At 45.4% G+C, this 102961-nt stretch overlaps 3 protein-coding genes across 3 annotated transcripts in view; 1 reads left to right on the forward strand and 2 right to left on the reverse strand.

Moving 5' to 3' along the window:
- TMEM86A (transmembrane protein 86A) overlaps positions 1-5124 on the forward strand; it is a 66813-nt gene extending 61689 nt beyond the window's left edge. Inside the window, exon 3 of the mRNA XM_015412896.1 lies at positions 4570-5124. Within this exon, the coding sequence (XP_015268382.1) occupies positions 4570-5003 (434 nt within the window). The 3' untranslated portion in view covers positions 5004-5124. The remainder of the gene's footprint in view (positions 1-4569) is intronic.
- Positions 5125-20415: 15291 nt separating this feature from the next.
- Positions 20416-83949, reverse strand: IGSF22 (immunoglobulin superfamily member 22). Its single transcript, XM_015412894.1, has 22 exons — positions 83844-83949; positions 79650-79781; positions 78870-79006; positions 75207-75306; positions 74241-74280; positions 72628-72805; positions 71447-71560; positions 70533-70695; positions 69470-69742; positions 67974-68258; positions 66369-66493; positions 63333-63474; positions 53588-53884; positions 52487-52789; positions 50754-50927; positions 49792-49920; positions 46636-46932; positions 36741-36829; positions 34687-34879; positions 31728-32027; positions 24928-25254; positions 20416-20650 (listed from the first exon to the last, which is right to left on the reverse strand). Exons 1-22 carry the CDS (start codon positions 83947-83949, stop codon positions 20583-20585), a joined length of 3972 nt encoding a protein of 1323 aa, XP_015268380.1. The 3' UTR covers positions 20416-20582.
- A 12745-nt stretch (positions 83950-96694) lies between these two features.
- Positions 96695-102961, reverse strand: part of PTPN5 (protein tyrosine phosphatase, non-receptor type 5) — a 72904-nt gene continuing 66637 nt past the window's right edge. The window contains exon 12 of the mRNA XM_015412895.1: positions 96695-96791. Within this exon, the coding sequence (XP_015268381.1) occupies positions 96695-96791 (97 nt within the window). The remainder of the gene's footprint in view (positions 96792-102961) is intronic.

The following is a 102961-nucleotide window of genomic DNA, read 5'->3' on the forward strand; positions in this document are numbered from 1 at the left end:
AAACTGCTCTTTTTCAAGAACAGCTCTTATCAGAACTATAGCTTGCCCAAGGTCATCCAGCAGGTGCAAGTGGAGGAGTGGGGAATCAAACCTGGTTCTCCCAGATTAGAGTCCGCGCACTCAACCACTACACCAAACTGGCTTTATACACCTATATCTGTTTTAAGGGTCATGCTAATGCATACCATGAGTAAAAGCTTATACTAGCCGAAGAGTACACTTAACATGCCAGTAAAAGCATTTTCGGTCGACTAGCCCTTAATTTGAAACCGGGCAAAGTCTGTGTTTGTGCTTCCGGTTTAGTACCTTCCAGAGTTTTTCAGCTGTCCTTACCATATGTTAATTATATCTGACAATGAAAATAGAGAACTGAGGAGCAGTTACAATTCTCTCATTCATCTCAATATTGTCCTTTCGGAATTCTGAAGTGAAAATGTTTTCCACGCTATTTAATTTGAAATGTGTATTGTAAAGAACAGACATGCAAACTCCTCCTTTTCCTTTGGGTTGGTACCCAGAATGTTGGTAAACCCCGTGGCCATTCCAAATCTCTGCTAGGAGATGCCACATCTTCCCTTGCTGCTTGGGGGGTGCCAGAACAAACTGGGAAACTCCCTTTGCCACCAAAGACTCTCTGAGAGTGTCTTCTCTTTGATGGAGTTGCATATCTAGCACTCTGTATCTGCAGTGCTGTTTAGAGGTTCCGCCTAGTTGCCATGCCTGACTGTTTCACTCCAACAAGCTAACATGGGGGTGATCTAGCTCAACGTTGCAGTTTCAAGCTGTCATGCTCGATGGATGGTAAGCTTACCCACCTCCTCTCCTTCTTGCCACACATTAAACAGCAAGGCCAAATAGACATGGTGTTTTTCCAGAGATCAGTTGCCACACGTTAAACAGCAAGGCCGAATAGGCATGGTGTGTTTCCAGAGATCAGGTTTAGAGCATCAAACTATAAGTAAGTTTAATAAAAGAATAAAAAGAATATGCATGTTGTATTCAAGCATTCAGGCTGAGCAAGGGAACAAAGAAAATGTGAAAACACACAATCTCATTTCCCCGCACTTCGAAGTTGTCCTAAATGATTTTTGATTAGACAGGCTAGCTTCACTTGAAGTTGCAGCAGTTTAAAGTTCAGCATTACCATAGTTCTCTGAGTTGGGTCTTCTCCCCATTGTCCCTGGCCATGTGGATGGAATCCCTCAGTAAGGCTTAGTTATTCATAGCTTGTTCTCCCCAGTCAAAAGCACGATGCAAGAGTAAGAGAGCTTCTTCTCTGTGTCCAGAGCATTTAGAGGTCGAATATGCATTTGCATTTTAAGATCAGTTTTGTGCTGCTGTGATGCCGTCTTTCTCTATGCTTGTCTGAAAGTTGTTTGGGGAAGATTCATTTAAAGCGGTGCTGAGGCGCAATGACAATGGAGCCGCCACAAGAGGGCGATAAACATATGCAGATGGGCAAAATTATACTAGCACAGTTGAAGTGCGAAACCGAAAGCACATGTAGACAGTTTTTTGAAGACGGAGTCAGAAGGCTGGGACACTGGTGGGAATGACAAATGCAGATTCAACCATAATCTCCCCTGGAGGCTCCCCTGGGAGCTTGAGTGCTCTGTGACTAGAGCCCAATCAGTCCTTCCCCCAATCCCCTCCATTCGACCAGCTATGAGTTTGCACCTGGGTTCCTGTGCACCCACAGAGTATAGTCACAATAACTGGAATTCCAGGGTGGAGGGCATTTCTTCACAGGTATCATGAATTCATTCAGTTTTAACAGAGAATGTCAACGATGCCTTTGGCAATCCAGTGCTTTCCTCGTCCCTCGGTCTTTTCACAGACCTGATCAGAGTCTACTATTACCTTATTTCAGTGTCTGAATTCTGCTTGCAGCTGATGGCAGACAAGGGATGACTGACAATGAATATGTGCTAGTGGAGGAGCAGCCAGACATAACAAAATCCTAGGCATTGTAGCTTGGCATCGATCCAGCCTAGGCTTCCCAAGTCCCCCCGGGGGGGTGGGGAAATCCCTGCCTTAGAGGCCCGTTCCCCGCCGCCGCCGGATCGGGCCCTGGGGGGAAACTCCTCCCCGACGTGTGCGTCACCTGGAAGTGACGCGACCAGGGGTGATTTGGGGGGGGACGCGGGGGGACGCCATCCCCCCCGGGTGAGGTGCGGGAGGGCGGGGCCTGGAGCTCCCTGCTGGTGCGGTTTTCCCTCATATGGCTGTGGCCCCGCCCCCAGCGTGCCTGGCGTCGTCACGTCACTTCCAGGTGATGTGCATGCGGCGCACGCGCACACACCAGATGCCAGACGGGAGCCTCCCGCTCCCGGCAAAGATCGACTTGGCAACCCTAATCCAGCCTTCCTCCAACAAGCCTTTCTCCAGTCTATGGAGCCTTTAAACTTTGTTCAGTTGCGTGATAGGTTAGGGATACAATCTATTCCATTCTTTTTAATTCCTCACTCCAACCCAGGATTACTGATTCAGAGTTAAAATGCAACCGCTGTCTGAAAATTCAGTTTACTATTCATGCATGACCTCCTAAGAAACTTGTTTCTTATTTATTTATTTATTATTTGCATTTATATCCCGCCCACCCCGCAAGCGGGCTCAGGGCGGGTGACATCATTATAATAAATACAATTTCCATTTAAAACATGATCAAACAATGGGTACAGCTTGAAAGAGCGTCCGTTGGCTATAAGGTTCTAGCCCAATGGTTCAGTGAGTTAAAGGCCAGTAGTCCGTGGTCAGTAAATGGATAACATAAGAACATAAGAGACGCCAATGTTGGATCAGGCCAAAGGCCCATCCAGTCCAACACTCTGTGTCACACAGTGGCCAAAAATACCAGGTGCCATCAGGAGGTCCACCAGTGGGGCCAGGACATTAGAAGCCCTCCCACTGTTGACCCCCCCCAAGCACCAAGAAGACAGAGCATCCCTTGCCCCAGAGCCCCTATCTATACCTTGCGGCTAATAGCCACTGATGGACCTCTGCTCCATATGCCTACCTAATTCCCTTTTGAAGCCGTCCATGCTTGTAGCCGCCACCACCTCCTGTGGCAGTGAATTCCACGTGTGAATGACTCTTTGGGTGAAGAAGGATTTCCTTTTATCTGTTCTAACCCGACCGCTCAGCAATTTCATGGAGTGCCCACGAGTTCTTGTATTGTGAGAGAGGGAGAAAAGTACCTCTTTCTCTACCTGCTCTTTCCCATGCATAATCTTGTAAACCTCAATCATGTCACCCCTCAGTCGTCTTTTCTCCAAGCTAAAGAGCCCTAAGCGTTTTAACCTTTCCTCATAGGGAAAGTGTTCCAACCCTTTTATCATTCGAGTTGCCCTTTTGGATGGGTGACAGCAACCTCAGGGAGGCCGTATATGGGTGCCTGTTGCCTCAGCCATAGGCCTGGTGGAAGAGCTCCGTCTTGCAGGCCCTGTGGAATTGAAGAAGATACCCTGGTCTCAATAGGGAGCCTGTTCCACCAGGCTGGGGCCAGGACAGAGAAACCCTGGTTGAGGCAAGATGGACGTCTTTTGAGCCAGGGACTACCAGGAGATGTTGATCCATAGAGCATAATGCTCTTCGGGCGTATACAGGAAGAGGCGGACCCTCAGATACGTCGGTCCCAGGCCATGTAAGGCTTTGAAGGCCAAAACCTTGAAGCGAATCCGGTACTCAACTGGCAAGCAATGCAATTGGCGGGGCACATGCCTAACCTGAGCCCGCACAGGCGTCGACATCAGCAGGCGCGCCGCCGCATTCTGCACCAGTTGTAATTTCTGGATCCGCGTCAAGGGTAAGCCTGCGTAGAAGAGCGAGTTGCAGTAACCAAGTCTGGAAGTGAACATTGCATGGGTCACCGTCGCTAGGTCTCGGGGGGGGGGGTGAGGGGTTAGGTCTTGTGGTTTTACTCTAGTAAACTTAGAGTCACAACATTATCATAAAGGCAGTGATAAGAAATATACTGGCCCAGAAGCATTGCAGTACAGTTAAGATACCTTCACACCTGCCTGTGCCTCATCTTTCGACTGAATTCAGCGAACCATGGTGGGACAGCCATCGCTGGTAATGAATATTGCTGCTCGCATAGAGCTTTTAGTATAAGAGCATTTTCAAGTCTTGCTGTTAGTATTTCTAGCCTTAAAAAGGGAAAGGTCTCCCTTGCTCGAAAGCCAGTCGAATCCGACTCTAGGGTTGCGGTGCTCAACTCCGTTTCCAAGCCGAAGAGCCAGCACTGTCCGAAGACGTTTCCGTGGTCATGTGGCCGGCATGACTAAACGCCGAGGCGCACGGAACGCTGTTACCTTCCCACCGAAGTGGTCCCTATTTATCTACTTGCAATGTCTTGCTTTCGAACTGCTAGGTTGGCAGGAGCTGGAACCAGAGACGGGAGCTCACTCCGTCATGCGGCACACTCGGGTCTTGAACTGCTGAACTACCGACCTTCCACAGCCTGCAGTTCAGCGTCTTAACCCCTTGAGCCACCGCAGCTCCATTTCTAGCCTTACTGTTTGATAATTAGGCACTTTGACCGTGTTTTTCTGATTCCTTTCCCCTCAGGTTTGTTGATGTTCGCCATCACGCACATCCTGTACTCCTCGGCCTTTGGGATGAAGCCTTTGGACCCGAAAGCTGGCCTGGCCATGACCCTGGTGTCCAGCTTTGGCTACACCTTCCTCTATTCCTACCTCTCGGGCCCATTTACCTATCTGGTAGCTGTCTATATTGCCTTGATAGGCTTCATGGGCTGGCGGGCCATGGCTGGTGTGCAGCTGTGCAATGACCTTTGGACCTGGACCAAGCTCTCCGCTTGCATCGGCTCTGTGCTTTTCATGGTCTCCGATCTGACCATCGCGGTCAACAAGTTTTGCTTCCCTGTGCCCTACTCACGGGTCATCATCATGGCCACTTACTACGCCGCTCAGATGCTGATTGCACTTTCTGCTGTGGAGAGCAGGGATGAAGAAGACTTTAAAAAGAGGAAGGGGATGTGATGCCCGCCGACTTTCAGACTCCACTGGGATACTGTAGCGGCAATTCATCGGGGGGGAGGTTCTCATCTCTCCGGGTGAAACGGATCATTGCATTACCTTTTAGCGTCTAGCTGGTTCTACTCCACCCCCAGTTGGCTGGATTGTGGATGCCACACTGGAAGTTTAGATGACGAAACCTACTAGCTGACATTTTCTGTCATGGCAGCTTTGGGAGGCCTCTGTAATACTTCGCCGTATTTGTATAATACTGAAGCTGGTGCTGAGCTTCCCAAAAGGATGAAGATGGCTTATTTCAGGACAAAGGATAGCAACAGCAACAGGTGTAGGCAGTACTTTGGGGTTTAACAGCCTTGCCTTCGACGCTGGATGTTCCAGGTCATGTGAAAATGAACCTTAGTGCTGTCTGACCAAGCTCCCATTGTGCGTGCATTATAGTGCAACTGTGAAATAATTGTGTATCTACACAAGGAACACCCCCACCCCCCCTGCTTGAATCATGTCAGGATGCTGGAGCACTTGTGGGAATTGTGTGGGTAGTCAGACTTGTGCAATCCCTGTGTCAAGCCGGTCTGAATTCCAGATGAGTACAACCATTTATTTATAGGTTGTTAAAAGCCTTTATTCTTTTGTTCTGAATGTGAATGCTGTGGAGCATCTGTAGTTCTGCAGACATAACAGCAACAACAAAAATGCAACGATCTTCTCAGGCTTGGGAGAAAAGACAAGGGAAGTGAACGGGTTTTATTCTTTGTTTAAAGCAGACGATGTACAACATTTCCAGCAGGCAGGTGATAGCGTGCATAATCCCAGACTAGAGCAATAGACGAGGGAATGCAAGAATGTTTTCCATGCTGATGTTCTCCAAATCCAATCACCAGCCACCTTGCTGGCTGAATTTATCCCCATGGAAACCACCTGCTTGTCAAACCTGCTGTTATCTCTGCCTGTTAAGAACTTGGATGAATGAACCCATTGAAGTCATCTTCTCCTTATCTACAAAATCCAAAACAAAGTTGATGTATTGTAAAAGAAAGTATTGGCAGTAATGCACGTTAAGCGACAGGTGCTGTGGCCACTGTGAACCAGCTTGTGTTTTGGACCTGTAACTATTATTAACAAGTTATTATTTCTGCTATGGGCTTGATGGACTATCAGGGAACAATATTTATTTCAAAAGAGGCGAATGAGCTTCCATGTATATCCGCTTGTGTCCCGATCTCTGTGTATACATGCACATAAATATTGTGTTACTTCCCCACCACGGAGCTGTAGAGAACTGTGCGTGCCTTCATACCCACAGCTGCAATGCAGGGATCACACCTACATTCTATAGCCTATCACCAAAGTGCTGAGAGACAAATCAATACACGACTGTCCCAAGCTACTTACTCGTTTTCCTTGGACAGCACTGAACCACTATAAAGGAGACTGGGAAGGAAATGCAACTTGGAAAATGTGCATGTCTGCGGCTTCCCAGTGTTTTTCATGCTGGGATGAAAAATGGGTTGGATAACCTGCAGTGCAGCAGTCAGTGTGAAGACACACGGGTGCATGACCCACTGGCTGTCCACAGGACTTAGCTGGATACACCAGAGTGAATAATTGCAATATATTTCCCTGGGTTCCCTTATCTTGTAAACAGAGATCATTTAAATGTTTTCCTTTCCGTTCTAAACAATTAGATTGTACAATGTCCCTATAGAAACCCTCTTATTATATTTCTTTGGGATTTTGCACTTGTTTTAGTTCTTACCTATGAATACCAGTTTGAGAGCCAGTTTGGTGTAGTGGTTAAGCGCGTGGACTCTAATCTGGGAGAGAACCGGGTTTGATTCCCCACTCCTCCACTTGCACCTGCTGATGTGACCTTGGGTCAGTCACAAGCTCTGGCACAGCTGTCCTTGGAAAAGAGCAGTTTGTGTCAGAGTTCTCTCAGCCCCGCCCACCTCACAGGGTGTCTGTTGTGGGGAGGGGAAGGGGAAGGAGTTTGTGAGCCGCTCTGAGACACCTTTGGGTAGTGAAGGGCGGGGTATACATCCAATCTCCTCCTCCTCTTAAAAATCGAAAAAGAGTTGCTTTAGTTTTTGAAAGCCACTTTTTAGGCAGTGCCACATCTATCCATATGGTCTATGTACTCCCAGACGTTCGCATTCTCCCTGTTTTAATTGCTACAGTCAGTGTGGTGTAGTGGTTATAGTGTCAGAGTGGGATCTGGGAAACCCAGGTTTGAACCCATACTCTGCCATGCAAGCTGGTTGGATGACCTTGGGCCAGTCCCTCAGCCAAACCTACCTCACGGGCTTCTTGTGAGAATAAAATGGAGGAGTGGAGAACCATGTAAGCAACTTTGGGTCTCTGTTGAGGAGAAACGAGGTTTATAAATGAGGTAAATAAATGAATTGTCATTCCTACGCCCTGTTATTTAAATATGGCTTAGGACACATTTAAGCCTATTAAATCTAGCTGTGGGATGGTCTCACAATTTCCTCAGTCCAGGCTGGCCAGGGGCTTCAGCCTGTAACAATCCCCACAGCTGACAGCTGTCTGACATTCTTCAATGAGTGGACAAAAGCACTTACCTTTTCCCAGGATGTGTTCCAAAATTATTTGTTACTTGTTCACATGAGAAGCTGCTTATTGGACATTCCTGGTAGTTGGTTCTATGAAAATATGCAGACAACCAACTGAGAAAACCCTACATTATCTATATTATGAACCTATACTGAAGATGCTGAGAAATACTAATTAGGGTTCCTTTTTTTATATACACTACATCCTATAGGGAAGGGGCATGGGAAAACACTAGACCTAAAACAAAAGCTAAATAAGGATCAAATTACGTTTAAAGGATACATTCTAAGTACAACGTTCCCACAATGGGACAAAAAGCTCAGATCCGAGTTTATTACGTTCTAATGAGCTAGCTTAAAGTAAAGGTAAAGGTTCCCTTGCTCGAAAGCCAGTCGAATCCGACTCTAGGGTTGCGGTGCTCATCTCCGTTTCAAAGCCGAAGAGCCAGCGCTGTCCGAAGACGTTTCCGTGGTCATGTGGCCAGCATGACTAAACACCAAGGCGCATGGAACGCTGTTACCTTCCCACCGAAGTGGTACCTGTTTATCTACTTGCAATTTCTTGCTTTCGAACTGCTAGGTTGGCAGGAGCTGGAACTAGAGACAGGAGCTCACTCCGTCTTGCGGCACCCGGGTCTTGAACTGCTGAACTACTGACCTTCCACAGCCTGCAGTTCAGCATCTTAACCACTTGAGCCACCGCAGCTTCCAATGAGCTAGCTTAGGTCTTTAATAATAGACATTCGGTGGACTGCAAATAATTATATTTCAGTTCACTTATCAGGTTTCTTCTTCTTGTATTTCAGCTTAACTTTAAGTTGCTTCGGGGTTACCACTCCTTTTTCTGAGTCAGAGATCTCAGATGATGTGACCGAACTGCTTGAAGTGTCCTGTGATTCATATTCGCTTTCTTCTTCTTCTTGGATATTGTCCTGTTTCTTTTCCCCTTTTTTTCCGGGTTTTGTTGCTGTTCCAGAAAATTTTTAGCTTTCTGGACAGAGTCAATTTTAATTTTCTTATCTTTGTATTTGAATATGAGTCCTTCCGGGAATGTCCATCTATAAGGAATTGAGTTGGAGTGGAGGAAAGAAGTTAAGCCTCTATATTGTCTTCTTCGCTTTCTCACCTCAAATGGAATATCTTTTAAAACCTTCACTTCTTCTTCCTTAACTTTCAAAGTTTTTCCAGCAGTCCCTTTTAAAACAGCATCTCTATTAGATCTCTTAGAAAATTTAACAAATAGTTCACCTGGTAGGTTATTTTTCTTGAAGAAATCTGAATATGTCTGGTATGTCAAGTCCATATCGTTCTGTAGTTCTTCTTGTTTGAGGTCAGTCATTGGTGCCAAAACTTCACTTAAAAGTTGTTTTAATTTTTCTCCTTTCTGTTCAGAAATACCTTGAAAGCGCAACACATACAATGATCTATCCAGTTGAAGCTGCAATAGATGACCTTTATCTAGAATTCTCTTTTTTTTTGCTTCTTCCAATTTCTGTTGGGTATCTTTTATTTTTGTCTCAATTTGCTTAATAGCTTTTTCAGAGTTGTCTGTTCTTTTCTCCATACGTGTTAGTTGTTTTTGGACTTCATCCAGTTTGGTGTTGATATTAGCCATCTGTTCCAGCAGAGGGCGAAGTGCCATTGCCAACATATTAGGGAAGTCTCCAGCTGCTTCCGGTGCCTGTGAGGGAGCGGGAGCCTTTGGTTGGACATTTCCTGTAGGAGGTTTCTTTTCAGTCACTATTTTTCATCCCCTCCCAGTCATTGTTTACACAAGAAGAAAGTTTTTTAAGTGAACCTTCTCTGATTGGAGTACGCTTGGGATTGTTTTCTACCTTTTGGTCTCCTGAAAAGGTTCTCACGGTAACTAATGCTTTTTTCTTTTCGGTTTAGAGTCTAGGAATTGCTTACTTTCGTGGGAGGGGGATTCCCCAACTCCTCCCCAACCCACCTCTTGTTTGTAAATTGAAGCCGTTCACCTTAGTCACTTAAACAGGGGAGTCGACTAACTCACTGTTTGTCGCTTTAGAATTGTTGAGGGAACGTTTTCACACTTAATCACTTGCCCTCTTAGTCCAGCAGCATATTCTAGTCGCCATATCGGCTTCCCAATGGCAGGACCTCTCGGGGTAAAAGGGAGCCCCAATTCCTCAGCTGTTGCCTCGGAAGAGACTCCCTTCAGCACCCCAGGCCATCAGTCCCCTACAAGGACTCTGGGGGGGGGGGCTGGATCTGTCCGGGACCCCTCCTGGCCGCCGGGTCTCGGCGCATCTCCATCAGAGCTCGAAGAGACGAGTCCAAGCCGAGAATCTCCAAAACCAGAAGTCCACTAATTAGGGTTCCTTAGGGCCCATCCCAGACTTTGGATCCAGAGGGGCCTTTCTGTTGGTGCAGCTACAGCTCCTCCAACAGAACAGCTTGTCTGGCTGCGGAGGAGAAAGAGACTTTTGCTGCAATCTCCCAGTTTGCTCCTCACATACTCCACACACTGACCCTCAGGAGCATCATTTCAGGTGGCAGTAAGACAGGAAAACATCAGTGTTGTCTTCCTTTAGCATGACTCTGCTTGCACTGCTTTGGATCCAAGCTACTCTTCCCAAGGGGATAACTGAGAGTAATTTAAATTTGTAGCGCAAATCTGCCCAGAGTAATTCACGCTGTTCCAAAAGCACGGAGGTAGAAAAAGATTACAATCCCACACGGCACGAGAAAACCAGTTTTAGATCAGCAATGGCGACATGCTCTGTGGTCCTTTTTGTTAGTTTGTATCTGAAGGCGCTAATTGGAGCTAACCTGAGATATTCTTCTTCCTCCAAGGAGCTTGGGGTTCTGTCACCATCCATTTTAGCCTAGGGTTGTGCCTGGCAACCAGTGGTAGCTTTGGGGGGAGGGACATGGATGGCACCGGCAAGGGTGTGGGCTGTGACGTCCATTCTAGGAATGGCCAGAAACTCTGTGGAAAAACTAAGTCCTGTTTCCTCTGGAAGTGATGTCATACCACACGCAACACTGCTATGTTTTCTCTCTCTCTCTCATTGTTGCTCATAGCAGCATCAGGCAATGATGACTGCTGGTGGGAGGAGACCTGGTAACCCTATTTTAGCCTCACAGCAATGTTGTCGAGAGACTGGTAGTGACTGGCCCAAAGTCACTCAGTGAGCTTCTTACAAGATTGAGAATCTGAACCCAGGTGTCCTCAGCTGTACTCTTAACACTGAACTCATGACCTGTCCAGCTGCCCAGAAAAGTGAAACAGGACAGGCAATTCTCCTCCCTCCCTCTTCCTGTCAGTAAAAATGTGGTTGAAGGAAGCCTGGTCTTTTACACTAAGCTCAGATTAGGCGCAGTTCTGTGGTAGAACCCAAACTATGGTATGGTATGGTATGGTATGCTGTGCTCACCCATGCTATAGTAAAAAATGAAGTGAGTCAGCCAGTGGTGGTGGAAGAATTTGCCTGAATGTTCTGTGCTAAACCAGGTCAGGGCTGTTCAGTTTTATTGGTCTGGAGGTAACATTGCTAATTTCCCCTCAACTGGTAGGCTGCAGGAAAAAAAAGAATTATTTACATATATGTGAAACCAGAACTCTACTACTTGTAATAGTCAGATTGATTTTCACTCACATGATTAAAAATATTATTTGAGTAACCATATTCCTTTCTGAATTGCTATGTGACCTTTGTCATAGTTACTATCTGAGAAAAGAACATTTTCATTGACTCTGTTTTGCAATAATTATGAGAATTTTCACTGAATCTTTTTCGCAACAATTAGGTGAATATCTGATTATTGTCGATGCACAGAGAAAGTAGGAGACGCATTTCTGATACAAATGAATATTCTGGTCAAATATAGGTTTTGCTTTCCCATAACCAACAAAAGCAAGAACCGTGTATGAAAAGAGAAGAAGAAGAAGAGATTGGATTTATACCCCGCCCTTCACTACCCAAAGGTGTCTCAGAGCGGCTTACAAACTCCTTTCCCTTCCCCTCCCCACAAGAGACACCCTGTGAGGTAAAAGAAGAAGAAAAAGAGATTGGATTTATACCCCGCCCTTCACTACCCAAAGGAGTCTCAGAGCGGCTTACAAACTCCTTTCCCTTCCCCTCCCCACAACAGACACCCTGTGAGGTAAAAGAAGAAGAAGAGATTGGATTTATACCCCGCCCTTCACTACCTAAAGGTGTCACAGAGCAGCTTACAAACTCCTTTCCCTTCCCCTCCCCACAACAGACACCCTGTGAGGTAGGTGGGGCTGAGAGAGCTCTTGACAGAAACGGCTCTTTTTCAAGAACAGCTCTTATCAGAACTATGGCTTGCCCAAGGCCATCCAGCCAAGTGCAAGTGGAGGAGTGGGGAATCAAACCCAGTTCTCCCAGATTAGAGTCCGCGCACTTAACCACTACACCAAAAGACCCTTTCTGAGTCATGTGCGTTCTTTAGATGCTGGCATGGGAGATACACCTGAGCCTTTCCCCCCTCCTTCTGGAGCCCACTATTTCACTCTTCAAACCAGCACCATGTGTTTCAGATTGTTAGTCTGGAATATAAACAGTATAACCAAATATGGAGAGGTCCAGAATGTTTAAATAATGGGATATAAATTTAGAAAAGAGTTCCTGTTCTGTCACTGCTGGAGTAACAAATGATTGTTCCGTCTCAATTAACGCCTTCTAAATCGGCCGCTTGATCTAGAATTGGAGACTAAAGAATGTTGAGCATGAGGCTGAAGAATTCCTTCTTTGGAAAGTTCCTCAACCCAAATTCCACACTCTTACCGTAATGTTAAGTACATTGTTTTCTCTGCAGTCATAGGTGTGTAGAGGCATTTTCTCCCTGCAAAGAGTTGCAAGAAACCTAACAGATGTCCCTTAGTTTGAGGATACAAATTCCACACAACAGAAAGTATTACTTCTTTTTTTTCCATTTAAAGCCTCTCTAACAGTCCAGAGGATTGGACAACCACATCCTCCACTTCACAGTTTGATCTGGCAATTCTAGTCCTAGGAACCTTTAAAAACAAAACAAAAGAAGCAAGCGTCGCTATATAAAAAAATGTTTTCAAATAACTGACTTCAAATAGCCCATTGGATTTATATGTTGCTTTCCAAGGATTTAGAGGAAACGATTGTGTTTTTATTTTGCGTTCATGAAGGGGAAAGGATTTAAAGAAAAGAATACCGCTGCTTGCAATGGTGGTCAAAAACTGAGAAAAACAGCTGTATGGAGACAAAAGTCATCACACAAGAGGAAAACATGGAAAATTTGTTCTAACATACATAGTAAATGTAATGTCAGAGACAACTGTGTACAGAAAAGTTAAAATGTGTTATCACCATGATGAGCTTTTTTAAAGACAATCTGCTATAAGTATAAACATTTATTTTAAAAATAAGGGTTGGATCCCTATCTGCATGTGTAAGGGAGGCAGTTTTTGCCAATTTCTTCCTCTTATGGCAGACTTCCAATCCTCACTGTTATTTCTGTCCCTGTCCCCCTCTGGGAGTAACATTTCAGGGGGCATTTGGGCTGCAGCAGGGGTCATTTCCTAGAAAAAGAGATGCAGGAGCTCATTGGCATAACTCATTTGCATATACCACACCCCCTTGACAAAGGGCAGGCATGTTTAAAAAGAGTTAAGGCATATGCAGATGAGTTTCAATCCCCCCCTTCCCTGAGTCTCTTCGCAAAAGCGGCAGGCTGGTTGGAGACAGGAAGGGCATGGAGGCAGAAATGCCTGGGTTCCCTGCCCGATCTTCTCCAGGTACCCCAGGCATTTTAATCCCCCCTCCCTGAGTCTCTCCACAGGTGGGGGCGGGGCTTGGGCTCCTTACTGACGGAGCACCACTTCAGGGCGCTCCGGCAGGAAATGACCCCTGGGCTGCAGGAAGAGAGAGCAGGTGACAACGTCCCACTCCACAGTCAAAAATCTTTCCACCCACAGACTTGTAATGGGACCCCAAATCTGCTGTTTAAAATGTTTACTGTGTTGATTTTTAATTACGAAACGAATGCATACATTCGAGGGAAAATTAAAATTGGTGCCTTTTTGTTTGTTTGTTTGGCACAGCTCCAGTTTCATGACAGACAGAAATTCAAGAGGGGACGTTTTCACTTTTCACTGTCAGGGAAAGCAGGTGAACTTCTATATGCTATACTGGTATGAATGGGACCCAGCAAGGGGAAAGGAGGAGGAGCAAACCTTGAAAAATGGGGAAACGCTAGCAGTGGGATAGTCCAAGGGGGCCTGAATGGAAGGCCTGGTTTAAAATAGCCTAGGCACGTATAATCTCTGGCTTTATTTCATTCATGAGCGGCATAGTGTCTGGCTTGAGGGAAACTGCAGCGGGCATTTTGTTTATTGGCTGCCCTCACCATGGACTCTCTGCCCTTCCTCCTACCTGCACTTTAGGGGAAGGTAATTAGCATTTTCTGGAGCTTTTGCTTTGTATTAAGAACCCTAAGCAATCTGAGTATGGAGACTGCTAAAAAGTCTTATTTCCATTTTCCTGAGAGGACGGTACTCATGCTTATTTCTTCTGCTCTCACCGGAGCTCACTGAAGCAATTTACTCGTAGATGGTGAGCTCAGATTGGCAGCCTGTGACTGTACAATATCTTTTAAAACACCACTTTCTTTTCCATGGGCATAAATCTTCCTCCTTGATGATTACACATTTGTCATTGTCATCTGGCTTGCACCATGAAGGCTTACTGTTTGGGCACCACTGTCAGAACAATCCTAAACACAGTTAAACCCAACTTCTAAGTTCAATTGCCAGTTTTTAAAAAAACACACACACACACTGAAAAGGCCAAGGATGGTGGCAGTGATGGTGGTGGCAGCTACTGCCAGGGGACTGGGGCACAGACGCTGCAAGGAAACCTGCCATATGGAAGCCTGTTGCTGTATGGACAGTCAGGTGCGCCAGCAATGGAAGAATTCTACATTTTTTTATTAAAGAAATTTTATTGATTTTAATAATACAACAATATAAACAGTTTGACATGACATTAGGGCTGAAGATAGACTTAATAAACATATCATTACAGGTAGAGTTTGTATATGTCCAATAAGGTTTAGTAATGCATATAAATTCAAGCATGATTTAATATTGTACACTAAGAGCATTAAGTTATAGGCAAAATAGGGAAAGCTAAATTGGGTATATTATTCACAATAAAGCATCAATTTGTATTTAGCTTCCGTTATGTTTTCCCAATCAAATTTGTTTAACTCTATATTGTCTAGAATGGGATACCAAATACTTAGCGGGTTGCAGAATTCACATTCGTTTTGATGTACTGTATTATAAATTGAAAATCTTTCAAGCATAAAAATGCCCCAGGTCTTGTGGATCCATTGGTTTATCGTGGGAGGAACTCTACATGCCCCATCCCCATGTGGAAAACACCCATGACTTGGGTGTAACTCTGTTTAGGATTTGTTTAGAAGTTGCCTTGGACCATGAGGAAAGGTAAAATATAAATGTGTTAATAAATGAAGAGCAGGGCTATTTTTGGGCAGGAACACACAGGAACGGAGTTCCGGCTGGCTCCTGAGTTGGCCACGCCCAGCAGGAACTCATTAGAATAATAGGCCACACCCAACAGCAGAGACTCATTAGGACTGGCTACATTAGGGGTGTGTGGCCTAACATGCAAAGGAGTCCCTGCTACAAAAAAAGCCCTGGGTCTTGACAACAAACAAGGTAAACAGAATAAGAAGCAAAAGGTGGGTGTGGCTGAATGACCACACTTCTGGTAACATGGGGGTGTGGCCTAATATGCTAATGAGCTGTGCTGTCAGGGGTGTGGCCTAATATGCCAATGAGTTCCTGCTGTTGGGTGTGGCCTATTATGCTAATGAGTTCCTGCTGGGCTTTTTCTACAAAAAGAGCCGTGATGAAGAGTAGATAGGATTTCTCTGTAAGTAACTGAACAAGATTGTGGTTTGGATGGGTAGCCATGTTGGTCTGAAGCAACAGAACAAAATTCGAGTCCAGCGGCACCTTTAAAACCAACAAAGCTTTATTCAAGGTATAAGCTTTCGTGTGCATGGCCACTTCTTCAAATACAGTGTTTGTTTCTTCAGACTGTGGTTTGTTTGTACTTTGGAGAAGAACCAGTAACAAGAGGGCATTATCCCACTGTATTTTCATCACGAGGCAATGTAATTTCACTGGACGCTGGTACTAGTGGATAAACTGAATCCTGCCTTTAAAGTATGTGCAGCCTCAATGAACATGCCTGTTCTTGTTTTCGATAAAAGTGTGTTATTGATGTTCAAATATTGTTTTATTCTTGGGAGGAAAATATTAAATAAAATATTTGTTTTGCACATTACTTGATGACTTACTACCGTCAGCTACGCTGCCATGGGGGTTGGGGAGCTCGGTCTGTGTCTGGTTAATTGCTACTGCATTCCTTTCTGTGCTTTTTCTGCTTTGTGCCGAAATGCTTATCTATACAGATGTGCCAGAGGGAGTTGTATGGTCTAGGTTTTTCCTAGGTGCCGTGGGAGAGGGTTGGTTCTCAGCTTTAGCTACCTAACGGTCTCCAAGCTTTATCCCGCGCGCGGGAGGGTGCCTAATTGGCCGGTGCTCTGGGGGTGTGTGTGCATACGAATACCCTATATCCTATTATGCCCAAGGGGCCGCCGCCATTCTTAACAGTGCTTATGTTACTGCATCTATAGCTCTGCAATAAAAGTATTACTGTTCCATAATGCGTGTACTTCGTTGTTGGCTGTGGGTTCTGACAACTACCCTCCTTTGGTGCAGATGAGCTTTCCTCAGTTCTAGCGAAGTTATTCTATATAGATTGCTGAAATAAGTTCATTAAATATACTTTATTAGCCTCAGACTATAGCATCGAGAGCCTAATGTGCAGTGAAGTTGCTCTGAATGGCACATCTCTTTCTCTGGTTGCAGAACATTGAGGAGGGAAACTCAGTTTTTGCTAGCTGAACTTGAATCCCCTCCGCCACCATTATTAATTATAGTTCATCTTGGATTTAGATTCAAGGGGGGAAAGTTTAGAAATCAGGGCTCTTTTTGTAGAAAAAGCCCAGCAGGAACTCATTAGCATAATAGGCCACACCCAACAGCAGAAACGCATTAGCCTATTAGGCCACACCCTGACAGCACAGCTCATTACCAAATTAGGCCACACCCCCATGTTACCAGAAGTGTGGTTATCCAGCCACACCCACCTTTTGCTTGTTATTCTGTTTACCTTGTTTGTTGCCAAAACCCAGGGCTTTTTTGTAGCATGTTTGGCTGACCTTTGCATGTTTACCTTCCCCACCGAAGCGGTACCTATTTATCTACTTGCAATTTCTTGCTTTCGAACTGCTAGGTTGGCAGGAGCTGGGGCCAGAGACGGGAGCTCACTCCGTCACGCAGCACTCGGGTCTCGAACTGCTGAACTACCGACCTTCCAGCCTGCAGTTCAGCGTCTCAACCACTTGAGCCACCACAGCTCCTAGGGGAGAAAGGCAGAGTATAGATGAAGTAAATGAAATAACAAATCCAGATCCCTGTGTGCATAGATCCCAATTCACAGTACAGTTTACACAAACTGGAAAGATATGAGAATTACTGGCTCCTACCCCTGCCCTGCTGCCCAGTCTTCATTCCGACTTTATGAAAGGCATCAAGTAAATAAGATGTGCCGTTGCTCTGATTGTCCAGCTCATAGGTCTCCATCCATGACAGCCTTCTCCCTAGTCCTGTGCTTAATGGGTTTTCTATGTATGTACATACAAAATGGTAAATAAAGATCAAAAGCCAAGAGAGATCTACGCAGCATCAAAGAAAAGCCTGCAATGGGCCATTCCGGCCAGACGGTGGCAGTGGTGCGCTGCGACTGAGAAAAATGCTGATGACATCAAGCGACGCCGACTAAAGAATGCTGCCGGAACACGTCTGATGCTTACAGCTGACCAAACTCCCTGTCCACTGCGAAGTGTGTGTGATTAAAAATGATATATGTTGTCCTCCCTTACCCCCATCGTTGTTAGTCCCGTGTCAACACATGAGTAACTGTAATCGCTCAGAGCCGGCAGCTCTGCAAAGATTGAGCGATCAATAAATTGAAAGATTATTATTATTATTAAATAGGGTACAGGAGATACAAATTCAGCCCTGGACCTCTCATTGGACAAGGACTAAACATTTCAAAAGCAATGCACTGGTTGGTATTACTTTCATCCCCAGTGAGATTTCAGGTAAGTGGTTAAGATTGCAGCCGTATGATTTTAAAAGCCATGAACATAATTCTCAAAGAATGTACTTAGAAATCAAAGAGCCAGAACCTGGTAAAGTTAATGAAGCCAAGAACTCAGTCTACAAACCAGATATGGAGAGGAGAGGAGAGGAGAGGAGAGGAGGTTGAACATAAGAACATAAGAGACGCCAATGTTGGATCAAGCCAAAGGCCCATCCAGTCCAACACTCTGTCACACAGTGGCCAGAAATACCAGGTGCCATCAGGAGGTCCACCAGTGGGGCCAGAACATTAGACGCCCTCCCACTGTTGCCCCCCCAAGTACCAAGAAGACAGAGCATCACTTGCCCCAGAGCCCCTATTTATACCTTGTGGCTAATAGCCACTGATGGACCTCTGCTCCATATGCTTATCTAATTCCCTTTTGAAGCCGTCCATGCTTGTAGCCGCCACCACTTCCTGTGGCAGTGAATTCCAAGTGTTAATCACTCTTTGGGTGAAGAAGCCCTTTTCTGCACTTTTTCCAAAGCTATAATATCCTTTTTAAGGTGTGGTGACCAGAACTGTACACAGTATTCCAAATGAGGTCACACCATTGATTTATATAGGGGCATTATGATATTGGCTGATATGTTTTCAATACCCTTCCTAATAATCCCCAGCATAGCATTGGCCTTTTTTATTGCAGTCACACACTGTCTCGACATTTTCAGTGAGTTATTTGCTACGACTCCAAGATCTCTCTCTTGGTCAGTCTCTGCCAGTTCAGACCCCATCAGTGTGTATTTATATTTAGGATTTTTGGCTCCAATGTGCATCAGCTTGAACTTGGCCACATTAAACCCTATTTGCCATGTTGACACCCACTTGCCCATCCTTGACAGATCCCTTTGGAGTGCCTCACAACCCTCACTGGTTTTCACCACCCTGATTGGATTTATACCCTGCCCTTCACTACCCAAGGGAGTCTTAGAGCGGATTACAAACTCCTTTCCCTTCCCCTCCCCGCAACAGACACCCTGTGAGGCAGGTGGGGCTGAGAGAGCTCTGACAGAAACTGCTCTTTTTCAAGGACAGCCCTGACAGAACTACGGCTTGCCCAAGGTCATCCAGCCAGGTGCAAGTGGAGGCGTGGGGGATCAAACCCGGTTCTCCCGGATTAGAGTCCGCCCACTTAACCACTACACCAAAGTGGCTCTCAAGTCTCCAGTTTTTCCAGCCTACCTTTTTGTGAGTCGGGTGGCTCAGGCGTCTGCAACATCTTTCTCATCGGAAGCTTCATGCAGGACTACACTAGCGTTGAAAGGTATAGGTCTGGCAGTTGAGGCTCCATCATTCTTTCATGGGCTGAGTTCAAAGTTGGGCAAAAAGGCTACAGAGAAAGAACAGCCCATCACAAGGGGTATTTCCCCTGCATCAGAGGAAAACGCTGCCATTGGAGGAACAGAATAATAAGATTCAGCCCTTGGTATGGGGTGGCTAAAGGAAGTATGTGGAAAAAGCCATTAGGGACACTGGCAGACAGGGAACTACAGCCCAAAAGAGATCTCTGGACTGATTTAAATTGCTTGATTTTTTGTTTTAAATTAATCATAGCAGAACTAGGAATAGATTTACTTGGCTGTATACATTTGAAAGAAGCCAGTATCTCATTAAAATAGATGGATGGATTATCAGAGAAACTGCAAGGGGCAAATAAGAGTTTAGTTTATCAAAGGCTGATATTTCCTACGACCAGGGGTCATTTCCTGCAGGAGCGCACAGGAGCGGAGCTCCAGCAGTAAAGAGCCCAGGGGGCAGGCACATGCAACAAGCCCCACCCCCTGCTCCCAGCAGCCCTCAGTCAGAGCAAGAAGCAGCCAGGTAAGCTGCAGAGCCCCCCCCCTGGCCCCCGGCCCAACAGTCCAGTGGCACCTTTAAGACCAAGTTTTATTCAGGTACAAGCTCTCCCTCCTCTGTGAGGGCAGATCTGCACATTTCCCCCCCCCCCCAATAGCTAGCAAACCAAAACAGTCCAGTAGTGCCTGAGCGGTGGGTGTTGCCTTCTGACACACTCCCGGTAATGTCAGGGGGTGTGGCATATGCAAATAAGTTATGCTAATGAGTTATGCTAATGAGCTCCTGCACCTCTTTTTCTACGAAATGACCCCTGCAAATAAGAGTTTAGTTTATCAAAGGCTGATATTTCCTACGACCGTTTCCAAAAGGGGAAAAAAAGTAATACAAGATCTTGCATCTACTGCAACCATTCCTTGAAATCTATCGCCTGATGTGCTTTTGGAATGCTATTCATCAGTTCCTCATTTGGATGCTGCTGGCATCTCTAGCCTCTAGCAACAGGATTGTACTGAAAGTATAGTTTGCTCTTGAGCAGAGACCTATTTTTGTTCTTTTTTTCCATATATTCTAGTCTCGGCACATTGTGCTGTATAATAAAATAGTACCCCAAGGTTTTAACCAAATGGACTATAAATTACGGGGTGTCAGTGGAAGAGAAAAGATAGCACAAAAATTAAAAAAGGACAACACAAAGTCAGATACAGCACTTCTTTATTTCCAAGGTTCTGCTAGGACTGACAAAATTCTTAGTCATCTCAAAGCTTTGGAGGCAAACGACGTATCAGCTATCCCTAAGAAAGACACAAGGTATTATGCACCGTCATCTCATGTAATGTAATGGTTACAAATGGCACAACAATTATAGTGCCGAAGCAACATTAAAAGCATCTGGATTCTTCTGTGTGCTTAGCTGAATTAAAACTTGCTCCTGTAGGTGCTGTTCACATGATGTGCTTTGACTTCTGGAGGCTGTCGGTCACTGAATCGAGAAGGCTTTTATCATCTTTATCTACAGGGAAAAGATCATACAACATTAAGATGTGATACCACTGTTTGTCATCGAGCTCTTGGAAAATTCTACCTAGGGCTGTTAGGACTAGATCCCAGGGCAAGGCAGGGCTATTTTGGGGCAGGAACGCACAGGAACCGAGTTCCGGCTGGCTTCAGAGTTGGCCACGCCCGCTACAGCCAGAACCTCTGAGTGCCTGGCTACAGAGGGAAGGCCTGGAGAGCGACCCCCCCCCCGGCGACTCCGAGGTGGGTAGGCCAGGGGGGGGCTGGAAGGATCGGGGAGGCATTTGAATGCCTCCCCATACCTTCCCCAGCCTGTCCAAGGGCCGGCTTGCCCAGGCTCCCCGCAGCTGGGGGGGGGGGCGCCCAGGCAAGCCAAGGGAAGGCATGGGGTGTGTGCCCCAATATGCTAATGAGCTGTGCTGTCAGGGCTGTGGCCTATTATGCTAATGAGTTCCTGCTGGGATATTTCTACAAGAAAAGCCCTGGGGCAAGGTAGCTGTGTTAAGATGCGCAAAGAAGCCTACATTCTACCAGCCGTGGGGTTTCCTTTTCCAGTAATGAGAGACTGGTGGGCCTGCCTTGTGGACAATGTCCTGACATACATTTGGGATCTGAGTGGCTGAGATGTATCATTAAATATATGTGAGGTCACAAGATAAACTGAAAACCAAGTTAAACTTTCAAAACAGGCAGGGGTTTTAGTCATTCACATTTCTAAATCGAGCGTACTGTTGAACAACACAGAAGCACCCACAATCACAGCAGGTGCTTGAAACGACTGCAGTGATTTCGGGATATCTTGGTTGTCTGGAGCTGTTATTATACGATGACTCACCACGAGGTCATCCTTTAATCTCTTCAAACCAGCAGGCATGAATGGGATGAATAGTTCTGGCACAGCAAGATGATCACCATACAAAAAGGTGCCAGGCAATGGCTGGGAAGCATGTGACACAGGCAGCCACCTTGCCGAAACAAAGCAGACCTGGTCCATGCCTGGCAGCCGTCTTTCTGGGAGCTCCATGTATGCCACCCTGACCTCCACAATGGAGGAAAGGTGGGATATAAATTGAACAGAAAAAGCCCAGTAGGAACTCATTAGCATAATAGGCCACACCCAACAGCAGACGCTCATTAGCATATTAGGCCACACCCTTGACAGCACAGCACATTAGCCTATTAGGCCACACCCTCATGTTACTAGAAGTGTGGTCATCCAGCCACACCCACCTTTTGCTTCTTATTCTGTTTACCTTGTTTGTTGTCAAAACCCAGAGGGTTTTTTTTGTAGCAGGAACTCCTTTGCATGTTAGGCCACACACCCCTAATGTAGCCAATTCTAATGAGTTTCTGCTGTTGGGTGTGGCCTATTATGCTAATGAGTTCCTGCTGGGTGTGGCCAACTCAGGAGCCAGCCGGAACTCCGTTCCTGTGCGTTCCTGCCCCAAAATAGCCCTGGTTATTAGGATACCTCTTTCCTCCGAAAATGCAATAGGCTGGAGCAGGGGTCATTTCATAGAAAAAGAGGTGCAGGAGCTCATTTGCATAACTCATTTGCATCTGCCACACACCCTGACAAAGGACAGGCATGTTTAGAATGCCTTTCTTTCCCTTCCCCATCTGGGGAAAGGGAAAGAAAGGCATTTAAATCCCCCCCAGGTGGCAGGGGGGGCTCTGCAGAACTTCCCTGGCCCGTCCTCCTGGGTGGGCGGGCCAAGACAGGCGGTGGGAGGGGCCGCCCCTGGGCTCCTTACTGCTGGAGCGCCGTTCTGGCATGTTCCGGCAGGAAATGATCCCTGGGCTGGAGAGAAGCAATTGAGAGTCAGTGTGGTGTAGTGGATAAATTGCTGGACAAGGACCTGGGCAATTCAGGTTCAAGTCCCCACTCACCATTTAACCCACTTTGTGACCTTGGGCCAGTCACTGACTTTCAGCCTAAACTACCTCACAGGGTTGTTATTGGGGGTAAAATAGAGGAGTGAATAGGATAATGTAGAGGTCATTTCGGGGGGGATTGCAGGGGATCGCAGTTCCCCCGGGTGAGGTACGGGGGCAGGGCACATGACAAAGCCCCGCCCCCTGCTTCCGGCCGCCCCGCATCCGGCCCTCATTCAGCCAGGAGGAGGCAGGAGAAGAGGGAGGGTAAGTTGCTTCCTCCCTGCCTCTCCCCACCCCTGCCTGCCTGCCTGGAGCCAGGGAGGGCCTTCGCGGGGCTTCCTTGCACTCCCGCCAGCCTTGCAGGTCCACCGCCGGGCCCCTCATGGGGCTCGGCAGTGGAGCTGCAAGGCTGGCGGCGGCGGACGGGACTGTTGGGGGCAGGGGGTGTGGCCTTATGACACACTTCCGGTGATGTCAGGGGGTGTGGCATATGCTAATGAGTTATGCTAATGAGTTCCCCTAGTTCTTTTTCTACGAAACGATCCCTGGGATAATGTATGCTGCCTCGAGCTCGTTGGAGGAAGGGCAGACTAAAATAAAATATACTAAGTGAATCAATACATTTCCTTCGGTACAATCTGTGCTCTCCTGTTCCCTGGAGTTTGAAAGCTGGCGCCTAAGAGTCCTTTCTGCTTTCCCATTTTGCAGTGAGCACAGAACCGAAGCTGCAAGCTGGTTTTGGCTTCTGTCGGACCGCTGCGCTGAAGCACTGGCTGCGAGTTACGAAAATAAAGCTGAACGGTCCAGCCAAAGATAGACTCTTATTATTGCGGCAGTATCAGTTTCTGAGATGTGCCCGGAAACACCATTCTCAGCTTTCACTTTGAAAGGACAAACACACACCTTGAAGCCTGATGATAACTGGTGGATGGGGGAGGACAGGGCCAAAGAACACGAGGGTAAAAGAGAGAGAAGGAGAAAGCCGCAAGCAGCCTGCTCGCCTCCTTTCTGGGATGCCCATGCTGTGCCGCTTCTGTCAAACCACACCTTAATCTTTATACCCAACCAAAACAAAAAACTAGCAGTGCAATTCCATGCCGTTAACGCCCTTCTAAGCCCACTGAAGACAATAGATTTAGGAGGGTGTGACTCCGCTGATGTGGTTGCACCAGAATGTACATGTGCTGGGGAGCAGTAGCCACTCACGGCTTCCCAGCATTGCCTTGCACAATGAAATGCATATTTGCAGGCTGCCATCATATACGATAAATCATGCACAGTTTGTATGCTATTGCTTGCATGGAAGTTCACGCGCCATGTGAAGGAAATATGTGACACATGCAGTGTCTCCAAGAATAATAGGGTGGATGGCTTCTTTCTGGTTGATAAGCATGGGCTAAAATGTAAAACTTTTTACGAAGTTTCTTAATTCTGCTTCTTAATGGCAATTTATTTTTTTCTTGTTTTTATTTGCATCCTTATATATTCCCCTGAGGAAGCATATGTTAAACGAGTAGGGGCGGTATAACGGAACAAAGTAATCTATCTTTCCACTGCACCCTTGCTATTTCGTTTCTGTTTTCTTCCTCTGACTTTAGTGTGGCCCTCATCTCCTGTCAGTTGGTTGAGGAAACAAATCATACGACAACTGAAAATGAATTTCTCAGTGTAACTGGAACCATCTTGTCACAGTAGGAGGCAATGAAAGCTACTCTCTTATTTTTCCTTGGGCTGATATGAGAAAATGCCCGCTTGGGTCAAATTAGTTCTTTGAATCTAGTACAGATGAACAGCTTGCTTGGCTTAGCATGTTCTTTCATGCTCAGTGTGATTACCAGGGGTCATTTCCTGCGGGAGCACACAGGAGCGGAGCTCCGGCAGTAAGGAGCCCAGGGGGCGGGCACATGCAACAAGTCTGCCCCCTGCTCCCAGCAGCCCTCAGTTGGGCCACAAGGAGCAAGAAGCAGCCAGGTAAGTTGAAGAGCCCCCCCCCCCGGCCCGCCTTCAGGTACAAGCTCTCCCTCCTCTGTGAGGGCAGATCTGTGCGCCCCCCCCCCATAGCTAGCAATCCAAAACAGTCCAGTGGAACCTTTAAGACCAAGTTTTATTCAGGTACAAGCTCTCCCTCCTCTGCAAGGACAGATCTGCACGTTCCACCCCCCCCCCCAAACAGCTAGCAATCGAAAACAGTCCAGTGGAGCCTGAGTGGTGGGTGTTGCCTTCTGACACACTTCCGGTGATGTCAGGGGGTGTGGCATATGCAAAAAAGGTTAAGCTAATGTGTTATGCTAATGAGCCCCTGCACCTCTTTTTCTACGAAATGACCCCCTGGTGGTTACACAAATTGTCTGGTATCAATATCTATAACCCTTGCCATGGAAGAATTCAACTTACCGTATACTGTCAATGTGCAATTGCATTTTTCCTGCCCGAGTTCATTCTCAATGAGGACAGAGTAGTCTCCACTGTCCTTGGCCGTGCACGCAGGGATCATGAGGGTGCAGACACCACTTGTAGAGTTGTACCAGAATTTAGAATTGGCTGTGATGTTGACATTGCCCTTGTACAACGTAACCACAGGACGAGGATTTCCCAAGAAAGCACAGCTCATGGTACAGTCATGGCCCCGGCGTACTGCATGGTTTTTCAGTGGGGTGATGAAATGAGGGGCATGGCGCCAGTCCCGCTCATGGTATTCCTTTATCCTGGCATGGAACAGTTCTGTGGAGGACACAATGGATCAACACGGGCTCTAGAACCGCTCAACTACGTGTTTGGTTTTGTGTCCCTCAATTCTACGCTGACGTAAACAATTGATCTTTTCATAACTGAGGTTTGCTTTAGGAAGTAGAATCACAGGCCTAGTTCAAAACAGTGTTACAATAGTTCCAGAACAAACATATATTTAAATTTTACAAGGAGGCAAGCTGTCCAGAGATGCTTTACCCTGTCTTTTCTGTGGTAACTTACTCTACTTTTGAAAACCAAGAATGCAAAGCTCTGAGTTAAATGAACTCCCCCCCAGATGCTCTGATAGATTTAAATTGTGCTGGGCTAAGTGAAGGTTTGCAAGTGCGTGCGCACACACACACATCATTTTCATTTATGTGACTATGTAGGAGAATATGTTCTAGAGCTTCTGTTCTTCACTCTTGAAGTTCAGATAAGATATAAAAGGAAAGCACAATACAGTTTCCCTGGGCATTTACTGACTGAGTTTTCAACTCAAATACAGTCATTTTAGCTCACGTTTGACTGAATACAGTTAGCCTCATAGTAAACATCCAGAGAAAACCAGTTTGGTTCAGGGGGAAGTTCCATCTCACAGGTGCACAAGCAACCAAATCTCTCTGAGTCTCCATTCTGGACTGGAAAATGGGGGGGTAGTTTTAGTTCTTATGGCTGTGGTAAGTGGGAAAACACAAATTATAAAGTACTTTGTGAACTGGAAAAGCTCTATAAAGAGAAATTTATAGTTCTTTACTCAGGTATGTCCTGGGTTAATTGGTGGAAAGTATTATGAAAGAGCCAGGAGCTGCAGTGGCTCAAGTGGTTAAGACACTGAACTGCAGGCTGTGGAAGGTCAGTAGTTTGAGTCCCGGGTGCCGCATGACGGAGTGAGCTCCCATCTCTAGTTCCAGCTCCTGCCAACCTAGCAGTTCGAAAGCAAGAAATTGCAAGTAGATAAATAGGTACCACTTCAGTGGGAAGGTAACAGCGTTCCGTGCGCCTTGGTGTTTAGTCATGCCGGCCATGTGACCATGGAAACGTCTTCGGACAGCGCTGGCTCTTCGGCTTTGAAACGGAGATGAGCACCGCAACCCTAGAGTCGGATTCGACTGGCTTTCGAGCAAGGGAACCTTTACCTTTACTTTTATTATGGAAGACGACATTATTAATCATACAGAAGAACAATCTTAGTTGAGGAAGGATCAGTATGACTTTTGCGAAGGTAAATTTGGTCTCACAATCTTTTGGTATCCTTCGAGAAAGTCATGTCGACAGAAGTAATCTAGCAAATAATACATGCTTTTGAACGTGATTCAGTAAAGGCCAACGAACAAACTTAGCAGTCATGGGATAAGAGAATAGGTGTATTTTTATCCATTTTTATCAGTTACTATTAATTTTTAATATTTCTCATAATGAAGTAAAGCAAGCATAGGCTTTCACAATGATGTCTTTTGGGACTGGTGCTATTTTAAATATAATCTGGGTTTACAGATGAGAAGTGAAGTAGCCGAGTTTCCAATAATTCACTTAGGTGAAAACAGAAGCAGACGGCAGAGCTTCAAAAATCCCTCTCAGGGCTATTTTTGGGCAGGAACGCACAGGAACGGAGTTCCGGCTGGCTCCCAAGTTGGCCATGCCCAGCAGGCACTCATTAGCATAATAGGCCACACCCAACAGCAGAAACTCATTAGGATTGGCTACATTAGGGGTGTGTGGCCTAACATGCAAAGGAGTTCTTGCTGCAAAAAAGCCCTGGGTTTTGATAACAAACAAGGTAAACAGAATAAGAAGCAAAAGGTGGGTGTGGCTGGATGACCACACTTCTGGCAACACGGGGATGTGGCCTAATATACTAATGAGCTGTGCTGTCATGGGTGTGGCCTAATATGCTAATGAGTTCCTGCTGCTGGGTATGGCCTATTATGCTAATGAGTTCCTGCTGGGCTTTTTCTACAAAAAGAGCCCTGACCCTCTTATTCATCAAACTGGGTGAACAGAATGGCAAATGAGTTCAGTGTTAAAATGCGCATTGGGGCAAAAAAACCCTAACTTTGATAAAGTCTGAACTGGAGGTGACTGCCTGGAAAATGGGTAGCATGGGAAAGGCTGCGATTCAGGTAGGGAGCTTCACAAAATGACCAGCTCAGTGTGTGCTGGTTAAAAGGATACAAATCCGTGTTAGGGACCATTAGGGAAGGACTGGACCAAAAAACTCCAAAAACCTGCCAATTTTGTAACATCTTTATAGAAACTTGTTAAGTATTTGGAACACAGTGCACAGTTCTGGTTGTTCCATCTCAAAAAATATATTGTGTCTGGAAAACTGCAACCAAAGTAATCAGTGGTTTGAAGAAAGTGTCATAACACCAGAACTTTAAATCACCCAATAAAATTGCTAGCCAGTGGATTCGGAACAGAAAAAGGGAAGTGCTTCTTTACACAATGCACAAGTGGTTTACTGAATTCACTGTCATCAGATGTGGTGCTGGCCTCTGGTTCCAAATTAAAGGAAGACTGACACCTAGAAGCCATAACAGCTAACTGGGGAGGGGCCATGGCTCCTTGGGAGAGCATCCGCTTGGCATGCAGAAGGTCCCTCTGCCTGAGACCCTGCCAGTCTGAGCAGATGGTATTGCCTTTGATAGATCAAGGGCCTGATTCATGGGTTCATGTGAACCTCCAGATTCAGAAGCGGCATATCTTTAAGCGACAATTGCTTGGGGGGGGCAAATAGCGGGAGTAGACCTTTGCTCCCATGATCTGCTTGTAGATTTCTTAAAAACATCTGGCTGGCAACTAACTGGAAACAGGACCATTAGTCTTGGAGCCACCAGAGTTCTAATGTAAATGTTAAGCAGCAGTAGTAGATCCAAGATGTGTCTGGACCTTTCATTTCAGTACCTCCTGTCTTCTGAGGAACTTAATATCAAATTAGAAAAAGGCCGATGAGATTTGAAAACATTTTGAAAAGACATGAAATTTGGAGACAAATGGTTTGTTGTATGTTTCTGGCCCCTGCCACATGGCAGGGGAAAAGCCTCTAAAGGCGCGGCTTTTAAAAGCCGCGCCAACGTTGAGACGCCGCAGCAGGATCCCACGGATCCCCTGGCCGCGGCGCCTTTTCTCCCCAGCACGATCAAACGCCGGGGAGAAAACACGGCCCTGACCGGGAGCCGGCCGAACTGCGCATGTCGGAGCATGCGCAGTTCGGCTACAGGCCGGGGTAGTACCGGCGCAAGGACGCGCCAGCGATCAAACGCCCGGCTTGCCGTGCAGCTTCCCCTTGAACCACCAAGGTAGGTGGCTGCAAGTTGAGGCGGGGAAGGGCCAGTTCGGGGACGGAAGCACGACGCTTCCCAGATGTTGTGGTGTGATCGCGCCAGTTTGATCCGCCCCCGAACTGTCCCGCTCCCGGCCCAAATCGCCTAGTGTGAACGGGACCTCAGAGAGTTAAATATGATCTGACAGTGAGCAGTGCATACTGCTCGTGGCAGGTATATCCATCCCATGGTAATGGAAAAATAGGTGTTATAGAGTTTTTGTATTGATTTAATGGGGCAAACAAAACGGGAGTGTACAAAAGCTATTCTTGGGATAGACCTCCCGTTCTCAATAGGCTGTGCATTTTGAATTATGTTACTAAATAGGGGAGTGCAAAAAGATCAGTTTTTTCCTCCGGATTCAGGTCCACTGGACCTGAAAAATGTCAGTATTCCTGAATATTCCCGAATGCCAATATCGGTTTTGTATTGGGATTCTGGTAAATATTTGGGAAACCTGAATTTATTTGGCTCCATTATACCCTAAGGGGACTGTCCCCACAGGGTATAATGGAGAAGGGATTTAAACTTTAAACGCTTGCTGAGTTCGTTCACTGAGTCATGTCGCCACTGCAGTGTGACTCTGTGAGTGAACTCGACAAGCATTCAAAGTTTAAATCCCTTCTGAGTTCACTTACAGAGTTGTGTATGCTTGCTGAGATTAAACTTCAAATGCTTGCTGAGTTCACTTGAACTCAGAAGGCATTTAAAGAGACTGCAGAGTCTCTTTAAATGCCTTCTAGCCAAGCCCGGATAAAAGTCAAATAATATTGGCTTTTATTCAGGTGCGGCTATTTCAGGTATTTTTCAGGTATTTATTCAGCTTGGTATATACCAAGCGTATACCTCCTTTACTGAGAACTGGCTTATCATTCGGGTTTGGCCCAAAGTAACATTATCCCATGATAAAATGAGCTGTGATGTTTCTTCAACTGACCTTAAATATTAGTAAATTATACTGTCCAAGTACTCATCAGGGCTTGGAGCAAGTGATCACCCCTTTCCCAGTTGAAGGAAGGGGGCAGATGGTTATCTGTGTATGAAAAGATACCAGTTTGGAGGCTGGAAGAACAGGCAGAGAAGCCTACAGAGACTGCTGTGAGCTGGCTGAAGCACTTTGAGGTACATGATACGCCTGGGCATCTGGTGTGAGTTAAGAGATCTGCTGGTCTGTAAGAGTGCATGCACATTTATAAATAAAGCAAATACTGCAAAAATGTCACACGTCTCCAGCAATGTTCCCTCTAAGCTGTGGAGTCCTGTGAGCACAAATTCTACTTTCTGAGCTACTGGCATTGAAGTTGTGAGCAGGTGATTTGGCTACTGCATAAATCAGTCTGCTCTGGAGCCGTCCCTTCCTGAGCGAGGACAAAAACGGGTGAGCCAGAGGCTAAAAAAACTGTGAGCTGGCTCACACTAACTCAGCTCAGAGGGAACACTGGTCTCCACAGTATGCCCTATTTCAAACAGAACCAAGTGAGAAGCATATAACAATATGTTTCTCTCACAATTCTAATGCAGGGCTTGTAGGGCATATCGTAGAGGAAAACTGGTGGGAGAACGGAAGTGACTCTTCTGCTAATTTCTCCCCAGCACATGCCATCATAGGTTGCTTTAAATTCATATTTTTTTTTCTCTCCAGCCACTCTCAAAAGCCAGAAGAAAGTGCAATGGGAAGAAGAGTCACCTCAGAGTCACTTTGTGAGGAGAAATCAGCAGGCATCCGGTGTAAGAGCCTCTCCTATGCCACATTCCTATTACCTTGGCAAATGCAAGTTATGGACCCCTTCCCTGACCATGAAATACTGTCTTTGGTTCTCAACCCCTTCCTTCTAGCCACCAGCAGCGAGACCAGGGGGAGAACAGATAACAGCCAAGAGCCCTTCCATCATGCCAGTTGAGCCTAGCTACCATCAGTGATGCTACACGGAGTGGAGTTGGCAGCCGGGCAACCTTCCTCCAATCCAGAGTTCACTGAGAAGAGCTCCTTTCCCTGAGCACCTTTTAAAGGTGTTTTGTTTTGATATTTTAATGCTGCAAAACACTGTTGTAGTTTTCTGGCTGAAAAACAGGGTAAAAATACAGCCAGTCAATAGAAGAAGAAGACGAAGACAAAGAAGAAGAGGAGGAGGAGGGGATTGGATTTATACCCCGCCCTTCACTACCTAAAGGAGTCTCAGAGCGGCTTACAAACTCCTTTTCCCTTCCCCTCCGCACAACAGACACCCTGTGAGATAGAAGAAGAAGAAGAAGAAGAAGAAGAAATTGGATTTATCCCCCGCCCTTCACTACCCAAAGGAGTCTCAGAGCGGCTTGCAAACTCCTTTCCCTTCCCCTCCCTACAACGGACACCCTGTGAGGCAAAAGAAGAAGAAGAGATTGGATTTATACCCCGCCCTCCACTACCCAAAGGTGTCTCAGAGAGGCTTACAAACTCCTTTCCCTTCCCCTCCCCACAACAGACACCCTGTGAGGTAGGTGGGGCTGAGAGAGCTCTGACAGAAACTACTCTTTTTCAAGAACAGCTGTTATCAGAGCTATGGCTTGCCCAAGGTCATCCAGCCAGGTGCGAGTGGAGGCGTGGGGAATCAAACCCGGTTCTCCCAGATTAGAGTCCGCGCACTTAACCACTACACCAAACTGTGTAAAAAGGCTGTGATGATTTCCAGGTAGAGAGAGCCTATGGCAGACCTGCAGGTAAAAAGTAAAGGTTCCCTTGCTCGAAAGCCAGTCGAGTCCGACTCTAGGGTTGCGGTGCTCATCTCCGTTTCAGAGCCGAAGAGCCAGCACTGTCCGAAGACGTTTCCATGGTCATGTGGCCGGCATGACTAAACACCAAGGCGCACGGAACGCTGTTACCTTCCCACCGAAGTGGTATCTATTTATATACTTGCAATTTCTTGCTTTCGAACTGCTAGGTTGGCAGGAGCTGGAACTAGAGACGGGAGCTCACTCCGTCATGAGGCACACTCGGGTCTCGAACTGCTGAACTACCGACCTTCCACAGCCTGCAGTTCAGCGTCTTAACCACTTGAGCCACCACAGACCTGCAAGTTGCACATAAATCCGTGAAATCCAGGCTACTGTCTCAGCAAAACCATTCTTGGCCACAAAGGAAAATATATGAAAATACATGCTTACCTTTGTCTTTATTGATATGCCAGGAATCCCTTGAATCTAGAGGATCGCTATCACCAATATCATTGCGGGCAATGACCCGAAAGAAATATTTCCTGCCAGGAAGCAGACCCGTGACTGTGTACTTGTTACTGTAAACTTTCTCTGCTGCTGTGAACCACGTCGCAGTGCTGGTGTCACGTTTCAGGATGACATAATGGGCGCTCCCGTCCTCTTTGATATCTGGAGAGTGATCCCAGGTCAGAGATACAGTATTCGGCACCTCCTCGTAAAGGTTCAGATTAGTAGGAGGCCTCGGGAAATCTAAGGCAGAAATACTGAATATGAGCCAATGTTTATCTCTGTGGCCATCCATCCTTCATTTTGCAACATCTCTCACTAGGGGGATGAACTAGTCCATGTTCTTTTCGGGATATTTTTGGGGCAGATCATACTGAGTGATCATACTATGTGATATTCCAAATTCCTATTGAGAAACCATCAACAGATGGGATGGAACCATGGCTTAGTGGCAGAGCACCTGCTGTGCATGCAGAAGATCCCAAGCTCCATCTCTGGCAACTCCAGTTAAAACATCTCAGGCAGGGATAATTTCCTGCGGGAGCACGCAGGAGCGGAGCTCCAGCAGTAAGGAGCCCAGGGGGCTGGCATATGCAACAAGCTCCGCCCCCTGCTCCCAGCAGCCCTCAGTTGGGCCACGAGGAGCAAGAAGCAGCCAGGGATGTTGCAGAGCCCCCCCCCCAGCCTGCCTTCAGGTACAAGCTCTCCCTCCTCTGCGAGGGCAGATCTGCACGTTCCCCACCACCACCACCAATAGCTAGCAATCCAAAACAGTCCAGTGGAGCCTGAGTGGTGGGTGTTGCCTTCTGACACACTTCCGGTGATTTCAGTGGGTGCTGTTGTTGTTCAGTCGCACAGTCGAGTCCGACTCTTCGCGACCCCATGGACTAGATCCCGCCAGGGTGAGGCATATGCAAATAAATTATGCTAATAAGTTATGCTAATAAGCTCCTGCACCTCTTTTTCTATGAAATGACCCCTGATCTCAGGTAGTCAATGTTGGGAAAGAACCATCTCTGCCTGTACACTGGAGAGCTGCGGCCAAAGCAGACAGTACTGAGCTAAGATTCCCCAGTGGTCTGATTTGGTATAAGGCAGCTGCAGCTCCATACATTCAGAATGATGGAGTTTTCGTTTCCACCAGTTATCAGATGCCAGTATTCATGTTTCATTGATACCTATGCACACTGTTAATTAACTGAAATGCTATCCTCACAGTACCACAAAACCCACAACAGCACACAGTAGCAGCTAGTAATAAACAAAAGAGTTATTAAATCAACCACCCTCTTTACCTATAAAGCACTGCATAATATTCTTTTATTAGGCTAGAATCATGTAACACGACAATTTGGAAAAGATTACAGTTCCTAGATATTAAATGGAATAGAATGCTGTGATGGACAGTACATGGTTAATGCTGTAAGCCGGCCTGAGAACCTTGAGTGACGGGATTAAAATGGAATTCTTCAGCTGAGAGGGTCAATTAGGAGTTATGGAGCTGAGAGTTAACAGTGAGAGAGCAAAACAGACTGTGAGAGGATCAAGAAAAATCCTGAGTTAGGGAAGTGGGACAAGTAGCCCATCCCTATCAAGACTGAGGGAAATAGCTCGTAGAAGTCAGGGGTGATCCCTAGCCAGTGTATATGGAAGGAAAATGGAACTTGTGTGAATGTTCCTGCTTTCACCAACTTTAGTGTCTGTGAGACCTTGTTTATGTAAGCAGAGACTGCCAAGAAATCTCTCCTCAATTTTTAAAACCAATCTGAATAGCAGAAACAGCTACTTGTTTGTGACAATCTGATGTTTATTTTTATACAAAGTTACCTCATTCCTGTTTTCTTGTTCACTTCATAAGTAGCAAACCTGATTCCTACCTGACCAAGTGAAATAAAACAGTTTTTTGGGTTTTATTTACCATCAGCTTCTCATGTGCCATTATAAAAGAAGGATTTTAGTCTCTCCCCTCAGTTCCCTAGGCTGGGTCAGCATCTACCAATACACATTCAAATAACTGGGTAGGACAGCCAGAGAAAAACAGAGGAAAAGATGCTGCTCAGCTAAGAATAAGATAAAGATAAATCCTGCGAGGGAGAGTGAAAATGTCATAAATACATTTTTATAATTTCAAAGTATCTTTTCCAAGGTTATTAGCCAAGTTACTTCTAGGAGACATAGGCTGCATCCAAATTATGGTTTGTTGGGTGCTAAATTTGGATTCCATACAGTGATTTGTACTGGGCTTGTTTAGTATGGTTTGTATCAACTGGTTTGTCATGAGATCTAAATGTAGAAGTCCCACTTTGCTCAGAAGCACTTCACTTAGCCTCCTGCATACAGAGAAGGAAGCAAGGACTAACAGAAACATGGCCACAATCCATGGTGCCTTCTTGGGAGATTCTTTCCATCCTTCCTGCCTACTGACACACCAAGGTCTGAAGATTTCCACCCCTTCAGAGGGGAATTTAAAAGGCAAAACATGATGAGAAAAATGCAGTAAAACATCTACTTTGTTTCAGTTTAGAAATCTAGGAGTCATACAGTTCCTAAATAGAAAGGGGGTGAAAAAATAGCACACAATTTCCAGAACTGATACCACACACACCTTCTCGCCCTCACCCAACTTCCTGACTTTATGCTTTCATGCATATGACTCCTAAGAGGAGGCTCTTATCCTACAGAATAAAAAATGGTCCTATCCCATGCAGATATTCCCCTAATCCAAGAGCTCTCTTCTGCTCCCATTTTGGTGTTCCAATGTCAATTCAGAAGTTCAAACATTCCCCAGATAATCTGTTCATGTAGACAGTGCATCCCATGCTGTATGGGTAGGTATAAAGGGAACACAGTCTCAGTTTCACAATTCTGTCTAATGCCAAGCTTGCAAGGCATTCTCCTGTACCTGCCACTCGCACATGGATGTCGTAGGAGGCTTCCCCATAGTCATTGCTGAGCACGATGCGGTAGAGTCCAGTATCAAAGCGTTTGGTGCTATGGATCAGGAACTGGGAGTGATTCTTGCTTTTGGTGATGCTCTCCCTTCCCCTTGTGGGGATCCCATCCTTTTGCCACACCGCAGTTGGTGGAGGGGAGCCCTGCCAGAAACAAAACTTGTCAAAAGCAGAAAATGTGACTTATCCCACCTTTTCTTTCCCTGATTCTCTCCCTTTACCTGCTCTGTGTATCATACTTAGAACTGTGCTTGCTACAGCTAGCAGGAGAAGGGTTGGACCAGGGGTCATTTCCTGCAGGAGCGCACAGGAGCGGAGTTCCAGCAGTAAAGAGCCCAGGGGGTGGGCACATGCAACAAACCCCACCCCCTGCTCCCAGCAGCCCTCAGTCAGAGCAAGAAGCAACCAGGTAAATTGCAGAGCTCCCCCGGCCCAAAACAGTCCAGTGGCACCTTTAAGACCAAGTTTTATTCAGGTACAAGCTCTCCCTCCTCTGCGAGGACACATCTGCACGCCCCACCCATAGCTAGCAATCCAAAACAGTCCAGTGGAGCCTGAGCGGTGGGTGTTGCCTTCTGACACACTTCCAGTGACATCAGGGGGTGTGGCATATGCAAATAAGTTATGCTAATGAGCTCCTGCACCTCTTTTTCTATGAAATGACCCCTGGGTTGGACAAAAGGAATGGAAGGGAGGAGCCATGGTTGCTGGGTTTCCTACTCAAACTGCTGTTTGAAAGGGACAGAGCGAATTGTGACCTAGCAACTGTAAAACTGTAAGGAAGAGGGTGACTTTTGAGAACGTGGCAGGAAAAAAAAATAACCATTTGCCCAGATTTCCCTTTGAATTTCATCCTTCTGTGATCATCAGGAACAGCAGAACCACATTCAGTGGATCCCAGATAGCTCTGATGACCACCCCCAAAAAATGCCCAAAGTAGCTTGGAGAATCTTAATGAATCCAGAGCAAACATGCTACTACTAAAGGCAGTGCTTGATCCCACTGATAAAGCTCCATGGCATGGATCCGAGGAGAGAAGGGATTACAGGGCTCATAAAGCCCCGATTAGTCTGGCATCCCAATCAGCATTACTTTGCATTATTGTGATTACTTTAAAAGAAAATCCTACACATGCAAACGGGCGCCAGGGCTCTTTTTGTAGCAGCAACTCCTTTGCATATTAGGCGACACACCCCTAATATAACCAATCCTCCAAGAGCTTACAGAGGCTCTTCTTACAGGGGCTACTGTAAGCTCTTGGAAACTGGCTCTACACCACTATACCAAAATGAGTGAAAAGGAGGTCACAAATGAAAGGGAAGGTTAAAAAAATCTTTTTGGTGTAGTGGTTAGGTGTGCGGACTTTAATCTGGGAGAACCGGGTTTGATTCCCCACTCCTCCCCTTGCACCTGCTGATGTGACCTTGGGTCAGTCACAAGTTCTGGCACAGCTGTTCTTGAAAAAAGAGCAGCTTCTGTCAGAGCTCTCTCAGCCCCACCCACCTCACAGGGTGTCTGTTGTGGGGAGGGGAAGGGAAAGGAGTTTGTAAGCTGCTCTGAGACTCCTAGTGAAGGGTGGGCTATAAATCCAATCTCTTCTTCCAGGGGTCATTTCGTAGAAAAAGAGCTAGGGGAACTCATTAGCATATGCCACACCCCCTGACATCAGGGGCCCGGCGGGAGTGCGAGGAAGCCCCACCAAGGCCCTCCCTGGCCCCAGGCAGGCAGGGGTGGGGAGAGGCGGGGAGGAAGCAACTTACTTTCCCTCTTCTCCTGCCTCCTCCTGGCTGAATGAGGGCTGGAAGCGGGGTGGCCAGAAGCAGGGGGCGGGGCTTCATCGTGTGCCCCGCCCCCGCACTTCACCCGGGGGAACTGCGATCCCCCGCGATCCCCCCCGAAATGACCTCTGTCTTCTTCTCCTCTTCTTCTTAATTGCAAATCAAACTTATAAAGCATTATTTACACGATGAGGGAGCCGGCCACAAAGAATTAAAGGACAACTTACAGTAAAAGAAGCATGAATGCAGAGGGCAGTCCCCGCACGAACTACCATGTGACTCTTCAGCCGGGCAGTCAGATCAAACTTTGGAGGAGCTAAAAGACAAACCAGCACAACAGCCGAGAGTGAAAGAAAAAAACAATTAAAACCATCTGCTAGAAGGTAATCAAACATTGGCCTTAACTGTTGTATCCCTTCATCTCCAAAGGATAAGCAGTTAAACACCAGAAACTACAGCATGGAAGCAGCAATAGATAAAAAGTACATTACTGCACTATCAGGTCTTGAAATACTGTTAGTTTAGGCTAGCAGTAATCCATTATCCCTACTATGACAAATAGCTCCAATCACTATGAAAACCATGTGGCTACTTATCCTCCCCCCGAGGCTTGCCATTGGTAGGTGGGGGCCAGTTTGTCCCCCGCTGAAGGAGGGATGCCATCAGTGTTCCCTCTAAGCCACCGACTACTGCCCGCAAGAACAGGACAACAACCGAAGATCCGCCGGAACAAGGGTGCCTGGTAGGGCTGTCACTACCCCTGTATATCTGTGGCCCTAGGTTAGATTCGGTAATGTGATTAGCACTCTGTAAGCCGCCAAGAGACCCTTAGGGGTTAGGGCGGGATAACAAATCGAATAAATAAATAAAGAAATCAGCTGTGTTAGTGTGAGCCAGCTCACAGTTTTTTAGCCTCCGGCTCACACATTTTTGTCTTAGCTCAGGAAGGAGGGCTCCAGAGCAGACTAATTGATGCAGCAGCCAAATCGCTCGCTCACACCTTTAATGCCAGTAGCTCACAAAGTAAAATTTTTGCTCACAAGACTCCACAGCTTAGAGGGAACATTGGATGCCATCTATCGTGAAGCTGGGCAGGGGCAGGCCAGCCCACCACCCAATCAGACTATTTTTTATTTTATTTATTTATTCGGCTTTTATCCCGCCCTTCCGCCGAAGCGGCTCAGGGCGGCTCACAGCATTAATAAAACCAATATACATAAAACAATCAATCCATAAAACAACTTAACATAAATACAATAAATATGAATAAAAGCGGCTCGGTATATCAACTAAACATCGACCCCATTGTTATCTACCTATGCAGAGTACATGCCTTAGCAGGTCAGCAAGGCTTGGCTGGCATACCGTCGCTCTCACTGATATGCCTGGCGGAAAAGCTCCGTCTTCACGGCCCTGTGAAATTGCTGGAGATCTCGCAGGGCCTGGATCTCACAAGGGAGCTCGTTCCAATATGCTGGTGCAGCTAGAGAAAATGCACTAGACCTGGTTGTTGTCAACCTGGCCTCTTTAGGGCCAGGAAAGGTCAGGCAACGTTGCGTCCCAGATCTCAGTGCTCTCTGAGGAACATACGGGGAAAGGCGGTCCCTCAGGTAGACAGGTCCCTGACCATGTTCTACATGCTGCACTCAGAGATGGAAGAGCCCTGAGCGGCCAGCCTGTGTGCAGTGGCCTGGGCCTTCCACATGGCATCCCAGTGGACCTCTGAGGCCTAGTGGCTTCTAGGTAGCGGTTGCAGTCGGATGGCTGCAGCAGGCATGGCCTTGCACATGGTGGCCGGTGGCCCCAGCAGCCTAGCGACCCACGTGGCTTATCAAGATTTGTTCAGTCGCACAATCGAGTCCGACTCTTCGCGACCCCATGGATAAGATCCCGCCAGGCCTTCCTGTCTTCCGCCATCCTCTGAGGTTTGCTCAGTTTCATGTTCGTTGCATCTATGACACTGTCTAACCATCTCCTCCTTTGCCGTCCCCGTCTTCTTTGACCTTCAATCTTTCCCAGCATCAGGGTCTTCTCCAGTGAGTGCTCCCTTCTCATTGGGTGGCCAAAGTATTTGAGCTTCAGTTTCATTATCTGGCCTTCCAGGGAACAGTCAGGGTTGATTTCTTTTAGGATTGACTGATTTGATCTTCTTGCAGTCCAAGGGACTCTCAAGAGTCTTCTCCAGCACCATAGTTCAAAAGAATCTATTCTTTGGTGCTCGGCCTTCCTTATAGTCCAACTCTCGCAGCCATACATGACTACTGGGAATACCATTGCTCTGACCATGCGGACTTTTGTTGGCAGGGTGACGTCTCTACTTTTTATCATGCTGTTTAGGGGAGGAAATGCCACTGTCTAAATCTTTTCCTTGCGGAGAGAAAAGCAGCTTGGGAAAGGTAATTTTCTAGCATGCAAATAAAGAAAGGACTGAAAACCCTCCTGTACCATCTGCCTGGAGATCCTTAGTAGCGATTGTATAGTGGAAACCCCCCCCCCAATATACCCAGAAAGCAAATACCATTCTTCCAGTCTAGAGTTTCCCCTCCACACAGCTACAATGAACAACAACAACAATAATAACAACAACAATAACAACTACAAGAACAACAACAACAAGAACAACAACAACAACAATAATGAGGAGACACCTCATATACCCCCCTATAAAATGTTTTGTCCTTATGTTATGTCTAGTTTGGCCGGAGGTAAACAACAGCTACTTCTGCTACTTCTGGCCCTAGCAAGAAGACTGCAACAAAATGGCCCAAATAGCTCTAGCTTTGGGGGGAATTTACTTTGTTTACAGTTTTAATTTCCCAGTCCAGTCCCTTATCTTGAAGGTGGGTGGGCAACTACAATGAACTGGACAAATATTGCAAGAGGATGCAGAAGATCTTGTATCTGCTCAGCCGTGGAGCCCACATCACGGCCTTGGGAAGTGAGCCAATGTTCCCTCTAAGCCGTGGAGTCTTGTGAGCAACAATCCTACTTTGTGAGCTGCTGGCATTAAAGTTGTGAGCGAGCGATTTGGCTGCTGTATGAATTAGTTTGCTCTGGAGCCATCCTTCCTGAGCTGAGACAAAAATGTGTGAGTCGGGGGCTAAAAAACTGCGAGCTAGCTCACGCTAACTCAGCTTAGAGGGAACACTGGAAGTGACCCTTACTTAGTCTAGCCAGTCTCTCAGAGTTTACATTGAATTGATTAAAGAAAAAGAAAACATTACCCTGAATTTAGAATACACAATAGTAGAATTATATAAAGTTACTTGCATCATCAAAATATCTACAGCATTAGTAAGAATAAGAAACTGGTGGTTGCCGCGATACGGAATAGACTGGTTGGTGTGAAAACAGACAGCCATGGGAAAAGAACTAAAAACTGCCAGTGTCTTCTGTACATAGTTAATGTAGGCAAGGAGGGAAATTAACCCCAAAATACAAATCAGTGACACACTATCAATCAAACTCTAAAATGTTTTGTCCTTATCTTATTCCTAAATCACACTTCTTTTCTTTGCCCATTCTGTATCAGAAGCAGCTTCACATACATGGTGGAATCTCAAGACAGAGAGAAGGAGAAGTGGATTACAATCCAAAGCTAAGTAAAGACAGGTTGCTTACCTGTAACTGGTGATCTTCGAGTGGTCATCTGTGCATTCACACCCTTGGGATACACTGCGCCTGCGCTGAACCTTCTCGGTACCGATAGCTAGCAAAAAGGGATTTTCGCGCCTCTCCCAGGTCACGCACCGACCCCACTGCGCATGACCAAGGAGGGGCACGCAGATCCCGCCAGTTCCTTCTGACCGCCGCCCAACAGCCTTCAAAGAAACAAGATGAAGGGCCGAGAGCAGAGGGGAAGGAGGGCGGGTGGTGTGAATGCACAGATGACCACTCGAAGATCACCAGTTACAGGTAAGCAACCTGTCTATCTTCTTCGTGGTCTCTGTGCATCACACCCTTGGGAGAATAGCAAGCAATAACTCTTACCTGGAGGAGGGGCCGAGGCCCTACACCTGCGCCGTCTGCAAAATAGACCGACCCAACGCCACACGACGAGTAGACCGGACATCAAGGGCATAATGCTTCACGAAGGTGAGCGGAGTAGCCCAAGTCGCAGCGTTGCAGATGTCCCCCAATGGCATACCTCTCATGAAAGCTGTAGAAGCCGCTACCGCCCTGGTAGAGTGGGCGCGAAGCTGACCTGGAAGAGGTTTCTTAGCCAAAGCGTAACACAGTTTGATCACTTCCACGATCCATCTAGACAGAGTCTGGGAAGAGATCTTCTTGCCCCGTGCGGGCATACTGTGAGCCACAAACAAAGCTGGAGACTGGCGAAAAGACTTAGTTCTGCCCAAATAAAATAGCAACGCTCTCTTAACATCCAGAGAGTGCAATTTCCGTTCCTCTTCATTAACGGGAGACGGAAAGAACGATGGCAGAACTATATCTGAGCGTAAATGAAATTCCGAAACAACTTTCGGTAAAAAGGAGATGTCCAAAGACAATGAAACCCCATGTGGGGAAAAACTTAAGTATGGTGGATCACACCTCAGAGCAGACAATTCGCTGACCCGACGAGCAGAGGTAATGGCCACCAAAAACGCAGTCTTGAGTGACAGCAATTTTAGAGAGCAAGTGGCCAATGGCTCGAAAGGTTTCCCCATCAAAAAACGCAAAACTAAAGCCAAATCCCAGGCCGGAGTCGGAAGACGACGAGGAGGGTACAGGCGAATAAGACCTTTACAAAACTGTTTCGTCTGAGGATGCGAGAAAACTGAAAACCCATCAATAGATGGATGAAAAGCTGACACCGCAGCTAAATACACCTTAACTGAAGAAAAACTGAGCCCCAAATCCATTCTGGACAAAATGAACGCAAAAACAGACCTCAAATCCACTGGTGGAGGGGATAAATTAGAGGAACTCAGGTACTGCAGGAATAAATCCCACTTCCTAGCATAGGAAGTTCTAGTAGACAATTTACGACAGTTCAACAAGACATCATTGATACGGGCATCCATCACTGAAACCGTATTTCCCACAGAGTCAACTTGAGACTCAGAGGATCGTAGTGAAGGACCTGGCCCTCCTGGGCCTGTAGGAGATCCAATTCCCTTGGTAGGTGGACAAAGGATCCCTTTGCCAATCGCAACAGTGTCGGAAACCAGGCCTGACGAGGCCACCATGGAATGCTGCCTTGGTGCCATTTAAAAGAGAACATACTTAAGCCAATCTCACAGAGAAAGTCCAAGAGATTCGTTTGCTCTAGTTGAAAACTGGGTTCTGTACACCGTTCAGAATTGGGCTACTGCCAGACCACTTCCGGTGGAGGAGGGTGAGGGAGAACACACAAAAAACGATGCTCATAATTCCTAGAATCACTATTCCTGAAATCAGGGCACTGGTGACTGAATTCATTTGGAAAGCAAATCCATTTGGACTAGCTGCAAAAGAATAAGAATTAAACAGGAAGATGTTATACTACTATTTTACAAGCCCCAAGAACCATCTAGCCATATTTATTTTAATGCCCATTTATTTACATAAAAGCCCCCTTCTGTTTCACTGTAAAGGGTATAGGAGGAGTTTAATTATTTCCAAATGAAATCAGTGGGATTAAAAGATTTAAAACTTTGGCTGGGACAGTGTTCCCTAGTTGTATTCCTATAATAAACTTTCTCTTTCAACACTATCCATACTCCCAAACCATTCTTTATGTCACAGCTTCATAAGGAAACTAGGCAGAACCCACTTACAATAATATAACCAGGATCATATCCTTTTTTTTCAATGTTAAAATCTATTCTGAAGGGTAGAATCAGCTAAGCACTTAAAGCTAGCTATAGGAGTGGCTAGGGAGTCTATGACAGCTCCTATGAACTGCACGCGAGTTGCAGGTTGCAGCATGGATTTCTGTAAATTCACCAGAATTCCAAGGGAGGATAGGACCGACAATGTGATGGTGATGTGCTGAAGGAGACATTCTCTTGAATCTGCCACCATCAACCAGTCGTCTATATACGGAAAGATCTGAATGCCCTGAAGGCGAAGATGAGCGACGACAACCACCATTACCTTCGTAAAAACCCTGGGGGCGGTAGAGAGCCCGAATGGAAGGGCTTTGAATTGGTAATGGTCCTCCCCGACTGCGAATCTGAGGAACTTTCTGTGACGAGGATGGATGGAGACGTGAAAATAAGCGTCTTTGAGATCTAAAGTGACCATCCAAGTCCCTGGAGACAGGAGTGGTAAAATGCTTTGCAACGTGGTCATGCGAAACTTTCTGTAAATGATGAACCGATTGAGAAAACGGAGGTCCATGATTGGACGAAGTCCTCCGTCCTTCTTGGGGACTGTGAAATATTTGGAATAAATCCCGCGGCAACAATCCGCCATCGGGACTTTCTCTATAGCGTTTTTTTGTGTCAGCGATTGTACCTCCTGTAGCAGGGCAGGAGACGCCGGGGTTCTGATGAAACGGGAGATTCTGGGAGTCAGAGAAAACTCTATGAGATAGCCATCTCTTATTATAGAGTGCACCCATTTGTCCGTAGAAATGGCGAGCCATGCGTGCAGGAAGGGTGCAAGGCGAGTCTGAGCAGTAAGGTTGAAGTCAAAGTCCCTGTTTGGGATTCTTAGGGAATTTCGACTTATAGGCACCGGACGATTGTCCCTTATTTTTCGGGGGAAAAGACCGTGACTGAGAGGAGGGAGGTCTTTGCCATTGATCCGTAGGTGATTTGTTGTACGGTTGCCTGGTCGACCAAGGTTGCCTAGGCCACTGCTTGGATTTCGAGTATTTGGTCGTGGGGGAGATCCCCAAACTCTTGGACGTCTTGATACTCTTATCCATTTCCTGCAGAACCGTGTCAGTGGTGGAGCTAAACAATCCAGAACCTTCAAAGGGAAGGTCTTCCACCGAGGATCTGGTGTCATATGGCAATGATGAAGAGCGGAGCCAGGCATGTCTGCGTAACGCTACAGAGGTTGCTAGAGTCTTACTAGCGGATTCCAGGGAATGCTTGGCAGCACTAATTTGGTGTCTAGCCAAGACCATCCCTTCATTCTGAATCCTTTTAATCTGAGGTTGGCACTCTTTGGGCACGTGCGGGAGGAAATCATTCAAACGCTTCCATAAATTGAATTGATAACGGCCCATGCAGGCGGCATAGTTCGCCGTTTTAATGCCCATTGCACCGACAGTGTAGAATTTTCTACCAACCGAATCCAACTTTTTCCCTTCTTTTTCTGAGGGAGTAGAGTGACTCGCTTTTCCTTTTGTGGATGAGGAGACGACCAAAGAATTGGGCTTTGGGTGTGTGTATAAAAACTCAGCCCCTGATTCCTGGACCTTGTACATGTGATCCAGACGCTTATTAGAGACATTAATGGAGGCTGGACGAGTCCAAAAGTCCTTGGTAGTTTGCAAGAGAACTTTTGTCATTGGTAGAGCCACGGAGGGCGAAGTGTTAGAGTGCATAATGTCAAAAACGTTATCATCCACAAAACTGGCAACGAGAGTAGGAGTCATAGATAGATCTAATGCCATGCGTTGAATAAAATCTCCATAAGACTTAACATCCTCTGATGGAGAAATAGGTAAATCCGCTTCCACATCTTGCGAGGTGGGCTGTGCATCTACATCCTCGATATGTTCAGAAAAGCCATCTGAATCGGAGGATACATTGGATGGTTCTGGAGATGATTCGAGTAATTCAGGTTGAGACGGTGCCGGTGTGTTAATCGGGGGCACAACCGGGTCTGGTGGATGCGTCGGTATCGACTGCTTCGATACCGATGGTCGATCTTGAAAGCGCGAAATGCGGGATGACACCGACTGACGATCCCATTCAGGTGGGGGTGGTATCGGGAGTGCCCAAGGGTATGGGTATCGATTCCCGTACAAATAATGCCATTGCCTCTCATCCCAAGTCAGGGGAGGAGAAGTTGGTCGGTGCCGATCCTCGACTCCACGTTCTGGGGAGGCATGAGAGGATTGACGGCTCGACATATCAGATTGCGACTGATTTGTCTGTTGAGTAAGGTCGATGTCGAGATCCGAACCGATCGGGTGAGGTTCTTGCGTGGGATCTCGACCCTGACTAGCCGAAACCTTATGGACTTTGGGTTTGTCCGTTTTAGGTTTCTTCGACTGCTGTGAGTCTTTGCCCTGCTTCCGGATCTTGGAAGGTACGGCAACGGATGACCCCTGCTTCCGGATCTTGGAAGGTACGGGGTGGTCCTTTATCGGCGTCGATCGTTTCGGTGCCGAAGCATCGATTGCGACCGTCGACGTCGATGATCCCGGAACGGGAGGACAAGTGTCCGCAGCCAAGGTGGACATCGAGGCGTGCCCGGACGTGTCTAACGGCGAAGAGGACTGTGGAGATAATGCCTTCTCCATCAGGGCCAAGTGTAGACGAGCTGCCCTGTTTTTTCTCGTCTGGTTCGAAAACTTTCGGCAATGTCTGCACTTAGAGACACAGTGCGACTCCCCTAAGCAAACGAGGCAAAGCGCGTGCCCGTCGGTGGGGGATATTTTAAGGCCGCAAGTCCTACACCGTTTGAAACAACCCCACCGCGGGGCCATAGGCCAGCGGGAGGGGAACGTAAATAAAGAACAAACACCGAAAGAAAAATGCTAACTACAAAAATAAAGAAAGAGAAACTAACTAAACGCAAGTTTAGCAAAAAAAGTTTGGTACTTAGCAGACCGAGGCAGAAGGCGTCCTACCAGCGCGGCGGTCAGAAGAGAACTGGCGGGATCTGCGTGCCCCTCCTTGGTCATGCGCAGTGGGGTCGGCGCGTGACCTGGGAGAGGCGCGAAAATCCCTTTTTGCTAGCTATCGGTACCGAGAAGGTTCAGCGCAGGCGCAGTGTATCCCAAGGGTGTGATGCACAGAGACCACGAAGAAGATGTGAAAGTTCCTTTGCATTTGCACTTCTCCCCTCCAGTGTTCCCTCTAAGCTGAGTTAGTGTGAGCTAGCTCACCATTTCTTAGCCTCTGGCTCACACATTTTTTGTCTTGGCTCAGGAAGGAGGGCTATAGAGGAAACTATCTATGCAGGAGCCAAATTGCTCACTCACAGCTTTAATGCCAGGAGCTCACCAAGTAGAATTTTTGTTCACAAGACTCCACAGCTTAGAGGGAACATTGCTCCCCTCCTGTTTCTGAAACAGGATTAGGCAGCATTCCACCAGACAAATGACCACTAAACCTCCAGTCCTGTACACATTTGCAAGATGAGATATGGAGGCAATGCCTGTAGTTGAATCTGTTTTAGGTGCATATCAATATGCTTCCACCTTGCAGAATTTGCTTTCTGATAGGCACCCACCCTTTATTCATCCATGCTGCCTCAGGCATCAGCCCAGCAGGCAGGCAGGATACAAGCACAAGGTGGCTATAGAGAGCTTCATTCAGCACTGGTCTGTCTTGCTAGCATTTCTCCGATCCTGCCCAAAAGGGAGAATGTATCTCTGTAGGGCAGACATAGCTACAGTGCAACTGAAGGTAATGTGTGTCAGCTCGCTGCCATAAAGGCTGGTGTGGAGGGGGAAAGGATTCCTTGGAATGTAACCTTCACTTTCTTGCTGTCTGGGCGATGCTCCCTTATCTGCATGGCTTATGCGTATGACCTTGGTTCCTAGCTGTAACCAATGTTCCCTCTAAGCTGTGGAGTCTTGTGAGCAAAAATTCTACTTTCTGAGCTACTGGCATTAAAGTGGTGAGCAGGTGATTTGGCTACTGCATAAATTAGTTTGCTCTGGAGCCATCCTTCCTGAGCTACGACAAAAATGTGTGAGCCGGAGGCTAAAAGACTGTGAGCTACCTCACACTAACTCAGCTTAGAGGGAACACTGGCTGTAACATCATCCTCTGGGAACGAGGGGCCGTTAGATTCTGGCGGGCCCCGCTTCTTACCTTGACTGGCTCTCTGCCGCCCTGTGCCCGCCTCTGAACCCTGTATAACTGTCTACCCCACGCTTTTTACTTTAGTCTTAACACAGATCCTGAAGTAGTGACGTTCTGCCAATACTGATCAAAAAACTTTCCTTCTAAAGAAGCAAGCCGTTGATTCTGATTGTTGCAGGAGTACTGAACCATTCATTATTACCTGGAGGGGGCATAGCCAGAACTCCTTCCTTTAACTCAATTGGTTCTCCTACACCAGCTTCATTCACTGCTCGAATCCGGAAGAAATACTTCTGCCTCTCCTGCAGGCTCCCAACGGTGTAGCTGGTGCCAGAAATCGGGATCTTGGTGCACTTGGACCATTCCTTGGTATCTTCAGCTCTCATCTCCAGTATGTATCCTGAAGGTAGGTCGCCTTCATCTGGCTGTTGCCATGCCAATGAAATGCTTGAGTTGGAAGAATCAGCTACATGCAAGCCCTTCACCAGTCCAGGAGGCTCTGAAAACCCGGCAAAATATCAGTCATGAACACACTGTCATCCACTAACACAAACCCATTTGCGCTGTATCAGCATAACAGTCAGGCCTACACTTTTTGGTATGCTATAAATCGGGGGTGGCCAAACTTGCTTAACGTGACAGCCACATAGAATAAATGTTTGGGAGCCGCAAAACATGAGCAAATATTACACACCCATTTTTACTGGAAAATATGGAAATTTGCTTTTTTATTAACATTAAGTGAGACTGCCAAAAATAAAATCAAAAAGTAAAAACAGATATTGATAATATTTATTTGTCCAATTATATCTATTTGTTTAAGAGAGAGAGGTGGAAAGAAAGCAACTTTAAATGTGTTCTCCAAACCCACCCCCTTCCACGCACCCGTGTCAGCCAGCTTGGCTTGGAGAAGGGATTTAAAGAGACAAAGGCAGGGCTATTTTTGGGCAGGAACGCATAGGAACGGAGTTCCGGCTGGCTTCCAAGTTGGCCACACCCAGCAGGAATGCATTAGCATAATAGGCCACACCCAACAGCAGAAACTCATTAGGATTGGCTACATTAGGGGTGTGTGGCCTAACATGCAAAGGAGTTCCTGTTACAAAAAAGCCCTGGGTTTGGACAACAAAGAAAGTAAACAGAATAAGAAGCAAAAGGTGGGTGTGACTGGACAAGCACACTTCTGGTAACATGGGTGTGTGGCCTAATATGCCAATGAGCTATGCTGTCAGGGGTGTGGCCTAATAAGCTAATGAGTTTCTGCTGTGGGGTGTGGCCTAATATGCGAATGAGTTTCTGCTGGGCTTTTTCTACAAAAAAAGCCCTGGACAAAGGCCTTCTCCAAGCTGGCTGGTGGGGGAGGGTGGCTTTGAGAACGCATTTAAAGTTAAAGTTGCTTTCTTTCTCTGCTCCCCTCCCCCACCTCAAGCCTACCCAGGGAGGGGAACATTGGCTGGGGAAGGGAAGACCGATCGATCGGGAAGGCATGCCTCCCCTTCGCTTCTCCAGCCGCATTGCCGGGAGCTGCACAATATGTGTGTAAGAGCCACACGTGGGTCCCGGGCCGCAGTTTGCCCCCCCCGGCTATAAATGCTTCTATTTGGGAGGGGCACGCATAAAATAGTGGGACGATTTGAAAAGACATCAGACTTGCATATCTCTTTTCATCATCCTAACCTTAAACAACACTTTATGAAATTTTAATCCCCCCCTCCAATTATTGCTTCACTTCTAAATTTTGGTTTGACTCCCCTTTATTTTTGGTGATCTTGCAAGCCACTTTGGGCATTTGGAAGAGTACAACTGAAAATCAAATAAAAAGAGACCACCAGGGATACCCAATTTTTCTTAGACCACCAGGGATACCCAATTTTTCTTAGACCACCAGGGATATCCAATTTTTCTTAGACCACCAGGGATATCCAATTTTCCTTAGAACACCAGGGATATCCAATTTTTCTTAGACCACCAGGGATATCCAATTTTTCTTAGACCACCAGGGATATCCAATTTTTCTTAGACCACCAGGGATACCCAATTTTTCTTAGACCACCAGGGATATCCAATTTTCCTTAGACCACCAGGGATACCCAATTTTTCTTAGAACACCAGGGATATCCAATTTTTCTTAGACCACCAGGGATATCCAATTTTTCTTAGACCACCAGGGATATCCAATTTTTCTTAGACCACCAGGAATACCCAATTTTTCTTAGACCACCAGGGATACCCAATTTTTGCATTCTTGGGGCTGCTATATGCCTTTGACTGCAGAGCAAGGACCAGAAGTGATCTCTTTTAGTGTTCCAAGTTCCATTTCCAACCTAACGTCTGTGTATGGTGCACTTGTGCTCAGGCAAGCTTGAGCACATAGAACCCCAAAAAGAGACATATTAAGCACTGAATATACTTCTTGCAACTTGTGTGTTTCTTTTCCTTATTAGTGAAACTGTGGCCAAACATTTTACCTTAGTCTATCAGAGCCAGGCAAAGCTATTTTGGGATGAATCTGGCTAAGGAGCCAACAGTCGACTTGAAGAAGAAGAAGAAGAAGAAGAAGAAGAAGAAGAAGAAGAAGAAGAGGAGGAGGAGGAGGAGGAGGAGGAGGAGGAGGAGTTTGGATTTATACCCCGCCCTTCACTAACCAGAGGTGTCTCAGAGCGGTTTACAAACTCCTTTCCCTTCCCTCCCCACAACAGACACCCTGTGAGGTAGGTGGGGCTGAGAGAGCTCTGACAGAAACTGCGCTTTTTTCAAGAACAGCTCTTGTCAGAGCTACGGCTTGCCCAAGGTCATCCCGCCAGGTGCAAGTGGAGGAGTGGGTAATCAAACCCGGCTCTCCCAGATTGGAGTCCACGCACTCAACCACTACACCAAACTGGCTTACTGTGAAAACACTTTGATTTGCCCTTTTATAGTCACAGATGAGATGATGGGAGACCGTGAAAACTGCCTAGGCTAGGGGGTCCCAACCATGTTGAACTATTGCTCATTTGAGGAATTCTGAGAGCAGCTATTGGCTCCACAGCAAAATGGCTGCTATGGGGGACTGCGGCATCACCCCGTTTTGAGACATGCCGCAACGCAAGCAAACGGGTGCTTCCCAGAGACATAGAGGGAATGCCTCATGGGCTACTCCGAATCACCTCCTACTCCAGTGAAGTAGAGAAAAGTCAGGATTGGCTCTTAGCTTTAAGGCAGAGATGCTCTGGGGAAGAAGCAAGTGGGCCTCTGGAAACACATCGCCAGGTGCCATGGCTCCTACGGGCAGCATGTTGGGGAGCCACTGGACTGGGCAGGTGTTAAGGCCGAAAAACATTCTGTGATCAAATACAACAGATTAGGGTTAGAGACATACTGATGGGATCTCTTGCCACAACTGAGCTCGAAGCACTGCTGGGGTGTCCAGGCCCTGCGCGATTCACAGCGATCACCCGGAATTCATATTCTGTATCTTCCAACAAGCCATCCACTTTGTGCTTTGTACCTAAAAATGGCATAGAGGTTATAAAAGTATAGTGTTTTAATCAGGGCTACTTTTGGGCAGGAACGCACAGGAACGGAGTTCCGGCTGGCTCCCGAGTTAGCCACGCCCAGCAGGAACTCATTAGCATAATAGGCCACACCCAACAGCAGGAACTCATTAGGATTGGCTGCATTAGGAGTGTGTGGCCTAACATGCAAAGGAGTTCCTGCTCAAAAAAAAGCCCTGGGTTTTGACAACAAAGTAAACAGAATAAGAAGCAAAAGGTGGGTGTGGCTGGATGAGCACACTTCTGGTAACATGGGGGTGTGGCCTAATAGGCTAATGAGTTTCTGCTGTTGGGTGTGGCCTATTACGCTAATGAGTTCCTGCTAGGCTTTTTCTACAAAAAAAGCCCTGGTTTTAATAATTAGCAGGAAAAGATTTTTCTGGCAGAGAATACTATTCAAGTGGTCATAGGTCGGTATGTAAGTGCCGGTCAAATCACAGCTGATTTATGGCGACCCCAGCAAGGGGTTTTCAAGGCAAGGGAGAAACAGAGGTGGTCTGCCAGCGCCTTCCTCTGCAGAGCCTTCCTTGGTGGTTCCTCATCCAAGCATCAATCACGCTTCGTTTCCAAGATCTGACAAATTCAAGCTATTTCACACCGCCATCCCTCCCTCAAGAGATTATACTCTTTACAATTGACTCTGTCCCGACAAAGTGTCCTCTCATAACAGTGGTGCATCGTAGCTCTTTGCTTCCCCCTTGTGGCCACAAAACCGCTTCACACAGAGAAGTCTGCCATCCTTGGAAATTTTTGTGCACTCTCACTTCAATAAAAACAAACGGCCGACCTTGAACTAGTTCTTTGGAGACTGGAACCCACAAATTGCTTCCTTTCTTCCTCCTCTCCACGATGTACCCCATCACTGGGGAGCCTCCGTCTTGTGCTGGAGGACTCCACGTGATAGTGACAGCTTCTTTGGTGACATCAGAAACTTGAGGCTGAGAGGCCTGCCCCGGAGGATCTGAAAAGTGTTTGGGCACGAATGAATGAAGTGATACGATAGTGGCATCCTTTAGCAAATCAACTGATTTCTAGACACGGGACAGCGTTCGGCCTTGGCCCGTCTCAATGTTCTTCCATCCGTTCTGCAGAAGGGAGATACTGTGGTGTGCTGCTTTGTGAGTATTTATGCGCTTGAGCTACTGGGGACATCGAAACGGCTGGACGCGTACCGCTACACTGCCCGTTCTGATCTTAGATATGTATCATTGCACCTATCCTCCAAAAAATTTCCAGGAAGATCAGAGGACTGGTATACCTCCTTTTTTCTTCCAGACCCTGAATCTGAAACTCCACAAAGAGCACAGGATGCTGACTACAGGAGGAACTAATCGTCTCCCTCACGTGCAACGGCCGACACCCCCCCCAATCTCTCCCCCTAGCTCTACCGAACTCTGGCCAGGACAACCCATATTTTATTAGATAGGGCTTGCAGCACACGACTGTCTCAGAGCCTCCTGCTGTGCGGACTTAAGAGTGAGTTGTGTGGCACTTCAGGGGTGGGGAAAAGACAGAATGGGCACATAGCATTATTGGACAAGCACTTAGCACCTTGGGCAGCAGCTGCAGTGGATCGATCATTTGTCATCACAGAGCAGTTCTACACAGGACAGGAAGGTATAGTTTGGATGGCACCGACATCTGCCTCAAGGGGGCTTCAGAGCAAATCCCCTCCCCGTGGAGATAAGAACATAAGAGGAGCTCTACTGGATCAGACCAATGATCCATCTAGTCTTCTTACAGGGGCTACTGTAAGCTCTTGGAGGATTGGCTACATTAGGGGTGTGTCGCCTAATATGCAGAGGAGTTCCTGCTACAAAAAGAGAGATCTATCTATCTATCTATCTATCTATCTATCTATCTATCTATCCATCCATCCATCCATCCATCTATCCATCTATCCATCTTATCCATCTATCAAATCTATCTATCTATCCAGGGCTCATCTATCTATCTATCTATCTATCTATCTATCTATCTATCTATCTATCTATCTATCTATCTATCTATCTATCTATCTATCTATCTATCCAGGGCTCTTCTATCTATCTATCTATCTATCTATCTATCTATCTATCTATCTATCTATCTATCTAATCTATCTAATCTATCTAATCTATCTATCAAATCTATCTATCTATCCAGGGCTCTTTATGTAGCAGGAACTCTTTTGCATATTAGGCGAAACACCCCTAATGTAGCCAATCCTCCAAGAGCTTACAGAGCTCTTCTTACAGGGGCTACTGTCAGCTCTTGGAGGATTGGCTACATTAGGCGTCTGTCGCCTAATATGCAAAGGAGTCCCTGCTACAAAAATTGCCCTGATTGTGAGTTTTTCCAGCTCACAACATCTGGGGGCGTTATTAGCAGGAGTTTTAAGGAAATTCGCCCCATATGTTAACTCGCCTGAAGATAACGTCAGGCTAAAAAAAAGATCCCGACTTACGTAGAAAGCATAATAATTTGGTTAATAAAAACAGAACCGCATGGCAGCCCTTCCTAACATGCTCAAGTGCTTACCGATAGGATCACCAGCAAAGATTTCTTCTGTCTCCAGTGGATCACTCACACCCTCAGAATTAACAGCCAGGATCCGGAACTGATAGGCCTTCCCTTCTTCTACCTTGTCTGTGGCAAATGTGGTGTGCTTGCTATCAATCTCTCCGATTTTGATCCAAGATTTCTTCCCCGATATTCTCCTCTCAATGATAAAGTGAGTCACTTGCTTGCCTCCGTTGTCTTTGGGTGCTTTCCATTTCATTTTGACACACTTTCCTGATTTCTCCAAGAACTCCACTTTTCCTTGCGGTGGCTTTGGTGTGTCTGAAGCACAGACAGATAAATGGGAATAGTAGAAACAACTGTAACCGAGAGAGGCAGTGTGGAGTAGAGGTGGAAATAGGTCTGGCAAGTACCCCACTGGCAAGTACCCCACATCAAGCTCAGTCACTCTGTCAATCACTGGGCCCATGACAATTTCTTAGTATAATGCAGCTTGCAAGAATATTACAAAAGAGGGGCGAATCATATAGGCCACCCTAAACTATTCAGAAAAAGGGTGGGATAAAATATAATCGACAGATGTCACAATCAGGTTTTTAGGACCTCAAGCGCTAATGGTGATCAAAGATGCATGCTAACTTCTCATTTGAGTCACAGTTTTGTCCACGCAGAACAAAGAGATACATTTGACCGACAGTCTGTAAGATTCTCAAGTACAGAAAAATGCAGCATTTTGTTAGGGGCCATTTTTAAGTTATTGATCATTACATGCATTCAGACGTAAAGACAAACCATGTCTCTCCCCTCACCCCATGTGTTGCCCAAAATGTCCACACGTACAACCAAGTATGGACTGTCCTCTTGCTCACAAACAGGGGTCATTTCCTGCAGGAGCGCACAGGAGCGGAGCTCCGGCAGTAAAGAGCCCAGGGGGCGGGCACATGCAACAAGCCCCACCCCCTGCTCCCAGCAGCCCTCAGTCAGAGCAAGAAGCAGCCAGGTAAGTTGCAGATCCCCCCCACCAGTCCAAAACAGTCCAGTGGCACCTCTAAGAACAAGTTTTATTCAGGTACATGCTCTCCCTCCTCTGCGAGGACAGATCTGCACGCCACGACCTACCAACAACGTTGAGATGCAGCTGAGCAAAGGCTGTACCACAATCGCTTTTCAGTTTCAGCATGATGCTCCCACTGTCTTCCCTCAGACAATCCTTGATAGTGAGCAGTGCATGGTCATTGGTTCTTTCCATCACTACCTTCTCTTCTTCTGTCACCTCAATACCATCCTTGAACCAGGTGACTTTGGGCAATGGCTTGGCCTTGAAAGGTACCTTGATGTAGGCTGTCTGCTTGGCTTTCACAGTCACCGGATGTGCCGCAAAAGCTTCCAGGACAGATTGATCAATAACAGGGGGATCTAAAGAGAAAAGTTAGAAATATGTCTGAAAACTGCAGTCCCAAATACATAGTGGAATTGTTCGTTGACTTGGATGTGTTAAGTCGCTCACTTAACAAAGTAGTCGGAGAGTGATTCGGCGAAGATTCGGCTTTATTCAGCAACTCACACACAACTCCAACACGGATCAACATCTGATAGCCAGAACAGCTTTTACATTGCAGCTGTCCTGCTTTTAAACTCTCCCGGCAAACGTAGCCACGCCTACTGTACAATTACCAACCAATAAGGTTGTATGCATAAGGACTAATCACGGACGTTCCCGCTCGGGGAGCTTGCTGATAGTGATTGGTTAGGTGCTTCCTGGGCTAGCAATGTGATTGGATGTATTTGGATCCTAGCCGAGGACGAAGCTTAACATGACATTTCAATTAGATGTTTTCATCACACCTTATGCATTCTATGGCAGCTTATTGAATACATTATAGATGCTTGATTGTGTTATCATCACCTATGACAGCTTAAGTCCCTTTAATCATCACCAGTAGAATCCCATTCTTAAGATGGCTTTGGCAGAAATTTAGAGTATATACAAAAATATGGTTCAGGCAATTTTAGCTGAGTTGGGAATTCAATGTTCCCTCTAAGCCGTGGAGTCTTGTGAGCCAAAATTCCACTTTGTGAGTGACTGGCATTCAAAGTTGTGAGCGAGCGACTTGGCTACTGCATAAATTAGGTTACTCTGGAGCCCTCCTTCATGAGCTAAGACAAAAATGTGTGAGCTGGAGGCTAAAAAACTGTGAGCTAGCTCACAACTAACTCAGCTTAGAGGGAACACTGGTTGGGATGTTTCATGCATTAACACTGCCACCGGAAATTTTGTTTTTGAATATCTGGCCTGAAAATTTGAATTCAAGGGTACATAGACGCACAATAGAAGTCCTTCTAGATGCAGCCAAAACAGCAATAGCATTGTACTGGAAGGAGAAAGAGGCACCCTCAGTAGAAATATGGTATAAGAAACTTTGGACTCATTACTTAATGGATGCAGTCTCCAACAAACTAAATTGCATGTCACAAAACCCAATAAAGTCTAATTTCATAGAGAAATGGTACCCAGTGCTAGATTATCTGTCACAAAAACAATTTATCTCATCTGATTGGTCTCAATATCACAAATGGATATAAGATTAATGCAATGTCCAGTTCCGCAAATTCTCATACTTACTTACTTATATCATCTCCACTAGCTCTAATATTTCCTTTTCTTTCTTCTCTTTCTTAACGCTCCAATAGTTCGGGATGCTTCCTAATGTTCCTATCAAGTTTACGCTAAGTCTGTTATCTTTCTACTGAAATCATATTCGGAGGTGTGTTGAGTAATGTATTGTAATTCTTTGAACATGTTATAACGTTGTACATACGCAGGAACTATTTACAGGATGTGAATGTAATTGGAAAATTAATTGTTCACTGTTTGAAGTGTTAGAATTGTTAAAAATTGAAAAAATAAATTAAAAAAAAACAAAACACTGCCATTTGAATAAAGCTTCATCCCAGGATAGCGTTATTCACATATTCCAAGAATGACGGAACTGGAAGATACCTTGGGGATAATCTACTCCAACCCCTTCTTCATTGCAGGAATATACAACTACAGCATCCCTGACACATGGCCGTACAGCCTCTACTTGAAGACCTTAAAGAGCCTACCATCTCCCAGGACAATCCATTCCAACAGGGTTGTTAGGAAGTTTCTCCTAACCATTTAGCCACAGTTAGTGTCTTCTCATTTCCATCCATTGGCTCTAGTCCTGCTCTTTGAAGCAAGAGAAAGAAAGTCAGACTGCAGCACTGACTCTCCCTAACCATGAATACTTATCCTGGGCTCTGTGTATACCATGAGGAAATTCACATTACCCTTTTTAAGCCGGTTTGAAGCTGTTTTTGATCCGTCGTGGAGTAAACCGGAATAGGGCTGCCATTTCACACATGGCTTTCCCCTACCGGTAAACAGCTGGATCTGAAGCGGATTGCCATTTCAGACTGCACTGCTTTTTCCCGCTTTTTCCTGCTGTTTTTCGCCCGCGCGGGCTATCTCCGGCTTTTAAAAAAAATGTTCGCTTTAGAGTGCTATAGCGCTATAACACAACACTCCAGGCATTCCAATGGGGTTGCTATAGTGCTGTTTTGCTGGTCTGTAATAGCGCTATAGCGCTCTAAAGCAAACGTTTTTTAAAAGCTGGATATTACCCATGCGGGCGAAAAACGGCGGGAAAAAGCGTTTTGAATACGGGAGAAGAAACTGAAGACTACTTGGAAGTGGTTTACAGGTAAAATGGTTCAGCCCCATTTCCTGAACGGGACAGAAGCGTTTGTGTGTGAAAGCACAAATATATTCTGGTAGGGAACTGGTTCTAAAACGGTTCTGTCTGAAATGTCAGACCAGAAACCGTTTGGAAATCGTTCCTGAACCGGAATATATCGTCTGTCTGAAATTCCTCTATGTCTATACTGTGTTCTAACAGTACAAGTGCAGAAACTGGTACTTGGCATAGCCTTCCATATTTCAGTGAGAATGAAACGAAACAAAACACAAGACTATAGTCCTTGATGCTGAACAGGTAGGTTTGAAGATTAGTCAACCATGTCTGGTAAAATCTCAGCAGCCAGAGGAATGTCTGGGCAGGATTTTCAGTGGTCACAGAATGATGTTTCATCGCTTCACAGAGCACCAGGCCTTCCTCCGTGTGCACAGAAGCCGATTCTATCATGAAGCACAGACGCAAAAGGTGCTTGATTTACGCAGGCTGAAAATGTCAGTGCTTATTTGGATTACATTCTTTTCAATATATACAAATTCTCACTTTCCACTTCTGGAAGTGAGAAACTTGGAGAAAATGGGGATGTTCTTTGTGCAGTTAGATAGATGAAGGCTAGAGCCAAGCCTGAATTTCACCCTGGGCCATTTGCCAGAGTTCCTGGAAATAAAGGTTTTGGGAAGGTCTTTGTGCATTCTGCACTTTAAAAAAGGCATTCCAGAAAGGTGAATTCTGAACCTGTGTGCATTATGTCAACTGAAAAGAATGTGTGTAATTCATATTATTTTGTATAATACATACTGACAAGTGGGAACCCCACAAGGATTTGCAGGAGTCATCTCATTTTTCCCTCCCCCACTATTTCCTCTTTCTTGCCCTTTTCTGAAAGTCCCCATAGCATCACCCCCTTTCTTGATTACTTCTGTCATTCTAAGGTTGCCAACCAGAAGATCTCTTGGAATCACAATAGAGAAGAAGAAGAGATTGGATTTATACCCCGCCCTTCACTACCCAAAGGAGTCTCAGAGCGGCTTACAAACTCCTTCCCCTCCCCACAACAGACACCCTGTGAGTTAAAAGAAGAAGAAGAAGAAGAGATTGGATTTATACCCCGCCCTTCACTACCCAAGGGAGTCTCAGAGCAGCTTACAAACTCCTTTCCCTCCCCCTCCCCACAACAGACACCCTGTGAGGTAAAAGAAGAAGAAGAGATTGGATTTATACCTCGCACTTCACTACCTAAAGGAGTCTCAGAGCGGCTTACAAACTCCTTTTCCCTCCCCCTCCCCACAACAGACACCCTGTGAGGTAGGTGGGGCTGAGAGAGCTCTGACAGAAACTGCCCCTTTTCAAGGACAGCTCTTGTCAGAGCTACGGCTTGCCCAAGGTCATCCAGCTAGGTGCAAGTGGAGGAGTGGGGAATCAAACCAGGTTCTCCCAGATTAGAGTCTGTGCACTTAACCACCACACCAAACTGGCTCTCAATAGGTCTCCCAATGAGAGAGATCAGTTCCCTTTTGAGTTGCCAGCTACAAGTTGGGAAATTTCTGGAGATTTTGGGGGGCAGAGCCTTGGGAGGGTGAGGTTTGGGGAGGGAAGCGACCTCGGCAGGGCACAATGCTAGAGAATCCACCCTCCAACGCAGCCATTTGCTCCCGGGGAACTGATCTCTGTCATTTGGAGAGCAGTTGTCACTCTAGGTGATCTCCAGCCCTCATATGGAGGTTGGCAATCTCAGGTTCCCTGGAAGAAACGGCTGCTTTGGAGGATGGAGTTGATGGCATTATATCCTGCTGAGGTCCCTCCCTTCCTCAACATCCACCCTCCCAAGGCTCCACCCCCCCAATCTCTAGGAATTTCCTAACACCGAGTAGGCAACCCTATCTCCTTCTCACCCAACAGCCAACCTACCTTTATTTGACCCTCTGTCTTAAGCTGCCCCTCTCCCCCCTTCTACCTAGGAAAACCTTGGCCCGGTTATGTGGTGCTAGCCACTGGGCAAGGCCCACTTGCGTCGCAGGGAACCCTCAAGGACATCGGGGACTGCTTCACTTTCCCCTGTATCCCCCTCCCCACTCTGTTTCCCCTTTCCCTCCCCCTGGCAGCCCCCATATACTCTCCCCGTTCCCTGCCTCATACTCTCCCCCAGGGGTCTTCGTAGAAAAAGAGCTAGGGGAACTCATTAGCATAACTCATTAGCATATGCCACACCCCTGACATCATTGAAAGTGTGTCATAAGGCCACACACCCCGCCCCCAACGGTCCCAGCTGCTGCTGCCGGCCTTGCAGCTCCACTGCCGAGCCCCATGAGGGGCCCGGCGGTGGACCTGCAAGGCCGCCGGGAGTGCAAGGAAGCCCCGTGAAGGCCCTCCCTGGCCCCAGGCAGGCAGGGGTGGGGAGAGGCAGGGAGGAAGCAACTTACCCTCCCTCTTCTCCTGCCTCCTCCTGGCTGAATGAGGGCCGGAAGCGGGGCGGCCGGAAGCAGGGGGCGGGGCTTCGTCATGTGCCCCGCCCCCTGCCCCTCACCCGGGGGAACTGCGTTCCCCCCCGAAATGACCTCTGGCTCTCCCCTCTTCCTCCTTCGTTCTGCCCTTCTCAGCCATTCGCCAGCCTATCTCCCCCCCCATCTTCAGTTGTATTTATTATTTACTGCACTTATATCACACCTTTCTCCACAGTGGAGATGTTAAGTCGCTCACTTAACAAAGCAGTCGGAGAGTGATTCAGCAAGAACACAACTTTATTCTTCAACTCGAACACGACTCCAACACGGATCAACATCTGATAGCCAGAACAGCCGTTACATTGCAGCTGTCCTGCTTTTAAACTCTCCCGGCTAATGTAGCCACACCCACTGTACAGATACCAGCCAATGAGGTTGTTCACATAAGGCCCAATCACGAATGTTCCCGCTCAGGGAGCTTGCTAGAAGGTGATTGGTTAGGTGCTTCCTGGGCTAGTAACACGATTGGATGGATCTGGATCCTAGCCCAGGACGAAGCTTTACATGACACTTCAATTAGATGTTTCACAACATATCAGGCATTCAAGGCAGCTTTGAATACACTACAGGAGACCAAAGCAGCTTACATTATTCTCCTCTCCTCCTTTTAATCCACACAACAACCCAGTTGGGGTAGGTTAGTCTGAAAGTATGTGACTGGTCCAAAATCACCCAGTGAGCTTCCACAGTGTCGCGCTCCGGGTGCCCCCCTCGTCCATGCCATCATGCTAGAATGGATTCCTCAGGCCTCAGTACCGCGGGTCTGGGGGGAGGGGATCAATGTTCCCTCTAAGCTGTGGAGTCTTGTGAGCAAAACTTCTGCTTTGTGAGCTGCTGGCATTAAAGTTGTGAGCGAGCGATTTGGCTACTGCATAAATTACTTTGCTCTGGAATCATCCTTCCTGAGCTAAGACAAAAATGTGTGAGCCAGAGACTAAAAAACTGTGAGCTAGCTCACACTAACTCAGCTTAGAGGGAACACTGGAGGGGATTTATAGCACCCTCAGCCTCCTCCTCCTGACGCTCCATCTCTCTCTCTCCACTGGTACCTTGGGCGTCCAGTAAGCTCTCCTCCTCAGCCCTCACAGGAAGCTCCTTTTATACCCCCATCTCCCGGGCCTGTCAGTGAGCCTCGTCTCTCCTCCCAAACTCTACCCTCTCTGAGCCTCACCCTCGCTCGACCCGCCTTCAGACTCGATAGTGGTCCCCGTGGCAGGCTCAGTGGAGCCAGCTGTGGGCCCTGCCTTTGTGCCTGCTTGTCGGCCACCGCCCACTACTTCCCGGTGCCTCTAATGCTTTGGTTGTCTCCGGGCCCGATGTCTCGTGGCTCTTTGACCTCCCCGCAGAACCCGGCCCCATTGCCACTGGTCAACCCAGCGCCTCTCTCCTGGGGCTCCTCTGCCCTCCCAATATGTTCTGATGCCAGTCTGGAGTAAGTTGTTGGGGTTTGCAGCTGCTCCCAGGGGTGGGGCTGCTGTCCTTTCTGTGCATCAGGTCGGGACAGACAGCCCCAGTGGAGCGTCAGGACACACAGCAGCATGGGGATTCGAACCTGGGTCTCCCAGACCCTACTCCAACCATTATACCACACTGCCTTTCATAAGGTGGCTGCTGTTGAAGAGTCGCAAGAACCAAAAAAAAGAACACCACTTGGCAAAAAATAACTTACAAGCAAATAAGCAAGTGTATAATGATCAAATAAATGAATCTAGTTTCCTTTTGCGAAAGGATTTGTTCAATATTTAGTTGTTGGAAGGGCTTTTTTTGTTGGCGGTATAAAATTATGAACTTCATTTCATTCGCACTATGACCTGCCTGCATGTAATGTCCATCCATTGGTGAATTTTCAACATTATTATTTCACTCTGGAACAGTGTTCCAACACCCGAGTCCTAATTGCCCTAGTTGTCATGCCAATATACTTGAACCCACAGGGACAGAGAGAAAGATAAATTAAATTGAAGTTCATAATTTTATACCGCCAACAAAAAAAGCCCTTCCAACAACTAAATATTGAACAAATCCTTTCGCAAAAGGAAACTAGATTCATTTACAATTTAAAGACATATCATCCTCATGGCATGAATCAGAGTATGGATTTTACACCTTATATCAATCAATAGTTGCCTAAATGAAACTTAAATATGTTGTTCTAGGTGATGGCAGTTTAGTGCACTTGCTGCTTCTGGATTTTTGAGCAGTATGCATGGCACTATGACCTTTTAAGAAACTTTGCCTGTGTCGATGCAGCCTGAAATTAGGTATAAATTAAGGTGCAGCACATGGCAGGTTAAGGACCCTTAATCCTCCTTGACTGATCATTCTGGTTTAGCATATGCCAGCTTTTGAGACTGGGGTGAGTTTTCTTTGCAGCTCCTAATTTTTATATCCTGTATGCATTCTCACTTGTGTATAATTATATTTTGTATGCATTCTTATTTGTATATGCTTTGAATTTGTATTCAGTCCCATTACAGCCATACTTGAATAAGAATAATTCGAAACGCGGCTTCAGGCATCCGGATTACGCGTCGGCTTTTGATGGCTCAGAAAATTTGATGATTGGCACTCCAATTTGGACTTTGATATTGCCTCTATGCTGGAGAAGACTGTGACTGATTTATCATTGCACTTTGGCCTATTGATTTATATCATACTTGTTGTTATACTTGCTGTTATGCTTATTTGATCATTATACACTTGCTTATTTGCTTGTAAGTTATTTTTTGCCAAGTGGTGTTCTTTTTTTTGGTTCTTGCATTGTACACTGGCTCCCCCCCCCCTTTTTTTTGGGTTGAAGAGTCGCAAGCAGCCAGGCCAAGGTGAGTCATGCAAGTCGGGTATCAAGTCACCCAAGGGTTGCTTCCAGGCCTAAGGTTGCCAACCTCCACATGGGACCTGGCGTTCTCCCAGAATTACAACTGACCTACAGAGAACAGAGATCTCTCCCCCTGGAGAAAATGTCTGGTTTGGAAGGTGGATTCAATGGCACTATACTCAGCTGAGGCCTCTCCCCTCCCCAAACTCTGGCCTCCTCAGACTCTATCACAAAATCTCCAGGGATTTTCCAACCTGGAGCTGGCAACCTCAGTCAAGTCTGACTAAGGTTGCCAGCCTCCAGGTGGGGCCTGGATATCTCCCGCTTTTACAGCTGATCTCCAGCTGACAGAGATCAGCTCCCCTGGAGAAAATGGCTGCTTTGAAGGGTGGACTTTATGGCATTGTACCCTGCTGAGGCCCCTCCCCTCCCCAAACCCCGCCCTCTCCTGGATCCACCCCCAAAGTCTCCAGGTATTTTCCAACCCAGACCTGGCAACCCTATGTCTGACCCTAATGAGTTCTGCCTCAAAGGCTAAAAGAGCCTGGAAAGGGCCCTGTCTCCTCCCCCTGCCTCTTATTGATAGAACTCAGCCTGGAATACTGTGGGTACCTAGCAACAACCACTGAGGCAATCTGTTGCTTAAAGCTACAGGAGCTCTGTTTATCATTTTTGGATTTTTTTAAAGCCTCCAATGTATTTTCTTAATTACATTTTCCTGCAAACCTGGGGCCCTTTTCAGGTTTGTAGAAAGAGCTGTCTTGCCTGTTCACAGCTCCAGTCACTGGATTTAAGTATCCAAAGACTGGCCGACTTTGCTATTAGAATATATGTGATTTTCAAGAATCGGTTCTGGTTTTGCTAGGCATGGGAAGGCAGAAAATGCATTGATTCCTATCCCCAATTACTGAAAGTTGTATTCAGCCTCTTTTCTGTAGCTTCTAGGACTGTAGTAGGTACTGTGGGCTAGAAGCATACTTAAAAAATGGAATGGAGATTCTTAGAAACTGAAATTCTATGCTCACATACCTTGCATGTTTTCCTATGCTGACATAGAACTAGGTCCTTATACAGTCTTGGTTGGAGCCAGGGGTCATTTCCTGCAGGAGCGCACAGGAGCAGAGCTCCGACAGTAAAGAGCCCAGGGGGCGGGCACATGCAACAAGCCCCACCCCCTGCTCCCAGCAGCCCTCAGTTAGAGCAAGAAGCAGCCAGGTAAATTGCTGAGCCCCCCCGGCCCCCCAGTCCAAAACAGTCCAGTGTTTAAAACCAAGTTTTATTCAGGTACAAGCTCTCCCTCCTCTGTGAGGGCAGATCTGCACGTCCCCCCCCAATAGCTAGCAATCCAAAACAGTCCAGTGGAGCCTGAGCGGTGGGTGTTGCCTTCTGACACACTTCCGGTGATGTCAGGGGGTGTGGCATATGCAAATAAGTTATGCTAATGAGCTCCTGCACCTCTTTTTCTACAAAGTGACCCCTGGTTGTAGCATCAAACTGATGTCTGGCATGTAGATGCATGGATGATCTGCAGCTCAGTGGTAGAGCATCTGCCTTGCATACAAAATTCCCAAGTTCAGTCCCTAGCATCTTCGGTCAAAGGATCTTAGCTAGCCAGTGTCGGGCAAGATCCTTCTCTGCCTGAGACCTCTGCCAGGTGGAAACTGTCCAAGGAGACAGCAATGAGATCAGAAAGACCAAAGGACTGACTCAGTATACGACAGCTTCATATGCATTTGAAATGGAGACCTGGACAGAAGACGGGGAAGGAAGTGGCCAAGAAGGAGAAAGTGAGTTCCGAAGGGAAGAAAAAAGTATCTATGACTTACCTGCAATGCTGACAGTAGCCTCGCTGTCAGCTCCTTTAGATCTGAAAGTGTACTTCCCTTCAAAGTGTTCTCCCATCTTGTCAATGATCAGTTTATGAACTGCCCCCTGTTTGACGATCTGGATTCCTCTCATGTCTGTTATCTGAAGGAAAGGTTGAAAACAAAGTCGTCCCCAAAAGATATCATCATAAATAGGAGCCGTTAAGGTCACAACGGGAAAGCAGTCAAGATACAGAGTGGCCAGTTAAAAGGATTTGGCATAATAGGGTAATGCAATGATGGAGAACCTTTTAGAGACCGAGTACCCAAACTGCGACCCAAAACCCACTTATTGATCGCAAAGTGCCAACACGGCAATTTAACCTGAATACTGAGGTTTTACTTTAGAAAAAACAACTCATACATTAACTTAAGATGATCCGAACAAAGTGTCAGCAAGCTGCCATAAGATGCTGTATTCCTTTTCTGTGTTACTTTGCACCCTGCCCATCCCCCTTGTATTTCCCTATGTAGGTGTTTACTGTCTTTTGCTACTACATCTGCGGAACTGCTCAAGGTCAACCAGCTGGAGGTGGGATGGAGTGATGGCATTGCTTGGCTTATTATGTATATCATGCCTGGGAACTGAACTAGTGTTTATGTTGCAGAACCGTTGTGTTCCCAAGGAATTGGGCGCTCGTTTTATCTGTCTTCCCGCCAGCGGGAAGTGGACTCACTGGTCCTCACCTGGTTCAAAGTTCCTTTATTATGTTCCCTTAGGGGCTTGTAGTTATTCCTAACAATGCTTGTGTTCTGATCTATCATCGCTTTATAATAAACTCTACTTTGTTCTTCAAACGTGGATTTATTCGAATGCATGGGGAGTCGGACACAAAGTAAGGAAAGCAATCCCAAATGCTTTCATTTACTTAAAATTATTTAGCAGAGAATTCGACACTTTAATGATGGTCTGGGCCTGGCTGGGGCAATGGCACGCGTGCCCACAGAGAGGGCTCTGAGTGCCACCTCTGGCACCCGTGCCATACGTTCGCCACTACTGGGGTAATGGTAACAGACAGGTGTTGATCAACGCTCCCTCCAAGCTGTGGAGTCTTGTGAGCAAAAATTCTACTTTGTGAGCTCCTGGCACTAAAGCTGTGAGCGAGCGATTTGGCTGCTGCATAAATTAATTTGCTCTGACGCCCTCCTTCCTGAGCGAAGGCAAAAATGTGTGAGCTGGAGGCTAAAAAACTGTGAGCTAGCTCACACTAACTCAGCTTAGAGAGAACACTGGTGTTGATGGACACACACAGCCTTCCTGTTCCTATACTACTGTTTTCCTCGTTAAAAAAAAAAAAAGAGCATGAGAGAGAAGACTACATAATCTTCAATACAATAAAATAAAAGGTACATAAAATGACTGGACATCGTTGCAAGCTGATAGTCACTGCTGCTTGACTTAACTATGCCTAGTGGAGTATGATGGAATTGTCCACACAGGAGGTTTCCAAGCAGAGGCTGGACAGCCATCTGTTGGGAAGGTTTGTTTGGATTACCTGCATTCAGCAAAAGGTCAGTGCCCTAGAAAGTCCCTTCCAACTCTATGGCTCAATACAACAAATGCCATATAATTTTAAGTTCCCAAATATACAAATTCCACTAGTAGACAACACCATCAAAGATTGCCAAAACAATATATTAAACAATTATAAAGTTGGTGGTGTCACAACAACAACACTAATGCATACTGTAACTATAATAAGGCATAAGATGCAATATTTCCTCCTTTGAAGATAAGACATAAAGCCCATGTAGTCAGTGTAACTTGATAGGGGGAGTCCACAGAGTCATAACATTTTCCAAACAGCCTTTGCGAAGACGCCCATTCTAGATACTTGGAAGATGCGTTTGGAAAAGGCTGTTTAGAAAATGTTATGACTATGTGGACTACTCCTATCAAGTTACACTGACTACATGGACTTTATGTCTTCAAAAGAGGAAATATTGTATCTTATGCCTTATTATAGTTACTGTGCTGCCCCCAGCCAGCGTTTAACTGTAGTTAAGTAGAACTGCCATATATCTTTAAGAGCAATTGCCCCTGGGAATTGAAGTCTTTAGTTAGGCATCCCAAAGCATCCCTGTGACTGGCTGATTAACAGTCATTTCCTGCACCCAGAGGCACGAGGATTTGAGTTTACAGCTTTTTCCTGTTTCTTTGTCTACTCTATAAACGGCAAAGGAGGTGGGAGCACTCAATCTTTTCCACTGTTCCGTCTGGCGCTAAGTCAAGAGTCAACAGCGCCTTCTGGATGTGATTCAACGCATGGCCAGAGTAAAGTAGAATTAAATCATTTTTATTAAGCTCCTCCACATGCATTCAGAAGATTTCTTTACTTACAATCGAGGCTGAATAACTGGTGAAGTTCACATCTTTGCAATCTAATTCAGTTCACTGCCTCATGGTGAAAAAGATTGCGTGCTCCCACCTCCTTTGCCGTTTAAAGAGTAGACAAAGAAACAGGAAGAAAGCTGTAAACTCAAATCCTCACGCCTCTGGGTGCAGGAAATGACTGTTAATCAGCCAGTCACAGGGATGCTTTGGGATGCCTAACTAAAGACTTCAATTCCCAGGGGCAACTGCTTTTAAAGATATATGGCAGTTCTACTTAACTACAGTTAAACACTGGCTGGGGGCAGCACAGTTACAGTATGCATTAGTGTTGTTGTTGTGACACCACCAACTTTATAATTGTTTAATATATTGTTTTGGCAATCTTTGATGGTGTTTTCTACTAGTGGAATTTGTATATTTGGGAACTCCTGAGACACTAGCCTTTCCCCCTTGTTGTTTGGATATAATTTTAAGTGTCTGAAAATGCTAACTTATGAGCTTCTTCCTTCACCACCTACCATGGGCTTCCTTGAGCAACCATTTTCCAGATTCATGCTAAAATGGCTGCCATACTTTCTTTCATATATTAACTCTACCAATTCCAACTACTTAAAAGTTTCATACATATAAGTTCCTCTGATGACAAAAAATAAACTGCTTACCTCTTTACCATCCTTTAACCACACACCTTCTACCTTCTCATCATTCAAGACAACACAAAGCTCCGCTGGGTCTCCTGTTGGAGCCTGAACATCTGACATGCCACTCTTCACTGTAGCAAATCTCTCTGGAGAGGGTGGAAATACTCTTCATTAGAGCAGAGAATGAAGGGTACTGAACAGGAAAGCCAAGTATGGCATCAGTGGATTTGAGTTTGTGAATAGGGTTTTAAATTCTCTCAGACAGGTTTTTTTAACCAGATTTCAGAGATCTAGCTAGGCAATGATTATTTGTTGATGAGCACTTCTCCCACTTTATCGGCTGTCATGATCTGGGCTGTGCCACCAGAGGCCTACTAGGCCCAGGGAGCCTGGCTAGCAGTGGGTGAGGCTGGGCCTACAACTCCCAGAAGCCCCTGAGAGGTTTTGGAGCCAAAATTGTCCAATAGGAAAAGAGGAGGGCTTGGAATAAAAGATCTGATGCAGCAGGAAAAGCTGTTCTTTTCCCCAGGGAACAGGGCCAGAAGAGGCTGCTGTGGGGAAGAGACCCTCATCCGGAGGGAAGGGTGAGTAGTCTAGTGCTACTTGGGATAGTGAGCTAGGGACAGTATATATTTAGATGCGTTAGGGCATTTGATTTCTTTTCTGTTCACCCACTTACTGTTATTATTCTGCACCTTGCTGTTTGACCTCCTATAAAATAAACTATTTTCATTGTTCACTCTGCCTGGTCCTCACGCCTATTATTCGGCCAAAAAGGAGGTCAGAAGGTCTTGGGAGGGTGCTCTGGGCCTTTTCAAGGGAGCCTGGAACCAGAGTGGTGGCAGCGTCAGGTGACACCCCACCTGAGCCATGACACAGGCCCAGCACGGAACTGCTCATCCAGTATCTGTGGATGCATGGCTATGTATGGCTGCTTTCGCAGGCAATGGTAGTTACGCATGTCAACTGAATAGCTGCCACAACGATTTCTCCCTTTCTGGACAGTAGGAAAGTATAACTGAACAAAGTGATCTGGGCATATCATGGCATTTGAAAAGTTTGGACTACTATGTATATTACAGTGGGCTAGTAAATCTTTTCATCCCATTTATTACATCTCCCCCCCCCCATCCTCTAAGGAGCTCAGAGTGGTTCTCTTCTGCATTTTACCCTTACAACAGCCTGGAGGGGTGGATTAGGCTGAGAGAGAGTGACTGGCTGAAGGTCGCCAGCTGGCTGATGAGAGTCTGTACAGTCCTGACAGTCTTAACCACTATACTGCACTATTCTCAGCACCTCTTTATTTAAGATTTCATTTCAAGGTTTGTGTGGGAAGAGAGATACTGCCGTGTTAAGCTCACCCATTTTATGCCTAGCATTTTATCTCTAGCTTTGCATTGATCGGCTAACAGCTACACTTTATTTCAGACTATTCAGTCCATAATTGTCATGGGATGCATTCCTCAATAAACAAAAAGCCACGTGCTGCTTGAAAATGAAAGTAACATGATGCCTGTCTCCTACCAATTCTATCACTTGCATCCTAACCACCTAGAATCAGGGACCTCCTTCCAACGGCATTGTTTTCATTTCATATATTCAGCACATTCCTTTGGTCAGCCTTACCATCCACAATTACACTGCAGTTGCTGTAGTATTCTGTGGGATCTTTGTCTTGCATGGCGACTACCATATAGTCTCCTGAATCATTCAGCTCAGTATCGTCTATGATCAGTTCTGCCGTCTTCCCTTCATGGGTCATGGTATATTTGCTAGATCTCTCAATCACCCTTCCGTTCTTCATCCATTTCAAGGTGACATCTTTAGCGGTCAACTCACAGTCCAGGCAAGCTTTGCTCTTTTCCTTGACTCGAACATTTTTCAAGTTTCTGACAAATTTAATTGGAGTGCCTTAAGAGAGGAGACAGAGACTGGTTATATGGAGTTTGACAACCAGCAACCTCTGGAAATCAAGGCCAATTAAAAGGCTGGGAGTTCAACAACAGTGAGTTCAATACTCACAGGGAAAATGCAGAAATTCCAAGACATGGGATTGGTGGCTATAACATTTTTATTGAAAAAAGGAGGACATCTCCCAATTCGATTTGCTGCCTAAAATACCTGCAGTGAGAGACCACTAAGATTTCCTCCATTAAATAAGGGTATACCACCATGTTTTTCCTGCAATAATCTACGGATTACTTGTTTAATCAGTGTCTCTAGATGGTTTATAAAGATATATGTACATCATCCACAATGTATTTGCTGCGCTACAAACCATCATATATACAATTTGAACAATGAAGCTGCTCTTGCAGTTTCTTAATACCCCATTGCAACATTTCAGATTGTCTTTGAAACCCCTTGTTAGCTATTATATAGAATTTTAGAATCTCTCAGAGTATTACAAACAGAATACTTTTTCATTACAGTATACATAGGACAGTAACCCTAGCAGTTTTGTTAGGGTAAATCTCTGGATCTAAGCAAATTCTGTGTTTGAGATAACCCCTTTCATCTTATTTTGTGGTGATAAAATTAAAAAATGGATGAAAAGTAAAATTAAGACTCCTTGCACATCCTACAACTTCAGTGTCAGCTCATACCATGAACAATGATAAATCTATCATTTGTTTAAATGTATCAGATCCAAGTTGTGCAAATGACACTGCTTCCTTACTCCATTCATTCTGATTTTTTTGTTTTCCTGTTATGGTCAACAACCGAATACAAATCCTTCTTACTACAATTCTAAAATTTGCTAAAAAATCACAAATTCTTCTTACTAAATTTCCTTTTAATACTGCTTCCACATTTCAAAATTTTATCTCGGTAATAATAACGAATTCATAAAATGAACAGTTGATTTGATATTTGTTTTATTATTTATTTTATTTAAAACACTTAAAACCCACCTTTCCACCCAACATGGGTTTCCCAAGGTGGTGAACAATAAAAACATTAAAAACAAGATCTAAAACACATATAAATATATAAAAGCAGAAACATGAATAAGCAAGACATTGAGCAAGAAAATACTATAATTTCTGTGATGGACTTTCAATGCCTAGCTTTATATTTGAGTAACACAGGGAATGAGACAGAACTTGAGCATCACTTACGCTGAATAATAAGCTCAGTCTTTGTAACTAGTTCTCCAGCTTCAGCACTGATTTCACCCATGTCACTTGGGCGTACGTCTTTAATTTTCAATGTGTGAGTTAATCCATCTTCTGATGAGATGATCTCATACTTGTCATCCCGCTTCAACTCCTTCCCGTTGAATTTCCAGGTGAAATTGGGCACCTTCTTTGAAAGGCGAATCTCAAATACAGCAGTCTGCCTCTCAGTTATTTTCAAAGGCTGCAAGTCTGCCAAAAACTTCAGGGGCTCATCTATTAAAACATGAAACCAACAACATTATCTTTATTCTTTATATTTGCTCTTAGAACCCAAGACGGCTCTACAATACAGGTCAGAACATGAGCTCCTGTACATTAGTGTAATTCTACAAAAATAATCAGAACTACTATGACTTGTACATGCTGAAGATATGGAACTGGATCCAATGTCTCCCTTTCACTAAGTCTTCTTCGACTTTTTCCAATGGAGCCAAATGAAGACTTAGCAGAAAAGAATTATCGGATCCAATGTGGTGGAAGAGAGTAATTAAATAATAGTTGATTATGGATTGAATTGGATTATGGTGAAGTACTTCTTCACCCAAAGAGTGATTAACACATGGAATTCACTGCCACAGGAAGTGGTGGCAGCTACAAGCATGGACGGCTTCAAAAAGGGAATTAGATAAGCATATGGAGCAGAGGTCCATCAGTGGCTATTAGCCACAAGGTATAGATAGGGACTCTGGGGCAAGTGATGCTCTGTCTTCTTGGTGCTTGGGGGGGGGGTCAACAGTGGGAAGGCTTCTAATGTCCTGACCCCACTGGTGGACCTCTTGATGGCACTGGTATTTCTGGCCACTGTGTGATACAGAGTGTTGGACTGGATGGGCCTTTGGCCTGATCCAACATTGGCGTCTCTTATGTTCTTATTATTTCTTCATTGGAGGAAGATAGAGAGGAAGAGAGTCACTGGATGTAACTAATAAAAAAGAGTCACTGGATCTAGCTGACAATGCTTCCACCTTTCTTTTTCATATACATAATTAAAAATCAAATTTACCTATTACTTTCAGTTGTGCCGAGAGTGCCTTGTCACCTACTAAAACACTGTATGTTCCCATGTCACTTTCATTCACATTGGTTATGTGGAGCATATACTTAGTGCCCATTTGTTTCATGTCATATTTCCCAAGCGAATACTGAATGCGCAAAGGTTCATCACCCTGCAAAAAAGAACGGGGACATCTTTGCAAGAACAAGGAGATGGTTATATATTCAGGGCAGACAAACTTGTGCAGTAGCATCTAAATGCAGATTTCTACAAGCATAGGCATCATTTGATTACTCAGCATGCAATTCCTGGCACCCAACTGTATGAACTGACTTCGCTGAGAAGAATTTTTTGAGGCGGCCTCCGGTGACATTACATTTTTTCTCTGTGGCATTAGATTTGTGACAGCTCATTTAGATATGCAAGACATAATTTGATAGGAAAGCCATCAAATCATAACCATGCTTACATTTATATATGCCGAGGCCGCAACGGTAGTATAGGGCTGCAAAGCAGTGAATGTTAGTTGAAAAAATGAATGTCATCGGAAGAATGTGCCATCGCGGGCAAATAAATAAAAGACAGTGAAACGCTTGGAAAAATTCCCAAAAAGCAGCAAAAGAAATGGATGTTAAATTGTGTATTGCTGTTAGTGTTTTGTATGTATTATTGTGCAACAACATGAACTATCTTTATTATTTCTCTTTCAGTACCAAATTGAGTTCAACTGTCTTGAACAAACACAAAGCCAACAAGATAGCTTGTTATAAACCTATGGCAGCTAGCCATACCTTTCAACTGTCTTGAACAAACACAAAGCCAACAAGATAGCTTGTTATAAACCTATGGCAGCTAGCCTTTGATATCTTACTCTGAAAATCCCACACATTAACTTTCTTAATTGAAACTGAAATAAAGGTTACCTTTAACCATATCAGCTTAGTATTGGGGTCTTTGAGTTCCAAGATAGTATCAAATATTGCTGTCGTGTCCACTTTAACAGAAACATCCTCCAGAGGTTTTAGAATCCGTACAGCCTGTAATATCAATTAATTAAGAATAAATCAGGACTCTAGATAATTTGCCACATCCCAACCTTCTTTTGCTTTTTCTTAAAACTCTGCTTTTGATTTGTTCTTTATACTTCTTTATAGCTAAACTTTTCAATTATTTCATGTTGTGAATGATAATAAATTTGGAATATTTTTTAAAAGTTCTTATTGATTTTCACTGTTAACCAAGCTCTGTATTTGAGGTACAAGTACAGTGTTCCTATAGGTTTTGTAGCAGATGTATTCCAATCTAAATTTGATTCAATAATTTCCTGCTTGCTGTGTGAATAACACTACAACACTAGATCATTTCCTGTCGAATCCAGCCATCGTTTTCAGTTAAACTGGCATAACTCCCCTCTTTCTGGCCGTCAAAGGGGACCTTTACTCATTTTTTCACCACCAGAAAAGCTAGTTGGATTCAAGCCACTGTCACTGCATAAGGGCAGGACATCTGACGAAAACTACTGCAATGTAGTTTAGATAAGGGAATATTTTATGATGTACACGCTGGCCCATTTTAATGTGCTCCTCTCAGCTGTGTTATATGGGAGATTTAAAAAAAAATACCATTCCCAGATAGGTTATGTCCCTGTGGGCTAAAGGAGATTGAAGGAACAGACCATGTACTTCTGTCTTGTAGATTCTATCAGGATTTGCGTGTTTATCACCTCGGCCCTATACTGCTAACCTTCTAGCCTCAAACTGGGCTGATACCATCGGAGAGGTGGCAAACTTCCTTTACAGAGCGTATAAGAGGAGAAGTTCTTTTTCGGCAGAAGGGGTAGTGAATTAACTGTTTTGCGTGCCTACCGCCTCTGTACCTAAAGCTGCTGGACCTCCTGATGGCACCTGGTATTTCTGGCCACTGTGTGACACAGAGTGTTGGACTGGATGGGCCTTTGGCCTGATCCAACATTGGCGTCTCTTATGTTCTTATGTTCTTATGCTGCTGTTGTTAAGCCAATAAAGGTTTGTTGTGTGTTGATGATGTACTCATAAACAGAGATATATGTTGACCCAGCATTTCAAAGCTTGATGGCATCACTTACCTCAACTTCTACTTTCTTCTTCATTTCCTTCAGTTTCTTAAGGAGCCCTCGGAAATCTGTGAATCCATATTCCATGCAGACCTTCTCAAAATCCTTCTTGGGTACCTTGGAGAGTATCTCCAGCATTTCTTTCTCATCAACCACCCTCTTCTCTTTTTTCTTTGGTGCTGGGGCCCCCCTGCATGTATGAGATGAAATAGCCGTTTCCACGAATTCACTAAGCTGAGGAGAGCTCTTGAGCGAATTTTCAGATCCTCACCAAAATAAATTTCTAGGGTTCAATGATAATTAAACTAGTTTGGATTTCTAAAGACAACTTCCTCCCAAGTCCATTGTGCTTTACTTTCTAGATACAGATATGTTTTGCCACCTTTCCTTTCTTTTTGTCTATGAATACTCTGAGCTGTGTGGCTTAGGTTGTGTACCTAAGTCTGGGGTCCAATTTTTTCCCCAACAGTCATGGGGCCAAGATTTTACTACTTATAGAAAGGCAGAGTTGCTCAGTTGGTTTGAGAGATGGCCAGAGTTGCAGTTGACCTTGCCTCTTTTGGTCCCCCACGGAATCTACTGCGTTCTATAGGGAAGAGTCTGCTCATAACTCCATTGTCTCAGGGTCACACTACATATTACAATTTGTAATGTGCAGTTTCTGGATTCCCCTGACCTGATTTTAACTGAGACAGTCAGATACCTGGTGTGAGGGAGTTCATTTCCCAAGTATGCAAGACACTAATTCAGATTGGGACCATGGCATGGGTGGAGAGGGGCTTCAGCCTTCCCATGCACAATATTCCTGACCTGTAATGGTCTTAGGGGATATTATTTGCCTTGTTGGGGATCTATATGTGTACTTAAGGGCTCACTGTGTACTTAAGGGAAAATGTGTACATTTTCTCACAGAGACTAGAAAACTGCAGGAGAAAAGTATAATGAGCGGTTTGTGTTCTATTTGTAATCCACCTCGGAAGGCTGAGGGGTAGCAAAAATGTTTTAAATAAGTAGTTATGTAAAATCGATTCTGGTATCGTTTGCGTTCCTCATTAATGGCAGTGAATAATGCTTATATTCTTACTCACGTGTTGATGAGTCTCCTGCTTACTCTGCATCGACCCAGCATCCTACTAGCAACCAGGGCTTTTTTTGTAGAAAAAGCCCAGCAAGAACTCATTAGCATAATAGGCCAAACCCAACAGCAGAAACTCATTAGCATATTAGGCCACATCCCTGACAGCACAGCTCATTAGCACATTAGGCCACACCCCCATGTTACCAGAAGTGTGGTTATCCAGCCACACCCACCTTTTGCTTCTTATTCTGTTTACCTTGTTTGTTGTCAAAACCCAGGGCCTTTTTTTGGAGCAGGAACTCCTTTGCATGTTAGGCCACATACCCCTAATGTAGCCAATCCTAATGAGTTCCTGCTGTTGGGTGTGGCCTATTATGCTAATGAGTTCCTGCTGGGCGTGGCCAACTCGGGAGCCAGCCGGAACTCCGTTCCTGTGCGTTCCTGCCCAAAAATAGTCCTGCTAGCAACTATACTGGAACATGCTAGTGGGAAAGTCTGAGTGCAATCTTCTTGAGAAAAAGTACAGCGATGGAAAGAAGCATTTTACCTTTTTTTCAACATTTTTTTGAAATCCATCTTTTCTTGACCTTAAAAATAAAAGATATAACAGATAATTAATTAAAAAAACAACCTAAATTCTAAAAGAAGTTAAAGGGTTGGCACAAGATGTGAAAAAACAAGGGAAAAAAACTTAGATCAAAGAAGAAAATACAGAAACGCATGTATCGCAAAATAAAGTACTAAAATGTTGTCACAGAATCTGTGCAGAATGTATGTGTGAAAAACCTTTGAGTGCATGGGTGTTTAGAATGGACACTTGTAGAAGCCATAACTGTTCCTTAAGCTGTGCCCCACCGCTGGTTCCCAAAGGAGCTGGCCTTGGAGTCTTCTCTGCCAGGCTAGGCTGTAGATAAGGCACCGTATATCTGTCAGGGTTGCCATAGTGACCTCGGGGCTGAATGATGATGTAAGCATGAGATGTGGGGTGTAGTTTGTGTTACCTATAATAGAGGATTTTCCCACGTCTTTTGTTAGTTCTGACACAGAGCCTGTTTCCTGAAGTAAACATATCTCAATAATACATATACATATACAATAGGGAGTATTTTAGGTCCTAACGTATCTTGCAAGATGCGAGTTTTTGTTTTAATTGTTTTAACTTGTCCCATTTTTATTGCCCTTGGTGCCTTAACTGTTGTAATCCTGTTGTATTTTATTGCACAGTTGTGCCTATGTAAGCCGCCCTGAGCCCGCTTGCGGGGAGGGCGGGGTATAAGTGAAATAAAATAAATAAATAAACTACCACTGCTTAAGTGTGCTGTGGAGAGTGTCTTAACTGGGAGATCTGACATGGGGAGAGGAAGGGAAGGCAATTGTAAGCCACTCTGAGACTCCTTAGGGTAGAAAAAAGCAGGGTATAAAAGAACAACTCTTTTTCTTCTGTCCTTTAGTCGAGGGAGCTTTTTTGTTCTTGCAAGGTGATGACTACGCCTAAGTCTTATTTGGTGCTTACCTTCAGCTACATTCAAGGACACAGTGTAGATGATGTCAGCATGGGGATTGGAAACAATACACTTGTAATTGTCTCCATCATCTGGGGTGACATTCTCCAACTGCACAGGAAGAACCCAGACAAAAGGATCAGCAAACAATACGTACAGACTTTGTGCAGCCAACATAACTTTCCTACTAAATATCTTGTATTCAATTTATGTTGCCTGAAAGTCAAATTAGAAGTTGTGATAGATCAGTTAATGGGCCACTTGGTATAATTCGGATCAGGGCTGTGGCACGGGGATAAGAGGGGTTAAGTCCTTCTTCTGCACCGCTTCCCCCCCCCCAGTCAAATTTGCCACAGGGTGATTATTTGCCCCACAAACAAAAAAAATACAGTCCCAGGATAAGGTACCTATATATTCTCCCATGTGGAGCAAATAATGGTTTGAGGAGAGGATCTCCCATCATAACATCTACTTTGGCCCTGAAAGGAATTACTTAGTGACAAAAACAGATCCACATCATCTGGCTAGCCCAAGTAGTTCCTACATACTTAGCTGATGCAACATCCCAGTTCCACCCAAGCATTCACTGAAGGTTTATCCAATCATATATGTATGTAGGTATGTATGTATGTATGTATGTATGTATGTAGGGCTCTTTTTGTAGCAGGAACTCCTTTGCATATTAGGCAGCACACCCCTAATCTAGCCAATCCTCCAAGAGTTTACAGTAGCCCCTGTAAGAAGAGCTCTGTAAGCTCTTGGAGGATTGGATACATTAGGGGTGTGTCGCCTAATATGCAAAGGAGTTCCTGCAGAGATGCTCTTAAAATGCCTTGACTAGACATGGAATCCTTCTAAGTAGTCAATTCATCTTCAGTGCAGCAAATTCAGTATGCCACCAATGGAGGGCTCTTTAAAGATCAATAATTGATATATTACCGTGGTTTAATTCTATACTGAAATGCCAATTACAGATTTCTAAAATCCTGAAAAAGCCTTCTAGTGGGACCAGGAGGAATTATGGCCATGGGCAGCTGGAGCAAGCAAAGTGTGGAGTAGGGATGGGCACGAACCAAACCATAAAGCAAAATTTTGTGATGAATTTTAGCCTGTTCATGGCTCACAAACGTCCACAGACTTTTAGAGTGGTTCATGGTGGTTTGTGGATGGAGCAGAAAACAGAGGTTTAAAGGGACTCCAAGTCCCTTTAAACCCATTTTCTGTTCTCCACAAAAGCTGCAAAAACAGCTGAGCGATGGGGAGGCTCTCCCTGACACTCAGCTGTTTCGGGCTGTCTTCTGCAGCCCATTTAAACTTTAAAGGGGCTGCAGAATACATCCCAAAACAGCTGTGTGGCAGGGAGTTCCTCCTCATTACACAGCTGTTTTTTACTCTGGTTTGCAATCCCTTTACACTTTAAAGGGACTGTAGAAGACAGCCCCAAACAGTGACTTCAGATGTTTTTTGGGCTTTCTGCAAACCCCATTTAAAGGGACTGTGGTCCCTTTCAATGGGGTTTGCAGGGCCATGAACTGAACAGCATTTTCCTGGTTCATGCCCATCCCTAGTGTGGAGTAGATCGCCATGTGCTTGCTCGGTTGCTGCTGCTGCTGTTGCAGCGTACGCAGAGGCAATGAAAGCTCCACTGAGAATTGTCGCCGTGTGGAAGCAACTGAAGAGAAAATCATATTTGGGAAAAAGATACATTGTAAGCAGCTCTGGTGAAAATTCAGCGCTCAGATTATGAGGGGAAAGGCAGGGAGACAATGAATGATCACCAAGCCATAGCCTTGGTCTGTGATTAGGGTTGCCTGCTCCAGGTTGGGAAATACCTGGAAATTTTGGTGGTGGAACCTGAGGATGGCAGGGTTTGTGGGAGGTCAACAGTGGGAGGGCTTTTACTGTCCTGGCCCCACTGGTGGACCTCCTGATGGCATTGGTATTTCTGGCCACTGTGTGATACAGAGTGTTGGACTAGATGGGCCTTTGGCCTGATCCAACATTGGCATCTCTTATGTTCTTATGTGGGGGGGGACACTTCGATGAAGTATAACACCATAGAGTCCACCTTGCAAAGGTCCATTTTCTCCAGGTGAACTGATCTCTTGCCTGGCAATCAGTTGTAATACCAGGAGATCTCCAGCCACCACCTGGAGACTGGCAGCCGTGTATATGATGGATGGAAAGTGCCATCAACTTGGAGCCAACTTACGGCAACTCCATAGGGTTTCCAAGGCAAAAGACATTTAGAGGTGGTTTGCCATTGCCTGTCTCTGCACAGCACCCTGGACTTCCTCAGCGGTCTCTCATCCAAGTACTAACCAGGGCTGATCTTGCTTCGCTTCTCAGATCTGATGAGATCAGCCATTCAGGTCAGGGTCCCTGCTCTATCCTTCTCAAAATATTACTGAATGCGATTGTCACTAAACAATGGTAGGGCTATCCTACATCTTTTCTGCAATTTGAGCACTGTTGACATTGCCATAAGATACTTATGATGGCAGAAGCTTGATGCCCACCTTATGGTAGCATTCAGATGCCGTGAGCTGCAAATTAACTACAAGCAGGCACCAACACGGCTTACTCGTTGTATTCTTATGCTCCCTTCACTACTCCCACCTCTCTATTTTCTTCTGTGTGCAGAGCTCAGTGCGAAAATTGCTAGTTTGGTAACGTTCCAATTCACTTTGATGTTCAAATGCAAACACCTTGACGTCATGGTGCATTAGAGGTTGATCGCAGTGGGAAGTTTTGCATCTGTGTTTAGGAGGTGGAGGGAAGTATGAATGCAGCAAACAAGCTGTGCTCGTGCTGAATGGCCGTTTAATCGCAGCTTGTTAAGACATCTAAATGCAGTATAATCTGTCACCGTTCCATCACGCTGAGACTCGCCAATGAAGACAGTGGCTCTAGAGTGAAAGTTTTAGTCTTACACAGGGCTTTTTTTGTAGAAAAAGCCCAGCAGGAACTCATTAGCATAACAGGCCACACCTAACAGCTGAAACTCATTAGCATATTAGGCCGCACCCCCATGTTACCAGAAGTGTGGTCATCCGGCCACACCCATCATTCTGTTTACCTTGTTTGTTGTCAAAACCCAGGGCTTTTTTTGTAGCAGGAACTCCTTTGCATGTTAGGCCACACACCCCTAATGTAGCCAATCCTAATGAGCTTCTGCTGTTGGGTGTGGTCTGTTATGCCAATGCATTCCTGCTGGGTGTGGCCAACTCGGGAGCCAGCCGGAACGCCGTTCCTGTGCGTTCCTGCCCAAAAATAGCCCTGGTCTTACAAATAGGAAGGCCTGTGGCTCAGTGGTTGAGCATCTATTTGGCAAGCAGAAGGCCCCAGGTTCAATCCCCGGCATCTGCAGTTAAGTGGAGCTGGTAGTAGGTTATGTAAAAGACCTCTACTGGAAATCCTGGAGAATCGCCGCCAGTCTGTGTACACAAATATTGACCTTGATGGACCAGTGGTCTGATTCTGTTAGGCAGCTTCATGCGTCATGTGTTTACCTCACCTCACTATGCGATTTGGCCCTTTTGTTGAGCTCCCACTACTAAACAATACTATTGCAAACCGCATTTCTAAAGATCACTGCTGAAGAAATGCTTCAGTATTGTATGAAGGAGAAAAGTCAGTCGAAAAGATTTTAAAGGGCTACTAGTACAAATTACCTTTAGGACATACTCTTTATTGATGCTGTCAAAAAACATCTTTGATCCTTCTTTGATGGGTATCCCACTTTCTCTTTTCCATGTTACGTTAGGTTTCGGATTGCCTTGCACTTTGGCTCGGAATACAGCTTTGTCGCCTGTCAGTAAATGTGGAGAATTATCAAATGATTAAAAAATATATTTTACTACTCATGGTGTACTAAATTAATTGTTTCATTTGCTCAGCCAACCATTCTCGTGGCTGCTTTCTGGCATTCATGTATCTTTTTTTTTTGGCCAGGATTCTTCTTCTTTTTAAATTATTTTTATTAATTTTTTCACAAAAGTAAGTAATAGTCAGTAGTATTAAACTTACAGAACAGCATAAACAGCATACATAGTTTGCAAAACAATATGGTACTAGTAGTTTTACTTTGTTCTCAACAAGCTCAATTTAGTACCTATAACCCTTGTGTTTAGGTAAATATAAAAATGAGCTAATGCAAAGAAGTAATAGCGTGTGTCCCATTTAATTATATCATAATAATGTCACAACTAGGCATTGCAGTATGGTCAAAGAGGTAAAGTTTAGTAGTCTAGTAATTTTAAGTATAAAGAGTTTTCGGGTTGAGAATCCGAAGCTAAGATATATTCCATGAATGGGGTCCATTTCTCCGTAAAATTGGTTAATTTAGGACTGATGTCTGATTGAAGTAAACGGTCAGTGATTTTTTTCTAATATAAGGTGAGACAGTATTTCTGTTTTCTTGTCAACAAAACGATTATCAGGATGCCGCTTACCTACAGGAGCTGTCAGGGGATGAGGTTTCTCCAAAAATTCTGGGATGCTCTCTCCTTGAGGGATCTCAAAGGAGTGGGAAACCATGCTGAAGGACTCCACGACAGAAGAAGACTCTCTAGAAACCAGTTCCTCTGTAACCAAAAAGCACACAAAATTTGCTGTCCAGATTTTAAAGCACATTTCAAAAAGGATATATGGCATTGTCAAGCATCTCACTGAATTATTTTGAGGATTCTATTTCCAAGTGTCATTCTTCTCCTTTGAGTATGGCCATAATAATCTCTGGATTGTCTTCTCAGACTCTTTGGTGCTGATGATATTTGGTATTAATATAAGCAGGTAGTTTTGTGCTCCGAAGAGTCTACAGTCCAGATGGAATTAGTGATGGATGGGGTATGGGTGGAGAGGGATGCCCATGGGAATACGGGATGAACGTGAACAAATGCAGTTATGTGTATGAAAAAAATAATAAAGGGGCCTAGGAGGTAGGCATGACTTTTACTTAAAGTAAACGGTAACAGAACTATGTTGATAGAGCTGTAATAATCATATCGCTATTGGTAAAAAAGGTAAAGGTTCCCTTGCTCGAAAGCCAGTCGAATCCGACTCTAGGGTTATCTCTGTTTCAACGCCGAAGAGCCAGTGCTGTCCGAAGACGTTTCCGTGGTCATGCGGCCGGCATGACTAAACACCAAGGCGCACGGAACGCTGTTACCTTCCCACTGAAGTGGTACCTATTTATCTACTTGCCATTTCTTGCTCTCGAACTGCTAGGTTGGCAGGAGCTGGAACTAGAGACGGGAGCTCACTCCGTCATGCGGCACACTCGGGTCTCGAACTGCTGAACTACCGACCTTCCCAGCCTGCAGTTCAGCGTCTTAACCACTTTTTTTTATAAATATTTTTATTTATTTTTTAATAACAACAATAATTATCAAATACATTCAACAATAAATCAAAACTTTTCAAACAGTTACAAGCTATGCATTCTATTCATGGTAATGTTCCATATATTTATGTTATCTAAACAATCCGGTTAGTTATAATCTTAATACTAATATAATCTTAACCACTTGAGCCACCGCAGCTCCTCATCGTTATTGGTATTGAGATGTAAATAAATGTAACCACAGCAAATGCTCAGTATGCAATGCTTTCTTGTTTCCTTGCAGTTTAATATATTGAAGAGGAAGACCTTGTTGAGAATTTTACCCCCACCCCTCTACAGAAATCTGAAATACTGCTCCTGAAGTATGAAAAAAGTAAACAGTTTTATATTTCTTTCATTAATTGGGAGTGGGTGAAGAACGCAACTCAAAAATGAATAAAGGAAAGGGCATTTTGTTTTGTTTAAACTTCTTGGGTCTAACTGTTATATCTAACTCAGGGGCAGAGCACCTGACTTGAATAACAGAAGGTCACAGCTTCAATTTCTACCATCTCCAGTTAAAAAAGGATTGGGTAGTAGGCTACGTGAATGAAGCACACTAACAGTTAGAGTAGATAATACTGATACCGATAAATCAATGCTCTAACTGGGTATAAAACAGCTTCATATTTTCTACACCATAACCTGAAGGAAGTTCAGGCAAACCAATCACTGGAAATGTCAGTTATTGTAAATGTGTTGTAGCAAAATAAAAGCTTTCTTCCTCTTCTTCTTAACTTCTCTCCCTCTTTTCCTTACTTTTTTTCCTCCTTCATTTTGCTCTCTTCCTTTCACGATCTGCCTTCATTTCTCTCTCCTCCCCGCCTTCTGATTTTTGTGTCCTTTCCCCTACATTTCCTAGTCTTGTTTTAAACCCCTCATTCCTATCCTGGTTGGCAACTTAGAATATACTTAATAGTAGCATAGCAGCAAACATTTGTTAATCTTATGAACAGAAAGGGGGAGGACTTCAAGTCAATATTTCCCCATAATATATCAAAATAGTAAAAGGATGCTCCCCCCCCTTTGTATTTATGGTAATATAAAATTGATTTGTCTTGGTTATAAATGTTCAAGAAGTGCATTAATATTACATTGGTGGGACATCTAATAACCTTTTGTAAATGCAACTTTGCTATGGTAGGCACTAAACTTTATGTTATATGACAAATGATGTAATATTTTGGGAAAATTTGTCATGAAGATCAGTCCAAGTGATTCCAGGTAGGTAGGTAGGTAGGTAGGTAAAAGTATAAATGGGCAATTTTCTCAGTGGAGGGAGGTAAGCAGTGGGGTACCGCAGGGATCAGTACTTGGTCCAATGCTTTTCAACTTGTTTATTAATGATTTGGAGTTGGGAGTAAGCAGTGAAGTGGCTAAATTTGCAGATGACACGAAGTTGTTCAGGGTGGTGACAACCAGGGAGGACTGTGAGGCACTTCAAAGGGATCTATCAAGGATGGGCGAGTGGGCATCAACGTGGCAAATGGGGTTCAATGTGGCCAAGTGGGAACCACTCCTTAGAGAGAGTGGGCACACCAATCTCCCTTGTGGGAGGGTGTTAGCTGACGGTCGGGACGTCCTGGTCAAGGTCAGAAAAAGGCGGAAGAACTTCTCGGCTACAAAAATCCCTGCAGTGGATGTTTCCGGCCAGGCGGTGGCAGTGTGACGATGTGACATACGGGTCCTGAAGCCTGGTCTACAAGCAGCCGTTCAGAAAATGACTGAGCCAAGCCAGAAGACGTTTACACCGTGCAGTGACAGCGTGTGCAATTAAATGACTATATGTTGTCTTCCCTATCCCCTATGAACATTGTTAGTCCCCTGTCTAAAATGTGTTACTGTACATCGCTTTGAGCCCACTTGGGAAAGCGATTAATAAATTGAAAGTATTATTATTATTATTATTATTAGTAGTAGTAGTAGTAGTAGTAGTAGTATAGTGTCCATGTAGCCCCAATCCACAGATTTAAGTATCCACAGATGGATACATAAGTCACTAATTGTATACAGATGACAAGTTACTTAAAATCTCTCCTACTATATGTTGCCCATCATGGAGATAACCTGGTACAGGATGTTCCAGTTCCTTTCGTTTTGGACACTGTAGCTCCCATCATCATCCTGAGGTTCGTAACCAATTTTGAGACTCCTAGGTTTATTTCAGAGGGGGGTATTTTTGCATTTGTGTGTGCGTGCGTGCGCGCCCATGCCTGGAAGTCATGGTCACCTCTGGCAACTCCTACTGGGGCACAGAGGACATTCGGAGAAGTGGCTTGATGGCCTGCCTCTGCCTCCTGGTCCTGGTATTCTCTGGAGGTCTCCCATCCAAAGACGTGCCAGGGTCTGCCCTGCTTAGCTTCTGAGATCTGACGAGATTGGGATGAGATTTCTGATCAGTTATGCCTGCCATGGATGGACGGACAGGCAGATGGACACACAGATCCTTTCATTATAATAGATTCAGGGTAATGGCAAACTAAGTGGTTTATTTTGTTATGATATTTGGTTTAGATAAGGATCGTATGGGGAGCAGATGAATCTTTGTTTGCCAAGGCGTTTGTGGGGATGGTGTCTGCTATTTTGTTTTTTTAATGTTTTCGTTATTACTAGAAGCTGCCTTCTGGTAATAAGAAGGCAGGGTATAAATATTTTAATAAACATAATCTTATATACTTAGTATCATGAAGATAGATTTAAGCCTTATTCCTTTTTATGGGACTTAAAATTAAACTACTTGTGATGTTGGGGGGGGGGATCTGTGATTTGATCCCCTTATATGTAATTTAATCTCAAAAAGCAGCTACCTGGAGTGGGGGGTTGGTTTTTGATCTTTTAATGGGGACAACCTCCTTGGGGAAATGATTTATTTTCTCTATCTCTATGTTTCTCTATCAGAAATCCCCCCCAACGCAGCTACTTAAAGCCCTGGGCAAGTTAAAAAAAGGACGGGACCTGTACTGTGCCCATCTTTCCCCCTCTACTGAATGAAAATCAGCTGGGGGGGGCAGTTTTGATGGGTGAAATCGTGTGGAAGTTAAACTCCCTTTTCCTAGAGGCACAGCCCCCATCAACTCGCCCCCCCCCCATAGTTACGTTACATGTCAAGGGAGCAAAGCAGAGACCTCCACTGTAATGTGTTGTTTGGCCCTCAGTTATATTACCTTTCACTGGATCACCACTAACAGGTTTAATTTACAGTTTGCAAATGACCACAAAATATCGGGGTCTCTGAGTTTCTGGAGGTTGTCATCAGGACACTTGCCTCCTACAGTTCTGGTGGTCTCCGATGTGTGGTGAACTGAGCTGGACATCTCAAAGGAGTGATGCTCCTGGAAGCTTGTCTTCGTCTGTACAACCTGGGTCGCCATGACGACACACTTTGGCCCTCTGTAGTATTTTTGCAACCTGAGGAAGGAAAAAAAACCTCAATCATTTTAAACTGTCAGAGGGACTGTCATATCGATTCCCATCTTTCTGCTTTTTATGTTATTAAAGTGTGGATGTACTTAAAGCAGTTGTCAACCTTTGACTCGTTCCAGTGTGACCAAGACCAGAACCCAGGATATATCTACGCAGCATATGAAGAGATTAAAAAAAACACGTAGGAGCAAGCTTGATTGTGAATTTATGTTATCATCAGAGAAAGGGTGCAGGTTTATCCATTGCCTTAATGATGCCTTTGAATGCACCCAACTTTATCCCATATAAATTATTTTCTTTATAGGAGTGAATGGCAGCTCTATAAACAAGGGCACTGCGACACCAGACAGCCCTGCCCTCATTGACAGAGATCCTACATGTATTGGGGCAGTGTGTCTCTGTGTACAGAGATATCTAGCCATTGGCTAGTAGCCAACATCCTTGCAATATACAATATAGGTAAAGGTAAAGGTTCCCTTGCTCGAAAGCCAATCGAGTCCAACTCTAGGGTTGCGGTGCTCATCTCCGTTTCAAAGCCGAAGAGCCAGCGCTGTCCGAAGACGTTTCCGTGGTCATGTGGCCGGCATGACTAAACACCAAGGCGCGCGGAACGCTGTTACCTTCCCACCAAAGTGGTCCCTATTTATCTACTTGCAATTTCTTGCTTTCGAACGGCTAGGTTGGCAGGAGCTGGAACTAGAGACGGGAGCTCACTCCGTCGTGCGGCACACTCGGGTCTCGAACTGCTGAACTACCGACCTTCCACAGCCTGCAGTTCAGCGTCTTAACCACTTGAGCCACCGCAGCTCCATAATATACAATATACAAGACCTCCTTCCACTGATAGTCACATTGATGGGCACCCTGTTATATTCTATCAGAGTAACATCTGGTAGCAGCCTGAACAACCCTGACTAACCCACTCTCATCAGAGTTTGGAAGCTAAACAGGGTCAGCCATGATTCATCCTTGGATGAGATACCACCAAGGAAGACTGGGGTTGCCATGTAGAGGAAGGGAAAGGCAAACCACCTCTGCTCCTCTCTTGCCTTGAAAACAGCATGGTCCTGCGGTTGTCGTGAGTCAGTTGTGTGACCAGTGTTCCCTCTAAGCTGAGTGAGTGTGAGCCAGCTCACAGTTTTTTAGCCTCCGGCTCACACATTTTTGTCTTAGCTCAGGAAGGAGGGCTCCTGAGCAAACTAATTTATGCAGTAACCAAATCGCTCGCTCACAACTTTAATGCCAGTGGCTCACCAAGCAGAATCTTTGCTCACAAGACTCCACAGCTTAGAGGGAACATTGGTTGTGACCAGTGTTCCCTCTAAGTTGAGTGAGTGTGAGCTAGCTCACAGTTTTTTAGCCTCCGGCTCACACATTTTTGTCTTAGCCCAGGAAGGGACGGCTGCAGAGCAAACGAATTTATGCAGTCGCCAAATCGCTTGCTCACAACTTTAATGCCGGTAGCTCACCAAGTAGGGGGTTTTTTTGCTCACAAGACTCCGCAGCTTAGAGGGAGGATTGGTTCTGACTTGACGGCGCACAATTATTAATTAACATTTAGTACCTGAATAAAGAGCAATAGCCAGCGGCAAAGAGTTATGAACCAGTGTTGTAAGAAGTCATGTGATGCTTTCCAGATATTATTATTATTATTATTATTATTATTATTATTATTATTATTATTATTATTATTGGTACACATTTATTGTTTTCTTATATTCCTAAACACAGACATAAACAGCTACAACAAACAACATATAACCAAGAGACTAATTACAATTTGTTACTATACCTAATCCATATTATTATTTATGTAACATTTCTAAAATACATTTCAACTGTGCCATCTACCAAGTGAATATACAGTTAAGGGGTTTCTAAGCCAATGGAGCTATTACAGGGGGAGGCTACAACTGACTGGGATGGGGCAACTGATAGGGCATTATCAGATAAAAGACTCTACGTGGAATTTCCTAGTTAACCCTGCCCAGTGAGAGGCCTAATGTCAATCAACAGAATGTCAATTCATTCAAAATGTTGCTTATTGAAACATTTCCACTGTTACCCATGTATTGGAATCCACGTCATCCCACACATTATAAATACCTTGAACAAAGCAAACAAAAAAACCCCCAAACTTAAATATCACAAGCAAAAATGAATTATTGTAAATTGTACCCTTTCTTCAGGTTACCAAGGCTGTCGGTTGTCTCTTACATAAAAGAAGGTTCTGGATCATCATTCCCAGGTCCTGTTGCAGAAGTCCTGCAGAGTCCTGGTGAGAGTCCTTACATAACTCAACAGAATTCTTATTTATTCAAAATGTAGGACATTTTGACAGTTACATGTCAAATACATGTCATACTGGACATTTATAAAACATATGGGGGAAAAAACCAGATTAAAAACAACAACAGCAACTAAGCATATTACATCCCAAACTTGTTATATATAACAAGAAAAGATTAGTAGCTATAAATTGTACCTTTTCTTCAAGCTACCAGGGGTGTTGGCTGCCTCTGTTACAAAAAAGAAGTTTCCGGACCATATGTCCCAAGTCCTGTAGCAGATGTGAACTGGCTAAAGTGTTTTGGCACTCTTGTGAAGTCAGCTGGGTCCTTCAGCATTTATCAAATATGGCTCTGTATAATTCATTCTTTAAATACACACTAGCCCCTAGTGGCCTATGTGGTTACATCCATTTCTACATCTTCAGCACTCTGACTAAGACGACAAACTCAAGGGCAAAGAGGGCCATACAGCAAAACCTACTGCTAATGAAGGTTAAATTAAGCACACCATCTCATGGAAGTCCTAGTGTACAATTTTAGGCTGTGTGACTCACGCAACACTAAAAATGCTTTTTGGTTTTTTCTTAATTTTTCTTAATTTACATTTGCCCAGAACATAAAATTATAAGTTTCAAATTCCTACAGGTTCTGTATTTTCATAATGTCACCCACATATATAGGCTCAGGTACTGTGCCATCAATTCACCATTTTCTTTGCTTGCTGTCATACCCCTGCGTACCCTCTCCCTTCCCCTCAACATAGAACGCGACTAAAATTTCTTGGTTTGAGAAGTGTTCAAACTGCACTTTGCCCCAAGGCACCTGGGCAAACTGGAGTTTGTTTGTTTCTTCAAAAACTAGGATTCGAAACCAGGATTAGAGAGTAAAGTGCAGCTGTCAGACCTGGCATATTTTTTTTATCAGTCTCATTAACTGTAGAAGTTGTGCACTCTTGAAAACACTCTTATTTATTTAAAAATGCAATAAGGCTCATGTGCAATAAGGCTTTGTGGCATTAGCTTTTGGTTCAACTGTTTTTGGAAATTCTCAAGACAAGGGTCAGGAATCAATAGCCACCTCAAGCAATAATTAAAACTATTCTTCAGGTCATTCTCCAGGGTTTGAATCCTATGGTCCATTTCTAGAGTTGCCACTGGTGTCATTTTATCTGTGATTTCAGCTCCCTGAACTCCTGGATGGCTGAACAGGGTATATAGTATTTATGGAAGTACAAACTTTGGCAAAAGTCTGTCATTATGTATGGTACATACCTTTAAACTGTCCCTCTTCTAAGGGTTGAATGTCTATTTATTTATTTATTGGACTTATAGCCCCCCTCCCCTGCGTAGGGCGGGTGACAACAAAATTAAATCAATACCATAGATTAGTTGTTAAAAACAATTATCAAGGTAATAAATGAGAATAAAATCAGATGGTGGTTTTTGTTGTTCAGTCGCACAGTCGAGTCCGACTCTTCGCGACCCCATGGACCACATCACGCCAGGCCCTCCTGTCTTCCACTGTCCTCTGGAGTTTGCTTAATTTCATGTTTGTTGCATTGATAACACTGTCTAACCATCTCATCCTTTGCCGTCCCCGTCTTCTTTGACCTTCAGTCTTTCCCAGCATCGGTGTCTTCTCCAGTGAATGCTCCCTTCTCATTTGGTGGCCAAAGTATTTGCGCTTCAGCTTCAGTATCTGGCCTTCCAGGGAACAGTCAGAGTTGATTTCTTTTAAGATTGACGGATTTGATCTCCTTGCAGTCCAAGGGACTCTCAAGAGTCTTCTCCAGCACCATAATTCAAAAGCATCTATTCTTCAGCGCTCAACCTTCCTTACGGTCTAACTCTCACAGCCGTACATTACTACTGGGAATACCATTGCTTTGCCCATACGGACTTCTGTTGGCAGGATGATGTCTCTACTTTTAATTATGCTGTCTAGGTTTGTCATAGTTTTCCTCCCAAAGAGCAGACATCTTTTAATTTCATGGCTGCAGTCACCGTCTGCAGTGATCTTGGATCCCAGGATTGTGAATTCTGTCACTGCTTCCATGACTTTCCCCTTCTATTTGCCAAGGAGTGATGGGGCCGGATGCCATGATCTTAGTTTTTTTGATGTTGAGTTTCAAGCCAACTTTTGCATTCTCCTCTTTCACCCAAAATAGCATAAATTATCCAATGTGAGGTTGTGCAGACTATGTGTTGATGGAATTGGTGCAATGACCAAATGAATGGTGGGGTGGGGTAGGGTGTTGGGAGAGGCCATTTCAAATGGAAAACTTCACTGCCTCAACCGTGGGCCTGGCGAAACATTTCTGTCTTACAGGCCCTGTGGATCTGCATCAAATTCTGTAGGGCCCAGATCTCATCTGGAACAGCATTCCACCAGGTTGGGGCCAGAGCTGAAAAGGGTCGAGGCTAGATTAATGATTTTCGGGCTGGGGACCACCAGGAGTTTGTTGTCCATAGAGTGCAGTGCTCTTTGGGGGGACATACTTTAAAGCATGATGACAATATTTTAGATTGTCCTAAGAAAAATCAGCAATACTGTCATGAGACAGATGTTCTTACTTCACCAAGCTATGAGTGGAAAACCTCTTTACTTTCAGTAGTCCAGCTAAAAAACAGCAATAATAAAAGTTTGCAACCCTTCATAATTATGAAGGGAAGCAAACATGAATACACTGTGAACTGTGAGGTACTGCTGTATGAGATGCAAATAAATAAGAACATGTCCACCCTCTGATTACTACCACACAGGGGTCATTTCCTGCAGTAAAGAGCCCAGGGGGCGGGCACATGCAACAAGCCACACCCCCTGCTCCCAGCAGCCCTCAGTCAGAGCAAGAAGCAGCCAGGTAAATTGCAGAGACACCCCCCTGTCCAAAACAGTCCAGTGGCACCTTTAAGACCAAGTAGGGCTGCCAAGTGGGGGCGGGTGGCGCGTAAACCCCTGCTTTAGAGGCCCGATTTCCGCCTCTGCGGAATCGGGCCCCGGGGGGAACTCCGCCCCCCCCCACGGGCAGGGGCGTGGCCCCCCGATCATTGGAGGGGAAACCCCTCCGACGATTGGGGCCACGCCCCCAACGTGAGTGACGTACCGTGTCACTTACTGTGATGTGCTGGTGGCGCGCGCACGCACGCATCGCCAGAGAGCTCCCAGAGCCCGGCGAGGTTACCCCGCCACCAAGGTAAGTAGACTTGGCAACCCTAAGACTAAGTTTTATTCAGGTACAAGCTCTCCTTCCTCTGCGAGGACAGATCTGCATGTTCCCCCCCCCCCAATAGCTAGCAATCCAAAAGAGTCCAGTGGAGCCTGAGCGCTGGGTGTCACCTTCTGATACACTTCCGGTGATGTCATGGGGTGTGGCATATGCAAATAAGTTATGCTAATGAGTTATGCTAATGAGCTCCTGCACCTCTGTTTCTACGAAATGACCCCTGCTACCACATATTCTGAAGTCCAAACTTCATTGCACAATGTGTCTTACCTAGTGTTCCTCTGGCTTTCTTTATATGCAAGTCAGAGTAGCAGATGTGTGCCTACCCTCTCATTCTTCCAGTTGTCCACATACACTGTGATGCCCAATAGGAAAAGTGCATTGCAAAGATTCATAAATTGGATATGAATCAAAATATTCATGTTCCGACAGGAGGGCAACAGACAGTAAGTGCAAGGTCCTTGTGCAACAAGCTGGCTCTAAGTCCTGTAACATCCAAAACATCTCTGAATATTGCATTATACTGCTCCTCTCTCTTGCTTTCTTGAGGTGGAGGGAGGGTTGGGCAAATGTCTCATAATCTCTCTTATCCTAGCCATTACCACACCTCCTTCATGGCCAAAGCAAAGAAAACTGTAACAGAATACAGCTGAAAGCAGAATAGTTTATATCAGGGCTTTTTTTGTAGAAAAAGCCCAGCAGGAACTCATTAGCATAATAGACCAAACCCAACAGCAGAAATACATTAGCATATTAGGCCACACCCCTGACAACACAGCTCATTAGCATACTAGGCCACACCCTCATGTTACCAGAAGTGTGGTCATTCAGCCACACCCACCTTTTGCTTCTTATTCTGTTTACCTTGTTTGTTGTCAAAACCCAGGGCTTTTTTTGTAGCAGGAACTCCTTTGCATGTTAGGCCACACACCCCTAAAGTAGCCAATCCTAATGAGTTTCTGCTGTTGGGTGTGGCCTATTATGCTAATGAGTTCCTGCTGGGCGTGGCCAACTTGGGAGCCAGCCGGAACTCCGTTCCTGTGCGTTCCTGCCCAAAAATAGCCCTGGCTGATATTATTAAAAGATGCAACTCTTAATTACAAAATGTTGGTCACAGCCCACTCACCAAGCTCTAAATTTTCAAAGGCAAACCATGATAGCAGTCTAAGTCTGATAAAAAGTACATTACAAGAGTACAGTGTGCACTTCAAAGCGGAGATATGAAGCAGTCACCTCCGACCATGGATCTCAGGACAGAACATACAATTTATATATTTATTGCATTTTATCCCACCCTTCCTCTAGGGTGCTCAGAAGAGCACGCATGGTTTTTGCTTCTTTTCGATCCATGTAACAACCCTGAGACAGTGACTGGCCCAAGGTCAGCCAATCAGTACCATGGCAGAGTGAGGACTGACCCCAAGTTTTCCCAGTATTGCTTTGAAAGTCTAAATTCTATTCCCAAGTTTCTATGTTGTGCTCTGTTTTCTCCCCCCCCCCTCTGTAATGTGAGGTTATCGGTGTCATAACATCACGACATTTTGAGTCCCCACACCCTTACACAAAATTCTTAGCTGGCACTGGCATATGGATAGGTAACTGAAACCTAGCGACTTAAGAAGAAGAAGAGATTGGATTTATACCCTGCCCTTCACTTGGGAGTCTCAGAGCGGCTTACAAACTCCTTTCCCTTCCCCTCCCCACAACAGACACCCTGTGAGGTAAAAGAAGAAGAAGAGATTGGATTTATACTCCACCCTTCACTACCCAAAGAAGTCTCAGAGCGGCTTACAAACTCCCTTCCCTTCCCCTCCCCACAACAGATACCCTGTGAGGTAGAAGAAGAAGAAGAGATTGGATTTATACCCCGTCCTTCACTACCCAAAGGAGTCTCAGAGCAGCTTACGAACTCCTTTCCCTTCCCCTCCCCACAACAGACACCCTGTGAGGTAGAAGAAGTAGAAGAGATTGGATTTATACCCCGCCCTTCACTACCCAAAGGTGGCTCAGAGCGGCTTACAAACTCCCTTCCCTTCCCCTCCCCACAACAGATACCCTGTGAGGTAGAAGAAGAAGAAGAGATTGGATTTATACTCCGTCCTTCACTACCCAAAGGAGTCTCAGAGCAGCTTACGAACTCCTTTCCCTTCCCCTCCCCACAACAGACACCCTGTGAGGAAGAAGAAGAAGAGATTGGATTTATACCCCGCCCTTCACTACCCAAAGGTGGCTCAGAGCAGCTTACAAACTCCCTTCCCTTCCCCTTCCCACAACAGACACTCTGTGAGGTAGGCGGGGCTGAGAGAACTCTGACACAAACTTAAGAAGTATTCCGCTTTCCCCAAGTTACAGATGGGGTAGACCAAACTCGACATGGGGACCCCAGTTTTGGTGGCACCCCAGTATCATTCATACTGTATAGTTCTGCCCTTAGTTCCAGTGACATAGCCATGATCTCCAAAAATGTATTTTGCATCAATAATTTGGGACCACAAATTCAAGACAAACTTCCTTTCCTACCTTCTGTAATATGAATGCGAGAAAGGAAGGGACGTTCCTTCTTTGCTCAGCAAGCATTTGCAAGCTCTCCCCCATGATGGTGTCTTTTTTTAGCTCCGCTGGCATATTTTCCTTCTGCTCGTGTAAGTGGGAAGGCCAAAGCAGGAAAAGCTGCTTAGGAATCCTGCCCCCCGCCCCCCCCCGCCCCGATCCCTGGGGATGAATTGCCACAGTAAGACTTTACCTTATAAGAATAACGAACAAGTCTTGCAGCTGCCAGTGGGACTCCCAAGACTTCAGGTCAGAAATAATAGAACCTTGACTCAGGCAAGCACTCTGACTTCTCAGAGGAGAAAACTTTTTTTTAAGGAACATGTTACAGGAATAGGGTTGCCAAGTCCAAATTCACTTACCCCGGGGGAGTCCCGCCACCTGGAAGTGACGTCATCGCGTTGGCATTTTGGGGGCGGGACCACTAGGATTCGAGGGAAAACCATAGATTTTCCCCTCAAATCATAGAGCGCCCCACCCCCAACATGGCCAGCGCTGGGGACGTGTGCCGGAAGGGGGTGGAGTCCCCCCCCCGGGGCCCGATTTGCTGGCGTCGGGTAATGGGCCTCTCGGGCAGGGGTTTACCCGCCCCCCGGGGGGACTTGGCAAGCCTATACAGGAACTGCCCCTCTGTAGACGATCCAGCAGTTAAGACAGGGCCTGGAGGCTCTGTACCCATTAGGAAGAAAGATTATTCTCCCTTCCCTCTAAATGTTGATAGTTAATAGAATCCAGGAGGAGGAAGATTTTATATAAGCAACATAAGGCCTTTCTCTTCTGTCTGCTGGTTTTGTATGTACAGGGAGTTTCTTTTTAACAGGTGAACAGTCCGACACGTAACCTCAGCCTGCATCCTGAGGTGGGGCGTTATAGGAAAAGGCTTACTTCAGGAACAGAGAACAGCAGCTGGACCACCAAGTGCAGAGCTAGAAAGCCAGGTCTCCAGCCATTCCCTCATAAGCCCCATGGAACTAGAGGGAGGCGGATTGTGAACTTCCTTTTATTTCTTGTGAATTTTAGCTACACGCCTCGTTTGTCTGTGTTCACATGCCTAACAAAAACCAATTTGTCTTTTAGCAAGAAAATGCTAGGCTTGCCTGAAAACAGCCTACTGTCGCAGAGTAAGTTATCTGAGGCAAACATAATGTTGTAGAGTTACTATGGCCCCGGTCACACGGGAGGATTTGCCCCTCGAAACGGACGGGTTGAGGGCGGATTAAACCGGCGCGATCAGATGCCAACAGCTGGCAAGCGTCACGCACCCGCCCCCAACCCGTGTTCCCTCTAAGCTGAGTTAGTGTGAGCTAGCTCACAGTTTTTTATCCTCTGGCTCACACATTTTTGTCTTAGCTCAGGAAGGAGGGCTCCAGAGCAAACTGATGTATGCAGTAGCCACATCGCTTGCTCACAACTTTAATGCCAGTAGCTCACAAAGTAGAATTTTTGCTCACAAGACTCGACAGCTTAGAGGGAACATTGCCCCCAACCCACCCCTTCCGGCCGAAGATGTGGATCTAAAAGAGAGTAGTGAAAGGGCATTACCTACCGAATAACGCGCAGCAATGGCGGCCGTGGGATTGCCGACATGTGGTTATCCTGTGGTATGCATGGTAATGGCGAACTGCGCATGTGCACAACTGCTGCGGCTGGCCCTCCTCGCCCTTCTTAGAGTCGCTTTCCCTGCAGCATGTGATCACGGCTGCTGGCAGAAGTACAGAGCCTCGGGGACCCGTCTGATCCCGCTGCCGTGCTTCTGTTTGCTCCGGCTCTAAAAAGCCGCACTCCTGCTGCGGCTTTTCCCGCTAGTGTGACCGGGGCCTTTATTAACCATTTTTACACAATGTGTACTTGTATAATTTAGTTTTTCTATTGTGGTAAAACAGAATTAAATCTCTGTTCATGTTGGCTGTATCAATATCAATTCACATTGCATGTAGATAATTCCATTTTAGTAGTTGATATTAATAACTAGTATCAAGAATTAAAAACTGTGAAAAGGTTTCTTGTGTTAAGTCTTATTTCCTACATGAATACCTGACAATGATAGGCATCCATTTGCGTTTTCTTTCTACTACAAATATACAAATTATGGCCACAAGTTTGCCAGATCATCACATTGGTTAAGGTAGTCAAATAGAAAAGGTAAAGGTTTCCCTTGCTCAAAAGCCAGTCAAATTCGACTCTAGGGATGTGGTGCTCATCTCCGTTTCCAAGCCGAAGAGCCAGCGCTGTCCAAAGACATTTCCGTGGTCATGTGGCCGGCATGACTAGACGCCGAGGCGCACGGAATGCTGTTACCTTCCCACTGAAGTGGTACCTATTTATCTACTTGCAATTTCTTGCTTTCGAACTGCTAGGTTGGCAGGAGCCGGGGCCAGAGACGGGAGCTCCCTCCGTCATGCGGCATTCGGGTCTCGAACTGCTGAACTACCGACCTTCCAGTCTGCAGTTCAGCATCTTAACCACTTGAGCCGCCACGTAGTCAAATACCCCCTCTCAAATAAGAAAAGAATGTTATCCATTGCAAAAATAATAGATAGGCATGAATGTGATCACCAATGCTTTACTGATCACATGAATGAACCCACGAGCCCCCTTAAGACAACTCTGTGATGACCAAATGTGTAGTTCTCCTGTCCAGTTAATCATGGACTGCTTAATGCAATTTATCAGTCACTAAATTCTCTATAGGGGATACAGTGGGATGTTTGGGTCAGCTTTTTTAGCCACTGGGTTAGAAAGTCATCTGTTCAAACTACCCTGCACTTCAAATAATCTCTGTCATTAATTACAGTAGCTCACAAGCAAACAGCAGGAGTAAACAATGTACAAAACAGTAAGCTGCAGAACAGATGGCTTCAGATGGCCCAGATATGTTAAACCAAAAGCTTCCTGGAAAATCCATTCCCGCTCCCTCCACAAGCCAGTCTGGCCACAGGAAAAATGCCTTCGCCACCAGAGACATACTGAGGTTCACTTTCAACACTAAACCCATATAAAAGGAGCAAATCCACTCAACCTTATGCGATTAGCCTCAGAGCGAACAGGCTTAGGGTTGAAATGCAGGGAAACTAGTTCAAACAACTAACTTTATAAAGTATGCTGATGGTATGGAATCCTGGTAAAAGGGTTAAGTGTGAATGCTCCAATTGAACTCACGCTTGTGGTGCCATCCCAAAAATCCGGGCTGAGGGTTAGAGCTGAGAACACGCTTAAACATCAGGCCATGTAACGACATACAAAACGTGGTCCAGAGCCACCAAATATAAAAATATCATACTGTTATTTGTGTGTGTACGCGTGAATTGACATGGAGACTGAGTTTCCACAATAGAAAACTATCAATTTATTTATTTATTTTTAAAGTAGGGGGTATTACTAAGGAATGATGCCGTGAGAAGAATGGCAACTGTCTACAGAATTTATGCCACTAACAGCCTGGTTAGTCTTTCAGTAGCCACTAGGCTTTTATATAACACACACACACCTCCCAACCTAACATGGCTATCCTTGTGTACTGGTTTAGTTTAGTTTATTATTGTGGTCTTGAGATAAACATACAGAGTAAGCATAGAACAGTCATAATATACAAAATACAAAAACCAGAAATATGAATTTAAGAACTTTTAAAATGCGGTTCCCGCAATCTAAGAATTAATGCACAGAACTCAGCAACTGACCGTGTAATTTCTGTATTCTTGTCCGATAGGAGCCAGTGATGCCTTGCTTTGTTTGTATTAATGTGGACCAGGTGTCCTATCAACTAATGGGGTAACAATTTTAAAACGAGCCTCCCTGTAAAATGGGCAACTGAAGAACATGTGCTCTACTGATTCGACCTGGCTTAAGGGGCACGGTTTGTATTGTACCTGTCTTGAATAACCATAGATGGAAGGGCAGAACATCTAGCTAGGGCGAGTGCCCTTCTAGAATTCTTTTCCTCCACTGAAGTCAAGTATGTTGCTGGCTCAATGGTGCTTTTGATATTTAACAACACCCCGAGTTTGGAAGCCTTAGAGTTGTCAGCCTTGTGTACTGGACTCAAAAAAGATACTGTTTTCAATAAGCAAAGACAGAAGGCTTGAAACATTATTTCAGTATGAATCCACTTGAATCCTTTAATGCAGAGGCTCAGAAGGTCTTATGATATACACAGTATCCGGTAGTTCAAAATGTAAAAACAATCAGAAAAAAAGGCAAAAAGTTACTTTCAAGCTTAGTCAACATACACTACAGATTCCAGCAAGACATTTATCAAAGAGTTTCACACTATTTGGATCGAGTAGCAATCATGTGAATTTGTTTTTTTGTTTTTTAAATAGCAAATCTGAGAGTGATGTTTTTAAATTTTATAACAAATGAAGCTCCTGATCTTATTTACAGTACAAATAGGCCTTTTTTGGGGGGGGGTGAGGAAGAAGATGTCTTGTCACATGTTAAAGACAAGCAGTTATCATAGCTCTTAAATGCAAAATAAAGCAATATGAAAGTAAAACAATATATATTTATATATGTATAAATAAATATCTTCTGTTTTGAAATTCCCATGTATATCTTCTCAGCTCTGGAATACATACGATTCTGGTTAGAGTTCTGTTGTTTTTCGTTATAGCAAATTGTCCAGAAACCTCATTCTTCAGCCGTTGCTCTTGAAAACTGCTTTTCGTACAAGCTCATGACATGATGCACAAACTGATACTGTTCGGAAGTCTGGATCATTCCTCCCCTGGAAAGAAAAGCAAGGGGGGAGAAGTGTTGGGAGGCCAAATCCCATTTCTATATACGTAATAATGACGAAAGCCACACAGTTCAGGTGGCAACGGGACACATTTTATGAAGGAACTGATCCAAAGTCTAGTGGTTTTACTGGAAGGCCTTTTACGATCTACCTCTGTTGTGATCTCTCCTGGGCTGGACTTAGGATTGCCAAGTGGCACTTACCCTTCCGGTGGGGGACTCCAGGTCGGCTCCTGGCGCGAGCGCGCGCGCCGCATGCACATCACAGGGAAGTGATGTCATGACGCTGGGCACGCTGGGGGCGGGGCCACGACCACACAAGGGAAAACCATAGAGTTTTCCCTTGTATGGCCGTGGCTCCGCCCCCAGCGTGCCCGGCGTCATAACGTCACTTCCCTGTGACGTGCACGCTGGGGCGGGGTTCCCCCGGGGGCCCGATTCCCCGGCATCAGGGAACGAGCATCTGGGGCGGGGGGATTTCTGCCCCCCGGGGGGATTTGGCAGCCCCAGCTGGACTCAGACTCAGGAACAGACTCCTCAGAGATAACCAGGATGATTCCAGACCAGGAGATCCAGGGAACACCCAACACCACTGGACCCCCCCTGAGTCCTGAGGTCTCAGTTGAAGAACGTGTCCCTGAAAGTTTAGTTACAGATGATGCTACCAACATGCCAGACCCCAGTGCAGCCTGCCCCCCTACCTTGAAGGGCCAGATCCCTAACTCCTAGTCCCCAGGTTCTCCCAGAGCGACAGAGATGGTGGGTTTGTGAGGAAGCAGCTCACTGATGACTGCCTAAGAGCACAGACTGTTTTCCAGGATCGGGGTCCAATCAAGCCCTTGTCAGACAAAGCCCAGGAACAGGTGGGGCCTCTTGCTATCCGGGATATTTAAACCCTGGCCTAAACAGAGAGTCTCGATGGTTCAAACAGTTTGTATGGCCAGCATGATTCCGTGCTATCTGTGAGCCTGGACCTAGCACACAGCTATCAAGACCGCAACCCTGACTTCAGTGTTCTTTAGAGGACTAGGCATGGTCTCCAGCTACTCTGTGCTTCCTATTAATCCTTTGACTGCTTCAGGCCCTTGCTATCAGAGCCGGAACATCATCCAAGATCCAGTTTCCAAACAAACCTGGACTCAGGCCCCAGCATCTATACTAGACCCTTATTTATTTCCAAAAATTTATATCCTGCCTTTCGGCCCTTACGAGAGCTGCCAAGGTGGTTAAGAATTTAAAACACAAAGGATAAAATCACATTATAAAACAACTTTATAAAGAGTTAAAAACACAGATTTAAAATACATACAAAACATAGTAACACTAGTTAGGAAGGAGGGATCACTGAGGGATTGCCAAAGGAAACAAAAAAAACTCTTCACCCTCTGGCAGAAGATGGCAACAGAAGGGAACGGTTGAATCTCCCTGGGCAGAGAGTTCCAGTGCTTTGAAGAAGAAGAAGAAGAGATTGGATTTATCCCCCCGCCCTTCACTACCCAAAGGTGTCTCAGAGTGGCTTACAAACTCCTTTCCCTTCCCCTCCCCACAACAGACACCCTGTGAGGTAGAAGAAGAAGAGGAGATTGGATTTATACCCCGCCCTTCTCTACCCAAAGGAGTCTCAGAGCAGCTTACCAACTCCTTTCCCTTCCCCTCCCCACAACAGACACCCTGTGAGGTAGAAGAAGAAGAGGAGATTGGATTTATACCCCGCCCTTCTCTACCCAAAGGAGTCTCAGAGCAGCTTACCAACTCCTTTCCCTTCCCCTCCCCACAACAGACACTCTGTGAGGTAGGTGGGACTGAGAGAGCTCTGGCTTTTTCAAAAACAGGTCTTTTTCAAGAACAGCTCTTATCAGAACTACGGCTTGCCCAAGGTCATCCAGCCAGGTGCAAGTGGAGGAGTGGGGAATCAAACCCGGTTCTCCCAGATTAGAGTCCGCCCACTTAACCACTACACCAAACTGGCTTTGGTGCCATTACTGAGAAGGCCTTCTCCCAGGCTGCCACCTCCCACATCTCAGAAGATGGAGGCACCAGAAGCAGGGTCTCCAAAGATAACCATAATGTTCAGGTGGGTTTATAAGGGATTAGGTGGTCCTTCAGGTATGTTTGTCCCAAACCATATATGGCTTTGAAGTTCAAGACCAGTACCTTGAATTGTGCCCAGAGCCTGATTGGAAGACAGTGCAGATGGGCTAAGACTGGCGTAACATGGCCATGGCTGTACCATTCTGTACCAACTGAAGTTTCCAAACACTTTTCAAGGGCAGCCCTACATAGAGTGCACTGCAGTAATCTAATCTAAATGTCATCAGGGCATGCACCACAGTGACTAGAACCAGGGGTCATTTCCTGCACGAGCGCTGAGGAGCGGAGCTCAGCCCAGGGGGGCGGGCACATGCAACAAGCCCCACCCCCTGCTCCCAGCAGCCCTCAGTCAGAGCAAGAAGCAGCCAGGTAAGCTGCAGAGCCCCCCCCCCGGTCCAAAACAGTCCAGTGGCACCTTTAAGACCAAGTTTTATTCAGGGACAAGCTCTCCTTCCTCTGTGAGGACAGATCTGCATGCTCCCCTCCCCCCAATAGCTAGCAATCCAAAACAGTCCAGTGGAGCCTGTGCGGTGGGTGTTGCCTTCTGACACACTTCCGGTAATGTCAGGGGGTGTGACATATGCAAATGAGTTATACTAATGAGCTCCTGCAGATCTTTTTCTACGAAATGACCCCTGACTAGAACTTTTCTGCCTAGGAAAGGCTGCAGCTGGCTAACCCTTCTAAATGGTGCTAGAATGTGCCATTACGATTTATGGCAATCCCATTGGATTTTCACAGCACGAGACGTTTGGAGATGGTTTGCCACTGCCTGCCTTTGCGTATCGACCCTGTCCTTCTTGGTGGTCTCCCATCCAATGGCTAACCCAGTCCAACTCTGCTTAACTTCTGAAATTTGATATTAAGCTAGCCTGGGCCATCCAAATCAGAACAGACCCTTCTACTAGAGATGTCCAAGTGTGAAGGCAATTTTGTTGCACCTTTTTGGTAAAATCTGATCAGGTAACAAACAGAGCAACATCTTTTGGACATATTGTGCTTGAAAGACATCGATTTAATTTTGTTATTGGAAGCAGAATACGGGAAAAAATGGCACAAACACAGATGATTTTAAATCAGAGTCTTCAGAACCATTTATTGCTGACCTACATATTTAGGGGGGGGGAACCCACACAGTACAGACATCTGGACTGAACCATTTCAGAATGTCAAAAATCCCTCTGTGAACAAAAGAAACTAGCACATCAAGAATAAAAGTTTTAACCAAAGATTCTTCCTAATATCCTAATACTCTTTTGTAGGGGGGAGATTCCAAAAATATAATTTCCTACCTACAGTCTGAGATGGTACCATTCCAACAGGTCTGTGCCCTGTGATTATTCTCACTGTTAGAGACTTCTCTGCAAGTAGCAACCCATGCTGTACACTAGTTGATTTGGGACATATATTGGCTGATGTCTGCACAAGACGTGGAAAGAATCCAGAAACAGAATGAATCCAGAATAGGTACTGTGAAAAGAATCCAGAGTAAGTACTGTAAAAGCTTGTAGGCGATCAATTCTACAAGACTTTAATAGCTTGGCTCTTGGAAAGCTAATTGAACTCTCAGCAAAGTCAACAATATTCCCCTCTGACTGCTCATCCTTGTGATAGATTGTTCTTGTGGAAGAGCATTTGTGGGCTACATGTAATCTGCCTTTCTATGACCCCATTGTGCAAATGTGAAATTGGTATCTGCAGGGGTCTTTTGGGGCCGAAGCGCGCCGGAGCGCTGCTCCGGGAGCCCAGGAACTGGTAAAATGGTGGCGGCAGCAAGCCCCGCCCCCAGCTCCCTGCTTTGACCATGTGGACTTTTGTTGGCAGGGTGATATCTTTACTTTTTATCATGCTGTTTAGGTTCGCCATCGCCTTCCTCCCAAGGAGCAGGCGTCATAGCGAACACCCTTTTCCAACAACCTAAGAGGTGACTCTACACATGGACATCATCAGATGGGTAACACCAAAATCAGATTGACTATATAATTTGCAGTCAAAGATGGAGAAGCTCTATCCAGTCAGTAAAAACAAGACCTGGAGCTGACTGTGGCTCAGATCATGAGCTACTCATTGCAAAATTCAGACTTAAACTGAAGAAAATTGGGAAAACCACTAGGCCATTCAGGTTTGACCTAGATCGCATCCCTGATGAATATACAGTAGAGGTGAAGAATAGATTCAAGGGTCTGGATTTGATAGATAGAGTGCCTGAAGAACTATGGACAGAGGTTCGTGACATCGTACAGGAGGCAGCAATCACCACCATACCAAAGAAAAAGAAATGCAAGAAAGCAAAGTGGCTTTCTGATGAGGCTTTACAAATAGCAGAGGAAAGAAGGAAAGCGAAAGGCAAAGGCGAAAAGGAAAGATTTACCCAACTGAACGCAGATTTCCAGAGAACAGCAAGGAGAGATAAGGAGGCCTTCCTGAATGAACAGTGCAAAGTAATAGAGGAAAACAACAGAATGGGAAGGACTAGAGATCTCTTCAAGAAAATTGGAGAAATCAAGGGAGCGTTCCATGCAAAGCTGGCCATGATAAAGGACAAAAACGGTAGGGACCTAACAGAAGCAGAAGAGATTAGGAAAAGATGGCAAGAATACACAGAAGAACTATACAAGAAAGACCTCAATGTCCTTGACAAACACGACGGTATAATCACTGACCTTGAGCCAGACATCCTGGAATGTGAAGTTAAATGGGCCTTAGAAAGCATTACTAACAACAAAGCTAGTGGAGGTGATGGTATTCCAGCTGAGCTATTCAAAGTCTTAGAAGATGATGCTGTTAAAGTTCTGCACTCCATTTGCCAGCAAATTTGGAAAACGCAACAGTGGCCACAGGATTGGAAAAGATCAGTATACATTCCAATCCCAAAGAAGGGCAATGCCAAGGAATGTTCAAACTATCGCACAATTGCACTCATATCACACGCTAGCAAGGTCATGCTCAAGATCCTACAAGCTAGGCTTCAACAGTACGTGGATAGAGAACTACCAGAAGTACAAGCTGGGTTTCGAAGAGGTAGAGGAACGAGAGATCATATTGCCAACATTCGCTGGATTATGGAGAAAGCAAGAGAGTACCAGAAAAATATCTACTTCTGCTTCATTGACTATGCTAAAGCCTTTGACTGTGTGGATCACAACAAACTATGGCAGGTCCTTAAAGAGATGGGAGTACCAGACCACCTCACATGTCTCTTGAGAAACCTGTATAAGGGCCAAGAAGCGACAGTTAGAACCGGATACGGAACAACTGATTGGTTCAGCATAGGAAAAGGAGTACGACAAGGATGTATACTGTCACCTTGCTTATTTAATATATATGCAGAGTACATCATGCGAAATGCTGGCCTGGATGAATCACAAGCGGGAATTAAGATTGCTGGGGAAAAGATCAACAACCTCAGATATGCAGATGATACCACTCTAATGGCTGAAAGTGAAAAGGATCTAAAGAGCCTCTTGCTCAGAGTAAAAGAGGAGAGCGCAAAAGTGGGCTTGAAGCTCAACATCAAAAAAACTAAGATCATGGCATCCGGCCCCATCACTCCTTGGCAAATAGAAGGGGAAGCTGTGGAAGTAGTGACAGACTTCACGTTCCTGGGATCCCAGATCACCGCAGACTGTGACTGCAGCCATGAAATTAAAAGACGCCTGCTCCTTGGGAGGAAAGCGATGGCGAACCTAAACAGCATGATAAAAAGTAGAGACATCACCCTGCCAACAAAAGTCCGCATGGTCAAAGCAATGGTATTCCCAGTAGTCATGTATGGCTGCGAGAGCTGGACTATAAGGAAGGCCGAGCGCCGAAGAATAGATTCTTTTGAACTATGGTGCTGGAGAAGACTCTTGAGAGTCCCTTGGACTGCAAGAAGAACAAATCAGTCAATCCTCAAAGAAATCAACCCTGACTGTTCCCTGGAAGGCCAGATAATGAAACTGAAGCTCAAATACTTTGGCCACCAAATGAGAAGGGAGCACTCACTGGAGAAGACCCTGATGCTGGGAAAGATTGAAGGTCAAAGAAGACGGGGACGGCAAAGGATGAGATGGTTAGACAGTGTCA

The sequence above is a fragment of the Gekko japonicus genome, unplaced genomic scaffold (assembly GCF_001447785.1).
Source record: "Gekko japonicus isolate JY-2015 unplaced genomic scaffold, Gekko_japonicus_V1.1 scaffold1453, whole genome shotgun sequence".
Lineage (NCBI taxonomy): Eukaryota > Metazoa > Chordata > Lepidosauria > Squamata > Gekkonidae > Gekko > Gekko japonicus.

Excerpts from the sequence above, each read along its gene's own strand:
- IGSF22 (XM_015412894.1), bottom strand. The coding sequence starts at position 83,949 with ATGGCGACCCAGGTTGTACAGACGAAGACAAGCTTCCAGGAGCATCAC. Across the intron at positions 46,933-49,791 it reads TGTGGCAAGAGATCCCATCA|AGCCTCCTGGACTGGTGAAG; the intron begins GTATGTCTCTAA and ends CCGGGTTTTCAG. Across the intron at positions 32,028-34,686 it reads CATCCATGTGCGAGTGGCAG|ATTTCCCGAGGCCTCCTACT; the intron begins GTACAGGAGAAT and ends TTTCTGCCTTAG.